Source organism: Carassius auratus, chromosome 3 (genome assembly GCF_003368295.1).
Source record: "Carassius auratus strain Wakin chromosome 3, ASM336829v1, whole genome shotgun sequence".
In the NCBI taxonomy this organism is placed as follows: domain Eukaryota; kingdom Metazoa; phylum Chordata; class Actinopteri; order Cypriniformes; family Cyprinidae; genus Carassius; species Carassius auratus.
In genome coordinates this window covers 17,334,941-17,472,129 of record NC_039245.1, presented here as the reverse complement: position 1 = coordinate 17,472,129, position 137,189 = coordinate 17,334,941, and the positions used below count along the sequence as shown (strand labels likewise).

Genomic DNA, 137,189 nt, shown 5'->3' with positions numbered 1-137,189 from the left:
TTCGGAGCCTGTTCGCGACTCGGTTGATTCAGATCGGCACTTCGGAGCCTGTTCGCGACTCGGTTGATTCAGATCGGCACTTCGGAGCCTGTTCGCGACTCCGTTGATTCAAATCGGCACTTCGGAGCCTGTTCGCGACTCCGTTGATTCAGATCGGCACTTCGGAGCAGGAAGTGTTTGTGAAACAGTTAATTCGTGATAAATGAATATTTGACCTGATGCTTTTTTTTTTTAACCTGTCCATGGGATTTTTAAATGATTTCAATGACTTTTGGATGTCAATACTTCTTGTACCTCAGTTGCATGTGTTGTGTTTTATGAATTGTGGATGGATTAATCAACTGAGAAATGAAGTTGAACATAAATTATCATGAACTCTTAAAGATGATGATGAAAAGAAAAGGTAATATTGCATATAAAATTATATCTAAGTATGAACTTACTTGCGCAATACAGTAAATATTTTTACTCTACCCTAAATCAGTGAATTTTTTTTTGGCTCAGTTTACAGAATAGTGTACGTCACACATCCTTTGATTATGATGCAACATAGTTTCCTCCTCAGATGAGTATTTAGCATCTTTATTATTATGGGGATTAGTGTGTATAAGTGCTACACACACACACACACACACACACACACACACACACACGGGTCAGAGTTTGGGATCAGAATGATTTTTTATGTTTTATGTATTTTTATTTATTTTTTTCTTACAGGAGTTTACTCATCAAAACTGCATTTATTTGATCAAAAATACAGGAAAAAAGTGAAATATTATTATGAAGTAAAACAACATTATTTTTATTTTAATATACATTAAAATCTATTTTATTTCTGTGATTTCCAGCATCATTTCTCCAGTCTTCAGTGTCACATGATCTTCAGAAATCAGAATAATATTAAATGATGATTTATTATCAGAGTTGTGCTGCTGAAACAGTGATACTTCTTTCAGGATTCTTTGATGAATGAAAAGTTAAAAAGAAGAGCATTTATTTAAAATAGAAGACTTTTCTAACAATAAACACTAGAGTTCAAAAGTTTGTGGTCAGTAAAATTTATTGTTTTTGTAAAAAAAAATAGAACTCTTTTAGGATATATTGTTGATTTTGATTCAGATCGGGAATTCGGAGCATGTTCGCGACTCTGTTGATTCAGATTTATTAACTGAGAAATAAAGTTGAACAGAAATGATCATGAACTCTTAAAGATGATGATGAAAAGAAAATGTAATTGTAATGTATTGTGTTGCCACTAGAGCTGTTACGTTGTCGGCGCCTGCGATTTTTGTTCAGATCCGCTTGAGTTGCCGTTCCGTGCTCTGCAGTAAAATCAACTATCGTGCAGTTACTTTTGCTGTCTTTATTGTCTCCAGTGTCTTACATGGTGTCAGAAGTGTGACATGGCTTCCCCACAATTTGAGCACCCAAAGACTGACTGGGAGGCTGCAGATTTATACCAGGAATTCGACCGTTTTCGGAGCCATGTCACGTTTGTTTTTGATGGAGCACTATCTGAACTAACTGCAAAGCAGCAAGCCGGCTGGCTGGGTACGTGGATAGGCGGTCAAGGCAGAGAAATTTACAAAACGCTCAACTGGGCTGAAGGTGAGAAACAGAGGTGGGTAGAGTAGCCAAAAATTGTACTCAAGTAAAAGTACTTTTACTTCAGAATAATACGACTCAAGTAAAAGTAAAAAGTAGTCATCCAAATAATTACTTGAGTAAGAGTAAAAAAGTGCTTGGTGAAAAAACTACTCAAGTACTGAGTAACTATTGAGTAACGTCTGATTTATTTTTTAACAAGCATTCAATCAGACAGACAAAAATACAAAATAATAATGTTTAAGCAAATTATAGTTAATCAAATCAATAAAATAAATGAATTAATTACAAAACAGCTTAAATTAAAATAATCCAGGTAAATTCCAGAAGAGATCAGATGTGCTAAAACACTAGTCACATTTAAATCTAGGCTCAAAACTCATCTGTTTAGCTGTGCATTTATTGAATGAGTACTGTGCAATGTCCGAACTGATTGCACTATATTTTCACTGTTTTTTTTTAATGTAAAATATTTTTGTAACTGTTTTTAAATTCATTGTAATTAAGTAAATTTTTTAGTCATTTTAAAAGTTTTAAAATTGCTTGTTTTATTTTTGTTATAATTTTTCTTTATGATTATTTTACTTTCTTTTATGTAAAGCACATTGAATTACCATTGTGTATGAAATGTGCTATATAAATAAACTTGCCTTGCCTTGCCTATGTGTTAGTGGGCTTATACACACACACACACACACTACCGGTCAGAGTTTGGGATCAGAATGATTTTTAATGTTTTTTTACAGGAATTTATTTTACTCATCAAGACAGCATTTATTTGATAACAAATACTGGAAAACGTGTAATATTGTGAAATATTATTATTTTTTTTTCTTTTTTAATATACATGAAAGTGTAATTTATTCATGTGATGTGCAGCTGTATTTTCAGCATCATTCCTCCAGTCTTCAGTGTCACATGATCTTCAGAAATCTGAATAATATGATGATTTATTATTAGAATTATCAACAGTTTTTCTGATAAATATTATTTTGGAAGCTGTAATACTTTTTTCAGGATTCTTTGATGAATAAAAAGTTAAAAAGAAGAGCATTTATTTAAAATATAAATATTTTCTAACAATTTTCACTACAGTTCAATGGTTTGGGGTCAGTAAATTTTTAACCTTTTTTTTTTTTTTTACAAGAAATTGTATTCTTTATTAAATTTTAAAATCTTTTATTCAGGATGTGTTAAATCGATAAGAAGTGATATCAAAGATTAATATTGTTAGAAGAGATTTATATTTTGAATAAACGCTGTTCATTAAAAAATGTTATACATCGAAGAATCCTTAAAGAAGTATCACAGATTCCAAAATAATATTTGTTAGCACAACTATTAATAATCCTAATAATAAATCATCATATTTTCATGATTTCTGAAGATCATGTGACACTGAAGACTGGAGGAATGATGCTGAAAATACAGCTGCACATCACAGAAATAAATGATATTTTAAAGGATATTAAAATAGAAACCGTTATTTTATATATTTTATTTTGATAAGTTTGAATTATTTCTGATTTTTGACTGTAGCATCACTATCAATAGCCGCGTGTCGACAGCAGACGCGCGTGATGACCAAACACAGCAGAACGGTAGGAAACTTCACTCCTCTTATTATTTCTCTTTTACTATAGCGATTTATTTTTAGATACGTGATCTGAGTCTTTCATAGAGTTGTTTTATAAACGCAGTAATTTTGAAATCAGCTCTGAAAGTTCCTGTCAGTGTTTAAAAACTAATTATGATTTAATAACGTGTTGAATGAATTTGGTAAGAGATGTATTCTGTTTTTATACAAAGAGGTTATTAATATAGGCTGAAATAATAATACATAGTGTTTTTTATAGTTTAAATGTGATCTTATGGTGCATTGCTCGTTAAAAGTTAGGCTGTTCATATAATATAGAGAAAGGCCATTCTTAAATATTTTTACTATGTTAAAATAAATGTATTTTTTAAATTCTTTGGTCGAAGTTTTCAAATCGGGACTTCGGAGCCTGTTAGCGACTCGGTTGATTCACATCGGCACTTCGAAGCATGTTCGCGACTCGTTTGATTCAGATCGGCACTTCGGAGCCTTTTCGCGACTCTGTTGATTCAGATCGGCACTTCTGAGCCTGTTCGCGACTCGGTTGATTCAGATCGGCACTTCGGAGCCTGTTCGAGACTCCGTTGATTCAGATCGGCACTTCGGAGCCTGTTCGCGACTCCGTTGATTCAGATCGGCACTTCGGAGCCTGTTCGCGACTCCGTTGATTCAGATCGGCACTTTGGAGCCTGTTCGCGACTCCGTTGATTCAGATCGGCACTTCGGAGCCTGTTCGCGACTCCGTTGATTCAGATCGGCACTTCGGAGCCTGTTCGAGACTCCGTTGATTCAGATCGGCACTTCGGAGCCTGTTCGCCACTCCGTTGATTCAGATCGGCACTTCGGAGCCTGTTCGCGACTCGGTTGATTCAGATCGGCACTTCGGAGCAGGAAGTGTTTGTGAAACAGTTAATTCGTGATAAATGAATATTTGACCTGATGCTTTTTTTTAACCTGTCCATGGGATTTTTAAATGATTTCAATGACTTTTGGATGTCAATACTTCTTGTACCTCAGTTGCATGTGTTGTGTTTTATGAATTGTGGATGGATTAATCAACTGAGAAATGAAGTTGAACATAAATTATCATGAACTCTTAAAGATGATGATGAAAAGAAAAGGTAATATTGCATATAAAATTATATCTAAGTATGAACTAACTTGTGCAATACAGTTAATATTTTTACTCTACCCTAAATCAGTGAAATTTTTTTTGGCTCAGTTTACAGAATAGTGTACGTCACACATCCTTTGATTATGATGCAACATAGTTTCCTCCTCAGATGAGTATTTAGCATCTTTATTATTATGGGGATTAGTGTGTATAAGTGCTACACACACACACACGGGTCAGAGTTTGGGATCAGAATGATTTTTTATGTTTTATGTATTTTTATTTATTTTTTTCTTACAGGAGTTTACTCATCAAAACTGCATTTATTTGATCAAAAATACAGGAAAAAAGTGAAATATTATTATGAAGTAAAACAACATTATTTTTATTTTAATATACATTAAAATCTATTTTATTTCTGTGATTTCCAGCATCATTTCTCCAGTCTTCAGTGTCACATGATCTTCAGAAATCAGAATAATATTAAATGATGATTTATTATCAGAGTTGTGCTGCTGAAACAGTGATACTTCTTTCAGGATTCTTTGATGAATGAAAAGTTAAAAAGAAGAGCATTTATTTAAAATAGAAGACTTTACTAACAATAAACACTAGAGTTCAAAAGTTTGTGGTCAGTAAAATTTATTGTTTTTGTAAAAAAAAATAGAACTCTTTTAGGATATATTGTTGATTTTGATTCAGATCGGGAATTCGGAGCATGTTCGCGACTCTGTTGATTCAGATTTATTAACTGAGAAATAAAGTTGAACAGAAATGATCATGAACTCTTAAAGATGATGATGAAAAGAAAATGTAATTGTAATGTATTGTGTTGCCACTAGAGCTGTTACGTTGTCGGCGCCTGCGATTTTTGTACAGATCAGCTTGAGTTGCCGTTCCGTGCTCTGCAGTAAAATCAACTATCGTGCAGTTACTTTTGCTGTCTTTATTGTCTCCAGTGTCTTACATGGTGTCAGAAGTGTGACATGGCTTCCCCACAATTTGAGCACCCAAAGACTGACTGGGAGGCTGCAGATTTATACCAGGAATTCGACCGTTTTCGGAGCCATGTCACGTTTGTTTTTGATGGAGCACTATCTGAACTAACTGCAAAGCAGCAAGCCGGCTGGCTGGGTACGTGGATAGGCGGTCAAGGCAGAGAAATTTACAAAACGCTCAACTGGGCTGAAGGTGAGAAACAGAGGTGGGTAGAGTAGCCAAAAATTGTACTCAAGTAAAAGTACTTTTACTTCAGAATAATACGACTCAAGTAAAAGTAAAAAGTAGTCATCCAAATAATTACTTGAGTAAGAGTAAAAAAGTGCTTGGTGAAAAAACTACTCAAGTACTGAGTAACTATTGAGTAACGTCTGATTTATTTTTTAACAAGCATTCAATCAGACAGACAAAAATACAAAATAATAATGTTTAAGCAAATTATAGTTAATCAAATCAATAAAATAAATGAATTAATTACAAAACAGCTTAAATTAAAATAATCCAGGTAAATTCCAGAAGAGATCAGATGTCCTAAAACACTAGTCACATTTAAATCTAGGCTCAAAACTCATCTGTTTAGCTGTGCATTTATTGAATGAGTACTGTGCAATGTCCGAACTGATTGCACTATATTTTCACTGTTTTTTTTTAATGTAAAATATTTTTGTAACTGTTTTTAAATTCATTGTAATTAAGTAAATTTTTTAGTCATTTTAAAAGTTTTAAAATTGCTTGTTTTATTTTTGTTATAATTTTTCTTTATGATTATTTTACTTTCTTTTATGTAAAGCACTTTGAATTACCATTGTGTATGAAATGTGCTATATAAATAAACTTGCCTTGCCTTGCCTATGTGTTAGTGGGCTTATACACACACACACACACACACTACCGGTCAGAGTTTGGGATCAGAACGATTTTTAATGTTTTTTTACAGGAATTTATTTTACTCATCAAGACAGCATTTATTTGATCAAAAATACTGGAAAACATGTAATATTGTGAAATATTATTAATTTTTTTCTTTTTTAATATACATGAAAGTGTAATATATTCATGTGATGTGCAGCTGTATTTTCGGCATCATTCCTCCAGTCTTCAGTGTCACATGATCTTCAGAAATCTGAATAATATGATGATTTATTATTAGAATTATCAACAGTTTTTCTGATAAATATTATTTTGGAAGCTGTAATACTTTTTTCAGGATTCTTTGATGAATAAAAAGTTAAAACGAAGAGTATTTATTTAAAATATAAATATTTTCTAACAATTTTCATTACAGTTCAATAGTTTGGGGTCAGTAAATTTTTATCCCTTTTTTTTTTTACAAGAAATTGTATTCTTTTTTAGATTTTAAAATCTTTTATTAAGGATGTGTTAAATTGATAAGAAGTGATATCAAAGATTAATATTGTTAGAAGAGATTTATATTTTGAATAAACGCTGTTCATTAAAAAATGTTATACATCGAAGAATCCTGAAAGAAGTATCAAAGATTCCAAAATAATATTTGGTAGCACAACTATTAATAATCCTAATAATAAATCAACATATTTTCATGATTTCTGAAGATCAGATCACTGAAGACTGGAGGAATGATGCTGAAAATACAGCTGCACATCACAGAAATAAATGATATTTTAAAGGATATTAAAATAGAAACCGTTATTTTATATATTTTATTTTGATAAGTTTGAATTATTTCTGATTTTTGACTGTAGCATCACTATCAATAACCGCGTGTCGACAGCAGATGCGCGTGATGACCAAACACAGCAGAACGGTAGGAAACTTCACTCCTCTTATTATTTCTCTTTTACTATAGCGATTTATTTTTAGATACGTGATCTGAGTCTTTCATAGAGTTGTTTTATAAACGCAGTAATTTTGAAATCAGCTCTGAAAGTTGCTGTCAGTGTTTAAAAACTAATTATGATTTAATAACGTGTTGAATGAATTTGGTAAGAGATGTATTCTGTTTTTATACAAAGAGGTTATTAATATAGGCTGAAATAATAATACATAGTGTTTTTTATAGTTTAAATGTGATCTTATGGTGCATTGCTCCTTAAAAGTTAGGCTGTTAATATAATACAGAGAAAGACCATTCTTAATTATTTTTACTATGTTAAAATAAATGTATTTTTTTCATTCTTTGGTCGAAGTTTTCAAATCGGGACTTCGGAGCCTTTTCGCGACTCGGTTGATTCAGATCGGCACTTCGAAGAATGTTCGCGACTCGTTTGATTCAGATCGGCACTTCGGAGCCTGTTCGCGACTCCGTTGATTCAGATCGGCACTTCGGAGCCTGTTCGCGACTCCGTTGATTCAGATCGGCACTTCGGAGCCTGTTCGCGACTCCGTTGATTCAGATCGGCACTTCGGAGCCTGTTCGCGACTCCGTTGATTCAGATCGGCACTTCGGAGCCTGTTCGCGACTTCGTTGATTCAGATCGGCACTTCGGAGCCTGTTCGCGACTCCGTTGATTCAGATCGGCACTTCGGAGCCTGTTCGCGACTCGGTTGATTCAGATCGGTACTTCGGAGCCTGTTCGTGACTCCGTTGATTCAGATCGGCACTTCGGAGCCTGTTCGCGACTCCGGTGCTTCAGATCGGCACTTCGGAGCCTGTTCGCGACTCCGGTGCTTTAGATCGGCACTTCGGAGCCTGTTCGTGACTCCGTTGATTCAGATCGGTACTTCGGAGCCTGTTCGCCACTCCGTTGATTCAGATCGGCACTTCGGAGCCTGTTCGCGACTCGGTTGATTCAGATCGGCACTTCGGAGCCTGTTCGCCACTCCGTTGATTCAGATCGGCACTTCGGAGCAGGAAGTGTTTGTGAAACAGTTAATTCGTGATAAATGAATATTTGACCTGATGCTTTTTTTTTTAACCTGTCCATGGGATTTTTAAATGCTTTCAATGACTTTTGGATGTCAATACTTCTTGTACCTCAGTTGCATGTGTTGTGTTTTATGAATTGTGGATGGATTAATCAACTGAGAAATGAAGTTGAACATAAATTATCATGAACTCTTAAAGATGATGATGAAAAGAAAAGGTAATATTGCATATAAAATTATATCTAAGTATGAACTAACTTGCGCAATACAGTAAATATTTTTACTCTACCCTAAATCAGTGAAATTTTTTTGGCTCAGTTTACAGAATAGTGTACGTCACACATCCTTTGATTATGATGCAACATAGTTTCCTCCTCAGATGAGTATTTAGCATCTTTATTATTATGGGGATTAGTGTGTATAAGTGCTACACACACACACACACACACACACACACGAGTCAGAGTTTGGGATCAGAATGATTTTTTATGTTTTATGTATTTTTATTTATTTTATTCTTACAGAAGTTTACTCATCAAAACTGCATTTATTTGATCAAAAATACAGGAAAAAAGTGAAATATTATTATGAAGTAAAACAACATTATTTTTATTTTAATATACATTAAAATCTATTTTATTTCTGTGATTTCCAGCATCATTTCTCCAGTCTTCAGTGTCACATGATCTTCAGAAATCAGAATAATATTAAATGATGATTTATTATCCGAGCTGTGCTGCTGAAACAGTGATACTTCTTTCAGGATCATTTGATGAATGAAAAGTTAAAAAGAAGAGCATTTATTTAAAATAGAAGACTTTTCTAACAATAAACACTAGAGTTCAAAAGTTTGTGGTCAGTAAAATGTATTGTTTTTCTAAAATAAAATAGAACTCTTTTAGGATGTATTGTTGATTTTGATTCAGATCTGGAATTCGGAGCATGTTCGCGACTCTGTTGATTCAGATTTATTAACTGAGAAATAAAGTTGAACAGAAATGATCATGAACTCTTAAAGATGATGATGAAAAGAAAATGTAATTGTAATGTATTGTGTTGCCACTAGAGCGCGCTGTTACGTTGTCGGCGCCTGCGATTTTTGTACAGATCAGCTTGAGTTGCCGTTCCGTGCTCTGCAGTAAAATCAACTATCGTGCAGTTACACTCGCTGTCTTTATTGTCTCCAGTGTCTTACATGGTGTCAGAAGTGTAACATGGCTTCCCCACAATTTGAGCACCCAAAGACTGACTGGGAGGCTGCAGATTTATACCAGGAATTCGACCGTTTTCGGAGCCATGTCACGTTTGTTTTTGATGGAGCACTATCCGAACTAACTGCAAAGCAGCAAGCCGGCTGGCTGGGTACGTGGATAGGCGGTCAAGGCAGAGAAATTTACAAAACGCTCAACTGGGCTGAAGGTGAGAAACAGAGGTGGGTAGAGTAGCCAAAAATTGTACTCAAGTAAAAGTACTTTTACTTCAGAATAATACGACTCAAGTAAAAGTAAAAAGTAGTCATCCAAATAATTACTTGAGTAAGAGTAAAAAAGTGCTTGGTGAAAAAACTACTCAAGTACTGAGTAACTATTGAGTAACGTCTGATTTATTTTTTAACAAGCATTCAATCAGACAGACAAAAATACAAAATAATAATGTTTAAGCAAATTATAGTTAATCAAATCAATAAAATAAATGAATTAATTACAAAACAGCTTAAATTAAAATAATCCAGGCAAATTCCAGAAGAGATCAGATGTGCTAAAACACTAGTCACATTTAAATCTAGACTCAAAACTCATCTGTTTAGCTGTGCATTTATTGAATGAGCACTGTGCAATGTCCGAACTGATTGCACTATATTTTCACTGTTTTTTTTTTTAATGTAAAATATTTTTGGAACTGTTTTTAAATTCATTGTAATTAAGTAAATTAAAATTGCTTGTTTTATTTTTGTTATAATTTTTCTTTATGATTATTTTACCTTCTTTTATGTAAAGCATTTGAATTACCATTGTGTATGAAATGTGCTATATAAATAAACTTGCCTTGCCTTGCCTATGTGTTAGTGGGCTTATACACACACACACACACACACACACACACACACACACACACTACCGGTCAGAGTTTGGGATCAGAATGATTTTTAATGTTTTTTTACAGGAATTTATTTTACTCATCAAGACAGCATTTATTTGATAAAAAATACTGGAAAACGTGTAATATTGTGAAATATTATTAATTTTTTTCTTTTTTAATATACATGAAAGTGTAATTTATTCATGTGATGTGCAGCTGTATTTTCGGCATCATTCCTCCAGTCTTCAGTGTCACATGATCTTCAGAAATCTGAATAATATGATGATTTATTATTAGAATTATCAACAGTTTTTCTGATAAATATTATTTTGGAAGCTGTAATACTTTTTTCAGGATTCTTTGATGAATAAAAAGTTAAAACGAAGAGTATTTATTTAAAATATAAATACTTTCTAACAATTTTCATTACAGTTCAATAGTTTGGGGTCAGTAAATTTTTATCCCTTTTTTTTTTTTTACAAGAAATTGTATTCTTTTTTAGATTTTAAAATCTTTTATTAAGGATGTGTTAAATTGATAAGAAGTGATATCAAAGATTAATATTGTTAGAAGAGATTTATATTTTGAATAAACGCTGTTCATTAAAAAATGTTATACATCGAAGAATCCTGAAAGAAGTATCAAAGATTCCAAAATAATATTTGGTAGCACAACTATTAATAATCCTAATAATAAATCAACATATTTTCATGATTTCTGAAGATCAGATCACTGAAGACTGGAGGAATGATGCTGAAAATACAGCTGCACATCACAGAAATAAATGATATTTTAAAGGATATTAAAATAGAAACCGTTATTTTATATATTTTATTTTGATAAGTTTGAATTATTTCTGATTTTTGACTGTAGCATCACTATCAATAACCGCGTGTCGACAGCAGATGCGCGTGATGACCAAACACAGCAGAACGGTAGGAAACTTCACTCCTCTTATTATTTCTCTTTTACTATAGCGATTTATTTTTAGATACGTGATCTGAGTCTTTCATAGAGTTGTTTTATAAACGCAGTAATTTTGAAATCAGCTCTGAAAGTTGCTGTCAGTGTTTAAAAACTAATTATGATTTAATAACGTGTTGAATGAATTTGGTAAGAGATGTATTCTGTTTTTATACAAAGAGGTTATTAATATAGGCTGAAATAATAATACATAGTGTTTTTTATAGTTTAAATGTGATCTTATGGTGCATTGCTCCTTAAAAGTTAGGCTGTTAATATAATATAGAGAAAGACCATTCTTAATTATTTTTACTATGTTAAAATAAATGTATTTTTTTCATTCTTTGGTCGAAGTTTTCAAATCGGGACTTCGGAGCCTTTTCGCGACTCGGTTGATTCAGATCGGCACTTCGGAGCCTGTTCGCGACTCCGTTGATTCAGATCGGCACTTCGGAGCCTGTTCGCGACTCCGTTGATTCAGATCGGCACTTCGGAGCCTGTTCGCGACTTCGTTGATTCAGATCGGCACTTCGGAGCCTGTTCGCGACTCCGTTGATTCAGATCGGCACTTCGGAGCCTGTTCGCGACTCGGTTGATTCAGATCGGTACTTCGGAGCCTGTTCGTGACTCCGTTGATTCAGATCGGCACTTCGGAGCCTGTTCGCGACTCCGGTGCTTCAGATCGGCACTTCGGAGCCTGTTCGCGACTCCGGTGCTTTAGATCGGCACTTCGGAGCCTGTTCGTGACTCCGTTGATTCAGATCGGTACTTCGGAGCCTGTTCGCCACTCCGTTGATTCAGATCGGCACTTCGGAGCCTGTTCGCGACTCGGTTGATTCAGATCGGCACTTCGGAGCCTGTTCGCGACTCCGTTGATTCAGATCGGCACTTCGGAGCCTGTTCGCCACTCCGTTGATTCAGATCGGCACTTCGGAGCCTGTTCGCGACTCCGTTGATTCAGATCGGCACTTCGGAGCAGGAAGTGTTTGTGAAACAGTTAATTCGTGATAAATGAATATTTGACCTGATGCTTTTTTTTTAACCTGTCCATGGGATCTTTAAATGATTTCAATGACTTTTGGATGTCAATACTTCTTGTACCTCAGTTGCATGTGTTGTGTTTTATGAATTGTGGTTGGATTAATCAACTGAGAAATGAAGTTGAACATAAATTATCATGAACTCTTAAAGATGATGATGAAAAGAAAAGGTAATATTGCATATAAAATTATATCTAAGTATGAACTTACTTGCGCAACACAGTAAATATTTTTACTCTACCCTAAATCAGTGAAATTTTTTTGGCTCAGTTTACAGAATAGTGTACGTCACACATCCTTTGATTATGATGCAACATAGTTTCCTCCTCAGATGAGTATTTAGCATCTTTATTATTATGGGGATTAGTGTGTATAAGTGCTACACACACACACACACACACACGGGTCAGAGTTTGGGATCAGAATGATTTTTTATGTTTTATGTATTTTTATTTTTATTTTTCTTACAGGAGTTTACTCATCAAAACTGCATTTATTTGATCAAAAATACAGGAAAAAAGTGAAATATTATTATGAAGTAAAACAACATTATTTTTATTTTAATATACATTAAAATCTATTTTATTTCTGTGATTTCCAGCATCATTTCTCCAGTCTTCAGTGTCACATGATCTTCAGAAATCAGAATAATATTAAATGATGATTTATTATCAGAGTTGTGCTGCTGAAACAGTGATACTTCTTTCAGGATTCTTTGATGAATGAAAAGTTAAAAAGAAGAGCATTTATTTAAAATAGAAGACTTTACTAACAATAAACACTAGAGTTCAAAAGTTTGTGGTCAGTAAAATTTATTGTTTTTGTAAAAAAAAAATAGAACTCTTTTAGGATATATTGTTGATTTTGATTCAGATCGGGAATTCGGAGCATGTTCGCGACTCTGTTGATTCAGATTGATCAACTGAGAAATAAAGTTGAACAGAAATGATCATGAACTCTTGAAGATGATGATGAAAAGAAAATGTAATTGTAATGTATTGTGTTGCCACTAGAGCGCGCTGTTACTTTCTCGGCGCCTGCGATTTTTGTACAGATCAGCTTGAGTTGCCGTTCCGTGCTCTGCAGTAAAATTAACTATCGTGTGCAGTTACTTTTGCTGTCTTTATTGCCTCCAGTGTCTTACATGGTGTCAGAAGTGTAACATGGCTTCCCCACAATTTGAGCACCCAAAGACTGACTGGGAGGCTGCAGATTTATACCAGGAATTCGACCGTTTTCGGAGCCATGTCACGTTTGTTTTTGATGGAGCACTATCCGAACTAACTGCAAAGCAGCAAGCCGGCTGGCTGGGTACGTGGATAGGCGGTCAAGGCAGAGAAATTTACAAAACGCTCAACTGGGCTGAAGGTGAGAAACAGAGGTGGGTAGAGTAGCCAAAAATTGTACTCAAGTAAAAGTACTTTTACTTCAGAATAATACGACTCAAGTAAAAGTAAAAAGTAGTCATCCAAATAATTACTTAAACAGCTTAAATTAAAATAATCCAGGTAAATTCCAGAAGAGATCAGATGTGCTAAAACACTAGTCACATTTAAATCTAGGCTCAAAACTCATCAGTTTAGCTGTGCATTTATTGAATGAGCACTGTGCAATGTCCGAACTGATTGCACTATATTTTCACTGTTTTTTTTTAACGTAAAATATTTTTGGAACTGTTTTTAAATTCATTGTAATTAAGTAAATTTTTTTAGTCATTTTAAAGGTTTTAAAATTGCTTGTTTTATTTTTGTTATAATTTTTCTTTATGATTATTTTACTTTCTTTTATGTAAAGCACTTTGAATTACCATTGTGTATGAAATGTGCTATATAAATAAACTTGCCTTGCCTTGCCTATGTGTTAGTGGGCTTATACACACACACACACACACTACCGGTCAGAGTTTGGGATCAGAATGATTTTTAATGTTTTTTTACAGGAATTTATTTTACTCATCAAGACAGCATTTATTTGATAAAAAATACTGGAAAACGTGTAATATTGTGAAATATTATTAATTTTTTTCTTTTTTAATATACATGAAAGTGTAATTTATTCATGTGATGTGCAGCTGTATTTTCGGCATCATTCCTCCAGTCTTCAGTGTCACATGATCTTCAGAAATCTGAATAATATGATGATTTATTATTAGAATTATCAACAGTTTTTATGATAAATATTATTTTGGAAGCTGTAATACTTTTTTCAGGATTCTTTGATGAATAAAAAGTTAAAAAGAAGAGCATTTATTTAAAATATAAATATTTTCTAACAATTTTCACTACAGTTCAATGGTTTGGGGTCAGTAAATTTTTATCCTTTTTTTTTTACAAGAAATTGTATTCTTTATTAGATTTTAAAATCTTTTATTCAGGATGTGTTAAATTGATAAGAAGTGATATTAGATTAGATTCGATTAGATTAGATTAGATTCAACTTTATTGTCATTATGCAGAGTACAAGTACAGAGCTAATGAAATGCAGTTAGCATCTAACCAGAAGTGCAAGAATATAGTGTTTTATATACATAAAAGTGTAGAGTAAGTAAAGCTATGATATACAGAATGTACAGTGGAGTTGCTATATACAGTATTGAGCAGAGTATATACAGAGTATAAATATGAATGCAATGTAGATATTGTATGTACATTATGAACAGAGCAATGAAGGATTATATATATATTATGAATAGCAGGAACGTGAGAACAGTGGTAATAAATACAGTTGAATGAGTGTGCAAAGTATTGTTGAACAATCTATTATATGCAAAATAACAGTAGTGCAATGATTTTTTGTAGAAATAGTCTACTGTGCTTGTACAGTAACCACTTAGACAGTTTATAGTGTAATGGATTTAACCATGTGCAGTCTGTGCAAAATATGAGTAGTGCAATACATGTAAAGTATGTAAAGTACTGTGACCAGTGCAGTAAAAGAGCAGGTGCAGGTTAGATAGGTGGTGCGGCATTCAGAAGTGTCACAGCCTCAGGAAAGAAGCTCTTCCTGAGCCTACTAGTTCGAGAGCGTAGGCTCCTGTAACGCCTGCCGGATGGAAGGAGGGTGAAAAGTCCATGGTTAGGGTGAGAGGCATCCTTGATGATGTTTCTTGCCCTGCCCAGACAGTGCTTCTGATAAATGTTCTCGATGGATGTTAACTGGGTGCCGGTGATCCGTTGAGCAGTTTTCACCACCCGCTGGAGTGCTTTGCAGTCAGATTCGGAGCAATTGCTGTACCACACTGAGATGCAGTTTGTAAGTATGCTCTCAATGGTACAGCGGTAGAATTCAGCAAGGATCCTGGGACTGAGGTGAACTTTTTTAAGGCTCCGTAAGAAATAAAGGCGCTGCTGAGCCTTTTTGACCAGGGTGGAGGTGTTTAGGGACCAGGTGAGGTCATCTGAGATGTTGATGCCAAGGAATTTGAAACTTGACACACGCTCCACTACAGCTCCGTTGATGTAGATGGGTGTGTGTGCATGATTCCTAGTCCGCCTGAAGTCCACAATGATCTCCTTTGTCTTCTGGGTGTTTAGTTCCAGGTTGTTGGTGGCACACCACACAGCCAGGTGCTGCACCTCATCCCTGTAGGCTGACTCGTCGTCATCCTTGATCAGACCTACCACCGTGGTGTCATCTGCAAATTTGATTATGGTGTTGGAGCCATAAACAGGAACGCAGTCATGGGTGAATAGGGAGTACAGGAGAGGGCTCAGTACGCAGCCTTGTGGCACTCCAGTGTTCAGGGTGATGATGGAGGAGGAGAGGTTATCTAACTTAACAGACTGAGGTCTGTTAGTCAGAAAATCTAGAATCCAGTTGCAGATGGGTGTGCTGATTCCAAGATGGCTGAGCTTGGAGATCAGCTTGGAGGGGATTACCGTATTAAATGCAGAACTGAAGTCTATGAACAGCATTCTCACATGTGTGTTCTGACTGTCCAGGTGGGTGAAGGCAGAGTGAAGTGCCGTTGAGATGGCGTCCTCAGTTGACCTATTGTTGCGATAGGCAAATTGGAATGGGTCTAATGTAGCAGGGAGACAGGATTTTAAGTGGGATGCGACCAGTTTCTCAAAGCACTTGGCAATGATGGGGGTGAGTGCAACAGGACGGAAGTCGTTAGGGACCGATGCAGTGGAGTGCTTCGGTACCGGCACGATGGTGGAGGTTTTGAAGCAAGTGGGGACAGTTGCTTGAGCCAGGGACAGATTGAAAATGTCCGTGAAGACCTCAGCCAGCTGCTCTGCACAGGCTTTATATCAAAGATTAATATTGTTAGAAGAGATTTATATTTTGAATAAACGCTGTTCATTAAAAAATGTTATACATCGAAGAATCCTTAAAGAAGTATCACAGATTCCAAAATAATATTTGGTAGCACAACTATTAATAATCCTAATAATAAATCATCATATTTTCATGATTTCTGAAGATCATGTGACACTGAAGACTGGAGGAATGGTGCTGAAAATACAGCTGCACAACACAGAAATAAATGATATTTTAAAGGATATTAAAATAGAAACCGTTATTTTATATATTTTATTTTGATACGTTTGAATTATTTCTGATTTTTGACTGTAGCATCGCTATCAATAGCCGCGTGTCGACAGCAGACGCGCGTGATGACCAAACACAGCAGAACGGTAGGAAACTTCACTCCTCTTATTATTTCTCTTTTACTATAGCGATTTATTTTTAGATACGTGATCTGAGTCTTTCATAGAGTTGTTTTATAAACGCAGTAATTTTGAAATCAGCTCTGAAAGTTCCTGTCAGTGTTTAAAAACTAGTTATGATTTAATAACGTGTTGAATGAATTTGGTAAGAGATGTATTCTGTTTTTATACAAAGAGGTTATTAATATAGGCTGAAATAATAATACATAGTGTTTTTTATAGTTTAAATGTGATCTTATGGTGCATTGCTCGTTAAAAGTTAGGCTGTTAATATAATATAGAGAAAGACCATTCTTAATTATTTTTTAAATTCTTTGGTCGAAGTTTTCAAATCGCGACTTCGGAGCCTGTTCGCGACTCGTTTGATTCAGATCGGCACTTCGGAGCCTTTTCGCGACTCGGTTGATTCAGATCGGCACTTCGGAGCCTGTTCGCGACTCTGTTGATTCAGATCGGCACTTCGGAGCCTGTTCGCGACTCGGTTGGTTCAAATCGGCACTTCGGAGCCTGTTCGCGACTCGGTTGATTCAGATCGGCACACCGGAGCCTGTTCGCGACTCGGTTGATTCAGATCGGCACTTCGGAGCCTGTTCGCGACTCGGTTGATTCAGATCGGCAATTCGGAGCCTGTTCGCGACTCGGTTGATTCAGATCGGCACTTCGGAGCCTGTTCGCGACTCGGTTGATTCAGATCGGTACTTCGGAGCCTGTTCGCGACTCCGTTGATTCAGATCGGCACTTCGGAGCAGGAAGTGTTTGTGAAACAGTTAATTCGTGATAAATGAATATTTGACCTGATGCTTTTTTTTTAACCTGTCCATGGGATTTTTAAATGATTTCAATGACTTTTGGATGTCAATACTTCTTGTACCTCAGTTGCATGTGTTGTGTTTTATGACTTGTGGATGGATTAATCAACTGAGAAATGAAGTTGAACATAAATTATCATGAACTCTTAAAGATGATGATGAAAAGAAAAGGTAATATTGCATATAAAATTATATCTAAGTATGAACTAACTTGCGCAATACAGTAAATATTTTTACTCTACCCTAAATCAGTGAAATTTTTTTTGGCTCAGTTTACAGAATAGTGTACGTCACACATCCTTTGATTATGATGCAACATAGCTTCCTCCTCAGATGAGTATTTAGCATCTTTATTATTATGGAGATTAGTGTGTATAAGTGCTACACACACACACACACGGGTCAGAGTTTGGGATCAGAATGATTGTTTTATGTTTTATGTATTTTTATTTATTTTTTTCTTACAGGAGTTTACTCATCAAAACTGCATTTATTTGATCAAAAATACAGGAAAAAAAGTGAAATATTATTATGAAGTAAAACAACATTATTTTTATTTTAATATACATTAAAATCTATTTTATTTCTGTGATTTCCAGCATCATTTCTCCAGTCTTCAGTGTCACATGATCTTCAGAAATCAGAATAATATTAAATGATGATTTATTATCAGAGTTGTGCTGCTGAAACAGTGATACTTCTTTCAGGATTCTTTGATGAATGAAAAGTTAAAAAGAAGAGCATTTATTTAAAATAGAAGACTTTTCTAACAATAAACACTAGAGTTCAAAAGTTTGAGGTCAGTAAAATTTATTCTGATTTTCTAAGAAAAAATAGAACTCTTTTAGGATATATTGTTGATTTTGATTCAGATCGGGAATTCGGAGCATGTTCGCGACTCTGTTGATTCAGATTTATTAACTGAGAAATAAAGTTGAACAGAAATGATCATGAACTCTTAAAGATGATGATGAAAAGAAAATGTAATTGTAATGTATTGTGTTGCCACTAGAGCGCGCTGTTACGTTGTCGGCGCCTGCGATTTTTGTACAGATCAGCTTGAGTTGCCGTTCCGTGCTCTGCAGTAAAATCAACTATCGTGCAGTTACTTTTGCTGTCTTTATTGCCTCCAGTGTCTTACATGGTGTCAGAAGTGTAACATGGCTTCCCCACAATTTGAGCACCCAAAGACTGACTGGGAGGCTGCAGATTTATACCAGGAATTCGACCGTTTTCGGAGCCATGTCACGTTTGTTTTTGATGGAGCACTATCCGAACTAACTGCAAAGCAGCAAGCCGGCTGGCTGGGTACGTGGATAGGCGGTCAAGGCAGAGAAATTTACAAAACGCTCAACTGGGCTGAAGGTGAGAAACAGAGGTGGGTAGAGTAGCCAAAAATTGTACTCAAGTAAAAGTACTTTTACTTCAGAATAATACGACTCAAGTAAAAGTAAAAAGTAGTCATCCAAATAATTACTTGAAAAAGAGTAAAAAAGTGTTTGGTGAAAAAACTACTCAAGTACTGAGTAACTGTTGAGTACCGTCTGATTTATTTTTTAACAAGCATTCAATCAGACAGACACAAATACAAAATAATAATGTTTAAGCAAATTATAGTTAATCAAATCAATAAAATAAATGAATTAATTACAAAACAGCTTAAATTAAAATTATCCAGGTAAATTCCAGAAGAGATCAGATGTGCTAAAACACTAGTCACATTTAAATCTAGGCTCAAAACTCACCAGTTTAGCTGTGCATTTATTGAATGAGTACTGTGCGATGTCCGAACTGATTGCACTATATTTTCACTGTTTTTTTTTTTAATGTAAAATATTTTTGTAACTGTTTTTAAATTCATTGTAATTAAGTAAATTTTTTAGTCATTTTAAAAGTTTTAAAATTGCTTGTTTTATTTTTGTTATAATTTTTCTTTATGATTATTTTACTTTCTTTTATGTAAAGCACTTTGAATTACCATTGTGTATGAAATGTGCTATATAAATAAACTTGCCTTGCCTTGCCTATGTGTTAGTGGGCTTATACACACACACACACACACACACACACACACACACTACCGGTCAGAATTTGGGATCAGAATGATTTTTAATGTTTTTTTACAGGAATTTATTTTACTCATCAAGACAGCATTTATTTGATAAAAAATACTGGAAAACGTGTAATATTGTGAAATATTATTAATTTTTTTCTTTTTTAATATACATGAAAGTGTAATTTATTCATGTGATGTGCAGCTGTATTTTCGGCATCATTCCTCCAGTCTTCAGTGTCACATGATCTTCAGAAATCTGAATAATATGATGATTTATTATTAGAATTATCAACAGTTTTTCTGATAAATATTATTTTGGAAGCTGTAATACTTTTTTCAGGATTCTTTGATGAATATAAAAGTTAAAAAGAAGAGCATTTATTTAAAATATAAATATTTTCTAACAATTTTCACTACAGTTCAATGGTTTGGGGTCAGTAAATTTTTATCCTTTTTTTTTTTTTTACAAGAAATTGTATTCTTTATTAGATTTTAAAATCTTTTATTCAGGATGTGTTAAATTGATAAGAAGTGATATTAGATTAGATTAGATTAGATTCAACTTTATTGTCATTATGCAGAGTACAAGTACAGAGCTAATGAAATGCAGTTAGCATCTAACCAGAAGTGCAAGAATATAGTGTTTTATATACATAAAAGTGCAGAGTAAGTAAAGCTATGATATACAGAATGTACAGTGGAGTTGCTATATACAGTATTGAGCAGAGTATATACAGAGTATAAATATGAATGCAATGTAGATATTGTATGTACATTATGAACAGAGCAATGAAGGATTATATATACATTATGAATAGCAGGAACATGAGAACAGTGGTAATAAATACAGTTGAATGAGTGTGCAAAGTATTGTTGAACAATCTATTATATGCAAAATAACAGTAGTGCAATGATTTTTTGTAGAAATAGTCTACTGTCCTTGTACAGTAACCACTTAGACAGTTTATAGTGTAATGGATTTAACCATGTGCAGTCTGTGCAAAATATGAGTAGTGCAATACATGTATGTAAAGTACTGTGACCAGTGCAGTAAAAGAGCAGGTGCAGGTTAGATAGGTGGTGTGGCATTCAGAAGTGTCACAGCCTCAGGAAAGAAGCTCTTCCTGAGCCTACTAGTTCGAGAGCGTAGGCTCCTGTAACGCCTGCCGGATGGAAGGAGGGTGAAAAGTCCATGGTTAGGGTGAGAGGCATCCTTGATGATGTTTCTTGCCCTGCCCAGACAGTGCTTCTGATAAATGTTCTCGATGGATGTTAACTGGGTGCCGGTGATCCGTTGAGCAGTTTTCACCACCCGCTGGAGTGCTTTGCAGTCAGATTCGGAGCAATTGCTGTACCACACTGAGATGCAGTTTGTAAGTATGCTCTCAATGGTACAGCGGTAGAATTCAGCAAGGATCCTGGGACTGAGGTGAACTTTTTTAAGGCTCCGTAAGAAATAAAGGCGCTGCTGAGCCTTTTTGACCAGGGTGGAGGTGTTTAGGGACCAGGTGAGGTCATCTGAGATGTTGATGCCAAGGAATTTGAAACTTGACACACGCTCCACTACAGCTCCGTTGATGTAGATGGGTGTGTGTGCATGATTCCTAGTCCGCCTGAAGTCCACAATGATCTCCTTTGTCTTCTGGGTGTTTAGTTCCAGGTTGTTGGTGGCACACCACACAGCCAGGTGCTGCACCTCATCCCTGTAGGCTGACTCGTCGTCATCCTTGATCAGACCTACCACCGTGGTGTCATCTGCAAATTTGATTATGGTGTTGGAGCCATAAACAGGAACGCAGTCATGGGTGAATAGGGAGTACAGGAGAGGGCTCAGTACGCAGCCTTGTGGCACTCCAGTGTTCAGGGTGATGATGGAGGAGGAGAGGTTATCTAACTTAACAGACTGAGGTCTGTTAGTCAGAAAATCTAGAATCCAGTTGCAGATGGGTGTGCTGATTCCAAGATGGCTGAGCTTGGAGATCAGCTTGGAGGGGATTACCGTATTAAATGCAGAACTGAAGTCTATGAACAGCATTCTCACATGTGTGTTCTGACTGTCCAGGTGGGTGAGGGCAGAGTGAAGTGCCGTTGAGATGGCGTCCTCAGTTGACCTATTGTTGCGATAGGCAAATTGGAATGGGTCTAATGTAGCAGGGAGACAGGATTTTAAGTGGGATGCGACCAGTTTCTCAAAGCACTTGGCAATGATGGGGGTGAGTGCAACAGGACGGAAGTCGTTAGGGACCGATGCAGTGGAGTGCTTCGGTACCGGCACGATGGTGGAGGTTTTGAAGCAAGTGGGGACAGTTGCTTGGGCCAGGGACAGATTGAAAATGTCCGTGAAGACCTCAGCCAGCTGCTCTGCACAGGCTTTATATCAAAGATTAATATTGTTAGAAGAGATTTATATTTTGAATAAACGCTGTTCATTAAAAAATGTTATACATCGAAGAATCCTTAAAGAAGTATCACAGATTCCAAAATAATATTTGGTAGCACAACTATTAATAATCCTAATAATAAATCATCATATTTTCATGATTTCTGAAGATCATGTGACACTGAAGACTGGAGGAATGATGCTGAAAATACAGCTGCACATCACAGAAATAAATGATATTTTAAAGGATATTAAAATAGAAACCGTTATTTTAGATATTTTATTTTGATAAGTTTGAATTATTTCTGATTTTTGACTGTAGCATCATTATCAATAGCCGCGTGTCGACAGCAGACGCGCGTGATGACCAAACACAGCAGAACGGTAGGAAACTTCACTCCTCTTATTATTTCTCTTTTACTATAGCGATTTATTTTTAGATACGTGATCTGAGTCTTTCATAGAGTTGTTTTATAAACGCAGTAATTTTGAAATCAGCTCTGAAAGTTCCTGTCAGTGTTTAAAAACTAATTATGATTTAATAACATGTTGAATGAATTTGGTAAGAAATGTATTCTGTTTTTATACAAAGAGGTTATTAATATAGGCTGAAATAATAATACATAGTGTTTTTTATAGTTTAAATGTGATCTTATGGTGCTTTGCTCGTTAAAAGTTAGGCTGTTAATATAATATAGAGAAAGACCATTCTTAATTATTTTTACTATGTTAAAATAAATGTATTTTTTAAATTCTTTGCTCGAAGTTTTCAAATCGGGACTTCGGAGCCTGTTAGCGACTCGGTTGATTCACATCGGCACTTTGAAGCATGTTCGCGACTCGTTTGATTCAGATCGGCACTTCGGAGCCTTTTCGCGACTCTGTTGATTCAGATCGGCACTTCGGAGCCTGTTCGCGACTCTGTTGATTCAGATCGGCACTTCTGAGCCTGTTCGCGACTCCGTTGATTCAGATCGGCACTTCAGAGCCTGTTCGCGACTCCGTTGATTCAGATCGGCACTTCGGAGCCTGTTCGCGACTCGGTTGATTCAGATCGGCACTTCGGAGCCTGTTCGCGACTCCGTTGATTCAGATCGGCACTTCGGAGCCTGTTTAACAAGCATTCAATCAGACAGACAAAAATACAAAATAATAATGTTTAAGCAAATTATAGTTAATCAAATCAATAAAATAAATGAATTAATTACAAAACAGTTTAAATTAAAATAATCCAGGTAAATTCCAGAAGAGATCAGATGTGCTAAAACACTAGTCACATTTGAATCTAGGCTCAAAACTCATCTGTTTAGCTGTGCATTTATTGAATGAGTACTGTGCAATGTCCGAACTGATTGCACTATATTTTCACTGTTTTTTTTTTTTTTTTAATGTAAAATATTTTTGTAACTGTTTTTAAATTCATTGTAATTAAGTAAGTTTTTTAGTCATTTTAAAAGTTTTAAAATTGCTTGTTTTATTTTTGTTATAATTTTTCTTTATGATTATTTTACTTTCTTTTATGTAAAGCACTTTGAATTACCATTGTGTATGAAATGTGCTATATAAATAAACTTGCCTTGCCTTGCCTATGTGTTAGTGGGCTTATACACACACACATACACACACACACACACACACACACACACACACACACACACACTACCGGTCAGAGTTTGGGATCAGAATGATTTTTAATGTTTTTTTACAGGAATTTATTTTACTCATCAAGACAGCATTTATTTGATAAAAAATACTGGAAAACGTGTAATATTGTGAAATATTATTAATTTTTTTTCTTTTTTAATATACATGAAAGTGTAATTTATTCATGTGATGTGCAGCTGTATTTTCGGCATCATTCCTCCAGTCTTCAGTGTCACATGATCTTCAGAAATCTGAATAATATGATGATTTATTATTAGAATTATCAACAGTTTTTCTGATAAATATTATTTTGGAAGCTGTAATACTTTTTTCAGGATTCTTTGATGAATAAAAAGTTAAAAAGAAGAGCATTTATTTAAAATATAAATATTTTCTAACAATTTTCACTACAGTTCAATGGTTTGGGGTCAGTAAATTTTTATCCTTTTTTTTTTTTTACAAGAAATTGTATTCTTTATTGTTCGTGACTCCGTTGATTCAGATCGGCACTTCTGAGCCTGTTCGCGACTCGGTTGATTCAGATCGGCACTTCGGAGCCTGTTCGCGACTCCATTGATTCAGATCGGCACTTCGGAGCCTGTTCGCGACTCCGTTGATTCAGATCGGCACTTCGGAGCCTGTTCGTGTAGTACTCCTGAAAAGAAGTATGATAAACATGAAAAATTAAAAAGAGAGCGCAGCCGTGATGACTTCTGTGATGGTGTATTTACTCTGAATGAAGCACATCACGGGCGCGCCATCTGCTGAAACGTGCGATGACGTCATGACGCAGGTGTGCCAAACGACAATAATTCAATAAATGTACATAACATTTTTTTAAGCACAAATAAGAATTTAAACACCATTTAGCAATATTAGAAAAATAACGATGTTATAAAAAGGATTCAAGGAAAATGTACTATATTAACATATTCCATATATCACACTCTCCCCTACAGGAAAAGATGTCGCCCACGACATCTACCAATATCCTTAAAAAATCCCTTTTTCTTTTTCTTTTATATTTTGAATAAACGCTGTTCATTAAAAAATGTTATACATCGAAGAATCCTTAAAGAAGTATCACAGATTCCAAAATAATATTTGGTAGCACAACTATTAATAATCCTAATAATAAATCATCATATTTTCATGATTTCTGTAGATCATGTGACACTGAAGACTGGAGGAATGATCCTGAAAATACAGCTGCACATCACAGAAATAAATGATATTTTAAAGGATATTAAAATAGAAACCGTTATTTTATATATTTTATTTTGATAAGTTTGAATTATTTCTGATTTTTGACTGTAGCATCATTATCAATAGCCGCGTGTCGACAGCAGACGCGCGTGATGACCAAACACAGCAGAACGGTAGGAAACTTCACTCCTCTTATTATTTCTCTTTTACTATAGCGATTTATTTTTAGATACGTGATCTGAGTCTTTCATAGAGTTGTTTTATAAACGCAGTAATTTTGAAATCAGCTCTGAAAGTTCCTGTCAGTGTTTAAAAACTAATTATGATTTAATAACGTGTTGAATGAATTTGGTAAGAAATGTATTCTGTTTTTATACAAAGAGGTTATTAATATAGGCTGAAATAATAATACATAGTGTTTTTTATAGTTTAAATGTGATCTTATGGTGCTTTGCTCGTTAAAAGTTAGGCTGTTAATATAATATAGAGAAAGACCATTCTTAATTATTTTTACTATGTTAAAATAAATGTACTTTTTTCATTCTTTGGTCGAAGTTTTCAAATCGGGACTTCGGAGCCTGTTAGCAACTCGGTTGATTCACATCGGCACTTCGAAGCATGTTCGCGACTCGTTTGATTCAGATCGGCACTTCAGAGCCTTTTCGCGACTCGGTTGATTCAGATCGGCACTTCAGAGCCTGTTCGCGACTCAGTTGATTCAGATCGGCACTTCTGAGCCTGTTCGCGACTCGGTTGATTCAGATCGGCACTTCTGAGCCTGTTCGCGACTCGGTTGATTCAGATCGGCACTTCGGAGCCTGTTCGCGACTCGGTTGATTCAGATCGGCACTTCGGAGCCTGTTCGCGACTCCGTTGATTCAGATCGGCACTTCGGAGCCTGTTCGCGACTCCGTTGATTCAGATCGGCACTTCTGAGCCTGTTCGCGACTCCGTTGATTCAGATCGGCACTTCGGAGCCTGTTCGCGACTCCGGTGCTTCAGATCGGCATTTCGGAGCCTGTTCGCGACTCCGTTGATTCAGATCGGCACTTTGGAGCCTGTTCGTGACTCCGTTGATTCAAATCGGCACTTCGGAGCCTGTTCGCGACTCGGTTGATTCAGATCGGGACTTCGGAGCCTGTTCGTGACTCCGTTGATTCAGATCGGCACTTCGGAGCCTGTTCGCGACTCCGTTGATTCAGATCGGCACTTCGGAGCAGGAAGTGTTTGTGAAACAGTTAATTCGTGATAAATGAATATTTGACCTGATGCTTTTTTTTTAACCTGTCCATGGGATTTTTAAATGATATCAATGACTTTTGGAGGTCAATACTTCTTGTACCTCAGTTGCATGTGTTGTGTTTTATGACTTGTGGATGGATTAATCAACTGAGAAATGAAGTTGAACATAAATTATCATTAACTCTTAAAGATGATGATGAAAAGAAAAATGTAATATTGCATATAAAATTATATCTAAGTATGAACTAACTTGTGCAATACAGTAAATATTTTTACTCTACCCTAAATCAGTGAAAAAGTTTTTTTGGCTTAGTTTACAGAATAGTGTACGTCACACATCCTTTGATTATGATGCAACATACACTCTAAAAACTGCTGGGTTGAAAACAACCCAATTTGGGTTATTTTGACAACCCAGCGCTGGGTCAAAAAGGGACGAACCCAGCGCTGGGTTATTTTAACCCAACCAGTTGGGTTATCATATTTAACCCAGCCTGCTGGGTTGCCTTTTTTATGGTTTAAAATGACTATATTGCAGGGTTTCAAAAAACAGAGCGGGTGTTTTTTTATCACTGTATTTCAGAAGGAAAACTACTGTATTTAGAAAATGTTCGATATCATTTCGCATGCGCTTGATAAGGCAGCGTTTGTGAGCTGAGTACCGCTCTGCAGCCGTTACCGGAGAAACCTACCTCTCTCGCTCTTAGCGCCTCCTGCTGGCAGAAAATAAACTCGCAGAGTGCATCCATGTGGGGAAACAATGCATTTCTACGTTAAAAATAACACAAATTGAGCTAGGCATTAAACCTACAAATGTTGTTCATTTTAAATATCACTTTTACACACAAATAATAATTACCAAAAGGAAAATATTTATTAAAAACAAGAGAAAAGTCAAAAAGTAACATGTTAGAAGAAATGCAGAAAAGGATGGCATTAACAGCTACAGAGTTCATAAACAAAGCATTGAACATTTGATGAATATAACTTAAGATCAAATTGGACTTTGTTCAATTGTATATATTGTATAAAAATATACGAAAACACATACAATAAATTTACAATTAGTTAGGTTTTTTTCCAACTATTCTGGCATGACAGTACACAAATAAAATCACAACATTAACTTTGATATTATAACATTTAACAGACGCATGTGTGTGTGTGTGAAAGAATGTGAGCAGGTGTATGAATGACAGAGTGTAAACTCTTCTACTAAACAACGCAGAAAAAGCATTTAACTTTTTTTTTTTTAACAAATTATACACTTACAGTTTGTTTCATAGTCCATGAATACAGATCATGCATCACGGTCAATTTTCATGATCTCTTTAGCATAACTGATGTAATCATGAAGAAACCGCATCAGCACAGCATGTGACATCTTCTACATCATCCAGGGCAGCGTCCTTCTTTAAAACCACTGCTGTTTAGGGGAAAGAAGATTCTCCTCTCTGACCAGCATTCATCCCAGTCACCGCCTGCTCTTCATCAGTGGCCTAAGAGAAACACATTTGAAAAAATTAAACATTTAATTAAACTATCGATTTTCAGGTAGAGGTGTATTCACATCCGTAACGATAGGTAAATAATCGGTTTTAAAGTTTCAACACTTTGTGCGGTTGTTTAATGTCTCAGTCCACCACAGCTCTCATGAAGTCTATAATGGCAGCACTAGTGTGAGGACAGGTGATATTGTTTGAATAAATATTGCTTTCAGAAAGCTTCTTTACTGAAACATTAAAACAGACATGACATTCACATACCTCACAATATTCACGTACATGGAGGGCTGCTCTTCAAACCGTTAGTTCAACAAATAATTAAAATGTTTATAATTTACTCTCCTCATGTTTTTCCAGACTCATACAAAATCTGCAAATTTTTTGGAAAACGTATGAATATATTTAATATTCTCTTTTTGTGTCCTCCATTGCTGGTCTGGGAGACCAGTATTTTATTTTGAACATACATGTTTGCTATCATATAATTTAAGATGTATTCATATATAAATATCAGAATTTACTTCTACAATAACTCTATATTTATGAAGCTTGAAAATACTGATTATCTAAACTATAAATGGATTAACAAATATTATGAGAAAACTAAAAATTTATTAATTTATGTTGTAAAGACAGACAAAAGTCTTATAGGTTTGGAATGACATGAGGGCAAGTAAATGATTTTTTGTGTGAACTTTACCTCTAAGAGCGAAGACCAAGAATAATGACTCTCCAAATCAGACAACTCCAAAGTTGGTTTGAGTTCTGCAATAAAAAACACAGACATCAATGGTTTTAATGAAATGAGCACGTAATCACACTGTTGTTGCATCAAAATGTGAAGTAAACCGGCAGGAGACAACAGAAAAAAATTATTTTCTAAAAATAACTTACATAAAATCTCAAAGGAATGATGCTCTCCCATGTCTCTTGCTTTTAACATCTACAAAAACAAAAAACAAACATTATTTTACTCTTAGTAAAACACAACAACAACTGATAACATGAAATTATAAAGTTTACTTGCCTTAAACGATCTTTCCCTCTCTTCAGAAGAAGCTGAGAAAACCACCTCCTCACACAAGCAGACTTGTGTGTCCTTAACTCCAGTTAGTTTGAGTTCTGCAAAGAGGGGCATCAATGGTTTCAATAAAATATTAACATATACATACATACATATATAAAATCACACTGTTTTTGCATCAAAATGTGAAGTTAACAGGCAGGACACAACAGAAACATTAATTTTCTAAAAAAAAAAGTAATAATTTAACTTACATCAGTCTCAAAAGAATGAAGTTATCTTGTCTCTGGATTGCAACATCTAAAAAAACAACATTATTTTAGTCTTAGTAAAAATAAAGATAACTTGATGTTATTCTGAAGTTTACTCTCCTTAAACCGTCTGTCCCTCTCTTCAGAAGAACACCTCCTCCTCATCCTCACACAGGTCTGTGACTCCTCACACAAACAGCTTCTGTGTCTTTAACTCTCAGCGCGAGGACAATGAAGACACAAGCTCGACAAGTCTGAAATATTACATGTAAAACATACTTTTAACAGTTACCACTTCAACAGCCTCAAAATAATTATGGTAGTCTTTACTACACAATGCCGTTTCCTTTAGGAGACAAACATACATTCAGTTTAACCGCGAAAAAAAAAGACAAATTCACATGAGCGTAACCGTGACCATAACCGTCTGTTAACGCCTCAAAAAGTACAGATAATGTAAAATCTTATGTAAATATGACAAAATACATTCACAGACGTTATATTAAAAGTACATCCTCCGTTCAGTAACGTTACATGAGGCAGTTAAGACCTCCGTGTCTGAGGCGAAAACCGCGTCCGTTTTTTTATATATATATATAAAACGTTAAGCTCCTTTGTTTCCGCCTTTCATAAAACCTTCCGCCTTTCATACAACCGGGTAAACAATAAAAGATAACTTTACATTTTGAATATTTACTTACCATAGTCTTTCACTCGCTTCTCGCTTCTATCACGCTGAGAAAATGGCGACTGCTCGCACTGGAGACGTACGATTTTGACATGACGTGCGTGCTCTCCTTCACGTCCGCGTCCTCAACCCAGCCTTGCTGGGTTAAAAAGAGACTTATGCCGCGTTTCCACCGAAATTACCCGGAACATTTTTACCAGGAACTTTTTTTCCCAGGAACTTTTTTCCCCCCAGACCTGTTGCTTTCTGCGTTTCCACCGCGGTGTAAAGTACCGGGTAGATTAGGCAAATAGACTGGTGACGTAGGTCTGCGCGCGTTTCTCAATACAAAGTACTGCTGATTTGTTTGTTTTTTTAAAGTACGCTGATTTTGGACGTGCATCCTCGGTAGTTAGTTCAGACTTTGTGCATTCGACTCGGGAGTGTGATGTCCGCGACGACGCAAGTCCGGTAAATCTATAAACAGCAGCATACTTGATAACTTCAGTCAGCTCGTCTTGGCTACTGCAATTTTCCTATTTACAATAAAACGAAATGGGATATAAAATACCACTGCCTCCTTTGGTTTTCATTTAAGCATAATAACAGCTGCAGAAATGTACTTAGTTCAGGGAAATGTGTATATGCAGCCATTACAATGAAACGAAATATTATATAAATTTGCCTTTTTTATTTTCATTTTAACATATAGATAAATTGAAAACAGACCAAAGAAAACCTGTTAGATTTACCCCGCAGCTGAATTATATGTTATGTTTAACCACTAAAGACACATCAGAGCCAGCGGCACATATCAGAAGGTCTAGCCGATTTGAGGCTGCATCTCGGCGGATACATGAGGACTGAGCTCTCGCTGATCGAGTGGAGCTCACCGTCGCAGAGATCGGCGAAACACATTTTTTAAATAGGCACGGTCTTTATAAATAAACCATAGATTTACATTTTAAACAACTACATTCTCGCCTGAAATACTTTTAAAATTACATTTCATGACACAATAACAGTAATATTTGAAAATGATCCAAATAAATGGTGGTTGAACTCAACCAATGCTGCGTGAACTCAGATGGCTTTGGCTACTGTTATTTTCCCCTCAGTATATTTACAATAAAACGAAATAGGATATAAAATACCACTGCCTCCTTTCGTTTTCATTTAAACATAATAACAGCTGCAGAAATGTACTTAGTTCAGGGATATGTGTAACGTTATATACATCCATTACAATGAAACGAAATATTATATAGACTTGCCTTTTTTATTTACATTTTAACATATAGATAAATTGAATACAGACCAAAGAAAACCTGTTAGATTTACCCCGCAGCTGAATTATATGTTATGTTTAACCACTAAAGACACATCAGAGCCAGCGGCACATATCAGAAGGTCTATCCAAGGTGAGGCTGCCTCTGGGCGGATAGATGATCACTGAGCTCTCCCTGATCGTGTGGAGCTCACCGTCTCAGAGATCGGCGAAACACATTTTTAAATAGGTGCTGTCTTTATAAATAAACAACAGATTTGAGTTTTAAACAACTACATTCTCGCCTGAAATACTTTTAAAATTACATTTCATGACACAATAACAGTAATATTTTGAAAATGTTGATCCGAATAAATGGTGGTTGAACTCAACCAATGCTGCGTCAACTCAACCAATCAGGATGTTTAGCGCCAAAGTCCCGCCCCCGAAAGTTCCTGAACTTTAAAAAAGTACCACCTCGCCAGCAGGGACTTTCTGGGGGGCATTTTTTTACCCGGAACTTTTATTTAGTTCCTGGTTCCTGCGGTGGAAACACACCAAGTACCGGACCAAGTCCCTAGTTCCTGGGTAAAGTTCCTGCGGTGGAAACGCGGCTTTATTTTCAACCCAAACTTGGGTTAAAACATCCCAAAGTCCTATCCAACGGCCTCAACCCAGCAGTTGGGTTGAAAAAACAACCCAGCGTTTTTTAGAGTGCACACACACACATACCTAGTGCCTTATGACTTAAAAGATGAGAGTGGTAAATGTTACAGACATGGAACTGTTCAGTCTATTATTGATTTTAATTTCCACTTCACTGTTATCCAAAGGGACAGAACTATTTGCACTGTATTTATCAGTGGGACAATATTCATACAACACTACAACCTAGAAATAATTTGCAGGTCTCAGCAGCACGAATTATGTGCCCAGCTACATCTGATTCAAATATTATGCTAATTAACAGTGAGTGTAGTTTCAGACATTTCAGCTGAAGGCTGTCAGATGAAAACCGATCCGATTCGACCAATCAGATGAAAGCAGCGTTTCAGCTCCGCCCACAAATCCGAATGAAATATTGAAGCCATAAACCGAAATGATCAAAACATACACGGACCAACTGTCTTGTCCATGTTGTCTCACTTGATTGAATCCTCTTCTTGAGACTTGAGTCTCTGACCTTCTGTAAGCCCCGCCTTGTGCACACAATGATTGACGTGGCGCGAGGGCGGGGACACGTGATCGGCTCGGAATGCATTTTCAATGTGCACATTGAGTTTTGCTACATTCATTGCGGGACACCGAATGAAAATGCAATCGTAAGTGTCTTGACTGTGAGTGTTAATGCAATTAAGAAAAATAGCATTTAAATTATCATTTTGCCACAGTTTTTGCTGGAACATGTTAGGCATATCTAATCATTTCTGTAATACATTTTCATTTTAATTTTGCAACTTATAAAGCGTTAAAATTAATATTCATTTTACACATTAAAACTGGTGTAGTAAATGGCAAATGAAAATTATGTAATTTAATTTTCATTTTCATTTTGCACCAAACGTTGCACAAATGTATTGGAAAATGTAAATGTAAATACAGAAATGCATTGCCATTTTACATATTGCATTGTCATTTTGCATATTACATCCCAAATTGAATAATGCTACCCATATGCTTCCATAGTCAAAGAGTTACTCAAGATGTGACGGAGCATGTGATTTGTTGAATGTAGTGAACGAATCCGCCCTTCACTGAACGAGATCGAGAGATCTTCTCATTCATGAATGAGTTGAATGAACTGATACATCTCGTTTAATAATATAATGAATGAGTATACAGGGTCAGTGAGCCAAGCATGTAAATCTCGATCAGCAATCAGCAGATACAAAGTGCAGTTATAGCGCTCGTTTTCATATTTAGCATACAGAACAAGTTAAACTCCACGTTTAATCCCCGATTAATGTGAATATTATATATGGAACCTCATGCTTCGTTCATCTGAACAACTTATTTAAACTATTAAATGAGATTATGCACACATTTTAGTAAAGCCAAATCAGTTTAGTAAAGCCACTAATGCAGCCATCTGGCTGTAGTGTTTTTTAGTTGTTTACGTGAGGAGAAAAAACATAGACGTCCATAGGGAGGCACTAGAAGCGTGCGTTGCACACACCAACATGAAATACATCTCTTACAAATCTGGAACGCAGTCATTCTTTGAAATATCGATACTAATACATTTATTGAGTTTTTAATTTCAGAGAATCGCGATACTTTTGAAGTATTGGTACACCGTGCAACACTACTGTCCACAAATGTGGACACCATGCACGAAAGGGTTAACTCAAGGATGGGTTTGTGCCATCTAGTGGTTAAGAAAAATACGTTCATATCAGAGATATAGTGGCTGCACTTTACTGGGCCAGTTTAAATTAATTTTAATTTGAAAAGTAGATATTTTTATGAGAGTGTTGATCTAAAATCAGTCTTGTCCCCTTACAATTCAATCACAGGGCCGAATACCAGTTGCCTTGTCAAAAATCTTTATTGACATATGTATCAGGCATAGGAGAGAAACTTGTTGTCTTTGCCAGCTGTATGTTCATTTCTCCATTTCTCCGTTTCTCAGTCTCTCAGTTTCTCAGGTTCTTAGTTTCTCTAAGGCTTTAACAGTGACCATAGCTTGTATACCACTGACCAAGTTCCTTACAAGGTACAGAAACATGTTGGTTTGTTTAAAATACAATGTATACTTCATGCTAACATCAGTTGGTATATTTATACATACATACATTGGTGGAAAGAAGAAGCCACCCTATGCATCAGTGGAACACATACACATTTCTGGTATGGTCAAAATAAGTTCCTCTCCCTGTGTCTGGTCATATGATCCTACATGTTCATGCAGACTTTAACTTATGCAGTAAACTTCATCATGCACTAAAACTTCACAATAAATATAAATAATATTAAAATAAGAAATTTTTGGTCTTCATCTCCCACATTCTGAAACTACGGCCGTCAGTTTCACACCATCATCACCACCTAATGGAGTGATATTAAGGAGAGAAAAAGCAAACCAAAGAACAAAAGACACACAAAGGACAGAAGAATAGAAACATAAGGAATCAGGAATAGAACAAAACAAACAAAATAACCCCAACCCATGATATGTTCCCGCATACTATGTGTGTAATTACATCTATGTGTATGTATTTAAAATGAACCCCAGTTATCTAAAGAAAGGAAAAATTAATGAATCTTCACCAGTGCCTGGACTCGTCCGGTACCTGAACTCCTCCAGTTCCTTGCCAAAATAACAAACTATGGTAAATGACCATTGCATAATTTGGTAAAATGTTTCTCCTGGATTGACTCCAAGTAATAAGGCTTGTTGATATTTTGTGCTAAAACCATCCACTAGTGTGTCAGTAAACTGTACATCATCTCTGTCTGGTTTTTTCTTAGCATTCCATTTACGCAGAGCATATTCATCTGGAGATTCATCATCTTTTTGCTTAATCAATGTTACTGATGTGAAAGGAATCTTACCGCTGCCCAGGATATTTTGGATTTCTTTTCGGAACTCATCTAAGGCTCTCCAAAGGCCCAGGGGTCGTCCCTGGCCATCAACCCACAAGTCCATCCATTGGGCTGTCGTTATTGACGCTGGCAAGCGTTCCCATCTATCTCTTGGGATTTTAGCTTTCACAGTAGTGTGTATGTCTTTTAGTGACATTTGATGTGCTTCAACCAAGGAATCTAATTCTCGCCAAAACTCTGTGTTAGGATCTGGTCTCTTCAGAGGAGGCAAAGCTGTAAGAATGGCTTGACGTTCTCCTGGTGTGAATGGTCTATCTTCCGTCATCATTTCAGATTGTAATTCTTCCTTTTTAACAGCAGGTGAAGAGAATTCAGGACCGACCTTATCAACTGTGATCATGTCGTCTTCTCTTGTCTCATCACCCCAATCAGAGGCAGGTGCTGGTGCATATCGCGACATGTCTCTGTTTGGCTGAGCTGTTTTGGATCTGGTTATTACTGGAGCAACCTGTGCGGATGCAATAAATATTTTGTCAACTGGCCCTCCATTTGACTTACTAGAAACTTTACATTGTCCAGGCAAAGCTGGATAAATTGGGTTGTATGGAGGAGTCATTACAGTTTTTGCTGAGTTTACTGGTTCTTGCAAATATTTTCTTTCAGCCTCGGCTACTATATTTGTCCAATCTGGATCAAATGAATCATCAATGATTGTGTTATCTTTTTCTGAACATGTAATAGACATGATTTTATTCAACTTGTTATATGCTTCAATCTGAGGCTTCATTGCTTCAAAAAGTGAAACTGGACTCCCATCTGAACTGCAACAAATACCTCCTTGCTTGACAATCCAGTGAGCTGCCAGGATCGGAAAGGCTTTCAACTTGACTGAGTCTTTTTGGATCAAGAACCATTTAAACTGTTCGTCCAAAGAAGCATCAACATTCAGTCCTTTCTTCAAAAACTTTGCTTGCTTCTTGTTCTTCTTTTCCAAGTACCAAGCAGATTGACCACAGATTGTGGTCTTCAGAGAGAAACAGACACAAAAAAATCATGCAAACAGCAGAACTAGGAGTGTCACCATAACCATTCCTCAGTATGATGAAACTACTGAATTAGACATTTGCACAGCTTGATTCTTCAATGGATTCTGGTACTATATCCCATCTCCTCATCTCAAACCGTGGCTGGCTTGATGTCTCATCTTGATGTGAACAATTTGGATTCATTGCAAGCATAAAAATATACTGAAATTAGTGTTACATAAGTGCAATTTCTGATTTAAAAAAGCAAAACTACAAGGGTGTCTTCAGATGTGAAGGCTATTCTGAAAACCTGCTAATAAAAAGCTTTTATCATTTATTTATTATAATTATTATAATTTATTATAGTTATCAAATTTTTGAACATGATTGCCACTGGGTGTATTTTTATGTTTGTACTTAAGTCTGCTATTCACTGATGGTATGTATTATCAATGTACTAGGATGTAGTATTTATGTTTTCTTCTTAATTTTATACATTAATCAGATTGTGTATTCATAGGCTTCATTGTGGATGGTCCCGCTGGCCCTCTGTTTGCTGGTTTTGCATTGTTAAGTTGATGAACCCTTAATGGATCTGAAGTTTTAATGGATAAGAACAGACTCAGAGACTCTGGTTCATCTGTTTCTGGATGGTGAGAGTCGACCAGAGGAACAGCACAAAGATTATCTTGATAGAGCTCATTTCTTTACTGATCAGATTCAACACGGAAACTTCTCTCTCCGTCTGGACAATCTGAGAGCTGAAGATGAGGGAGGATACACATGTAGAGTTTACAGTCAGCAGGATTCTGGTGAGACTGTGGTTCAAATAAAGAATACTGGTGAATAAAAACTTAATTTAGTTAATCATTCAAATATTTTAAGCTCCTATTTCAATTCAAGTTTATTTTTATAGTGCTTTTTATGATACAAATCATTGCAAAGCAACTTCACAGAAAAATAATTTAGTATTAGCTTATCAGTGGTGATTGTCAGTTTATGTGCATATGAATGAAAAGTATGAAAAATCAATTAAAGACGTGATCAAACAGACAAACACTATTAACAGCAATTATTATATGTTGCAATCAAACAGATTTGTTAATTCTGTATGTTGTTTCAGGGTTGGCATCATCTGGGGTCCTCTGAGGGTCAGCATCATCTCTTCTCAGGTGTTCTAGATCTATTAATGCACATTTGATCAGATTGAACTGCAGTCCAAGATCATGAGATTCATTATTCGAATGTTTGGCTAAAGAGATGTGTTTTTAATCTAGATTTAAACAGACAGAGTGTGTCTGAACCCCGAACATTATCAGTAAGGCTATTCCAGAGATTGGGAGCCAAATGTGAAAAAGCTCTACCTCCTTCAGTGGACTTTGCTATCCTAGGAACGACCAAAAGTCCAGCGTTTTGTGACCTTAGGGAGCGTGATGGATTGTAACGTGTTAGAAGGCTAGTTAGGTACACAGGAGCTAAACCATTAAGAGCTTTATAGGTAAGTGATAATAATTTGTTACTGAAACAGAACAGGTAGCCAGTGCAGAGACTGTAAAATTGGGGTAATATGATCATATTTTCTTGACCTGGTAAGGACTCTAGCTGCTGCATTTTGGACTACCTGTAGCTTGTTTATTGAAGATGCAGGACAACCACCTAGAAGAGGTCATAAATGCATGAACTAGCTTTTCTGCATCAGAAACAGATAACATGTTTCGTAGCTTGGCAATGTTTCTAAGATGGAAAATGCTTTTTTTATAACGTGGGAAATATGATTTCCAGAAGAGAAGTTGCTGTCTAATATAACACCCAGATTTTTGAGGAAGTAACAGTGCATCCGTTGCGAAATGTAGTTTACAAGATTCTGTGTACTGTTTTTTCACATAACAGTCTTTCATAAAAGCACATTTGTGTTCATTGAAGTAGGAGTCTGTGGTCTGTGAGTCTGAGTCTGTAATCTGTGTAGTTTGTGTTTTATCAGAGGCAGAACGTTCAGTAGTCGAGGGACGAAGACAACAGACTGAGACGAGCCAAAAAGCATCAAATGCATGTAATTACTGACTGTCAAATCATAATAATTCTCCCCCCATGATTTACTGTAAGCTTTATTGTATTTACATTATTTGGCATAAAGACAATTTGACAGTCGAAAAGAGATTTGCATAATTAAAAAAACATTTGATTGTTTGCTTGTTGTGTGTGTGTGTGTGTGTGTGTTCTAGTGCCTCTCTGTAATGAAATCATGTTCATGTTTGGAGCAGTTGGTCTTGTTTTGTTGAGCTCTGTTACACTGACAGCAGAACTGATTCTGAAAGCACGTAAGTGAATATCTATCATTTCTGCAAATAACTGTATATGTGTCTGTATATGTGTGTGTTTATTTGTTTATATATAATTATGTGTGTGTAGCATCATACCATTTTTACAAAAAGACCTCGCTGAAAATAAACAGAGCCTAACAGGGTTACATTACGCAAATACTAAAAATATAATGTCACATGTATCTTTCTATTGAATGTTACTCTTTAATTTTGATTCTTAGGGAATGGTGAGCGTGTCATGAAGGATATGAGAGTCGTTGTCTTCCTTTCTGAATGTGTTTTTGCTTTGTATTGGCTGGTTTTACAAATGCATGCTTTCTGTAAGTAAAATATTTTATTATTATTATTATTATTATTTGGACTTTATTACACACCACAATACAGAAGTGACAGTATTGGCAGGGATAGAGATATTACATTTATTGTCAGAGGAGAGAGACTTGTTGTATGACTGTCCAATGTCCCAATAGAGAACATTATGGTGTTATAAATAATAACTCAAACTCAGGAATGTCATGGGAATGAACTTTTTTTTTATTTTTTTAGTTTGGTCAAAAAGTGCCAGTAATAAAGTACAGTACTGGGCTAATACTAATATAAATATATATTTATAATATATTTTGTCAAGTGTTTGTTGGAGGACTTTCAGCCAATGCAACTGTAGAACATGGGACAACTGGGTGAGTCAAAAAACATAGCAAAAAATAAGGCATACATTTTAAAATTTGAGAATAAACAAAGATGCAAAGTGTTTCATTCATCCAAAAAAAAAACAATTAGGGTAATGATTTACTTCTATATTTTTCACTTGATCCAATGAAAAATAAATAATTGTCTCAAGTAAAAAAAAAAAAAAAAAAGTGAATCATTACCCTATTTTTTTTTTCAGTGTGCTACAACAGGTGATTTTTACATCATATTAAGTCGATGTAATTTTAAGGTAAAATAAAAAATCATCCTATACAGAACTGACGTTTACTTCTGGCTTTTCAAATTTGTTTGCAAGTCATACTTTACACAAAGTATTTTAGTTTTGTCGCAGTTTAGTCGGTTTCGTTTCTCATCCAACACGCAAAAAGTTGATCTGAACATCCCTTCACTGCCACTTGTGCAGGTACAGTATGCTCGCGCCCCTTCAGTGAACGCAGGAAAGGGGCTCTTTTTTTGTTCTTTTGCGCTTCCTGTTATCTGTGCCTCAGAAATGTAGCTCTGCACTTCCAGTGCTGTACAGCTGCCCGTGTCCTGTGTGTAGCTTGGCCACAGAGGAGTAAATGGCACAATGAATAATAAACAAGAGTTAATTTAATGCTGACTACGCCACCCCTTTCAAGTAAGGGGAACCAAACACGGACACACAGGTTCGTTACCATGGAGGGCAGAGACATGGGCATCATAATACAAAAGGTTTATTAATTTCACAATAATCAGATAAGACACTTTAAAACAACCAGACTAAGATATAGCCCAATGGGTTAAACCACTACAACTCAGTACACCACATACATAACTAGTATGACTAAGGCTTAACTGTAGCAGGGTAGGCCAGCCGTAGGGTGATTATTCTTGACCCACACACACACACACACACACACACACACACACACACACACACTGTGAGATAAGTGATCACACATGGCAATCCACACTTGTGATCCAAATTCCACCAGAGTACTAGAACTAGCCTCCCTGCTCAGAAGCCTAAAACACAAGAAATAAATAAATAAATAAATAAATAAATAAATTAAATCAAAATACAAACAAGGTTATACCAGAGCCTGATTGGAGATATGGCACTCTTAAAATTACAATTGAACAAGATTCAGCTGAAAATCAATTGCCACTTAATAAAAAGATACACAAAGAGGGTTTATAAAAGTAAATTACAAAATAAGCCAAATCAAATGAAGCAAGAAACAAATAAATAAAGAAACCAATACAATAAACAAAACGAACAGTACAAAGGGAACAGACAAACTCCACAACCAAAGAAACGCACTTATACAAAGCTGGTAATTCTAGAATGGGAGGGCAAGCCGAAGCACCCAGCCCAACACGTACAGTGTGGAGTTAGTTGGAGCAGCTACAGCCAAGAATGGGAAGGACAAATAAACACAGCAAAACAGCAACGTCGTCGTAATCCTGTTTTATGAAGGAAGTGATTGCCCCAACCCCCAGCTGGACGGAATGCTCCCAAAGATAGCCCTGCTAAAAACAAGGATTCATTAACTTGTCACATTCACTCCTTAAGAAAGAGTGAAACTAAACATACCAGATTTTGGTCATCAGGAGACACAAGTTATACAGTTGCTCACAGCACAATTCTCACCAGTTTATTTGAAGATGAATTAACTCAAACCCAGCCAGGAATAATGGCAGCCTCACACACCACCGCAAAGCAGATGAAATTCAAGCTTCAATAGATGAATTTAGTTAATGGATATGCCAGAGCTCTTACAATATTAGCCAAACGGCTAACAACATACCTTTAAGCAGAAAGCGCACACACACACACACACACACACACACACACACACACACACACACACACACACACACACACACACACACACACACACACACACACACACACACACACACACACACACACACACACACACACACACACACACACACACACACACACACACACACACACACACACACACACACACACACACACACACACACACACACACCCCAAGGGCGGAGCTAGCAAATGACGCCTAATTGGAAGGAAGCCTAATTGCAGCCTTTATATCCGCAGTACCATGTTCTGATAGGCTGTCATTCTAATGACAGGGGAGGGAACTTATCCAGTCTGCCACATGTGCACAGATTTCGAAATAACTTCCACACAAATGACATGACAGCGAATGATTACAATGTAGTCTGAGCACGCGTTTGTATTTATAATACAAAATATATTTATAATAAATATATATTATATATAAATAATACATATATATTTGTTATATATTACATTACACACACTTTAGGTTAAGTATTCGTAATTGTTTTGGTGATTGTGAAGGACTGTATAATTTGACTGGTGTTTGGAAGGTTGTGACCACCAGGGGGCATTGATTAGAATGCAGACGAGATGTTCCGTTTAGGTGTTTTATTGAAATAAATCTTTAAAGTATATGTTTGTGGTTCTGAAATAGAGATACAGACATAAATCAGTAAATATGTAAACTCTCTATATAAATAACAAAGAATTATTACATGCCTAACAGGTATATAATAAAACAAACACAATCAAAATTAAATTATAGTTTTGTCATGTATGACTTGCAGTGTTATAATAAATGATTATTACTAAGTAAATACAAACTTAGAAATGCAGTAGTACACAATATCTCTATTCAAAAATTACTTTGCTGAACATTAATTACAACAACATGCAACATGCCAAATTCAGCTGAACATATAATAACTATGGGCTGCAGAGTTACTCCTTAAATTGAACAATGTTACACATCGTGCAATAATTTTTTATTTAAAGCACATAAGGTTTGCAGAGCAACACTTCCAGTAATGAACAGCATTATCAACAATTAAACACAAGAGCAGTACGAAGCTCCGCCATTATAACTGTTACTGTACGACAATGAGCAGCAACATGCCAAGACATTTTTGTGAGGTAAAAAAAAACAACAAACTTCAGTATACTTACTGGTAGTTGCACGCACACAATACTAGGATCTTGTAAATAAGTACAGCGACACTTTCTTATATCATTTATGAAATAACACTGCCAGGCCCGGATTGGCTAATCGGGAGCACCGGGGGCCGGTATGTTTTTTGTTGTTGTCAGGGCACTGGGTTGAAATATCCAGAATAAACAAGAAAAAAGCTTTGGAAACTGGCCAAATGTTCTAAGCTGAGCACATTCTTCCTAAAAAAAAAAACACAAACGGAGACGACGAGGCCGGTAAGTAAGCTAATGTTAAAGGGTTGGCTCGGCTCTGTGTTCATCTTCAGTTCTCTCTTCACATCAGTTCAGTCAGTGTACTGTTTGAGTAAATGAATTACTCCGGGATATTGGTTTGTTTTAACTCAGAGGGAGTGTCAGCCACATTAAACAAGTTAACAGCTTAAGTAATTTGTGGATTAATGCGTATTGGAGACGCGAGCCATTTAAAACGATTCAGTTTGATTTGGTGAACGGGTTCAAAAAGATTCGGTTACATCAAATGATTCGTTCATGAACCAGATATCACAAACTGCTTTGTTTTGAACTCGCTCACAACAGACATGGAAGAGAAGGCAATGCTGAATAAAGTCATAGTTTTCGCTATTTTTGGACCAAAATGTATTTTCGATGCTCCAAAATATTCTAACTGACCCTCTGATGTCACATGGACTACTTTGATGATGTTTTTCTTACCTTTCTGGACATGGACAGTAGACCGTACACACAGTTTCAATAGAGGGACTGAGAGCTCTCCGACTAAATCTAAAATATCTTAAACTGTGTTCTGAAGATGAAAGGAGGTCTCACGGGTTTGGAACGACATGAGGGTGAGTTATTAATCACATAATTTTGCTATCTGAGTGAACTAACCATTTAAGGTAGTTAGGAGCAGTTCAAGATGCTAGCTACTTTGCAAAACAACGTTGTTTGCAAACCACCGCTCATGTAGCAAACTTTTTCTTGTAGCTCTTCAGCAGCAGCCACTTCTAGTCCAGTTTGCTGCTAACAGTGAAGAGCAAAGCCCAATAACGTTACCAAGCTCCAGTCATGAGCCCAAGACACCAGAATGGGCTGGTAGGATTGTCATTCAGAAGAACTAATAGTAATGAAGAGCCCTGCTCAATGAAAAATGCCCTGAGATAATTACTGTAATGATACCTGATGATTCAGCAATACATTAATGAAACTGACATGATACTGTCCTTAGAAAGTGCAATAGATTCTATTTTAATCTTTATTTTTTTATTTTGTTTTTATATATTTGTTTTTATTAGATTTTTTTCTTTATTTCAATGTTTGGATATTTATGAATACTAAATCTTAAAGAAAAGAGATTCTTACACTACACTCTAAAAAATAATGGTTCTTCAGTGGTTCTTCAGGGGATCTTTGTGGTGGATATGGTGCTATATAGCACCATTACTATTTTAAAGAACCTGTTAAGCCCAGTTTGGTTCTTCAGCGGTTCTTTGCGGTGGATATGGTGCTATATGGCACCACTGCCATGCAAATAACGTGTTAAGCTCCTAATTCTTAGTGATATTAGTTCTCTAATATCCTAAGTGTCTTAGCTTCAGTTGGTGACCGGATTAGAAAAATGACATTAAAATATCCAATTCCTCCACACAAGACTTTTTGACCACAGAAATTTTTTTGGTGTGGATGTGAAGTCAGATATATACCGAAATTATGTCACAAACTTCAATAAAAACGTATATTCATATTCATCAATTGCTTTTTTGTTATTTGTGTAGGTATAGGCCTCAAATAATTAGCCTAAAATTAGTGAGGAGAGAAGTTCTGTTTAAAAACGTGTTTAAATTTCTACTTACAAAATGTGAAAATGTGTCAATAATTTTTTAAGTTCAATAAAAGAAATTATATATATATATATATATATATATATATATATATATATATATATATATATATATATATATTATTTATTTGCGAGTATGCACCGAATAGTGTGCACTGTGCAGTTCAGGTGCACGTGAGCGAGTGCGAGCTCCTGCCGCATTCCTCAAAGAACACTCTAGAAAAACTGGACCGTTGGACTCGACGTCAATCAAAACCAGGACGACGACGAACGTGACGAACACCTTTCTAAAAAGAGACTGAAGATATCTTTCGAGGTGAGTGTCATAACGCATACTGTGACTGAAATATATAATTAGCGTTAAGTTACTTGTCAGGGGAAACTTTTCAGTGTATTTTCCAAAAGTTTTACACGTTTTGTGACATTAATGGTAAGTTTAGTATCAATCTAATGTTAGCTGAGTGAGGAGACCGACCGACAGTGTTGGCTAATAAATACAGGGCTCTCAAGTGTCACGCATTGAGCGTGACAGTCACTCATTTCGGTCTTTTGTCAATCACTCCCGCCACACATTGTATTTCTTACGCAGAAAAACTATTTATAATATATAGTTAATAAAAGTTATCTGGACGCGCCGCTCTCACTATGGAAACCGGCAGGAATCAAGCGCGTCTCCCCTGGAGTTCTTAATCGAGTCTGCCACTTATCAGCCAATCAAAAAAGAAGAAATAGTCTACACAAAAGCCAATCAGAAAATAGCACTATTGTATCTGGGTAAGATTTAACGCAACAACCAATGAAAAAAAAAGCATCCTGGAATTGTTCACCATCTTCCTCGTTCACCCACAGAGGAAACCACTGAGCTCCGAGCATCACTTTGAGCACAAAGTAAGTAATGATCTCCTGTTACAACAAATTCACAACTTGTTTGACACAAACAATGACAACTTGACTGCTGTTAGAGAATGTTTCCCAGATAATTAGCATCAGTTTTTCATGAGTGTCTGTTACTTAGCCAACAGGACTCACTGCACCAACTGCCAGGTAATGCTTTGAAGTCACATAGGGAGATAAACCTGTATGCTTATTAACAGCAATTACACCTTTTCTATGGATTGAGTGGTCTTTCTGATGATGGAATATGGATACAACATTTTTAAAAGTATGGTATCCCAATAACAATATATTCACCCCTCTGCCATTTGGTAGAAGATATAAGAGCATCAAAAACAGCTCTAGTAGATTCAGAGACAGCTTCTATCCTCAAGCCATTAGAATGCTTAACTTTACTCACCCATCTTCACTCTCCTAAATAGCACACTTGTCACTTTTTAGAATTAATCATTCAACCTAAATTAATCCTTTTTTATTTTACATCTTCTATTTATCTACTTTCTATTTTTTTAAAACATTCTGTAAAGTTGAGATTAGCCTACTTTGAGCACAACAAATTTCATGACTGATAAATGTTATTTATGTGTACTATATGACAAGTTTCAAAAACTTGAAACTTGTATAACCCAGAGATATATCCTATAAGAAGCCTGTATTTGACTAGCTTTCTCTATGTCTTCTGTCTCACTGATAGGAGAAAAACTTGAGGGGGGGGGGGGGGGGGGGGGGTTTCACTCTTGCCTGTCTTCAAAACTTGAGAGCCCTGTAAATATGTTGTTTCACAAACACTGAACTGTATGTTAAGTTAAGTAACTTAAGTGTAAGTTAACTGGGGTCGTTCTTTTCTTGACTTTCTCCAGATATAACGTTATAACACTAACGTTACCGTTTAATATATTTTCAAATCACTAATAGCGAAAAGTGGCGGGCTTTATAGCTAGCTGCATCATTACCATGGATTACACAGTATTACACTGTCTTACCCTATTCACATGTAACGTTAGTGTCTCGTCTGATAGTGTAGCGTATATTTAAAGGATTAAGTTAAGCCCTATTCGGACGGGACTAGTTTTACAGGGGGTCGTTAGAGAAATCTGCGTTTCACAGACCTACTTGGTGATTTTAATCCCGTCCGAATCTGCCACGTCTGTGTTTTTCTCACACAACCTCTGTGATAATTCCAGAGCAAATTACCTACGGTTTTTCAGCAAACTCAGTGATCCTCTGAGAAAACTAATCCCGTCCGAATGCGAATGTCTGTGATTGCCGGTGATATTTTATTTCACAACGCGTTTCCATGTGTGTTTTGGCCAACATGAACTACTGTAGATACTCTTACCGCGCGGATGTTTGATATATTTGCTTAGCGGCAAATAAATAATAATAAAAAAATTAAACAAATAATGAAATCAAGAGCAAGATCACGTAAACTGTTAATACCGGCTATTGTAATATCAGCATCAGGTAAGATTACTCACGTTCATTTATGTACTCCGTTACATAATGTTTTAATTACACTTAATAAAAAAAAAAAAATAGAAAAAAATAGGAAAACAATTTAAACTAAAGGAACCACAGATTAACATGGTTTTGCTAAACTAGCCATTTAGTATTTATTGTGTAATAATACTAAGGCAATCATTCTGAATGAATGCAATGCACGCATACAGAGCGCGTGATCTCTGTGACGCCCAGATAAACAAATCAGACCCTCCCACCTCTGTAATAAACACGGAGATACTAGTCCTGTCTGAATTGGTACATGAAAATCACAGACGTCAGGTGGTAAGAATCGAAACTCAAACGTAATTTAGAAAACTAGTCCCGTCCGAATAGTGCTTTAGTTCACCTTAAAATTAAAATGTCCTGATAATTTACTAACCCCGATGTCATTCAAGATATCCATGTCTTTATTACTTCAGTTGAAAACAAATAATAATTTTTGAGGCATACACATTCAGACTTTAATGTCAACCAACTTTCTTCAGGTTATGACAGACTTCACGGGTTGGACTGACCATTAGTCCTTTTTGCCTCATATTTTTAAAGTTGCTGGTCCCAATGTTGTAGTTTGAGAGTTTGTAACAATTTAACTATCCCAATAGGTTGATGCAGGAGAAGATGAACGAAGCATCAGGGAACATCTCCGAGCAATAAAGGAGGAAACAGAGAATCTTAGACCAAACGTAGAGCTTAAAGAAAGGATGGCGCTGATAAAAATCTACCAGAGAAATTTTGTGTCTAACCACAGCACGGAGGAGATTATCTCTGAGTCTCAATGTTTGAGACTGGCCAAAATGGTAAGTACAGTAGTGTATAATTGCCTCCTTAGTTATGACTTATGACTAACGAGTTATGACTATGTCTTTTCTACTTTGCCTTCATCTTAACATAAGCTCCTTTGGGATATGAGAGACCATACCATCGTTGATGTGGACCAACATATTCTCTCTCAGCTATCATTAATATCACCTAAAGTCCTTCAAGTTTCACAGAGTCCCCTGATGGAGAAGTTCAGGTGTGTGGTTGATGACTGTGAAGATGACAGACTGACAAAAGGTAATTAAATCTGCACTGCTTAGATTTTCTGTGTATCACTGACTGACACCCATATCTGCCTGAGATCATACATTCCTGCATGTATCTGTCTTGTGTAATAATAAAGACTAATTTATAGTTTATTAAAGATAGTAATAATTACTGTCTTAGTAATTAATTGAAAAACAAAGAAAACAGTTCACCAAAGCAGAGCCAAATAATGAACGAAAGATTAACTCGTTCTCGAACTGTCCGAAAGAACTACTGGTGATCCGAAAACAAAGGCAATCGGTTCTTGACTCGTGAACGAGTCAATCTTTCGTTTCGTTTTCATTATCTGGCTTGGCTCGGTGTTCATCTTCAGTTCTCTCTTCACAGCAGTTCAGTCAGTGTATTGTTTGAGTATATTAATTACTCCAGGATATTGGTTTGTTTGAACTCAGAGGAAGTGTCAGCCACATTAAAAAAGTGAACAGCTTAAATCATTTGTGGATTAATGCGTATTGGAGATGCGAACCGTTTAAAACGTTACAGTTCGATTTGGTGAACTGGTTCAAGAAGATCCGGTTACATCGAATGATACGTTCGTGAACCGGATATCACAAACTGCTTTGTTTTGAACTCTCTCTCACACAACAGACACGGAAGAGAAGACAATGCTGAATAAAGTCGTAGTTTTTGCTGTTTTTGGACCAAAATGTATTTTCGATGCTTCAAAGAATTCTAACTGACCCTCTGATGTCACATGGACTACTTTGATGATGTTTTTCTTACCTTTCTGCACATGGACAGTATACTGTACACACAGCTTCAATGGAGGGACTGAGAGCTCTCGGACTAAATCTAAAATATCTTAAACTGTGTTCAGAAGATAAAAGGAGGTCTCACGGGTTTGGAACAACATAAGGGTGAGTATTAATTACATCATTTTGATTATTGGGTGAACTAACCCAATAATAATAATGGGCTTATTGTTTCATTCAACTATTTAAGGTTTGCCTTTCAAATAAATGAGAAGATGGTTAATGCTATTATTCCTTCTCCCCCAGGGCCATGATCAGACCTGCCCTCCTGACACACCAACACATAAAATGGTGCTCAAAGGCTGCAGGAAGGGTCATTCCATTGCAATACAACCACATTGTCGTCATGTTGGATTGGCCAGTCCATTACTGAGGAGAGTGAGGACATCTCAATGACACCGGGCCTCATTCTTTGTATATATTTTCTGTTTGGGATCCAATATCCTAAAGGACTGAAAAAGACACTGACCTGGAGTGCGTTGTCTTAAAAATGAAGGATGCAGCCGGACTTCCTGTCACAATTAAAAGAGTGTACAACTCAATCTGTGTATAGAGTCTCTCTCTCTCTCTCCCTCTCTCTTTTCTGAATTTTCCTTCTATTTGTTCTAACTCCTTTAGCCAGTGTTGTTAATGTTAAAAAGCACTGATTACAGTTTATTTGAAACTAAAAGAAATGAATTAAACTATTTTAAAAGTGTAATGTATTTTGTCTATCAGTAAGCTTTTAGTACAGGGTTTTGAATCTTTCAATCCACGATTTGGTATAAAAGCGTCATTTAGAAGCATCTTGACTCAAATGTTGTAGTACTGTATATGGCATGATAATGGCCTACTACCTAAAAAAAAGGTTCTATAAAGCACCATTTGACAAATGTGCTGTGAAGCTTAAGTGCCATTAATGCCAAAAGAGGTTCCCCTATATAACGAGCAAAAGAACCACTGTTGAGCACCATTTTTGTTGAAGAAATTTTAAACAAGGTGCTTTATGGCACCTCTTATGGTTCTACATAGCACCATTTGACAAAGGTGCTGTATAGCACCTTTAAAGATAAGTGCTATATGGCACTTAACCTCTTGAGACCCTGTGGCCTCATATGAGGACATTATATTTTTGTGGATTTCTCTGAGTCTGTTCATGCTAAAGTTTTAGATCTGGATGTCCTGTACAGAGCACATTCAGGGCTTTTCAGAGATACCAAATGATTGGATGTTTCACATGACCACTCCCTCTCCTTGGTCATCAAAATGTCTGAAATTAATTTAGTGACACTCTTATAGAAATATGATAATATTTCTATAATATATTGTAGTTATCATTTAAATCTGTCTAATTTTTAAATTCTGTGTCATAAATCAACATCTCAGAAATATGTTATGGGGTTTCAAATCAAAATATGACTTTCCGTTACTAAACAGGACATTGATTTCATACATGTCCTCAGATGAGGACACCGGGACTAAACGCATGCTTATGACGCATTTTTGGAGACATAACAAATGAATAGAGAAAGAAATTATATTTCAATATTCTATGAAATATTATATATTATTATGAAAATCTTGACAATTATTACTCACATTATTACACTTCTTTTTTCATTACATGTTGCCCCAAAAACACATTTATATGCAAATTAGATTTAGTTTATAGATACATTGTATATAATTAGAAAACCCATTAATGGTAATTTTACACACATTTTGCAGAAAGAAAAATGTTATACTGAATTATTCTGTTATACCATAGTTGAGAATCATCTTTATACAAAGTTTGGTAAAAAAAAAAAAAAAATCTTGAACATTAAAAATTTATTGGTGATTTAAAAAAATCTATTTTTTTTGCCTATGCATTTTCATTCATGTCTTTTCATTTTTTTTTTAGAAATTGAGTCCCGATGTCCTCTGCCGAGGACATAACATAACTTTATAAATGAAATGCATGAATGCAGAGCACAAGGCTGCACTGGGAAATCCTGTGTGCGATGCATGACATGCAATGTGCATCTGTGCTTGCAAAGTGAATGAAACTGCTTTGCAGCATTTCACATCATGATAGACCCACTGTCCTCACATGAGGACATCTTTTTTCTGGGAAAACTACTTCCTGTACAAAAACAAATTTTAGGTATTATACTTATTAGGTCCTACATATCCCAAATAGCAAGAAAAATTATAAAATGCACAACAGGCAATCTCTCGGGTTTCAGGAGGTTAAAGTGGTTCCCCTATGATTACGAGCCAAAGAACCACTTTTAGTGCTATTTAGCACCTTTTCTTTTTAGAGTGTATCCTGTTATTTACTGTTCTAATAAATCTAAACTTTGAAGCAAAACTTAGGCTATTGTTTTTGCACTGAATTGGAAATGATGATTTTTTTTAAAGTACAATGAAATTACAAGGCTGTAGGGAATTATATTCTGAGGTTTTAATTACATTATTTTAATATAGTCAGTTGTGAACTAAAGTGGGCCGGTCTAAGGCATGAGACTCCAGGGCTGAAAAGGAGTCCCAATCCGGCCCTGAGCTGTCTTTCAACGTCAGCGATCTCTTCCAACTATTTGCAATGGAAAAATTAAACTGCAAAAACTTCTGACATAAGACAAAAACAAAGAAACAATTGCAAGATTAATAAAAAAATAATAGAACATAAACGGGAGTGTGAGAATAACTTTACTGTGCTGCAGTATAGCAAGAGATTTGTCCCTTTTTGCTTTCCTTATATCCAGTTGTTTTTGTCGTATTTGAATGCGGCAGTGTTGCCAAATCCGCTACTTTGGCTACTTTGGGGGCGATGTTTGATTAACTATTTGGTCGAGTTTATTACACCGACCTGGCAACCCGAAGGAAACAAGAATTCCAGAGAGGAAAGAATCGACTGCTACACCGGCAGGCCAGAATGACCAGAAATGTCCCGATGCTCTCGATGGCCAGTCCCCCCCTGGCTCGTAAAAAAGCGAAAGTGAGGTTTCTTTAGGGCACAAATTGACATTAAAGTGTCTATGAGTAAAGCAGAAGTAAAATGGTTATTTGCAAATGAAATGAGAAAGAAAAAAACACTTTCATCATATTCAAGAGAAAGTCAGAAAGAAGAAAGTTTGGTAATGGGAAGGAAGTTTTATAATGTCAAGAATGTGTATTGGACATTAATCATTAAATCAGTGTTTGTAATGGGGAACATGAAACTGGAAACTGTGACAAATGTGTTCATGCAGAATCAGTAGAACGTACTTTTAGAGTTTCTTAAGAAACAAGACTGGGAACAGTTAGGGAACAGTTTTATTAATTTTAGTGTAATTTTTATTTTTTATTTTCAGAAAATGTGTGTTTTAAATATATATATATATATATATATATATATATATATATATATATATATATATATATATGAGAAAGGGTTGTTTTTTTATATTGGATATAGTTCTCAAACTTCCAATCATTACGCGCTCATCCAGTAGGTGGCGGGAATGCACCATTTAACTTGTTTGTCAACCGCCATTAACACCAGAAGAAGAAGAAGAAAAAGTTTCTTTAGGCGTTTCCTCCCGTGACGCTTTCGTTTTCATGATCATTTATGATATAATGACAGATTTGTCTAATTTTAATACATGATGGAAAGTACCTGTGTTTTTATGTCAATACTTATGATTGTCGCAGATGGCAAGTATTTTCACTTTACCTTTATACACGAAAATTGCCTTCGAGATTTCCTTTTTAACGCTTATTATTTATTTATTTTAACGCATTAATCAGTTTGTCTGTTTTTTGATAGGGTTTATTGTGCGCGGTCCCTCTGGACCTCTGGTTGCTCTTCTGGGGTCTTCAGTGGTTTTGCCCTGTTATGTTGATGAACTCTTAGTAATGGAGGTTCTGAAGGTGGAATGGAAAAGAACAGACTCAGAGACTCTGGTTCATCTGTTTTGGTTTGGTAAGAGTCGACCAGAGTTCCAGGAGCAGGATTATCATGATAGAGCTCATTTCTTTACTGATCAGATTCAACATGGAAACTTCTCTCTCCGTCTGGACAATCTGAGAACTGAAGATGAGGGAGAATATATATGTAGAGTTCACAGGTGGTTTGATTCTGGAGAAACTGTGGTTCAAATAAAACTTGGTGAGTGAGAGTCACCTGAATTCTGTTGAAAATATAAATTACATTGTAAAATATATTGTGTAATTGTATTTAAATAATGTTTATTCTTTCAGAGCGTTTGCTAGTTTCAGGCTCAGATAAATCCATATCTGTGTCTGTGGGTGAGGACGTCACTCTGAACTGCTCTGTAGACTCTCACATCAAACCTGAACACATTAATGTTTCATGGATAAGAACAGATGGAGATGAAGATATTCTGGTTCTGCTCTTCCAAAACAATAAGACTTTACCAGATTCATCAGATGAGCGATACAGAGACAGAGTTGAGCTCTTCACTGCTGAAATCCCCAAAGGAAACTTCTCTCTCAGACTGAAGAGTGTCAGAACTGAGGATAAAGGAGTTTACATGTGTCAAGTGTTTGCTGGAGGACTTTCAGCCAATGTAACTGTAGAACTGGGAGTTGGTGAGTCGACAAACAAAACCAAATATAAAACCATGTCTATTTGTGCTATATTTAAATAGACAAGCTTGTTGGCAGTGGAGATCTTCATGATCCACAAATCATTATAATATACTGTACTGCTGTGGACACTGTATGAACAGTATCATTATTTATTTGCTCGTTGTGTAAATTTTTTTTTTGCTATTTATACTACTTTAAAAGGTTTCTATTTAAAAAGAACAAATAGCTTTTAACATTTAAGTAGCTGCTGCTAATAGTTATAGAAATCCATTTAAATAATGAATTGTCTCAATTGCAATCCTCCTGACTATTTCTCTATAAGAAACAATGACTAAATGCACTGAGTTGTTTCAGTTCAGTTATTCCTGATGTTTGTGTTTCACAGGTTTCTCTTCTTGGCACATAGCTGTGTTATTTTTCTGTTCTGCTGCTGGATCTGGAGCTGTGCTTCTGCTCTGCTCTCTGATCTACTGCAGATATAAAAACACAGGTAGGACTGTGCTCCGAAGGGAATTGTTCTTATTTTTATGATTTAAATCTCTATGTTTCACTGTAATTGTTTTATTAATTTAACTGTGATTTATTCTGCATCTTCTCTCAGTCACCAGCAGCATAATCATGAATCTTCAGGTTTCTCTGGTCTTTTGTCCAAACATCTGTATGTTCTTTGCCTTCATGCTTTGGGGCTTTACTGAAGGTGAGAGCAGTAGTTTAGTGTCCTTAGTTATGTTTGTAAATATGTTAAATTATCTTAATATAATCTTAATAATATGATAGATTTTGTTAGTCTTCTGTTCATAATAATGTACAGATTTGTCTCATCCCTGTCTCAAATGTTGGTGTGTTGTGTTTGTGTGTATTATGTCATGGTGGGACTCTTCATTTTTTTGTCACACATGTTGTCATTTATCATCTGAAGTACATAATTAAATATTCTGTTCCAGGATCTCTGCATGAGACGGTCACCTGCTGTGCTCTTTATCTTCTGAGGCCTGTAATGTTGATGTGGGCTTTGTGCTATTTGAAAAATCTTCAAGGTATGTAATCATTTAAAGTTTATAATTTTTTTAAAGAGATCTGTAAATGCATAGTAATGGCAATATATTAAGTCTTAGCATTACAATACTGTTAGTGATTAATTTTATTGCAGTTAAATACAATAAAGGGTCAAATACTGAATAGGGATGCGCCAGTTCTAGTATCGGTACCGAACGGTACCTGGGCAAAATAAATTTGGAAGTGATCATCCTTATCCCCTTGAAGTGGGGACTTTGAAGTGAGTAGGGCATGTGCATGCCATTAAGTAGTTTTTAGGAATGCACTTTGCAAAAGGGAGCAATATAATTTCTTCATTATCTTCAGGTGGGATGTTCCCGTGACTGCAGATTCACTGATGGACATCGACATAAAAACAATATACATTTAATGTTTTAAAAAGTTTTATATATATATTCGTCTTTATATATTATAAAGCATATTTTTTTAACTTATTTAAATATAAAATGTATTTTTAATTGCAACGGTTATGCAAAAAAAAAAAAAAAAAAAAAACATTTATGACAGTAAAACAGCTGCTGACGGACACATGCTGCGCTGTCACAGGAACATGCCAGCTGAAGATAATGAGGAAATGATGTCGCTCCTTTTGCAAAGTGCATTCCTAACGTCTACTTAATGGCAACACAAGCCCTATTCACTCCAAAGTCCCCACTCCAAGGGGATAAGGATGATCACTTCCATTTGGAATTTGCCCAGGAACCGTTCGGTACCGGTACTAGAACCGGCACACCCCAATACTGAAGCAAGATGATTTATTATTGTTTTTGATTTTTCAAACCACAAACTCAAGTTTATTTTATGAATATGTTCTTTGCAACGATAATGTATGTGTCAAGAAAGGTGTAGTTTCTGGAGAAAAAAACAAACACTTTGTCCTACCCATAACCTAACCCAAATGTAGATTACAAGCAGTGGAACAGATTTGTAATACATTCATTAAAGCCATGAGTCTTGTTTGAAAAAATAAGGTGATAAAAATATGCTTTTGTAAACTGTAAATTGTGAGTATGTAGATAAGTATTTAAAATTAACATGGTTTTATTTATTTTATTTTTGAATGCATGTCTAAAAAATCTAGTAATAAAGTATCTTTGGGATTCATTTGTCATCTGCACAAACATGCTTCAGTATTTCTGCTTGGGTGTAAGAAAATGTGATATCTCTGTCAACAGAAAACAGCATAATTTAGTCAATCAGGACAAGACAAGAAAAATAAAATATGCTTTTAAAAAATATACATTTTATGTATATTTAACTCTTTCTTTTCACAGACAATCATAAATCATGGATCAGGTTTTTCAGAATAACGCATGAACTTACTGTTCTTACAGTCATTGTTTATTCAGGTGCGTAAATCCACATTTCACACGATAGAAACAGTATTAATTATTCTGACACAAAAAATGCTTTATGAAATATTACCTGTTTTGCTAGCTTCAGTAGATTTAGTATGGCCTCAATGACAATTGACTGACAAACACTATTCAGTTCACCACGTTTTACATATGTTTTGTTCTTGCACAGAACATCATGTATCTTGTGTGATATATATTGTTTTTTTAATATCTGTTTCTGTAGTACTTTTTGCTTATGGCTGGAGAATCAGTGCACATGATACAGACAATGGACCCCGTATATTCTCAGGAATATGGTTTGGATGTGTTGTGCTGTTCTGTCTCCTGAGTGAAGGTAAGGGTTTCTGTATGATTTGAGTAGCAGGGTAAGAAAGCTCAAATTTATTACATTGATAAATGTAAATTAACAAAACTCTTGATTTTTGTTTTATTCTATAATTACTAAAAATGATAATCATATACATACAGAATAGCCAGACACTTTTCCATTTAGGTCTAAGTGTGTGTTAATGTTTGATAGTATGATTATCGTTAGATAAATGTAACATGACTTAAAATTGATCATTTTCTTCACTGTTACCACCCTCTACTACTAAAACCAACGAAAGGAACAAGCATAGTTACTAACACATTATATTGTAAATGATGCTGTATATGTGGGAGAGCATTGCTAATGTTATCATCTTTGTGTGACCTAAATGTAGTGCTCCACACTCTGTTATAAAAGCATTCAAAGCTGCTGCAGGTTAAGATTTGATGCATGAACCTTAGCACTGACTGAACATGTCCACAGTGATGAGACTTTCCAGTGTCATGAGAGTATGGCGGTTAAATGAGAAGTTCACTTTTAAAACAACTTTTGCTGATAATTTACTCACCCCCATGTCATCCAGGATGGATGTCCATGTCTTTCTTTCTTCAGTCGAAGAGAAATTAAGGTTTTTGATGAAAACATTCCAGGATTTTCCCCATGTAATGGACTCTAATGGGACCCAAACAGTTCAAAGTCCAAATGACAGTTTCAGTGCAGCTTCAAAGGGCTTTAAACGATATCAGACGATGAATAAGGGTCTTATCTAGCGAAACGATCTGTCATTTCCAAAATAAATAAAAAAGTTTAAGTTTTATAAGCACAAACGCTCGCCTTGCTCTCTTCTGTGATGCGCGTTGGTGACGTCACGTAATACGCAATTACGTTGAAAAGGTCAAGCTTGACGTAGGCGGAAGTACCGTGTCAGTGTTTGCAAATGTGCTGAAGGAGTAACATATACACTTATTCATATGTCTTTGTGTCAGTTCATCGTTTAAAATGCCTGTTTCGTGTGCGTATCCTGGGTGTTTTAATATTAAAAGGCCTAAAAGAACATTTTCGTCAGGACAGACATTTTTGACTTTTCATAGGTTTCCTACTAGAGCCCGACCGATATATCGGCCGGCCGATATTATCGGCCGATATGAGCTAATTGCATTTAAATCTGCATCGACGTTTATAACGGCTGATGAAACATGAAAAAACAGAGTCTCATGCTTCACTCATGTTATGAGTGTTGCATACTTTGCCCACCAGAGGGCGGTCTGCAACTCCAGAGTTGACAACAGCGCCAGAAATTCACTACAGAAGAAAGCGATCAGCAAAGCCACCCAGGTGAGTCTGTCGTTCGTCATGTGAAATGATTGTAGATTTAGTTCATACACTATATAAAAACGGTGTGGTAGTTCTAGCTAACGGGCCTATCATTATCACTTCTAAATATTCTGCAACATCACTTACAGCCGCTCATGCATTGCTATATTAGATTAGCCACAAAGCTAATACCATGTTTATCAGTGGAAGAGCGCGAACGTTAATAAGAGGTTAAACTATAACGTTAGCATTTAAATTATTCTTATTCTATTGCGGTGTGTTTCCCACATAAGGACCGCGTGTGTTTAGCGTTTAGCGTGTTTAGCGTTGCCCTTCAGATACAACGCGATTTCGTGAAGGGGAAGTCGTGGCCTAATGGTTAGAGGGTTGGACTCCCAATCAAAGGGTTGTGGGTTCTAGTCTCTGGCCGGACGGAATTGTGGGTCTGGGGAGTGCATGTACAGTTCTCTCTCCACCTTCAATACCATGACTTAGGTGCCCTTGAACAAGGCATCGAACCCCCAACTGCATCGAACCCCGAACCGCAGCATAAATGGCTGCCCACTGCTCCGGGTGTGTGCTCACAGTGTGTGTGTGTGTGTTCACTGCTCTGTGTGTGTGCATTTCGGATGGGTTAAATGCAGAGCACAAATTCTGAGTATGGGTCACCATACTTGGCTGAATGGCACTTCACTTTCACTTTCATTTACGCTGCGCTATGGCGTTGGCTGCGTTTTAAAAACTTTTAGCGGGAGCTCTTTCATAGTCTGTTGTTCCTCAGCAAACATGTATCTGTCCCGTTGTAAGAAGTGAGCGATATCGCTAGTCCAGCTGATGATAATTAAGAGAGAAGCAAGGAAGAAGAGGCCTCAGGTCCAGAGAACAATTTGGTGAATTCAGGCTGGTTACGTTACTCTAACGCTAATATAGCTTCCTTTTTAGCAGGCCCCTTAAATGCTTGCTATTAACTTGTTTGAAGGTGGTTCTTCTCAAAATTGACAGTGGTGTGTTCATGACACTAACGTTAACCATTCAACTTCGAATTGATTCCGTAATCTTCCGGTAACAGGCGGCTAACTTTACGTTCGCCAGCGCATGACAATGTTTTGATTCAGACTGCACAAAGAGAAGAGGAGAATATATACGGGTCCGTTGTGAATGTGTCTGTGAGAGTAAATATAGTGTAGTTACAGTAACTACAGTAGGTGCGTCAGAAATGATTAAACCAGAGGGGACATGTAAATAAATGTGAGCTGAACACGCGCTTTTTTCTTTTCTTTTTTTTTTTTTACATATTGTTTCAAAGCAGCTTTACAGACATAACAGGAAAATGTTGAAATAATATAGTTAAATATAAGTAGGTAATACCTATTGCTTGACAAATAAAAAAATATATACATTTCTCATTTTTGCCTATGTAGGAGATCCCTGTTTATTATAATTCTAATTCTAATGATGACATGAGTAATGATACATGGTGATATTATTAATACACATGCTTATTCTTTCTCTGTCTCTCTTTCTGCCCTACAGATACCTGAAAAAGGTGAATGCTGTAGCAGCAAAGTGTGGGACTTCTTCTGCAAATACTTTAACTTTAGTATTATAATTTATTTACAGTACACACGCAGACTGTTAAAACCAGCTTCAACTGAAAGAAAGTAAAAGTGTTAAATGTTTAAAACCAGACTGTTTTTTGATCATTAAAAAATATATACTTTTGATGTGCAATTGTTTAGTCATTGAGACCGTAATCTAAGGCTTTTTTTTTTTTACATAAATCCCTTCTGGAAAATGGTTTATACAACCCACATACATAGAACAGGCAGATATTTTGCTATTGAATGTTGTGAAAGTGCAGTTTATAGGAAATGGGTCTAATATCCAGTTTATTTTCAAAATCAAAATATCGGCTTATAAATCGGCTATTTTCGAGTTAATATCGGCATCGGCCCCCAAAAATCCATATCGGTCGGGCCCTAATAAGCACTAGTTCTTACAGCGCATTAGTTTTAGGTCGGGTACCGGACCTGGTTGAAACACCTCTTGGCACAGAGCCAAATCAGCTCTTACACCAATATAATCCAGTGCACCCAGATAAGCAACACTGGTGTGATATGGGGAAAATGCAGCAATATGTTGGTGCTTGGGAATACACTGCCGGCTTATAATGCGGGCATAATAAGGGGCCACATTAGATAGTGAATGAATACCTCGAATGCAGCTGTCCTGAATAGACATGCCTTTTGCCCAACACCATGATGATGCCCCATGATCGACAGAAGTACCCTGTCCATCCATAACAGCAGCTGTCTCGCTAATCCCTGCAGGGATCGCGAACGCAAACCTCCCTGGCGATTGATGTATGCCACCACCACCGTGTTGTCCGCTCTGATGAGAACATGACAGTGTTTCACAAACGGAAGGAAACTCTGCAGCGCTAGATGAACCGCTTCCATCTCCAAGCAGTTTATCTGCCAGCGCGTTTGGTCCCCTGTCCACGTACCGAATGCTGGTCTGACATCGCATAGGGCTCCTCATCCTGATAGTGAAGCATCCGTAGTAACCACTATACGTCTGACCACTCTGCCCATAGCAGCACCCTGCTCGAATATGGTCGTGCCAAACCAAGGCACGAGTCTCGAGACATGAACACGTTATAAGGCGTTCCGTTCCCGCTCTCCACGCCCACGTGGGGATATTGGCGCTGCTGCAGTGTGCTCTTCTGAATGTTCACAGACAGCCCCAAACCTGTCAAATGGGCGAGGAGTCTGTGTTTGTGTTCCTCGAGAGCGCTTCTCAACCGTGCGATGACTAACCAGTCATCGAGATAGTTCAGTATGCACATTCCACTGAGCTTCAGGGGAGCGAGCGCTGTATTCATGCACATTGTAAATACATGGGGAGCCAAAGCGAGCCCAAACAGCAACACTTTGAACTGGTACGCCACACCCTCGAATGCAAAACGCAGGAAGCGCCTGTGATGTGGGGCTATCTGGATGTGGAAGTATGCATCCTTTAGATCCACTGCAATGAAGTAATCGTCGGGCTGAATGTGCTCAGATGACTCAATACAGAGGGTATTAATGCATGCTGCGGCGGGGGGTGCGCGCCAGCCACGGGGGAAGCATTGACCGCTATATGAATGGCAGGTGACTCGTCCGTGGCTTCTTGCAAGGCATCGTCCTCGTCATATCCAAATAAGACCATTTCCCGCGCTTCTAGTGGAGGGCGGTAACTGGCCTCAGAGTATGAGAGGGGATCTTCCACGTGAGGGTGGCGTGGGCGTTGGGCCGACGGCAGTACCTCGACAGAATCCGTCGACGGAGCTCTCTGCACTCTCCCGGTTCGCGGCTCAACGGCGGCAGACGGGGGAGAGGCAGGAGATACAAGGCCACCGTTACAGGTAACGGCCAGCCTTGCACGAAGGATCTTGATGGGAAGCTTCTCACAGGCACGACATCCTGATCCTTCGAATGCCGCCTCTGCGTGAGCCCGACCCAGGCACAGCACACAATGCTCATGTGCATCCGGGAATTCAATGGGCCCACCACACATGCGGCAAAGTGACATTTTAAGAGTAAAAATCACCGGAACGCGAGAGGGGATAATTTTCCACAATTTTCCGCTCTGTATGCTTGAATCCATGGCGAAACCAGACTCAAGTGAAGACAAAAAGATTCTGAGGTTTGAAATGGTCCAGTCATGGCAGCATTGAGATTCTTTCTCTGTTGGCAATGGTTGGCATTTGCCACATGTGCACCACCACGTCTCGTTAGATCTTCGTCTGCCCGATGCTTGAGAGGTGTGTGTCGCCGCAGCATTCTCATCCATCTGCCTAATTTCTTCCTCTGTGTATTCCGGTTCCAAAAGGTAGGGCAGGGTGGAAAAACTCCATCTCATCTTCTCCTCTAAGTTCAAAATCGTCCGACATCATTGTTTTACCTTTTAACTTCCTTTTAAGCGGCGTTTAACTTTCTTTGCACGGTCAACTTGTAAACACTGACACAGTACTTCCGCCTACGTCAAGCTTGACCTTTTCAACGCAATTGCGTATTACATGACGTCACCAACGCGCATCACAGAACAGAGCAAGCCGAGCGTTTGTGCTTATAAAACCTAAACTTTTTTATTTATTTTGGAAATGACAGATCTTTTTGCTAGATAAGACCCTTATTCATCGTCTGATATCGTTTAAAGCCCTTTGAAGCTGCACTGAAACTGTCATTTGGACCTTGAACTGTTTGGGTCCCATTAGAGTCCATTACATGGGGAAAATCCTGGAATGTTTTCATCAAAAACCTTAATTCCTTTTCGACTGAAGAAAGAAAGACATGGACATCTTGGATGACATGGGGGTGAGTAAATTATCAGCAAAAGTTTTTTTTTTTTTTTTTTTTTAAAGTGAACTTCTCCTTTAACATCCATGTAATTAAGTCAAAAGAGACTGGAGACATTAAAGTTGACCAATCAGCAGACCACAGTTATCCCACATCATGATCTGATTCCTGTATTTCAAAATATTCCATTCATACATGCTTTCGTTCTTTTTTTTTTTTTTAGGTTTGTATGATGCACTTTGTATCTTTCTGTCTTTTTTCCAATTGCTCCAGTTGATCCCCTCATTTGGACTTCCCTCTCCAGGTAACACCTGAATACTGATCTCTACATAATTTATTAAACTGATAAACATTTTTTTTCTGTGGTAAAAACCCAGTTGTTTGTATTCAGGCAATTTAATCTTGATGTAGAAGTACTGTACTTGTAGACTGATGTTGACATAAATGTGCAGACTAAATTAAGAAAAGTGCTCCAGAAGAAAACCTACTTTGAGACTCTTATTTCAGTGATTTTAACATTTAAGCATTCAGAGCAATCATATGATGTGTTTTAATGAAATATTATTGACTGTTTTGTTTGAATGGGAAACTAATGGACTGTTATTTTCTTATGATAGTGTTTCTTATTTTGGTATTTGTTCAACCACTGATGCTGTTCTGTATACCACTTTTAACTTATCTGCAAGCAAGATTGAGATGTAAGTACATTTTGAAGTACTTTCTGATCGTTATAGTATTTGTTTAAGTTTGGAAAGAGCAAATCCTATATTATCATGCATGTATACATTTGTGATGATTTTGAATATTACTGTATATAAATAGAAACACATCCTGCTTAATGTATGGTTTATTTAAATATGATTTAAAGTCAGCATGAAATTGAAGCTCCTGCTCTTCACTTCACTTCCATATTGTGACATTTGTCTGAGTGAAACTATTATCATACCATAATAATAATGATAATAATAATATTGGACATGACTTGATTTTATCCATTGGTTGTTGATTGTTTTGTGAAAAGTGACAACAAGTTAAACCAATAACATGCATTAAGAACATTATAAAAGTTACATTTTGTTTTCATGCTGTCTTTTCTAAACTGATCCGTGTCACATCTGAGTTCAGTTGTTGTATGTGATTTGTGAAAGCTAAAGCAGAAGGTCATCTTTTCATTCACAGGTCTTCACCACAGATGGATAACAATATTGGGCATATTAATAATAACACTCCTGGATATCATCCTAGTGATTTATGCTAATCTAACCATATTAGAAAGGGAAAAAGGTATGCTGTCTTGATGATTTTTTTTAAGTAGATTTGTTGTGAGAAAGCTTAAATTTGTCAGGACAGATGTTTCTTGTAAGGTTTAGCTTGGGGATCTTGGCCTGGGACTGTGATTAATGTATATTACATTTCCTAGATCCAGTAGGATCATATTTAACTTAGTGATAAGTGATAGCCATATAATATCTAAACCTAGAATACATACAAAGTTTTGTTTTGTAAGACACGTTATCCTGATCAAAAGTGCCTGTTTTATTTACAGAGAACTTGGAATGGATCTATGTCATTTTATTTATTGAAGTGCTGAAGATAGCCGTGGTCATTGAAATCTGTGTGCTGAAACACATGTTAAAAGGTATTATCCATCACTGACTTACAATGCTTGTGACTTGCATTGTCTTTTATTACTCCCTATTATAATTATAAAAGAGCATGACAATATGATGTAGAAATTAGATAACTGTGATATGTGTAAAATATGCAAATTAAAAACAAATAAAACAATGCTGTTTGTAAGTAAAAATTTTAATTATAAAATTTGTTATATTGTTAGGTAAATTAGTTTATATAAATTAATTTCCATGAATATTAGGAAAAATACTCATTATACTTTGTGCTTCCTGAAATGCACATTTGTTTTCTTTTTTTTCTTAATTGTCACTTCATTGGTCTTGAGGGTGACAGTGAATTTAGCAATAAACGTGAGACTGAACTGAGATGTCTGAAAGTATTCAGACCCCTTAATTTTTACCACATTTTATGTTGCAGGCTTATGCTACAATACTTAAGTTTTTCCCAATCAATCTACCCTTTATGCATCATAATGACAAAGCAAAAAAGATATCTGTGATTTATACAGAGTTTGTAGCGCACAATATTGTTTTTGCCATATATCACTTTAAAAGTGCAGTGATCTCTGTAAATCCAGTGATCCAGTGTTGTGTGGTCTCGACATGTTCGGTGTAAATATAATCACCTGACTAGTGAATTGTGTGTGCAATTAAATGAAACTAGAAGACTCTTTATATATACATAAAAGCAATAGACTGAGAATCTGCCATTTGTGCATATGCAATCATTAAATCATTAAAAATAAAAGTAGTCTGATTATGAGTATTTGAAAAAAAAAAAGAAAAAGTAATTAGTCTAATTACAAGTACTTCATATTTGAAATCTGATTACATAATCCAGATTATATAACCAGTTATTCCAACACTCGGTACAATATTGTCTGCCATGTGCCTTGCGCTGCTTTATTTAACTTTATTTTTAATTTTTTTTATGTCTTTTTTACATGCCTTTATTATATAATTGTATCTTATATTTTATATTTGATCTAGATTTTTAGGCTCTACTGTTAGTGTTATCTGTGTGCACCAGGGGCCTGAGAGTAACAGTAATTTTAATTCTTTGTATGCTGTACATGTGGAAGAATTGACAATAAAGCAGACTTGATTTGACTTACTTTACTAGGCCTTCTTAAGTTATTCAGGTGTTTTTTTTTTTATTAACTTTTTTTATATATAAAGGTTGGTGTTTTTAAATTTAGCCATTTTCAGTCATTTATTCAATAATTAAACTTCTTGTCACTATTTTTTTATTCATCCATTTGACTTTCAAATGATATTTGTGTTTTGTTTTAACAGAGGAAGAACATTCAAGAGTTCAGAGACGACGAGAGACTGAGACGAGTCAACAAGGATCAAATTCATGTAATTATTGACTGATAAATTCTGTTAATTATTGTCTGCTAAATAAAACACTCTGCTTGATGTTTGTTTTTTGTATCTGTGTTCTAGTGTCTCTCTGTAATGAAATCATGTTCATGTTTGGAGCAGTTGGTCTTGTTTTGTTGAACTCTGTTACACTGACAGCAGAACTGATCCTGAAAGCACGTAAGTGAATATCTATCATTTCTGCAAATAATTATGTTTGTATTTGCATATTTTTATATATGCATTTGTGTATGTGTGTGTATAGCCGTTTATGGATATTATAGAAATCTTTTAACATCACACCATTTTATATAATGCAAAAAACATGCAGAAAATGAACAGCACAGCAGGATAACATTTTACAAATATTAAATATTGCTTTACCGTTTTGCTCTCAAATGTCCTGCTTCTTTCTTTTCTCTTCTGTTATTCTTTTAATTCTTAGGGAATGGTGAGCGTGTCATGAAGGATATGAGAGTCATTGTCTTCCCTTCTGAAAGTGTTTTTGTCTTGTGTTGGCTGATTTCACAAATGCATGCTAACTGTAAGTATCTTAATATCTTTATTTATTTAGCTTATGCACTGTGATAATAAAGGCAATAGTCACTGACAGTATAGTGACACAGAGAAAGGTTTAAAATCTGTCAAATTTCCCAGCAGTGAACTTTACAAACAGTGACTCAAGCTCAGGAAAAATTAGTATGATTTGTATGTGTGAGGTTTTTAGGAACATTTGGTCAAAAATTGGTCAAAAGCCATCGAATCTGTTCAGAATACTTACAGAATCTAATTTATTTGTGGTGATTCTGATTTGATTCAATAATTTGATTCAATCAATTATTAAAATTTTAAACAACTTTCTCTCTAATGTCTCCTGTCACATAGGGAGGAATGTTATAACTGGGTAAGTTCAGATTTTTATTCAGCACAGTTTGTGCTGTATGTGTATATATACAGTAAATTCAGCTTAATTTAATGTTTAATCTGTAATTCTGTCTTCAAATACAGATCTACACACAATCAAAGGAACTTACATCAAAGAGTTCAGCTCATGGTAATGTAATAATTATATATAATGAATCAGCTGATCTGCAATATAAGCTTTGACATCTTAGCGTGAAGTAATGATTTGTAACAAATAACGTCTTGTTTTAAACAGAATACACCAGAGACTCGTGAAATGGAGATTCTGTCTGCAGCTGATCCTGATGTTTCACAGACACAGAGATGAGAAACAGTCTTTCACATTTATCCTGTACTCGGACTGCTCTCTGTCTTCAAAACAGTTCCTCTTCAGTAAAAACCAACAAATGGAGACTGAAAACTAGAGTATAATGACATTGTTACAAATAACTTGATAATTTTGTATCAGTTGCCAAAATGTATTGGTGGGGAAGTCATGGCCTAATGGTCAGAGAGTCCGACTCGCAATCCAAAGATTGGGCCGGCAGTGATTGTAGGTGGGGGGAGTGAATGTACAGTGCTCTCTCCACCTGATACTACGCTACGCTAATACCACGACTGAGGTGCCCTTGAGCAAAGCACTGAACCCCCAACTGCTCCCTGGGTGCCACAGCATAAATGCTGCCCACTGCTCCGGGTGTGTGTTCACAGTGTGTGTGTGTGTTCACTGCTGTGTGTGCACTTTGGATTAGTGATGGGAAGTTCGGATCACTTTACTGACTCTGACTTTTGAGTCTCGTTCAGCAAAATGAACGAATCTTTTTTCCGAGTCATTTCGTTTCGAGTCATTTCGTTTCGTTCATGTAATTAAAATGTTACGTGTTACTTCCCTAACACATCTACTACTTACGCAAACGTAGATCACACTACAAACAATATAAAACTAAAATGATATAATAGCTTTAATTTATACTTTACCTGGGTCTTCAGTCTGTGATTAGCTCACCTCACCTCTTTTTTTTTGCCCCGTTCCTTAATCACGTGACGGCCCCATACGTTAAACCAATGCATTATGAGCTGGAAAGAGAATTGATTAGTTCATCTTTCGGGTTTTTGAGTCGTTCCTTAATCACGTGACAGCCCCATACGCTAAACCAATGCAAAAAACCTGAAAGATGAACTAATCAATTCTTTGTCCAGCTCAGACCACATTCAGTGTTATGGAAAAGTACCATAATGACAGAAATTAAAAGCAACAATTTGAAACCAGAAATGCATCACGTAACTGTAAGAGTAAATAATTATTATTATGCACCCATTTATAAGGAAGGTTGTAAATTAACTAATTACTCTAGCCAATATTGTCACGTCACGTGACAAAAGAACGGACAACCTGAAAACGGACCCGAAAGATGAACTAATCAATTCTCTTTCCGGCTCAAGACTGCATTGACTGACACAGGTGAACTACTTCTAGCAGAACAGAACCTATAGAATATTGCCCATGCGCGACTGACAGAATCATCCCCGAGACGACTCGTTCTTCCCGAGTCACATTAAAGATTCGCTCAAAATGAAGAATCAAGAATGACGCATCACTACTTTGGATGGGTTAAATGCAGAGCACTAATTCTGAGTATGGGCCACCATACTTGGCTGTATGTCACGTCACTTTCAATTGTGTCCACTTTATTTCAAAAGTAGAACATGCTGTTTTAAATCTCTTTTCCTTGCCTCTCTCCAAAAAACGGCAAAAAACATGTTTACATTCATATAAAGTTTGTATTGTATTTAATGTAAATCATATTTAATAAATTTACCTGTAATATAAGGTTGATTTGTTAAGTTCTTAAACTGTATAATTTTGTTCATGTTTTGATGGGTGATATCAATTTTTTTATTTTAAAGTAAAAGGATGCTACAATAAAAACCTGTTAATTGATAATTATCAATTAACAGTGGCATGGATGTAGTGTGTCCAAATTTTATTCACCTGTGTCTCAACATAATTTATAATTTCATGCTTATAATCACGCTGGAGTGCTCAAAATTGTCAATACGACTGGGAATATACTTCAGAGATATTTTACTCATAGGAATTTTTAGGGGTGCCAATAATTGTGTCTAATGAGTATTTGTGAAAAACCTTTATTTCCAAAATTATTTTTCTCCCCATTTTAAATTCTTATCCAATGAAAGGATACATTTTTGTGAATTTTTAAAATAAAAGATCAAAAGGATTAACAATGCAGACTAATTTTCACAGCCTTATTTGATCATATTTACCGAGGGTGCCAATATTTTTGGTCAAGACTGTATCTTCCTCTACACAATACCCCATAGATTTCTCTGTCAGGCTCAGGTCAGGTGAGTTTTCTGGCCAATCAAGCACAATAATATGATCCACAAACCACTTGGAAGTCCTGCGAGACTTAGGTCTCTGCAGAGCAAAAGTGGGCATTTATCACCATGTGGGTGTTTTCAAACTGCTGGGTGTTTCTGAATCATGCAATCTAAATGATCCCCCTTACCCAACCCCACCCCTAAACCTAACGTCACTATTACATCAACCAATCAGGTATCATGGTGTAAAAACACCTTGATCTAGTAACTCCCATTACTTTCCTGCAGAGCCCTATACTTGAGTCCTGCTGCAAAATTAAATCAGCATCTCAATAAAGCTTGTTCAGCTGTTGGAAGCATAAGGTGTTACAAAATCTCCTGGGCCCGTATTCATAAAGAATCTTAATGGGTAACAGTGACAACATACACCGTGTGGACTTCAAATTTAGAAAACAACAAATGTGTTGCAGTAGTAGGCTATTTGTAGGAATGAGGCGCTTAGGGTTGAGGGTCACCCATCTGCAATGTCGACGGTCCCCATTCCTCTGCTGAAGGCTCTGTGCTACTGAAAGGAGAAAACATTTAATCTCTGTTATTTTATGGAAGCATATGGGTAGCATTATTCAATTTGGGATGTAATATGCAAAATAACAATGCAATATGTAAAATGGCAATGCATTTCTGTATTTACATTTACATTTTCCAATAAATTTGTGCAACGTTTGGTGCAAAATGAAAATGAAATTACATAATTTTCATTTGCCATTTCCTACACTAGTTTTAATATGTAAAATGAATATTAATTTTAACGCCTTATAAGTTGCAAAATTAAAATGAAAATGTATTACAGAAATGATTAGATATGTCTAACATGTTCAAGCAAAAACTGTGGCAAAATGATCATTTAAATGCAATTTTTCTTAAATGCATTAACACTCACAGTCAAGACACTTACGATTGCATTTTCATTCAATTTCCCGCAATGAATGTAGCAAAATTCAAAGTGTACATTGAAAATGCATTCCGAGCCGATCACATCTCCGCCCCCTCCCGCCCTGTCAATCACTGCTTGAACAAGGCGGGGCTTACAGAAGGTCAAGAGACTCAAATCTCAAGAAGAGGATTCAACGTGAGGATTCAATCCTCTGATGGCTACTTCCAGCAGAATAATGCAATAATTGGGATGTGGTGGAACTGGAGCTTCATGCCCTGGATGTGCATCCCACAAATCTCCATCAACTGCAAGATGCTATCCTATCAATATAGGCCAACATTTCTAAAGAATGCTTTCAGCACCTTGTTGAATCAATGCCATGTAGAATTAAGGCAGTCCTGAAGGCGAAAGGGGGTCAAACACAGTATTAGGATAGTGTTCCTAATAATCCTTAAGGGGAGTGTATATTATATTATATTATATACTGTATTCTGCCTAATCTGAGATGAGCAGGAAATCATGTTCATTCCTAACTATATCAGTAGATTGACTGATCACGTAAATCAATAACATAAAGCAAAAGATGGATTACTAAGCCACAGGGTTGTGTTCTGACTTTATAAATGTAGCCTATGTGTATTAAAATATTAAAAAGGTAATATAATTATGTGAATTCAATAATCCAAACACCAAGGGTAAATTTTACATCAGGCAAGCGAGTGTCTTGGGTGCAAATAATCTGAATTAACCTGCTACTCTACACAGTTTAACTGAGGTTGGTTTCAAATAGATTGTTTTAATAATTGTATTTGTTATGCATGTCTGTTCTTATGAGCTGTTAATGGCTGCGTGCCCCCGAGAGGAAGGCCTGATGGTTTAATTATTATTATTATTTTTCGTGCCAGTGGACCCATAACTGGAGAGACCGGTTGTGCCCATCATACTGTGGTGCATAGACTGTGGTTGTTTCTGACATAGACATACCTAGATGCCTCATTGGCCGCTCGACCGCACGTCTTTACACAAAAACTACATGATGTAAATAGCCTAGAAATGAAAAACACCTCATAGTGAGTCCAGCTGCAATATCATGATAAACTCATTGTGATGTTGTTATAATGATTATTAATTTTGATTAATATAAAGTTTTTTGAGGGGACCATCTCACATTCTGGTCTGTGATAAACATAACTATACTTTGAGATTTTGTTGTGCAAGGTAAACCTCACATACTCACACTCAAACATTCATATGTGTTAACATAAATGATTCGCGCTCCGAACTCCCGAACTGACATAGAGGTTATTAATATCGTCTGAAATAATAATAAATAGTGTGGGGGGGGGGGTTTATAGTTTAAATGTGATCTTATGGTGCATTGCTCATTAAAAGTTAGGCTGTTAATATAATATAGAGAAAGACCATTCTTAATTATTTTTACTATAATAAAATGGATTTATTTTTTCTTTGGTCGAAGTTTTCAGATAGGGACTTCGGAGCATGTTTGCGACTCGGTTTATTCAGATCGGCACTTCGGAGCATGTTTGCGACTCGATTGATTCAGATCGGCACTTCGGAGCCTGCGATGTTTGTACAGATCAGCTTGAGTTGCCGTTCCGTGCTCTGCAGTAAAATCAACTATCGTGCAGTTACTTTTGCTGTCTTTATTGTCTCCAGTGTCTTACATGGTGTCAGAAGTGTAACATGGCTTCCCCACAATTTGAGCACCCAAAGACTGACTGGGAGGCTGCAGATTTATACCAGGAATTCGACCGTTTTCGGAGCCATGTCACGTTTGTTTTGATGGAGCACTATCCGAACTAACTGCAAAGCAGCAAGCCGGCTGGCTGGGTACGTGGATAGGCGGTCAAGGCAGAGAAATTTACAAAACGCTCAACTGGGCTGAAGGTGAGAAACAGAGGTGGGTAGAGTAGCCAAAAATTGTACTCAAGTAAAAGTACTTTTACTTCAGAATAATATGACTCAAGTAAAAGTTAAAAGTAGTCATCCAAATAATTACTTGAGTAAGAGTAAAAAAGTGCTTGGTGAAAAAAGTCAAATACTGAGTAACTGTTAAGTAACGTCTGATTTATTTTTTAACAAGCATTCATTCAGACAGACAAAAATACAAAATAATAATGTTTAAGCAAATTATAGTTAACCAAATCAATAAAATAAATGAATTAATTACAAAACAGCTTAAATTAAAATAATCCAGGTAAATTCCAGAAGAGATCAGATGTGCTAAAACACTAGTCACATTTAAATCTAGACTCAAAACTCATCTGTTTAGCTGTGCATTTATTGAATGAGCACTGTGCAATGTCCGAACTGATTGCACTATATTTTCACTGTTTTTTTTTAATGTAAAATATTTTTGTAACTGTTTTTCAATTCATTGTAATTAAGTAAATTTTTTTAGTCATTTTAAAAGTTTTAAAATTGCTTGTTTTATTTTTGTTATAATTTTTCTTTATGATTATTTTACTTTCTTTTATGTAAAGCACTATGAATTACCATTGTGTATGAAATGTGCTATATAAATAAACTTGCCTTGCCTTGCCTATGTGTTAGTGGGCTTATACACACACACACACACACACACACACACACACTACCGGTCAGAGTTTGGGATCAGAATGATTTTTAATGTTTTTTTACAGGAATTTATTTTACTCATCAAGACAGCATTTATTTGATCAAAAATACTGGAAAACGAGTAATATTGTGAAATATTATTAATTTTTTTCTTTTTTAATATACATGAAAGTGTAATTTATTCATGTGATGTGCAGCTTTCGGCATCATTCCTCCAGTCTTCAGTGTCACATGATCTTCAGAAATCTGAATAATATAATGATTTATTATTAGAATTATCAACAGTTTTTCTGATAAATATTATTTTGGAAGCTGTAATACTTTTTTCAGGATTCTTTGATGAATAAAAAGTTAAAAAGAAGAGCATTTATTTAAAATATAAATATTTTCTAACAATTTTCACTACAGTTCAATGGTTTGGGGTCAGTAAATTTTTATCCTTTTTTTTTTTTTTTTTACAAGAAATTGTATTCTTTATTAGATTTTAAAATCTTTTATTCAGGATGTGTTAAATTGATAAGAAGTGATATCAAAGATTAATATTGTTAGAAGAGATTTATATTTTGAATAAACGCTGTTCATTAAAAAATGTTATACATCGAAGAATCCTGAAAGAAGTATCACAGATTCCAAAATAATATTTGGTAGCACAACTATTAATAATCCTAATAATAAATCATCATATTTTCATGATTTCTGAAGATCATGTGACACTGAAGACTGGAGGAATGATGCTGAAAATACAGCTGCACATCACAGAAATAAATGATATTTTAAAGGATATTAAAATAGAAACCGTTATTTTATATATTTTATTTTGATAAGTTTGAATTATTTCTGATTTTTGACTGTAGCATCACTATCAATAGCCACGTGTCGACAGCAGACGCGCGTGATGACCAAACACAGCAGAACGGTAGGAAACTTCACTCCTCTTATTATTTCTCTTTTACTATAGCGATTTATTTTTAGATACGTGATCTGAGTCTTTCATAGAGTTGTTTTATAAACGCAGTAATTTTGAAATCAGTTGTGAAAGCTCCTGTCAGTGTTTAAAAACTAATTATGATTTAATAACGTGTTGAATGAATTTGGTAAGAGATGTATTCTGTTTTTATACAAAGAGGTTATTAATATAGGCTGAAATAATAATACATAGTGTTTTTTATAGTTTAAATGTGATTTTATGGTGCATTGCTCGTTAAAAGTTAGGCTGTTAATATAATATAGAGAAAGACCATTCTTAATTATTTTTACTATGTTAAAATAAATGTATTTTTTTCATTCTTTGGTCGAAGTTTTCAAATCGGGACTTCGGAGCCTGTTAGCGACTCGGTTGATTCACATCGGCACTTCGAAGCATGTTCGGGACTCGTTTGATTCAGATCGGCACTTCGGAGCCTTTTCGCGACTCGGTTGATTCAGATCGGCACTTCGGAGCCTGTTCGCGACTCTGTTGATTCAGATCGGCACTTCGGAGCCTGTTCGCGACTCCGTTGATTCAGATCGGCACTTCGGAGCCTGTTCGCGACTCGGTTGATTCAGATCGGCACTTCGGAGCCTGTTCGCGACTCGGTTGATTCAGATCGGCACTTCGGAGCCTGTTCGCGACTCCGTTGATTCAGATCGGCACTTCGGAGCCTGTTCGCGACTCGGTTGATTCAGATCGGCACTTCTGAGCCTGTTCGCGACTCCGTTGATTCAGATCGGCACTTCGGAGCCTGTTCGCGACTCCGTTGATTCAGATCGGCACTTCGGAGCCTGTTCGCGACTCCGGTGCTTCAGATCGGCACTTCGGAGCCTGTTCGTGACTCCGTTGCTTCAGATCGGCACTTTGGAGCCTGTTCGCGACTCGGTTGATTCAGATCGGTACTTCGGAGCCTGTTCGCGACTCCGTTGATTCAGATCGGCACTTCGGAGCCTGTTCGCGACTCGGTTGATTCAAATTGGCACTCCGGAGCAGGAAGTGTTTGTGAAACAGTTAATTCGTGATAAATGAATATTTGACCTGATGATTTTTTTTAAACTTGTCCATGGGATTTTTAAATGATTTCAATGACTTTTGGATGTCAATACTTCTTGTACCTCAGTTGCATGTGTTGTGTTTTATGACTTGTGGATGGATTAATCAACTGAGAAATGAAGTTGAATATAAATTATCATGAACTCTTAAAGATGATGATGAAAAGAAAAGGTAATATTGCATATAAAATTATATCTAAGTATGAACTTACTTGCGCAATACAGTAAATATTTTTACTCTACCCTAAATCAGTGAATTTTTTTTTGGCTCAGTTTACAGAATAGTGTACGTCACACATCCTTTGATTATGATGCAACATAGTTTCCTCCTCAGATGAGTATTTAGCATCTTTATTATTATGGGGATTAGTGTGTATAAGTGCTACACACACACACACACACACACACACACACACACACACACACGGGTCAGAGTTTTGGATCAGAATGATTTTTTATGTTTTATGTATTTTTATTTATTTTTTTCTTATAGGAGTTTACTCATCAAAACTGCATTTATTTGATCAAAAATACAGGAAAAAAGTGAAATATTATTATGAAGTAAAACAACAATATTTTAATATACATTAAAATCTATTTTATTTCTGTGATTTCCAGCATCATTTCTCCAGTCTTCAGTGTCACATGATCTTCAGAAATCAGAATAATATTAAATGATGATTTATTATCAGAGTTGTGCTGCTGAAACAGTGATACTTCTTTCAGGATTCTTTGATGAATGAAAAGTTAAAAAGAAGAGCATTTATTTAAAATAGAAGACTTTTCTAACAATAAACACTAGAGTTCAAAAGTTTGTGGTCAGTAAAATTTATTGTTTTTGTAAAAAAAAATAGAACTCTTTTAGGATATATTGTTGATTTTGATTCAGATCGGGAATTCGGAGCATGTTCGCGACTCTGTTGATTCAGATTTATTAACTGAGAAATAAAGTTGAACAGAAATGATCATGAACTCTTAAAGATGATGATGAAAAGAAAATGTAATTGTAATGTATTGTGTTGCCACTAGAGCGCGCTGTTACGTTGTCGGCGCCTGCGATTTTTGTACAGATCAGCTTGAGTTGCCGTTCCGTGCTCTGCAGTAAAATCAACTATCGTGCAGTTACACTCGCTGTCTTTATTGTCTCCAGTGTCTTACATGGTGTCAGAAGTGTAACATGGCTTCCCCACAATTTGAGCACCCAAAGACTGACTGGGAGGCTGCAGATTTATACCAGGAATTCGACCGTTTTCGGAGCCATGTCACGTTTGTTTTTGATGGAGCACTATCCGAACTAACTGCAAAGCAGCAAGCCGGCTGGCTGGGTACGTGGATAGGCGGTCAAGGCAGAGAAATTTACAAAACGCTCAACTGGGCTGAAGGTGAGAAACAGAGGTGGGTAGAGTAGCCAAAAATTGTACTCAAGTAAAAGTACTTTTACTTCAGAATAATATGACTCAAGTAAAAGTTAAAAGTAGTCATCCAAATAATTACTTGAGTAAGAGTAAAAAAGTGTTTGGTGAAAAAAGTCAAATACTGAGTAACTGTTGAGTAACGTCTGATTTATTTTTTAACAAGCATTCAATCAGACAGACAAAAATACAAAATAATAATGTTTAAGCAAATTATAGTTAATCAAATCAATAAAATAAATGAATTAATTACAAAACAGCTTAAATTAAAATAATCCAGGTAAATTCCAGAAGAGATCAGATGTGCTAAAACACTAGTCACATTTAAATCTAGGCTCAAAACTCATCTGTTTAGCTGTGCATTTATTGAATGAGCACTGTGCAATGTCCGAACTGATTGCACTATATTTTCACTGTTTTTTTTTTAATGTAAAATATTTTTGTAACTGTTTTTAAATTCATTGTAATTAAGTAAATTTTTTAGTCATTTTAAAAGTTTTAAAATTGCTTGTTTTATTTTTGTTATAATTTTTCTTTATGATCATTTTACTTTCTTTTATGTAAAGCACTTTGAATTACCATTGTGTATGAAATGTGCTATATAAATAAACTTGCCTTGCCTTGCCTATGTGTTAGTGGGCTTATACACACACACACACACACACACACACACTACCGGTCAGAGTTTGGGATCAGAATGATTTTTAATGTTTTTTTACAGGAATTTATTTTACTCATCAAGACAGCATTTATTTGATAAAAAATACTGGAAAACGTGTAATATTGTGAAATATTATTAATCTTTTTCTTTTTTAATATACATGAAAGTGTAATTTATTCATGTGATGTGCAGCTGTATTTTCGGCATCATTCCTCCAGTCTTCAGTGTCACATGATCTTCAGAAATCTGAATAATATGATGATTTATTATTAGAATTATCAACAGTTTTTATGATAAATATTATTTTAGAAGCTGTAATACTTTTTCAGGATTCTTTGATGAATAATAAGTTAAAAAGAAGAGCATTTATTTAAAATATAAATATTTTCTAACAATTTTCACTACAGTTCAATGGTTTGGGGTCAGTAAATTTTTATCCTTTTTTTTTTTACAAGAAATTGTATTCTTTATTAGATTTTAAAATCTTTTATTCAGGATGTGTTAAATTGATAAGAAGTGATATCAAAGATTAATATTGTTAGAAGAGATTTATATTTTGAATAAACGCTGTTCATTAAAAAATGTTATACATCGAAGAATCCTGAAAGAAGTATCAAAGATTCCAAAATAATATTTGGTAGCACAACTATTAATAATCCTAATAATAAATCATCATATTTTCATGATTTCTGAAGATCATGTGACACTGAAGACTGGAGGAATGATGCTGAAAATACAGCTGCACATCACAGAAATAAATGATATTTTAAAGGATATTAAAATAGAAACCGTTATTTTATATATTTTATTTTGATAAGTTTGAATTATTTCTGATTTTTGACTGTAGCATCACTATCAATAGCCGCGTGTCGACAGCAGACGCGCGTGATGACCAAACACAGCAGAACGGTAGGAAACTTCACTCCTCTTATTATTTCTCTTTTACTATAGCGATTTATTTTTAGATACGTGATCTGAGTCTTTCATAGAGTTGTTTTATAAACGCAGTCATTTTGAAATCAGCTCTGAAAGTTCCTGTCAGTGTTTAAAAACTAATTATGATTTAATAACGTGTTGAATGAATTTGGTAAGATATGTATTCTGTTTTTATACAAAGAGGTTATTAATATAGGCTGAAATAATAATACATAGTGTTTTTTATAGTTTAAATGTGATCTTATGGTGCATTGCTCGTTAAAAGTTAGGCTGTTAATATAATATAGAGAAAGACCATTCTTAATTATTTTTACTATGTTAAAATTAATGTATTTTTTAAATTCTTTGCTCGAAGTTTTCAAATCGGGACTTCGGAGCCTGTTAGCGACTCGGTTGATTCACATCGGCACTTCGAAGCATGTTCGCGACTCGTTTGATTCAGATCGGCACTTCGAAGCCTTTTCGCGACTCTGTTGATTCAGATCGGCACTTCGGAGCCTGTTCGCGACTCTGTTGATTCAGATCGGCACTTCTGAGCCTGTTCGCGACTCCGTTGATTCAGATCGGCACTTCGGAGCCTGTTCGCGACTCTGTTGATTCAGATCGGCACTTCTGAGCCTGTTCGCGACTCCGTTGATTCAGATCGGCACTTCGGAGCCTGTTCGCGACTCCGTTGATTCAGATCGGCACTTCGGAGCCTGTTCGTGACTCCGTTGATTCAGATCGGCACTTTGGAGCCTGTTCGTGACTCGGTTGATTCAGATCGGCACTTTGGAGCCTGTTCGCGACTCCGTTGATTCAAATCGGCACTTTGGAGCCTGTTCGTGACTCGGTTGATTCAGATCGGCACTTTGGAGCCTGTTCGCGACTCCGTTGATTCAAATCGGCACTTCGGAGCAGGAAGTGTTTGTGAAACAGTTAATTCGTGATAAATGAATATTTGACCTGATGCTTTTTTTTAACCTGTCCATGGGATTTTTAAATGATTTCAATGACTTTTGGAGGTCAATACTTCTTGTACCTCAGTTGCATGTGTTGTGTTTTATGAATTGTGGATGGATTAATCAACTGAGAAATGAAGTTGAACATAAATTATCATGAACTCTTAAAGATGATGATGAAAAGAAAAGGTAATATTGCATATATAACGGCTCCTGAAGTTTTTCTCCGTGATTAGAAAATAAACACGCTTCAACTGATGCCTTCAGATTCAGATTTTCAGTTTTAATGTCTGTCCCCTTGTCATCACAAACATCTGAGAACCGTGAAAAACTAAAGAATAAAAAATAAAATTGCAATTACATTTGTGATGAAGTCATTTTACATTACATTGTAGATTAATCATATGGCTTAAACATACTAATACACAAAATACCTTAAATTATACACAAAATTAACCAAAACACAAACAAACATACCGTGTGCTTTCCAATCAGGATTCAGGAGACATTAGAGATCTTCTTAACAAACAATCTTATTAATCTTTTACTTCTTACGATCTTACACTTCTCCGTTCGTGTTCACCTCGTGCTTTCCCAGTGCTCAATGCAGCTTATCAAACCACGTGACCTACATACGTACAATGCTACATATTTTCACCAGTAGGTGTCACTATTGGCAATTGTTAAACATATACAATACTCAAATAAACATTCAATTATTAAACAACATTTGTAACAAACAAACAAATACTTTTAAAAAGGGTAACAAAATATTCAGCAAGAAATAAACCTTTTCTGTGTCAGCTACACTGCCACCAAAATTACAAGGATTTATGAAATTACTACCTTTTAACTGAAATCAATTAAGCCTGTAATTTTCCTATAAGCTGTCAGTTAACTTTCATTCTTCTTTCAACACTTTCAACATAAGAGTTATTTTCATTTTCTTTGAACAACACTACTCTGTATGTTAAGACAACTGTGTGTATACTCGTAGTCTAGGAATTGTTCTCAACTATTACCACTATTTTTTGAATTGGACGTTCCAAAAGAGTTATTTGTGTCAATCTCTCACCCTTTTTACCTAACTTACTTTGTCCCATTTGGAGTTTAACCTTTCTTACAAGCCCATCATCATCTGCACTTGTCTCAACAACTCTAGCTAACCTCCATTCATTTCTGTGAACATTGTCCTCTTTGACAATCACTACATCTCCAATTTGAACATTTCTTCTAGGTTTGTGCCATTGTTGTCTGAGGCTTAAGTTGGCCAGGTATTCTTTACGCCACCTGCTCCAAAACTGCTCTGACAAGTATTGCACTCTTCTCCACCTTTTCCTAGCGTACAGATCTTCACGAATAAATTTGCCAGGAGGAGGCAGAGGCACTGATGTCTTCATCGTAAGCAGATGGTTAGGAGTCAAGGGCTCAAGACTCTCTGGGTCATTTATTGTGTTAGTGGCAAGCGGACGATTATTCACGATTAACATTGCCTCGTAGAAGAATGTCCTTAATGAGGTGTCATCCAGTCTTCCTTTAGCTTGTGCCAGAACAGCATTCATCACACTCCTTACTGTTCTTATCTGGCGTTCCCACACACCTCCCATGTGGCTTGCTTCAGGAACATTCATAAGGAAATCACACTGTTTGCTTGCAAGATAGGTAGAGATCCTCTCTTGGTCTAGATCTTTCAAACCTTTCTCCAGCTCATTCCTTGCCCCCACGAAATTTGTGCCTTGGTCGGATCTGATCTGTCGCACGGCTCCTCTGATTGCTATGAAACATCTTAAAGCATTCAGAAATGCATCAGTAGTGAGATCTTCTAACATTTCTAAATGTACAGCCCTGGAGCTCAGGCACGTAAACAACAGACCATATCGTTTGAATTCTTTCCGACCTTGTTTCGTGTAGAAGGGGCCAAAACAGTCAATACCAGAATACAAGAATGGGGGTGATGGTTCTACTCTGTCAGCTGGAAGGTCAGCCATGCGCTGTTCTTCAACTGGTCTGCGCAGCTTTCTGCATGTAACACAATTTTTTATGTATTTGGCCACTACATTGCTTGCACCCATTATCCAATATCCACTGGATCTGAGCTCATTTAAGGTTTGACCTCGACCTTGATGTTGAATTTTCTTGTGGCAATGGTCAAGTATCAGCTGTGTGACAATGCCTTCCTTAGGAAGAATTATTGGATGTTTCAACTCCAATGCTGCGTTAGACTTTCTTAACCGACCTCCAACCCTGAGCAGTTCATTCTGGAGAACAGGATCAAGTTGGTATAACCTGTTATTCTTCGGTAACTTAGCAGGGTTTTGACTGAGACATTTCAGTTCTTCTTCAAAGGCTTCTTTTTGTGCTGCCTTGATGAGCACAAGAGCTGCTTTCTCTCTCTCCTCTACACTAATGAACCCTGATCTGTCTCTTTTCACAAGTCTTTTGATTCTAGCTATAGCATTGATTGCTGTATTCCAATCTGAGAATCTTGTTAGTCTTTCAAGAAAGTTGTCTCTTACACAGGCATCTGTTTTCAGGACTTTTACCTCAGGGTCACCTACAAGAAGCTTTGGTGAAGTTTTATGAGTAACAATTTCCTTTTCCCATAGAAACTTTGGGCCTTTCAACCAACTTGAGTCAATTAGGTCTGCCACCTTGGAACCCCTAGATGTACAGTCTGCTGGATTTTGATTGGTTTCCACATAGAACCACTGCTTTGGATCTGTAGAGTCTCTTATTTTCTGGACACGATTAGCCACAAAAACATGAAAGCGTCTGGCTTCGTTCTTGATATACCCTAATACTATCTGGGAATCCGTCCAGAAAAACTCTTCATTTATCTCCAGATCTAGCTCTTCTCTAAGAAGATGACTTACTGATGCTGAAACTGTGGCTGCAGTGAGCTCAAGGCGTGGTATGCTGAAAACCTTTGTAGGGGCTACTCTGGCCTTTCCCATGACCAGCGCACAATGCACTTGCTCATCAGCAACAGTCCTGATATATGAACACTGTCCATAACCTTCACTGCTGGCATCTGAAAAATGATGCAGTTCAATTTTCTGGATTTTGCCCATATTTTCAGGAATGAAGCATCTTGGTATTCGAATCCTTTGGAGATTTTCCAAGTCATGGAGCCATGTATCCCACTTTGGCTTCAGATCAGAGGGAAGAGGTTCATCCCATCCTACTCCTCGTTTACACATCTCTTGGAGCACTCTTTTTCCAACAAAGACGTAGGGAGCAAGAAAACCTAATGGGTCGTACACACTTGCAACCACTGATAGAATTCCCCTTCGAGTAGCAGCCTTTTCAGTAAGGTCGACTTTAAATGAGAATTTATCAGTCTCTATGTTCCACTTTACTCCCAGTACACTCTGCATTGGAAGCTCATTGTAGTTCAGATCAACATCCTTTACTACACTGGCACGTTCACTCTCTGGAATTGCATTCAAAACTTCTCTGCTATTGGACACAAACTTGTGTAAGCGCAGTTTTCCTTTGGCCAAAACATCTCTCGCTTCATTAATCAACTTGTTGGCTTTCTCATTGGAATCAATGCTGACAAGACCATCATCCACATAGAAGTTTTTGCGAATGAAGCTTGCTGCCAGTGGGTAGTCCTTCTCATATTTGCTGGCTAGATATTTCATGCCATAGTTCGCACACCCTGGAGAGGATGCTGCTCCAAAAATGTGAACTCGCATGCAATATTCCTTGGGTTCCTTTTCAGTGTTCCCTTCTTCCCACCATAGGAATCTCAGGAAATCACGATCATCTAGATTGACATGAAAGCGATGGAACATCTTCTCCACATCGCAAACAATAGCAATCTGATGCTCACGAAATCTACACAGCACTCCAGTCAGAGTATTTGTTAAGTCTGGCCCTGTGAGTAAGTGGTCATTTAGAGATGTGCCTTCAAATTTGGCTGAGCAATCAAATACCACTCTTATTTTCTCTGGTTTTCTTGGGTGGTACACCCCATGGTGTGGGATGTACCATGTACTGTCTTCTTTTCCAGTGGTAGTTGCTTCTTCAGCATCTCCATCTCTAAAGACACTGTCCATAAATCTCACATAGTCCTTTCTGTACTTAGGACTTCTCTCCATTTTCCTTTTCAAATATCTCAAACGAACCACAGCAAGCTTCTTATTGTTCGGCAACTGAGGACGCTTTCTGAAAGGTAAGGGCATTTCCACATGTCCTTCTCTGTTGTGTTGAACCCTTTCATCCAACTGTTGAAGAAATTGAATGTCCTCCTGAGATATTGTCCTCTCTTTTGAATCTGTATCCCGGAAGTCAGCTTTTAATGTCCTGATTATAGAGGCAGGTGTTATAGCTGGGAGTTCCTTCACCGATATGCGATGACAGAACCCGGTTACATCTCTAGAGCAACTATTGGGAGCTATGGATCCCACTATACTCCAGCCTAAGTCTGTTTTGACTGCGTATGGCTCGTTATCATTCCCTGATATCACTTGGGTTGGCTTTAGAGCTCTTGGACAATCATAGCCAATTAGAAGCCCTACAGGACAATCCAATAGATCTGGCATTTTGTCTGCAACACTGAGCAGGTGGGTCCATTTCTGAGCTTTTTTGCAAGTAGGAATGCTATCTCGTTCCAAGGGAATGTAGTCTTGAGTGTAAACTGGTGGCAACTCAATGTACTCTTGCAAACTATAGTCTCTCACTCTTAGCCCATCTACTCTCTGACAATCCTCTATCGTAGCTCGATCAGTCATTGTGGACAGCTTTAATTTCACAGGTTCTGTGTGTACTTGAAGTTTGTCGCAGATGTCCTGATTGATGAATGTATTACTGCTCTGCGTGTCCAGCAATGCGTAGGCTAGAATTTCTGGGCTGTCCTTTGTTGCACAAGAGAGCCATACTGGAACTATCATTGAAGTGCGATTATAGTTGTCCATTCCCACACTACATAAGCTAATGGAAGCCCTTTCGTCAGATGAAGCTTCTGGTTTTCCTCCTTGTAAACGTTCTTCATGAAGTGGAGAGGGATGACTTTGCCTGCAGATGTTGCAAGTTGCTCGCTTTCTACAGTTTTTGGAGATATGGCCGACTCTCAGACAACCAAAGCACATCTTGTTGTTGATGACAAACCTTTTCTTCTCCTCAAGAGGCATTGCCGCAAACTTTTCACATTTGTATATGAAGTGATTTTGCTGACAGCAGATACATTCTAGTTGTCTTTTATCTCGAGTAGCAGAAGGGTTGAGTTTGGTACTGGTTTCTCTTTCCAATGCATTAAAGTTCTTTGCAATGGGTTTAACATTTTGCATCAGAGCACTGGCTTTGAAACGTTTTTGCTCCTTTCCTAACCTTTCATCTGCATGCTTTAAAGCATGTAGAGAGGAAACAGGATTACATGCAATACGTGCCTCTTCTGCCACAAAGTCTGAAAACTCAGCGAAACTTGGGTATGGCTTTTCATCATCGAGTGCTTTACTGACATGCCTATTCCAGCGAGTTGTTATAAAGTCAGGAAGTTTCTGAAGCAATTTCTGGTTCTCTTCACAATCGTCCAAAACTCCCAAACCATGTACATGAGGCATTGCATTTTTACAGGAGATAAGGAAATCACTAAACTCCCTCAATTTCAGTGATTCTTTAGGTCCTATTTTTGGCCAGTTACTCAACTTTGTCCTAAATGCTCTTTGAACTACAAAAGGGTGTCCATAGCGTTTATTCAGGGCATCCCAAGCTTGCGTGTATGCATCTTCATCACTCCTATAAAATGTTCCCTCTAGTACACTAAGAGCATCTCCACTTATGTACTTTTTTAGATAGAAGAGCCTATGTGCTGAAGTTGTGCAGTTTGTTTCAATTAAAGCTTTAAAACAAGTGCGCCATTCAATGAACTTGAGTGGGTCACCTGTAAAGGTGAATGGCTCTGGAGCTGGAAGTTTGGTCATTGCCAGAGATTCTGTTAGTGCTTTCACTAATACAACCTCATCTACTTTAGTCTCTAGCTTATTTTCAGAGCACGGTTGAGCTAAAGGTTGAAAGGTTGAAACCTTGGTGCATGAATGGCTATTGTGTTGCAGCGGATGCTGACATGGAGGCAAAGCACATTTTTCGTTTGTTTCTCTTATTTCAGCGTTCAATCTTGATTCCTCTTCTGCGTACACACTATATTCAGCTTCCATGACTTCAAGATCCCTTTGTTCCTCCAGCATTTTTAACCTCTCTTGTTGGGCTAGCACCTCTTTTCTTTGAGCTGAGATTTCTTTTTCTCGATTTAGTTCAGCACGTTTTGCAGCTAAGCGTGCCGCTGCTTCCGCTCTTTTTATTGACATATGACTTCCCTGCTGACTTTCTTTTTCAGCTCTCGACACAGTTGATCCATAAATTGACTTGGCGTCATCTCTTTGCAGTAACTGGAGGAGTGTTTCTTTTACAGCCTCCGCATCAAACTCTTTAGTGTCAACTTCTGCGCAACGTCTTTTCAACAGTACAGTTACTTCACTAGTTACTGAAGTGCAGCTATCCATTTTCCTTCTTATATCTTGAGATGGGACGTTCATTGCACGAATACTCTCATAGGTTTGTTTTAACTCTGCTTCACGTTTTTCTGCAGTCACTATCATATCACCTAAATCGGTTTTAGAGCATTGTTCTTTCAGTTTAGATCTGATAAACTGAGCTTCAGCTTTAAAGTTTAAGTATGTGAACATAAACTTCCTTTCTCTTTTTGCTAACTCATCACGTCTTAACTCAAGCATTTTTTCTGTTGGACGTCTTTCTCTTTCTGAACGCCTAACTTCTTGCTCAACTTGTGATGATGACCCTTGAAGTTTTGTCTTATTAGCTTGCAAATCTGCATTAATTTCTGCAAGGCGTTCTTCATATTTTTGTCTTTCTGAGACATCAATTTCAGTTTCTAATTTTCCCCTCTAATTGCGCTTTTTCATCTTCAAGACCTTGAATGACTTGGTCTAAGACACTGTCTGATCTATTTACATCCATGTTGGTAACTTGGTTTAAACCACAAAATTATTCAGCCTTAAACTCTAATAGCCAGCTGTACTAACACATTGAAATTGTACAATGTCAATTATTAAACAAGTTACACATTAATCTCAATTCAGAAAAGTATTAAATGCAAAAACTTTTTTCAACCATTTGCATACAATTTCAATTATAATAAATGTTAATGCAACATCAACCAAGAAATTAATTTTTCAAGCTGAAAAAATTCAATCTGACCTCCAAATCCAAGGGTATCAACTCTTATTGATGACTGAATTGTCCAAACTTTGCAATGTCGCCGCCTTGTGGCTATCGGTTGTCACTGCAAAATGACTTCTTGCGCTGCTCTTCTCCACTGAAAGGAATTCAGTCACGCGAAAAGCAAGATGGAGTTTCAATACGACGAAATCGCGTTGCTCCCTTGAATGACGACATCTTCACCTCCACTGACGGCTGCTATTTTCCACCGGGTCAACTGGATCACCACGAGGCCTGGCAACTCTTAATTTTTCACGATGAATTCTTGCACTTTAGAGGATGTGAATGCACGTTTTTCACTATAACGGCTCCTGAAGTTTTTCTCCGTGATTAGAAAATAAACACGCTTCAACTGATGCCTTCAGATTCAGATTTTCAGTTTTAATGTCTGTCCCCTTGTCATCACAAACATCTGAGAACCGTGAAAAACTAAAGAATAAAAAATAAAATTGCAATTACATTTGTGATGAAGTCATTTTACATTACATTGTAGATTAATCATATGGCTTAAACATACTAATACACAAAATACCTTAAATTATACACAAAATTAACCAAAACACAAACAAACATACCGTGTGCTTTCCAATCAGGATTCAGGAGACATTAGAGATCTTCTTAACAAACAATCTTATTAATCTTTTACTTCTTACGATCTTACACTTCTCCGTTCGTGTTCACCTCGTGCTTTCCCAGTGCTCAATGCAGCTTATCAAACCACGTGACCTACATACGTACAATGCTACATATTTTCACCAGTAGGTGTCACTATTGGCAATTGTTAAACATATACAATACTCAAATAAACATTCAATTATTAAACAACATTTGTAACAAACAAACAAATACTTTTAAAAAGGGTAACAAAATATTCAGCAAGAAATAAACCTTTTCTGTGTCAGCTACAGCATATAAAATTATATCTAAGTATGAACTTACTTGCGCAATACAGTAAATATTTTTACTCTACCCTAAATCAGTGAAATTTTTTTTGGCTCAGTTTACAGAATAGTGTACGTCACACATCCTTTGATTATGATGCAACATAGTTTCCTTCTCAGATGAGTAATTAGCATCTTTATTATTATGGGGATTAGTGTGTATAAGTGCTACACACACACACACACACACACACACGGGTCAGAGTTTGGGATCAGAATGATTTTTTATGTTTTATGTATTTTTATTTATTTTTTTCTTACAGGAGTTTACTCATCAAAACTGCATTTATTTGATCAAAAATACAGGAAAAAAGTGTAATATTATTATGAAGTAAAACAACATTATTTTTATTTTAATATACATTAAAATCTATTTTATTTCTGTGATTTCCAGCATTATTTCTCCAGTCTTCAGTGTCACATGATCTTCAGAAATCAGAATAATATTAAATGATGATTTATTATCAGAGTTGTACTGCTGAAACAGTGATACTTCTTTCAGGATTCTTTGATGAATGAAAAGTTAAAAAGAAGAGCATTTATTTAAAATAGAAGACTTTTCTAACAATAAACACTAGAGTTCAAAAGTTTGTGGTCAGTAAAATTTATTGTTTTTGTAAAAAAAAATAGAACTCTTTTAGGATGTATTGTTGATTTTGATTCAGATCGGGAATTCGTAGCATGTTCGCGACTCTGTTGATTCAGATTTATTAACTGAGAAATAAAGTTGAACAGAAATGATCATGAACTCTTAAAGATGATTATGAAAAGAAAATGTAATTGTAATGTATTGTGTTGCCACTAGAGCGCGCTGTTACGTTGTCGACGCCTGCTTGAGTTGCCGTTCCGTGCTCTGCAGTAAAATCAACTATCGTGCAGTTACTTTTGCTGTCTTTATTGTCTCCAGTGTCTTACATGGTGTCAGAAGTGTAACATGGCTTCCCCACAATTTGAGCACCCAAAGACTGACTGGGAGGCTGCAGATTTATACCAGGAATTCGACCGTTTTCGGAGCCATGTCACGTTTGTTTTTGATGGAGCACTATCCGAACTAACTGCAAAGCAGCAAGCCGGCTGGCTGGGTACGTGGATAGGCGGTCAAGGCAGAGAAATTTACAAAACACTCAACTGGGCTGAAGGTGAGAAACAGAGGTGGGTAGAGTAGCCAAAAATTGTACTCAAGTAAAAGTACTTTTACTTCAGAATAATACGACTCAAGTAAAAGTAAAAAGTAGTCATTCAAATAATTACTTGAAAAAGAGTAAAAAAGTGCTTGGTGAAAAAACTACTCAAGTACTGAGTAACTATTGAGTAACGTCTGATTTATTTTTTAACAAGCATTCAATCAGACAGACAAAAATACAAAATAATAATGTTTAAGCAAATTATAGTTAATCAAATCAATAAAATAAATGAATTAATTACAAAACAGCTTAAATTAAAATAATCCAGGTAAATTCCAGAAGAGATCAGATGTGCTAAAACACTAGTCACATTTAAATCTAGGCTCAAAACTCATCTGTTTAGCTGTGCATTTATTGAATGAGCACTGTGCAATGTCCGAACTGATTGCACTATATTTTCACTGTTTTTTTTTAATGTAAAATATTTTTGTGACTGTTTTTAAATTCATTGTAATTAAGTAAATTTTTTAGTCATTTTAAAAGTTTTACAATTGCTTGTTTTATTTTTGTTATAATTTTTCTTTATGATCATTTTACTTTCTTTTATGTAAAGCACTTTGAATTACCATTGTGTATGAAATGTGCTATATAAATAAACTTGCCTTGCCTTGCCTATGTGTTAGTGGGCTTATATACACACACACACACACACACACACACACACACACACACACACACACACACACACACACACACTACCGGTCAGAGTTTGGGATCAGAATGATTTTTAATGTTTTTTTACAGGAATTTATTTTACTCATCAAGACAGCATTTATTTGATCAAAAATACTGGAAAACGTGTAATATTGTGAAATATTATTAATTTTTTTCTTTTTTAATATACATGAAAGTGTAATTTATTCATGTGATGTGCAGCTGTATTTTCGGCATCATTCCTCCAGTCTTCAGTGTCACATGATCTTCAGAAATCTGAATAATATGATGATTTATTAATAGAATTATCAACAGTTTTTCTGATAAATATTATTTTAGAAGCTGTAATACTTTTTTCAGGATTCTTTGATGAATAAAAAGTTAAAAAGAAGAGCATTTATTTAAAATATAAATATTTTCTAACAATTTTCTCTACAGTTCAATGGTTTGGGGTCAGTAAATTTTTATCCTTTTTTTTTTTTTTACAAGAAATTGTATTCTTTATTAGATTTTAAAATCTTTTATTCAGGATGTGTTAAATTGATAAGAAGTGATATCAAAGATTAATATTGTTAGAAGAGATTTATATTTTGAATAAACGCTGTTCATTAAAATATGTTATACATCGAAGAATCCTGAAAGAAGTATCACAGATTCCAAAATAATATTTGGTAGCACAACTATTAATAATCCTAATAATAAATCATCATATTTTCATGATTTCTGAAGATCATGTGACACTGAAGACTGGAGGAATGATGCTGAAAATACAGCTGCACATCACAGAAATAAATGATATTTTAAAGGATATTAAAATAGAAACCGTTATTTTATATATTTTATTTTGATAAGTTTGAATTATTTCTGATTTTTGACTGTAGCATCACTATCAATAGCCGCGTGTCGACAGCAGACGCGCGTGATGACCAAACACAGCAGAACGGTAGGAAACTTCACTCCTCTTATTATTTCTCTTTTACTATAGCGATTTATTTTTAGATACGTGATCTGAGTCTTTCATAGAGTTGTTTTATAAACGCAGTAATTTTGAAATCAGCTCTGAAAGTTCCTGTCAGTGTTTAAAAACTAATTATGATTTAATAACGTGTTGAATGAATTTGGTAAGAACTGTATTCTGTTTTTATACAAAGAGGTTATTAATATAGGCTGAAATAATAATACATAGTGTTTTTTATAGTTTAAATGTGATCTTATGGTGCATTGCTCGTTAAAAGTTAGGCTGTTAATATAATATAGAGAAAGACCATTCTTAATTATTTTTACTATGTTAAAATAAATGTATTTTTTTCATTCTTTGGTCGAAGTTTTCAAATCGGGACTTCGGAGCCTGTTAGCGACTCGGTTGATTCAGATCGGCACTTCGGAGCCTGTTCGCGGCTCGGTTGATTCAGATCGGCACTTCGGAGCCTGTTCGCGGCTCGGTTGATTCAGATCGGCACTTCTGAGCCTGTTCGCGACTCCGTTGATTCAGATCGGCACTTCTGAGCCTGTTCGCGACTCGGTTGATTCAGATCGGCACTTCGGAGCCTGTTCGCGACTCCGTTGATTCAGATCGGCACTTCGGAGCCTGTTCGCGACTCCGTTGATTCAGATCGGCACTTCTGAGCCTGTTCGCGACTCCGTTGATTCAGATCGGCACTTCGGAGCAGGAAGTGTTTGTGAAACAGTTAATTCGTGATAAATGAATATTTGACCTGATGCTTTTTTTTTTAACCTGTCCATGGGATTTTTAAATGATTTCAATGACTTTTGGATGTCAATACTTCTTGTACCTCAGTTGCATGTGTTGTGTTTTATGAATTGTGGATGGATTAATCAACTTAGAAAATGAAGTTGAACATAAATTATCATGAACTCTTAAAGATGATGATGAAAAGAAAAGATAATATTGCATATAAAATTATATCTAAGTATGAACTAACTTGCGCAATACAGTAAATATTCTTTCTCTACCCTAAATCAGTGAAAAAATGTTTGGCTCAGTTTACAGAATAGTGTAAGTCACACATCCTTTCATTATGATGCAACATAGTTTCCTCCTCAGATGAGTATTTAGCATCTTTATTATTATGGGGATTAGTGTGTATAAGTGCTACACACACACACACACACACACACACGGGTCAGAGTTTGGGATCAGAATGATCTTTTATGTTTTATGTATTTTTTTTTTTCTTACAGGAGTTTACTCATAAAAACTGCATTAATTTGATCAAAAATACAGGAAAAAAGTGAAATATTATTATGAAGTAAAACAACATTATTTCTATTTTAATATACATTAAAATCTATTTTATTTCTGTGTTTTCCAGCATCATTTCTCCAGTCTTCAGTGTCACATGATCTTCAGAAATCAGAATAATATTATATGATGATTTATTATCAGAGTTGTGCTGCTGAAACAGTGATAGTTCTTTCAGGATTCTTTGATGAATGAAAAGTTAAAAAGAAGAGCATTTATTTAAAATAGAAGACTTTTCTAACAATAAACACTAGAGTTCAAAAGTTTGTGGTCAGTAAAATTTATTGTTTTTCTAAAAAAAAAATATAACTCTTTTAGGATATATTGTTGATTTTGATTCAGATCGGGAATTCGGAGCCTGTTCGCGACTCCGTTGATTCAGATCGGGACTTCGGAGCCTGTTCGCGACTCGTTTGATTCAGATCGGCACTTCGGAGCCTGTTCGCGACTCGGTTGATTCAGATCGGCACTTCGGAGCCTGTTCGCGACTCCGTTGATTCAGATCGGCACTTCGGAGCCTGTTCGCGACTCGGTTGATTCAGATCGGCACTTCGGAGCCTGTTCGCGACTCCGTTGATTCAGATCGGCACTTCGGACCCTGTTCGCGACTCCGTTGATTCAGATCGGCACTTCGGAGCCTTTTCGCGACTCCGTTGATTCAGATCGGCACTTCGGAGCCTGTTCGCGACTCCGTTGATTCAGATCGGCACTTCGGAGCAGGAAGTGTTTGTGAAACAGTTAATTCGTGATAAATGAATATTTGACCTGATGCTTTTTTTTTTACCTGTCCATGGGATTTTTAAATGATTTCAATGACTTTTGGATGTCAATACTTCTTGTACCTCAGTTGCATGTGTTGTGTTTTATGAATTGTGGATGGATTAATCAACTGAGAAATGAAGTTGAACATAAATTATCATGAACTCTTAAAGATGATGATGAAAAGAAAAGGTAATATTGCATATAAAATTATATCTAAGTATGAACTAACTTGCGCAATACAGTAAATATTTTTACTCTACCCTAAATCAGTGAAATTTTTTTGGCTCAGTTTACAGAATAGTGTACGTCACACATCCTTTGATTATGATGCAACATAGTTTCCTCCTCAGATGAGTATTTAGCATCTTTATTATTATGGGGATTAGTGTGTATAAGTGCTACAGACACACACACACATACACACGGGTCAGAGTTTGGGATCAGAATGATTTTTTATGTTTTATGTATTTTTATTTATTTTTTTCTTACAGGAGTTTACTCATCAAAACTGCATTTATTTGATCAAAAATACAGGAAAAAAGTGAAATATTATTATGAAGTAAAACAACATTATTTTTACTTTAATATACATTAAAATCTATTTTATTTCTGTGATTTCCAGCATCATTTCTCCAGTCTTCAGTGTCACATGATCTTCAGAAATCAGAATAATATTAAATGATGATTTATTATCAGAGTTGTGCTGCTGAAACAGTGATACTTCTTTCAGGATTCTTTGATGAATGAAAAGTTAAAAAGAAGAGCATTTATTAAAATGTTTATTTATTATCTAACAATAAACACTAGAGTTCAAAAGTTTGTGGTCAGTAAAATTTATTGTTTTTGTAAAAAAAAAAAATAGAACTCTTTTAGGATATATTGTTGATTTTGATTCAGATCGGGAATTCGGAGCATGTTCGCGACTCTGTTGATTCAGATTTATTAACTGAGAAATAAAGTTGAACAGAAATGATCATGAACTCTTAAAGATGATTATGAAAAGAAAATGTAATTGTAATGTATTGTGTTGCCACTAGAGCGCGCTGTTACGTTGTCGGCGCTGCGATTTTTGTACAGATCAGCTTGAGTTGCCGTTCCGTGCTCTGCAGTAAAATCAACTATCGTGCAGTTACTTTTGCTGTCTTTATTGCCTCCAGTGTCTTACATGGTGTCAGAAGTGTAACATGGCTTCCCCACATTTTGAGCACCCAAAGACTGACTGGGAGGCTGCAGATTTATACCAGGAATTCGACCGTTTTCGGAGCCATGTCACGTTTGTTTTTGATGGAGCACTATCCGAACTAACTGCAAAGCAGCAAGCCGGCTGGCTGGGTACGTGGATAGGCGGTCAAGGCAGAGAAATTTACAAAACGCTCAACTGGGCTGAAGGTGAGAAACAGAGGTGGGTAGAGTAGCCAAAAATTGTACTCAAGTAAAAGTACTTTTACTTCAGAATAATACGACTCAAGTAAAAGTAAAAAGTAGTCATTCAAATAATTACTTGAAAAAGAGTAAAAAAGTGTTTGGTGAAAAAACTACTCAAGTACTGAGTAACTATTGAGTAACGTCTGATTTATTTTTTAACAAGCATTCAATCAGACAGACAAAAATACAAAATAATAATGTTTAAGCAAATTATAGTTAATCAAATCAATAAAATAAATGAATTAATTACAAAACAGCTTAAATTAAAATACTCCAGGTAAATTCCAGAAGAGATCAGATGTGCTAAAACACTAGTCACATTTAAATCTAGGCTCAAAACTCATCTGTTTAGCTGTGCATTTATTGAATGAATACTGTGCAATGTCCGAACTGATTGCACTATATTTTCACTGTTTTTTTTTTAATGTAAAATATTTTTGTAACTGTTTTTAAATTCATTGTAATTAAGTAAATTTTTTAGTCATTTTAAAAGTTTTAAAATTGCTTGTTTTATTTTTGTTATAATTTTTCTTTATGATTATTTTACCTTCTTTTATGTAAAGCACTTTGAATTACCATTGTGTATGAAATGTGCTATATAAATAAACTTGCCTTGCCTTGCCTATGTGTTAGTGGGCTTATACACACGCACACACACACACACACACACACACACACACTACCGGTCAGAGTTTGGGATCAGAATGGTTTTTAATGTTTTTTTACAGGAATTTATTTTACTCATCAAGACAGCATTTATTTGATAAAAAATACTGGAAAACGTGTAATATTGTGAAATATTATTAATTTTTTTATTTTTTAATATACATGAAAGTGTAATTTATTCATGTGATGTGCAGCTGTATTTTCGGCATCATTCCTCCAGTCTTCAGTGTCACATGATCTTCAGAAATCTGAATAATATGATGATTTATTATTAGAATTATCAACAGTTTTTCTGATAAATATTATTTTAGAAGCTGTAATACTTTTTTCAGGATTCTTTGATGAATAAAAAGTTAAAAAGAAGAGCATTTATTTAAAATATAAATATTTTCTAACAATTTTCACTACAGTTCAATGGTTTGGGGTCAGTAAATTTTTATCCTTTTTTTTTTACAAGAAATTGTATTCTTTATTAGATTTTAAAATCTTTTATTCAGGATGTGTTAAATTGATAAGAAGTGATATTAGATTAGATTAGATTAGATTAGATTAGATTCAACTTTATTGTCATTATGCAGAGTACAAGTACAGAGCTAATGAAATGCAGTTAGCATCTAACCAGAAGTGCAAGAATATATTGTTTTATATACATAAAAGTGCAGAGTAAGTAAAGCTATGATATACAGAATGTACAGTGGAGTTGCTATATACAGTATTGAGCAGAGTATATACAGAGTATAAATATGAATGCAATGTAGATATTGTATGTACATTATGAACAGAGCAATGAAGGATTATATATATATTATGAATAGCAGGAACGTTAGAACAGTGGTAATAAATACAGTTGAATGAGTGTGCAAAGTATTGTTGAACAATCTATTATATGCAAAATAACAGTAGTGCAATGATTTTTTGTAGAAATAGTCTACTGTGCTTGTACAGTAACCACTTAGACAGTTTATAGTGTAATGGATTTAACCATGTGCAGTCTGTGCAAAATATGAGTAGTGCAATACATGTATGTAAAGTACTGTGACCAGTGCAGTAAAAGAGCAGGTGCAGGTTAGATAGGTGGTGCGGCATTCAGAAGTGTCACAGCCTCAGGAAAGAAGCTCTTCCTGAGCCTACTAGTTCGAGAGCGTAGGCTTCTGTAACGCCTGCCGGATGGAAGGAGGGTGAAAAGTCCATGGTTAGGGTGAGAGGCATCCTTGATGATGTTTCTTGCCCTGCCCAGACAGCGCTTCTGATAAATGTTCTCGATGGATGTTAACTGGGTGCCGGTGATCCGTTGAGCAGTTTTCACCACCCGCTGGAGTGCTTTGCGGTCAGATGCGGAGCAATTGCTGTACCACACTGAGATGCAGTAAGTATGCTCTCAATGGTACAGCGGTAGAATTCAGCAAGGATCCTGGGACTGAGGTGAACTTTTTTAAGGCTCCGTAAGAAATAAAGGCGCTGCTGAGCCTTTTTGACCAGGGTGGAGGTGTTTAGGGACCAGGTGAGGTCATCTGAGATGTTGATGCCAAGGAATTTGAAACTTGACACACGCTCCACTACAGCTCCGTTGATGTAGATGGGTGTGTGTGCATGATTCCTAGTCCGCCTGAAGTCCACAATGATCTCCTTTGTCTTCTGGGTGTTTAGTTCCAGGTTGTTGGTGGCACACCACACAGCCAGGTGCTGCACCTCATCCCTGTAGGCTGACTCGTCGTCATCCTTGATCAGACCTACCACCGTGGTGTCATCTGCAAATTTGATTATGGTGTTGGAGCCATAAACAGGAACGCAGTCATGGGTGAATAGGGAGTACAGGAGAGGGCTCAGTACGCAGCCTTGTGGCACTCCAGTGTTCAGGGTGATGATGGAGGAGGAGAGGTTATCTAACTTAACAGACTGAGGTCTGTTAGTCAGAAAATCTAGAATCCAGTTGCAGATGGGTGTGCTGATTCCAAGATGGCTGAGCTTGGAGATCAGCTTGGAGGGGATTACCGTATTAAATGCAGAACTGAAGTCTATGAACAGCATTCTCACATGTGTGTTCTGACTGTCCAGGTGGGTGAGGGCAGAGTGAAGTGCCGTTGAGATGGCGTCCTCAGTTGACCTATTGTTGCGATAGGCAAATTGGAATGGGTCTAATGTAGCAGGGAGACAGGATTTTAAGTGGGATGCGACCAGTTTCACAAAGCACTTGGCAATGATGGGGGTGAGTGCAACAGGACGGAAGTCGTTAGGGCCCGATGCAGTGGAGTGCTTCGGTACCGGCACGATGGTGGAGGTTTTGAAGCAAGTGGGGACAGTTGCTTGGGCCAGGGACAGATTGAAAATGTCCGTGAAGACCTCAGCCAGCTGCTCTGCACAGGCTTTATATCAAAGATTAATATTGTTAGAAGAGATTTATATTTTGAATAAACGCTGTTCATTAAAAAATGTTATACATCGAAGAATCCTTAAAGAAGTATCACAGATTCCAAAATAATATTTGGTAGCACAACTATTAATAATCCTAATAATAAATCATCATATTTTCATGATTTCTGAAGATCATGTAACACTGAAGACTGGAGGAATGATGCTGAAAATACAGCTGCACATCACAGAAATAAATGATATTTTAAAGGATATTAAAATAGAAACCGTTATTTTATATATTTTATTTTGATAAGTTTGAATTATTTCTGATTTTTGACTGTAGCATCATTATCAATAGCCGCGTGTCGACAGCAGACGCGCGTGATGACCAAACACAGCAGAACGGTAGGAAACTTCACTCCTCTTATTATTTCTCTTTTACTATAGCAATTTATTTTTAGATACGTGATCTGAGTCTTTCATAGAGTTGTTTTATAAACGCAGTAATTTTGAAATCAGCTCTGAAAGTTCCTGTCAGTGTTTAAAAACTAATTATGATTTAATAACGTGTTGAATGAATTTGGTAAGAAATGTATTCTGTTTTTATACAAAGAGGTTATTAATATAGGCTGAAATAATAATACATAGTGTTTTTTATAGTTTAAATGTGATTTTATGGTGCATTGCTCGTTAAAAGTTAGGCTGTTAATATAATATAGAGAAAGACCATTCTTAATTATTTTTACTATGTTAAAATAAATGTATTTTTTAAATTCTTTGCTCGAAGTTTTCAAATCGGGACTTCGGAGCCTGTTAGCGACTCGGTTGATTCACATCGGCACTTTGAAGCATGTTCGCGAATCGTTTGATTCAGATCGGCACTTCGGAGCCTTTTCGCGACTCTGTTGATTCAGATCGGCACTTCGGAGCCTGTTCGCGACTCTGTTGATTCAGATCGGCACTTCGGAGCCTGTTCGCGACTCGGTTGATTCAGATCGGCACTTCGGAGCCTGTTCGCGACTCCGTTGATTCAGATCGGCACTTCGGAGCCTGTTCGCGACTCGGTTGATTCAGATCGGCACTTCGGAGCCTGTTCGCGACTCCGTTGATTCAGATCGGCACTTCGGAGCCTGTTTAACAAGCATTCAATCAGACAGACAAAAATACAAAATAATAATGTTTAAGCAAATTATAGTTAATCAAATCAATAAAATAAATGAATTAATTACAAAACAGTTTAAATTAAAATAATCCAGGTAAATTCCAGAAGAGATCAGATGTGCTAAAACACTAGTCACATTTAAATCTAGGCTCAAAACTCATCTGTTTAGCTGTGCATTTATTGAATGAGCACTGTGCAATGTCCGAACTGATTGCACTATATTTTCACTGTTTTTTTTTTTTTTTTATGTAAAATATTTTTTTAACTGTTTTTAAATTCATTGTAATTAAGTAAATTTTTTAGTCATTTTAAAAGTTTTAAAATTGCTTGTTTTATTTTTGTTATAATTTTTCTTTATGATTATTTTACTTTCTTTTATGTAAAGCACTTTGAATTACCATTGTGTATGAAATGTGTTATATAAATAAACTTGCTTGCCTTGCCTATGTGTTAGTGGGCTTATACACACACACACACACACACACACACACACTACCGGTCAGAGTTTGGGATCAGAATGATTTTTAATGTTTTTTTACAGGAATTTATTTTACTCATCAAGACAGCATTTATTTGATAAAAAATACTGGAAAACGTGTAGTATTGTGAAATATTATTAATTTTTTTCTTTTTTAATATACATGAAAGTGTAATTTATTCATGTGATGTGCAGCTGTATTTTCGGCATCATTCCTCCAGTCTTCAGTGTCACATGATCTTCAGAAATCTGAATAATATGATGATTTATTATTAGAATTATCAACAGTTTTTATGATAAATATTATTTTAGAAGCTGTAATACTTTTTCAGGATTCTTTGATGAATAAAAAGTTAAAAAGAAGAGCGTTTATTTAAAATATAAATATTTTCTAACAATTTTCACTACAGTTCAATGGTTTGGGGTCAGTAAATTTTTATCCTTTTTTTTTTTTTACAAGAAATTGTATTCTTTATTAGATTTTAAAATCTTTTATTCAGGATGTGTTAAATTGATAAGAAGTGATATCAAAGATTAATATTGTTAGAAGAGATTTATATTTTGAATAAACGCTGTTCATTAAAAAATGTTATACATCGAAGAATCCTGATTGAAGTATCAAAGATTCCAAAATAATATTTGGTAGCACAACTATTAATAATCCTAATAATAAATCATCATATTTTCATGATTTCTGAAGATCAGATCACTGAAGACTGGAGGAATGATGCTGAAAATACAGCTGCACATCACAGAAATAAATGATATTTTAAAGGATATTATAATAGAAACCGTTATTTTATATATTTTATTTTGATAAGTTTGAATTATTTCTGATTTTTGACTGTAGCATCATTATCAATAGCCGCGTGTCGACAGCAGACGCGCGTGATGACCAAACACAGCAGAACGGTAGGAAACTTCACTCCTCTTATTATTTCTCTTTTACTATAGCGATTTATTTTTAGATACGTGATCTGAGTCTTTCATAGAGTTGTTTTATAAACGCAGTAATTTTGAAATCAGCTCTGAAAGTTCCTGTCAGTGTTTAAAAACTAATTATGATTTAATAACGTGTTGAATTAATTTGGTAAGAAATGTATTCTGTTTTTATACAAAGAGGTTATTAATATAGGCTGAAATAATAATACATAGTGTTTTTTATAGTTTAAATGTGATCTTATGGTGCATTGCTCGTTAAAAGTTAGGCTGTTAATATAATATAGAGAAAGACCATTCTTAATTATTTTTACTATGTTAAAATAAATGTATTTTTTAAATTCTTTGCTCGAAGTTTTCAAATCGGGACTTCGGAGCCTGTTAGCGACTCGGTTGATTCACATCGGCACTTCGAAGCATGTTCGCGACTCGTTTGATTCAGATCGGCACTTCGGAGCCTTTTCGAGACTCTGTTGATTCAGATCGGCACTTCGGAGCCTGTTTGCGACTCTGTTGATTCAGATCGGCACTTCTGAGCCTGTTCGCGACTCCGTTGATTCAGATCGGCACTTCGGAGCCTGTTCGCGACTCGGTTGATTCAGATCGGCACTTCGGAGCCTGTTCGCGACTCGGTTGATTCAGATCGGCACTTCGGAGCCTGTTCGCGACTCGGTTGATTCAGATCGGCACTTCGGAGCCTGTTCGCGACTCCGTTGATTCAGATCGGCACTTCGGAGCCTGTTCGCGACTCGGTTGATTCAGATCGGCACTTCGGAGCCTGTTTGCGACTCCGTTGATTCAGATCGGCACTTCGGAGCCTGTTTAACAAGCATTCAATCAGACAGACAAAAATACAAAATAATAATGTTTATGCAAATTATAGTTAATCAAATCAATAAAATAAATGAATTAATTACAAAACAGCTTAAATTAAAATAATCCAGGTAAATTCCAGAAGAGATCAGATGTGCTAAAACACTAGTCACATTTAAATCTAGGCTCAAAACTCATCTGTTTAGCTGTGCATTTATTGAATGAGTACTGTGCAATGTCCGAACTGATTGCACTATATTTTCACTGTTTTTTTTTTTTTTTTTATGTAAAATATTTTTGGAACTGTTTTTAAATTCATTGTAATTAAGTAAATTTTTTAGTCATTTTAAAAGTTTTAAAATTGCTTGTTTTTTTTTTGTTATAATTTTTCTTTATGATTATTTTACCTTCTTTTATGTAAAGCACTTTGAATTACCATTGTGTATGAAATGTGCTATATAAATAAACTTGCCTTGCCTTGCCTATGTGTTAGTGGGCTTATACACACACACACACACACACACACTACCGGTCAGAGTTTGGGATCAGAATGATTTTTAATGTTTTTTTACAGGAATTTATTTTACTCATCAAGACAGCATTTATTTGATAAAAAATACTGGAAAACGTGTAATATTGTGAAATATTATAAATTTTTTTCTTTTTTAATATACATGAAAGTGTAATTTATTCATGTGATGTGCAGCTGTATTTTCGGCATCATTCCTCCAGTCTTCAGTGTCACATGATCTTCAGAAATCTGAATAATATGATGATTTATTATTAGAATTATCAACAGTTTTTCTGATAAATATTATTTTAGAAGCTGTAATACTTTTTTCAGGATTCTTTGATGAATAAAAAGTTAAAAAGAAGAGCATTTATTTAAAATATAAATATTTTCTAACAATTTTCACTACAGTTCAATGGTTTGGGGTCAGTAAATTTTTATCCTTTTTTTTTTTTACAAGAAATTGTATTCTTTATTAGATTTTAAAATCTTTTATTCAGGATGTGTTAAATTGATAAGAAGTGATATCAAAGATTAATATTGTTAGAAGAGATTTATATTTTGAATAAACGCTGTTCATTAAAAAATGTTATACATCGAAGAATCCTTAAAGAAGTATCACAGATTCCAAAATAATATTTGGTAGCACAACTATTAATAATCCTAATAATAAATCATCATATTTTCATGATTTCTGAAGATCAGATCACTGAAGACTGGAGGAATGATGCTGAAAATACAGCTGCACATCACAGAAATAAATGATATTTTAAAGGATATTAAAATAGAAACCGTTATTTTATATATTTTATTTTGATAAGTTTGAATTATTTCTGATTTTTGACTGTAGCATCACTATCAATAGCCGCGTGTCGACAGCAGACGCGCGTGATGACCAAACACAGCAGAACGGTAGGAAACTTCACTCCTCTTATTATTTCTCTTTTACTATAGCGATTTATTTTTAGATAAGTGATCTGAGTGTTTCATAGAGTTGTTTTATAAACGCAGTAATTTTGAAATCAGCTCTGAAAGTTCCTGTCAGTGTTTAAAAACTAATTATGATTTAATAACGTGTTGAATGAATTTGGTAAGAAATGTATTCTGTTTTTATACAAAGAGGTTATTAATATAGGCTGAAATAATAATACATAGTGTTTTTTATAGTTTAAATGTGATCTTATGGTGCATTGCTCGTTAAAAGTTAGGCTGTTAATATAATATAGAGAAAGACCATTCTTAATTATTTTTACTATGTTAAAATAAATGTATTTTTTTAATTCTTTGCTCGAAGTTTTCAAATCGGGACTTCGGAGCCTGTTAGCGACTCGGTGGATTCACATCGGCACTTCGAAGCATGTTCACGACTCGTTTGATTCAGATCGGCACTTCGGAGCCTTTTCGCGACTCTGTTGATTCAGATCGGCACTTCGGAGCCTGTTCGCGACTCTGTTGATTCAGATCGGCACTTCTGAGCCTGTTCGCGACTCCGTTGATTCAGATCGGCACTTCGGAGCCTGTTCGCGACTCCGTTGATTCAGATCGGCACTTCGGAGCCTGTTCGCGACTCGGTTGATTCAGATCGGCACTTCGGAGCCTGTTCGCGACTCCGTTGATTCAGATCGGCACTTCGGAGTCTGTTTGCGACTCGGTTGATTCAGATCGGCACTTCGGAGCCTGTTCGCGACTCCGTTGATTCAGATCGGCACTTCGGAGCCTGTTCGTGACTCGGTTGATTCAGATCGGTACTTCGGAGCCTGTTCGTGACTCGGTTGATTCAGATCGGTACTTCGGAGCCTGTTCGCGACTCCATTGATTCAAATCGGCACTTCGGAGCCTGTTCGCGACTCCGTTGATTCAGATCGGCACTTCGGAGCAAGAAGTGTTTGTGAAACAGTTAATTCGTGATAAATGAATATTTGACCTGATGCTTTTTTTTTAACCTGTCCATGGGATTTTTAAATGATTTCAATGACTTTTGGATGTCAATACTTCTTGTACCTCAGTTGCATGTGTTGTGTTTTATGAATTGTGGATGGATTAATCAACTGAGAAATGAAGTTGAACATAAATTATCATGAACTCTTAAAGATGATGATGAAAAGAAAAGGTAATATTGCATATAAAATTATATCTAAGTATGAACTTACTTGCGCAATACAGTAAATATTTTTACTCTACCCTAAATCAGTGAAATTTTTTTTGGCTAAGTTTACAGAATAGTGTACGTCACACATCCTTTGATTATGATGCAACATAGTTTCCTCCTCAGATGAGTATTTAGCATCTTTATTATTATGGGGATTAGTGTGTATAAGTGCTACACACACACACACACACACACACGGGTCAGAGTTTGGGATCAGAATGATTTTTTATGTTTTATGTATTTTTATTTTTTTTTTCTTACAGGAGTTTACTCATCAAAACTGCATTTATTTGATCAAAAATACAGGAAAAAAGTGAAATATTATAATGAAGTAAAACAACATTATTTTTATTTTAATATACATTAAAATCTATTTTATTTCTGTGATTTCCAGCATCATTTCTCCAGTCTTCAGTGTCACATGATCTTCAGAAATCTGAATAATATTAAATGATGATTTATTATCAGAGTTGTGCTGCTGAAACAGTGATACTTCTTTCAGGATTCTTTGATGAATGAAAAGTTAAAAAGAAGAGCATTTATTTAAAATAGAAGATTTTATTAACAATAAACACTAGAGTTCAAAAGTTTGTGGTCAGTAAAATTTATTGTTTTTGTAAAAAAAAATAGAACTCTTTTAGGATATATTGTTGATTTTGATTCAGATCGGGAATTCGGAGCATGTTCGCGACTCTGTTGATTCAGATTTATTAACTGAGAAATAAAGTTGAACAGAAATGATCATGAACTCTTAAAGATGATGATGAAAAGAAAATGTAATTGTAATGTATTGTGTTGCCACTAGAGCGCGCTGTTACGTTGTCGGCGCTGCGATTTTTGTTCAGATCAGCTTGAGTTGCCGTTCCGTGCTCTGCAGTAAAATCAACTATCGTGCAGTTACTTTTGTTGTCTTTATTGCCTCCAGTGTCTTACATGGTGTCAGAAGTGTAACATGGCTTCCCCACAATTTGAGCACCCAAAGACTGACTGGGAGGCTGCAGATTTATACCAGGAATTCGACCGTTTTCGGAGCCATGTCACGTTTGTTTTTGATGGAGCACTATCCGAACTAACTGCAAAGCAGCAAGCCGGCTGGCTGGGTACGTGGATAGGCGGTCAAGGCAGAGAAATTTACAAAACGCTCAACTGGGCTGAAGGTGAGAAACAGAGGTGGGTAGAGTAGCCAAAAATTGTACTCAAGTAAAAGTACTTTTACTTCAGAATAATACGACTCAAGTAAAAGCAAAAAGTAGTCATCCAAATAATTACTTGAGTAAGAGTAAAAAAGTGTTTGGTGAGTAACTATTGAGTAACGTCTGATTTATTTTTTAACAAGCATTCAATCAGACAGACAAAAATACAAAATAATAATGTTTAAGCAAATTATAGTTAATCAAATCAATAAAATAAATGAATTAATTACAAAACAGCTTAAATTAAAATAATCCAGGTAAATTCCAGAAGAGATCAGATGTGCTAAAACACTAATCACATTTAAATCTAGGCTCAAAACTCATCTGTTTAGCTGTGCATTTATTGAATGATCACTGTGCAATGTCCGAACTGATTGCACTATATTTTCACTGTTTTTTTTTTTTTTAATGTAAAATATTTTTGTAACTGTTTTTAAATTCATTGTAATTAAGTAAATTTTTTAGCCATTTTAAAAGTTTTAAAATTGCTTGTTTTATTTTTGTTATAATTTTTCTTTATGATTATTTTACTTTCTTTTATTGTTAAGCACTTTGAATTACCATTGTGTATGAAATGTGCTATATAAATAAACTTGCCTTGCCTTGCCTATGTGTTAGTGGGCTTATACACACACACACACACACACACACACACACACACACACTACCGGTCAGAGTTTGGGATCAGAATGATTTTTAATGTTTTTTTACAGGAATTTATTTTACTCATCAAGACAGCATTTATTTCATAAAAAATACTGGAAAACGTGTAGTATTGTGAAATATTATTAATTTTTTTCTTTTTTAATATACATGAAAGTGTAATTTATTCATGTGATGTGCAGCTGTATTTTCGGCATCATTCCTCCAGTCTTCAGTGTCACATGATCTTCAGAAATCTGAATAATATGATGATTTATTATTAGAATTATCAACAGTTTTTATGATAAATATTATTTTAGAAGCTGTAATACTTTTTCAGGATTCTTTGATGAATAAAAAGTTAAAAAGAAGAGCGTTTATTTAAAATATAAATATTTTCTAACAATTTTCACTACAGTTCAATGGTTTGGGGTCAGTAAATTTTTATCCTTTTTTTTTTTTACAAGAAATTGTATTCTTTATTAGATTTTAAAATCTTTTATTCAGGATGTGTTAAATTGATAAGAAGTGATATCAAAGATTAATATTGTTAGAAGAGATTTATATTTTGAATAAACGCTGTTCATTAAAAAATGTTATACATCGAAGAATCCTGATTGAAGTATCAAAGATTCCAAAATAATATTTGGTAGCACAACTATTAATAATCCTAATAATAAATCATCATATTTTCATGATTTCTGAAGATCAGATCACTGAAGACTGGAGGAATGATGCTGAAAATACAGCTGCACATCACAGAAATAAATGATATTTTAAAGGATATTATAATAGAAACCGTTATTTTATATATTTTATTTTGATAAGTTTGAATTATTTCTGATTTTTGACTGTAGCATCATTATCAATAGCCGCGTGTCGACAGCAGACGCGCGTGATGACCAAACACAGCAGAACGGTAGGAAACTTCACTCCTCTTATTATTTCTCTTTTACTATAGCGATTTATTTTAGATACGTGATCTGAGTCTTTCATAGAGTTGTTTTATAAACGCAGTAATTTTGAAATCAGCTCTGAAAGTTCCTGTCAGTGTTTAAAAACTAATTATGATTTAATAACGTGTTGAATTAATTTGGTAAGAAATGTATTCTGTTTTTATACAAAGAGGTTATTAATATAGGCTGAAATAATAATACATAGTGTTTTTTATAGTTTAAATGTGATCTTATGGTGCATTGCTCGTTAAAAGTTAGGCTGTTAATATAATATAGAGAAAGACCATTCTTAATTATTTTTACTATGTTAAAATAAATGTATTTTTTAAATTCTTTGCTCGAAGTTTTCAAATCGGGACTTCGGAGCCTGTTAGCGACTCGGTTGATTCACATCGGCACTTCGAAGCATGTTCGCGACTCGTTTGATTCAGATCGGCACTTCGGAGCCTTTTCGAGACTCTGTTGATTCAGATCGGCACTTCGGAGCCTGTTTGCGACTCTGTTGATTCAGATCGGCACTTCTGAGCCTGTTCGCGACTCCGTTGATTCAGATCGGCACTTCGGAGCCTGTTCGCGACTCGGTTGATTCAGATCGGCACTTCGGAGCCTGTTCGCGACTCGGTTGATTCAGATCGGCACTTCGGAGCCTGTTCGCGACTCCGTTGATTCAGATCGGCACTTCGGAGCCTGTTCGCGACTCGGTTGATTCAGATCGGCACTTCGGAGCCTGTTTGCGACTCCGTTGATTCAGATCGGCACTTCGGAGCCTGTTTAACAAGCATTCAATCAGACAGACAAAAATACAAAATAATAATGTTTATGCAAATTATAGTTAATCAAATCAATAAAATAAATGAATTAATTACAAAACAGCTTAAATTAAAATAATCCAGGTAAATTCCAGAAGAGATCAGATGTGCTAAAACACTAGTCACATTTAAATCTAGGCTCAAAACTCATCTGTTTAGCTGTGCATTTATTGAATGAGTACTGTGCAATGTCCGAACTGATTGCACTATATTTTCACTGTTTTTTTTTTTTTTATGTAAAATATTTTTGGAACTGTTTTTAAATTCATTGTAATTAAGTAAATTTTTTAGTCATTTTAAAAGTTTTAAAATTGCTTGTTTTTTTTTTGTTATAATTTTTCTTTATGATTATTTTACCTTCTTTTATGTAAAGCACTTTGAATTACCATTGTGTATGAAATGTGCTATATAAATAAACTTGCCTTGCCTTGCCTATGTGTTAGTGGGCTTATACACACACACACACACACACACACTACCGGTCAGAGTTTGGGATCAGAATGATTTTTAATGTTTTTTTACAGGAATTTATTTTACTCATCAAGACAGCATTTATTTGATAAAAAATACTGGAAAACGTGTAATATTGTGAAATATTATAATTTTTTTTCTTTTTTAATATACATGAAAGTGTAATTTATTCATGTGATGTGCAGCTGTATTTTCGGCATCATTCCTCCAGTCTTCAGTGTCACATGATCTTCAGAAATCTGAATAATATGATGATTTATTATTAGAATTATCAACAGTTTTTCTGATAAATATTATTTTAGAAGCTGTAATACTTTTTTCAGGATTCTTTGATGAATAAAAAGTTAAAAAGAAGAGCATTTATTTAAAATATAAATATTTTCTAACAATTTTCACTACAGTTCAATGGTTTGGGGTCAGTAAATTTTTATCCTTTTTTTTTTTTTACAAGAAATTGTATTCTTTATTAGATTTTAAAATCTTTTATTCAGGATGTGTTAAATTGATAAGAAGTGATATCAAAGATTAATATTGTTAGAAGAGATTTATATTTTGAATAAACGCTGTTCATTAAAAAATGTTATACATCGAAGAATCCTTAAAGAAGTATCACAGATTCCAAAATAATATTTGGTAGCACAACTATTAATAATCCTAATAATAAATCATCATATTTTCATGATTTCTGAAGATCAGATCACTGAAGACTGGAGGAATGATGCTGAAAATACAGCTGCACATCACAGAAATAAATGATATTTTAAAGGATATTAAAATAGAAACCGTTATTTTATATATTTTATTTTGATAAGTTTGAATTCTTTCTGATTTTTGACTGTAGCATCATTATCAATAGCCGCGTGTCGACAGCAGACGCGCGTGATGACCAAACACAGCAGAACGGTAGGAAACTTCACTCCTCTTATTATTTCTCTTTTACTATAGCTATTTATTTTTAGATACGTGATCTGAGTCTTTCATAGAGTTGTTTTATAAACGCAGTAATTTTGAAATCAGCTCTGAAAGTTCCTGTCAGTGTTTAAAAACTAATTATGATTTAATAACGTGTTGAATGAATTTGGTAAGAAATGTATTCTGTTTTTATACAAAGAGGTTATTAATATAGGCTGAAATAATAATACATAGTGTTTTTTATAGTTTAAATGTGATCTTATGGTGCATTGCTCGTTAAAAGTTAGGCTGTTAATATAATATAGAGAAAGACCATTCTTAATTATTTTTACTATGTTAAAATAAATGTATTTTTTAAATTCTTTGCTCGAAGTTTTCAAATCGGGACTTCGGAGCCTGTTAGCGACTCGGTTGATTCACATCGGCACTTCGAAGCATGTTCGCGACTCGTTTGATTCAGATCGGCACTTCGGAGCCTTTTCGCGACTCTGTTGATTCAGATCGGCACTTCGGAGCCTGTTCGCGACTCTGTTGATTCAGATCGGCACTTCGGAGCCTGTTCGCGACTCCGTTGATTCAGATCGGCACTTCGGAGCCTGTTCGCGACTCGGTTGATTCAGATCGGCACTTCGGAGCCTGTTCGCGAATCCGTTGATTCAGATCGGCACTTCGGAGCAGGAAGTGTTTGTGAAACAGTTAATTCGTGATAAATGAATATTTGACCTGATGGTTTTTTTTTTAACCTGTCCATGGGATCTTTAAATGATTTCAATGACTTTTGGATGTCAATACTTCTTGTACCTCAGTTGCATGTGTTGTGTTTTATGAATTGTGGATGGATTAATCAACTGAGAAATGAAGTTGAACATAAATTATCATGAACTCTTAAAGATGATGATGAAAAGAAAAGGTAATATTGCATATAAAATTATATCTAAGTATGAACTTGCGCAATACAGTAAATATTTTTACTCTACCCTAAATCAGTGAAATTTTTTTGGCTCAGTTTACAGAATAGTGTACGTCACACATCCTTTGATTATGATGCAACATAGTTTCCTCCTCAGATGAGTATTTAGCATCTTTATTATTATGGGGATTAGTGTGTATAAGTGCTACACACACACACACACACACACACGGGTCAGAGTTTGGGATCAGAATGATTTTTTATGTTTTATGTATTTTTATTTTTCTTACAGGAGTTTACTCATCAAAACTGCATTTATTTGATCAAAAATACAGGAAAAAAGTTAAATATTATTATGAAGTAAAACAACATTATTTTTATTTTAATATACATTAAAATCTATTTTATTTCTGTGATTTCCAGCATCATTTCTCCAGTCTTCAGTGTCACATGATCTTCAGAAATCAGAATAATATTAAATGATGATTTATTATCAGAGTTGTGCTGCTGAAACAGTGATACTTCTTTCAGGATTCTTTGATGAATGAAAAGTTAAAAAGAAGAGCATTTATTTAAAATAGAAGACTTTTCTAACAATAAACACTAGAGTTCAAAAGTTTGTGGTCAGTAAAATTTATTGTTTTTGTAAAAAAAAAAATAGAACTCTTTTAGGATATATTGTTGATTTTGATTCAGATCGGGAATTCGGAGCATGTTCGCGACTCTGTTGATTCAGATTTATTAACTGAGAAATAAAGTTGAACAGAAATGATCATGAACTCTTAAAGATGATGATGAAAAGAAAATGTAATTGTAATGTATTGTGTTGCCATTAGAGCTGTTACGTTGTTGGCGCCTGCGATTTTTGTACAGATCAGCTTGAGTTGCCGTTCCGTGCTCTGCAGTAAAATCAACTATCGTGCAGTTACTTTTGTTGTCTTTATTGCCTCCAGTGTCTTACATGGTGTCAGAAGTGTAACATGGCTTCCCCACAATTTGAGCACCCAAAGACTGACTGGGAGGCTGCAGATTTATACCAGGAATTCGACCATTTTCGGAGCCATGTCACGTTTGTTTTTGATGGAGCACTATCCGAACTAACTGCAAAGCAGCAAGCCGGCTGGCTGGGTACGTGGATAGGCGGTCAAGGCAGAGAAATTTACAAAACGCTCAACTGGGCTGAAGGTGAGAAACAGAGGTGGGTAGAGTAGCCAAAAATTGTACTCAAGTAAAAGTACTTTTACTTCAGAATAATACGACTCAAGTAAAAGTAAAAAGTAGTCATCCAAATAATTACTTGAGTAAGAGTAAAAAAGTGTTTGGTGAAAAAACTACTCAAGTACTGAGTAACTATTGAGTAACGTCTGATTTATTTTTTAACAAGCATTCAATCAGACAGACAAAAATACAAAATAATAATGTTTAAGCAAATTATAGTTAATCAAATCAATAAAATAAATGAATTAATTACAAAACAGCTTAAATTAAAATAATCCAGGTAAATTCCAGAAGAGATCAGATGTGCTAAAACACTAATCACATTTAAATCTAGGCTCAAAACTCATCTGTTTAGCTGTGCATTTATTGAATGAGCACTGTGCAATGTCCGAACTGATTGCACTATATTTTCACTGTTTTTTTTAATGTAAAATATTTTTGTAACTGTTTTTAAATTCATTGTAATTAAGTACATTTTTTAGTCATTTTAAAAGTTTTAAAATTGCTTGTTTTATTTTTGTTATAATTTTTCTTTATGATTATTTTACTTTCTTTTATGTAAAGCACTTTGAATTACCATTGTGTATGAAATGTGCTATATAAATAAACTTGCCTTGCCTTGCCTATGTGTTAGTGGGCTTATACACACACACAAACACACACACACACACACACACTACCGGTCAGAGTTTGGGATCAGAATGGTTTTTAATGTTTTTTTACAGGAATTTATTTTACTCATCAAGACAGCATTTATTTGATAAAAATACTGGAAAACGTGTAATATTGTGAAATATTATTAATTTTTTTCTTTTTTAATATACATGAAAGTGTAATTTATGCATGTGATGTGCAGCTGTATTTTCGGCATCATTCCTCCAGTCTTCAGTGTCACATGATCTTCAGAAATCTGAATAATATGATGATTTATTATTAGAATTATCAACAGTTTTTCTGATAAATATTATTTTGGAAACTGTAATACTTTTTTCAGGATTCTTTGATGAATAAAAAGTTAAAAAGAAGAGTATTTATTTAAAAAATAAATATTTTCTAACAATTTTCACTACAGTTCAATGGTTTGGGGTCAGTAAATTTGTATCCTTTTTTTTTTTTTTACAAGAAATTGTATTCTTTATTAGATTTTAAAATCTTTTATTCAGGATGTGTTAAATTGATAAGAAGTGATATCAAAGATTAATATTGTTAGAAGAGATTTATATTTTGAATAAACGCTGTTCATTAAAAAATGTTATACATCGAAGAATCCTTAAACAAGTATCACAGATTCCAAAATAATATTTGGTAGCACAACTATTAATAATCCTAATAATAAATCATCATATTTTCATGATTTCTGTAGATCATGTGACACTGAAGACTGGAGGAATGATGCTGAAAATACAGCTACACATCACAGAAATAAATGATATTTTAAAGGATATTAAAATAGAAACCGTTATTTTATATATTTTATTTTGATAAGTTTGAATTATTTCTGATTTTTGACTGTAGCATCACTATCAATAGCCGCGTGTCGACAGCAGACTCGCTTGATGACCAAACACAGCAGAACGGTAGGAAACTTCACTCCTCTTATTATTTCTCTTTTACTATAGCGATTTATTTTTAGATACGTGATCTGAGTCTTTCATAGAGTTGTTTTATAAACGCAGTAATTTTGAAATCAGCTCTGAAAGTTCCTGTCAGTGTTTAAAAACTAATTATGATTTAATAACCTGTTGAATGAATTTGGTAAGAAATGTATTCTGTTTTTATACAAAGAGGTTATTAATATAGGCTGAAATAATAATACATAGTGTTTTTTATAGTTTAAATGTGATCTTATGGTGCATTGCTCGTTAAAAGTTAGGCTGTTAATATAATATAGAGAAAGACCATTCTTAATTATTTTTACTATGTTAAAATAAATGTATTTTTTTCATTCTTTGGTCGAAGTTTTCAGATCGGGACTTCGGAGCCTGTTAGCGACTCGGTTGATTCACATCGGCACTTTGAAGCATGTTCGCCACTCCTTTGATTCAGATCGGCACTTCGGAGCCTTTTCGCGACTCGGTTGATTCAGATCGGCACTTCGGAGCCTGTTCGCGACTCCGTTGATTCAGATCGGCACTTCGGAGCCTGTTCGCGACTCCGTTGATTCAGATCGGCACTTCGGAGCCTGTTCGCGACTCGGTTGATTCAGATCGGCACTTCGGAGCCTGTTCGCGACTCCGTTGATTCAGATCGGCACTTCGGAGCCTGTTCGCGACTCGGTTGATTCAGATCGGCACTTCGGAGCCTGTTCGCGACTCCGTTGATTCAGATCGGCACTTCGGAGCCTGTTCGCGACTCCGTTGATTCAGATCGGCACTTCGGAGCCTGTTCGCGACTCCGTTGATTCAGATCGGCACTTCGGAGCCTTTTCGCGACTCCGTTGATTCAGATCGGCACTTCGGAGCCTGTTCGCGACTCCGTTGATTCAGATCGGCACTTCGGAGCAGGAAGTGTTTGTGAAACAGTTAATTCGTGATAAATGAATATTTGACCTGATGCTTTTTTTTTTACCTGTCCATGGGATTTTTAAATGATTTCAATGACTTTTGGATGTCAATACTTCTTGTACCTCAGTTGCATGTGTTGTGTTTTATGAATTGTGGATGGATTAATCAACTGAGAAATGAAGTTGAACATAAATTTTCATGAACTTTTAAAGATGATGATGAAAAGAAAAGGTAATATTGCATATAAAATTATATCTAAGTATGAACTTACTTGCGCAATACAGTAAATATTTTTACTCTACCCTAAATCAGTGAATTTTTTTTTGGCTCAGTTTACAGAATAGTGTACGTCACACATCCTTTGATTATGATGCAACATAGTTTCCTCCTCAGATGAGTATTTAGCATCTTTATTATTATGGGGATTAGTGTGTATAAGTGCTACACACACACACACACACACACACGGGTCAGAGTTTGGGATCAGAATGATTTTTTATGTTTTATGTATTTTTATTTATTTTTTTCTCACAGGAGTTTACTCATCAAAACTGCATTTATTTGATCAAAAATACAGGAAAAAAGTGAAATATTATTATGAAGTAAAACAACATTATTTTTATTTTAATATACATTCAAATCTATTTTATTTCTGTGATTTCCAGCATCATTTCTCCAGTCTTCAGTGTCACATGATCTTCAGAAATCAGAATAATATTAAATGATGATTTATTATCAGAGTTGTGCTGCTGAAACAGTGATACTTCTTTCAGGATTCTTTGATGAATGAAAAGTTAAAAAGAAGAGCATTTATTTAAAATAGAAGACTTTACTAACAATAAACACTAGAGTTCAAAAGTTTGTGGTCAGTAAAATTTATTGTTTTTGTAAAAAAAAATAGAACTCTTTTAGGATATATTGTTGATTTTGATTCAGATCGGGAATTCGGAGCATGTTCGCGACTCTGTTGATTCAGATTTATTAACTGAGAAATAAAGTTGAACAGAAATGATCATGAACTCTTAAAGATGATGATGAAAAGAAAATGTAATTGTAATGTATTGTGTTGCCACTAGAGCGCGCTGTTACGTTGTCGGCGCCTGCGATTTTTGTTCAGATCAGCTTGAGTTGCCGTTCCGTGCTCTGCAGTAAAATCAACTATCGTGCAGTTACTTTTGCTGTCTTTATTGCCTCCAGTGTCTTACATGGTGTCAGAAGTGTAACATGGCTTCCCCACAATTTGAGCACCCAAAGACTGACTGGGAGGCTGCAGATTTATACCAGGAATTCGACCGTTTTCGGAGCCATGTCACGTTTGTTTGACTAACTGCAAAGCAGCAAGCCGGCTGGCTGGGTACGTGGATAGGCGGTCAAGGCAGAGAAATTTACAAAACGCTCAACTGGGCTGAAGGTGAGAAACAGAGGTGGGTAGAGTAGCCAAAAATTGTACTCAAGTAAAAGTACTTTTACTTCAGAATAATACGACTCAAGTAAAAGCAAAAAGTAGTCATCCAAATAATTACTTCAGTAAGAGTAAAAAAGTGTTTGGTGAAAAAACTACTCAAGTACTGAGTAACTATTGAGTAACGTCTGATTTATTTTTTAACAAGCATTCAATCAGACAGACAAAAATACAAAATAATAATGTTTAAGCAAATTATAGTTAATCAAATCAATAAAATGAATGAATTTATTACAAAACAGCTTAAATTAAAATAATCCAGGTAAATTCCAGAAGAGATCAGATGTGCTAAAACACTAGTCACATTTAAATCTAGGCTCAAAACTCATCTGTTTAGCTGTGCATTTATTGAATGAGTACTGTGCAATGTCCGAACTGATTGCACTATATTTTCACTGTTTTTTTTAATGTAAAATATTTTTGTAACTGTTTTTAAATTCATTGTAATTAAGTAAATTTTTTAGCCATTTTAAAAGTTTTAAAATTGCTTGTTTTATTTTTGTTATAATTTTTCTTTATGATTATTTTACTTTCTTTTATGTAAAGCACTTTGAATTACCATTGTGTATGAAATGTGCTATATAAATAAACTTGCTTGCCTTGCCTATGTGTTAGTGGGCTTATATACACACACACACACACACACACACACACACACACACACACACACACACTACCGGTCAGAGTTTGGGATCAGAATGATTTTTAATGTTTTTTTACAGGAATTTATTTTACTCATCAAGACAGCATTTATTTGATAAAAAATACTGGAAAACGTGTAGTATTGTGAAATATTTTTTTTTTCTTTCTTTTTTAATATACATGAAAGTGTAATTTATTCATGTGATGTGCAGCTGTATTTTCGGCATCATTCCTCCAGTCTTCAGTGTCACATGATCTTCAGAAATCTGAATAATATGATGATTTATTATTAGAATTATCAACAGTTTTTATGATAAATATTATTTTAGAAGCTGTAATACTTTTTCAGGATTCTTTGATGAATAAAAAGTTAAAAAGAAGAGCGTTTATTTAAAATATAAATATTTTCTAACAATTTTCACTACAGTTCAATGGTTTGGGGTCAGTAAATTTTTATCCTTTTTTTTTTTCTTTTACAAGAAATTGTATTCTTTATTAGATTTTAAAATCTTTTATTCAGGATGTGTTAAATTGATAAGAAGTGATATCAAAGATTAATATTGTTAGAAGAGATTTATATTTTGAATAAACGCTGTTCATTAAAAAATGTTATACATCGAAGAATCCTTAAAGAAGTATCACAGATTCCAAAATAATATTTGGTAGCACAACTATTAATAATCCTAATAATAAATCATCATATTTTCATGATTTCTGAAGATCAGATCACTGAAGACTGGAGGAATGATGCTGAAAATACAGCTGCACATCACAGAAATAAATGATATTTTAAAGGATATTATAATAGAAACCGTCATTTTATATATTTTATTTTGATAAGTTTGAATTATTTCTGATTTTTGACTATAGCATCATTATCAATAGCCGCGTGTCGACAGCAGACGCGCGTGATGACCAAACACAGCAGAACGGTAGGAAACTTCACTCCTCTTATTATTTCTCTTTTACTATAGCGATTTATTTTTAGATACGTGATCTGAGTCTTTCATAGAGTTGTTTTATAAACGCAGTAATTTTGAAATCAGCTCTGAAAGTTCCTGTCAGTGTTTAAAAACTAATTATGATTTAATAACGTGTTGAATTAATTTGGTAAGAACTGTATTCTGTTTTTATACAAAGAGGTTATTAATATAGGCTGAAATAATAATACATAGTGTTTTTTATAGTTTAAATGTGATCTTATGGTGCATTGCTCGTTAAAAGTTAGGCTGTTAATATAATATAGAGAAAGACCATTCTTAATTATTTTTACTATGTTAAAATAAATGTATTTTTTTCATTCTTTGGTCGAAGTTTTCAGATCGGGACTTCGGAGCCTGTTAGCGACTCGGTTGATCCACATCGGCACTTCGAAGCATGTTCGCGACTCCTTTGATTCAGATCGGCACTTCGGAGCCTTTTCGCGACTCGGTTGATTCAGATCGGCACTTCGGAGCCTGTTCGCGACTCCGTTGATTCAGATCGGCACTTCGGAGCCTGTTCGCGACTCCGTTGATTCAGATCGGCACTTCGGAGCCTGTTCGCGACTCGGTTGATTCAGATCGGCACTTCGGAGCCTGTTCGCGACTCGGTTGATTCAGATCGGCACTTCGGAGCCTGTTCGCGACTCCGTTGATTCAGATCGGCACTTCGGAGCAGGAAGTGTTTGTGAAACAGTTAATTCGTGATAAATGAATATTTGACCTGATGCTTTTTTTTTTACCTGTCCATGGGATTTTTAAATGATTTCAATGACTTTTGGATGTCAATACTTCTTGTACCTCAGTTGCATGTGTTGTGTTTTATGAATTGTGGATGGATTAATCAACTGAGAAATGAAGTTGAACATAAATTATCATGAACTCTTAAAGATGATGATGAAAAGAAAAGGTAATATTGCATATAAAATTATATCTAAGTATGAACTAACTTGCGCAATACAGTAAATATTTTTACTCTACCCTAAATCAGTGAAATTTTTTTGGCTCAGTTTACAGAATAGTGTACGTCACACATCCTTTGATTATGATGCAACATAGTTTCCTCCTCAGATGAGTATTTAGCATCTTTATTATTATGGGGATTAGTGTGTATAAGTGCTACACACACACACACACACACACACACACACACACGGGTCAGAGTTTGGGATCAGAATGATTTTTTATGTTTTATGTATTTTTATTTATTTTTTTCTTACAGGAGTTTACTCATCAAAACTGCATTTATTTGATCAAAAATACAGGAAAAAAGTGAAATATTATTATGAAGTAAAACAACATTATTTTTACTTTAATATACATTAAAATCTATTTTATTTCTGTGATTTCCAGCATCATTTCTCCAGTCTTCAGTGTCACATGATCTTCAGAAATCAGAATAATATTAAATGATGATTTATTATCAGAGTTGTGCTGCTGAAACAGTGATACTTCTTTCAGGATTCTTTGATGAATGAAAAGTTAAAAAGAAGAGCATTTATTTAAAATAGAATACTTTTCTAACAATAAACACTAGAGTTCAAAAGTTTGTGGTCAGTAAAATTTATTGTTTTTGTAAAAAAAAAAATAGAACTCTTTTAGGATATATTGTTGATTTTGATTCAGATCGGGAATTCGGAGCATGTTCGCGACTCTGTTGATTCAGATTTATTAACTGAGAAATAAAGTTGAACAGAAATGATCATGAACTCTTAAAGATGATTATGAAAAGAAAATGTAATTGTAATGTATTGTGTTGCCATTAGAGCTGTTACGTTGTCGGCGCTGCGATTTTTGTACAGATCAGCTTGAGTTGCCGTTCCGTGCTCTGCAGTAAAATCAACTATCGTGCAGTTACTTTTGCTGTCTTTATTGCCTCCAGTGTCTTACATGGTGTCAGAAGTGTAACATGGCTTCCCCACATTTTGAGCACCCAAAGACTGACTGGGAGGCTGCAGATTTATACCAGGAATTCGACCGTTTTCGGAGCCATGTCACGTTTGTTTTTGATGGAGCACTATCCGAACTAACTGCAAAGCAGCAAGCCGGCTGGCTGGGTACGTGGATAGGCGGTCAAGGCAGAGAAATTTACAAAACGCTCAACTGGGCTGAAGGTGAGAAACAGAGGTGGGTAGAGTAGCCAAAAATTGTACTCAAGTAAAAGTACTTTTACTTCAGAATAATACGACTCAAGTAAAAGTAAAAAGTAGTCATCCAAATAATTACTTGAGTAAGAGTAAAAAAGTGCTTGGTGAAAAAACTACTCAAGTACTGAGTAACTATTGAGTAACGTCTGATTTATTTTTTAACAAGCATTCAATCAGACAGACAAAAATACAAAATAATAATGTTTAAGCAAATTATAGTTAATCAAATCAATAAAATAAATGAATTAATTACAAAACAGCTTAAATTAAAATTATCCAGGTAAATTCAAGTACTTAAAAAATAAAATTTATAAAATAATAAAAAATAAATAAGCACAAGTAACACAAATTTCCAAACCTTTATAATTTTTTACCAGGCTTTGCAGACGGAACTAGAACAATGCAGCCCATAAACTCTCATAAACTATGTGTGTGTGAGAGAGAGATAGAGTATGTGAGCATGTGGAAAGAGAGTGTGTGTGTGTGTGTGTGAGAGAGAGAGAGAGAGAGAGAGTGTGACATGAGTGTGTTTAATGTGCATTACAGAACAAAAAGTCAAGCATCGTCAAGTTTTTTAAATTATTTGACTCATTAATTGAATAGAATAGAAAATCTTGGGGGAAGCGGCGGGAAATTAATCTTTATTAGTCAGGTTTTGTCTGCACAACTAAACCACTCTATTGCCAGAGAAAGACAGAACTGAAAACTTAAATAAATTGTTTCTTGAGCTGAGATTGATTCAGAGGATTTTCTCTCTATATATATATGTATGTAGGTATGTATTATGCTTAAGGAGCTCATTAATTAACACAATTTGGAACTCATGTCCACAATTGTTTTTTTGTGTTGTGTCATTAGTTGTGTCTTAATTTTATTAATAATTATTACACAAATAGTATTTTAAAATTACATTTACATTTTTTACTCTTTAATTTACTATTAATTTATTCTTCATTTTTGTCTATTTTGTATTATTCCAACCTTTATATTACATATTCTTCTTGCTATCATTAACCTATTGATGTTCATTTATTTATTATAGCATTATTCATATTATACATATAATTTTATGCTATTATAAATCTATTAAATCAACACAAGTATAATAACATATTGATTATATCAATTATTAATTTGATTATGATCATATATGATTTGTATTTACTTGTTTTATTAAATTTTTCAACCATAGTAAATTATTAGTGTTTAAAGATGTATTATTTAGATTTTATCCCAGTATTTCAAAGGGAATGAGCTGTGTTCTGACCTGAGACACAAGAAAGAGAGAAAAAAAAGAAAGAAAAATGTTGCGATTGAACACAGAGAAAGCAATAAAACAACTAGATATCATGTAATGTACATTCAACTTACATTAAATGAATATGTCACAGTTATACTAAATTAACAGATTTGTAAACCGAAAAAATCAACGAAATCCACAAGTGAGACAAATGTGAGCTTTCAATTAATAATTTTCCAAACCTAACTAAATAACTGGAGGCAAAGTTTTTTTTCTTTTTTTTTTAACTGCACGTAGATCACAAACCTCTGAAATCGGTTGATAAATTTGAATGTTATGGTGTTTTTATTCAGTAAAAACCGCAGCTCCCCCGTTTACTTTAATTTGTTTTAAGGCAGTCTTGCCCTCACTAACATGGCGGATTCTGACAGGTCCTGAAAATTGAAGCTGCGCGCTCTTTCATCGCCCCCTGCTGGCTGGCTGCAGTACAGGCCATAAACACCGCCCCCTCCATGTAAACGAATGGGACTTGAGTCAAATTTAAAATAAATGAATAATTAAATGACGCTTCCAATACAGTTTTATCAAAAGATGGTTTTGATCATTTAAGATAGTTGTTATTATGGTAATATATGTTAAATTGTTAATTTTTGTGATAAGTTTGATTTTAACTGTCACCCGGGCCGCTATGGGCCCCCTACGTTTACTTCAATATATTACAATTAAATCCTAATCTAATCATGACAAACTATATATGGTTGAAAAGGTCTAAGACTCCTAAATAGTTATTTTACCAATCTTTTTTTTTTTTTTTTTTTTTTATTATGTAGGAAAATTAATAGATTAATTTATGGCAAGAGTGCACCTCAAAAACCTTCATCATAACAGGAGTTCTTTGTTGCCTTTTTCTCTATCATACTTTTGAAATCATCAGAAATTGAAAACTTAATCACTTGAAAACTTAAAATCTCAAAATTCATTTTTGAAAATGGTACATCAAAGTCATGTTAGAAAAAGTTTTCAATCATGAATTATAAAAATGTAGATTTGGATCATGCACTTTCAAGTCTATGTTCAAAATTATAAGTGACAGTTAACAGGTTAAGTGGTTAACTAGTAATTTGATGCTATAAAAACGGGGCTCCACCTCATGACACTTTTTATAAATATATAAATTTAATTAAATTCCAGGAGAGAAGAATTTGTTTGTGAAAATTTGATAAATGAAAGTTTAGAAATGTTTAGTTGCAAAGCAAAAATAAATTAAGATCGTCAACCTAAATAATACTATATAATAATCCATATACGTGTTTTTTTTTTTTTTTTTAATTGCTTGATCTAATTTACATTGAAAGTACAATTAAGAGTGGTAATGTCTAAGAAGTTCAAACCTCAATTTTCAGCTGTATTCATAACTACAGATTTCTTAATATAACGAGTTTTATTTTTCCATAAAAAATGAAAAGCATATTATCAAATGTTATTCTGGACTGCTAGAGAAAGAGCCCTCTGCTTTTGTATCCATAACTCTCCCTCTCAAAGATAACTCTCTTAATAACCACTGATTTAACTTTTTCTTCGTCTTATCAATAACGGTATATTAGCTCACATCTTCCACAATTAGATGGCAAATCACACTGCTTAAGAGACATTAATTCACACGTATTAATATTCAAATGAAGGCCTGAAGCTTTAGAGAAAATACGTTTAATGTTAATAGCTTTGGGTATTTCCCCAACATTTTTTTTTTCAAAAGAGTGCTATCATTTGCTAATTGAATAATGGTGATGATGTTATCTGCAACTGTAATTCCTCTTAAAGTACTCTGTTTAATAGAATCAGTGAGTAGTTGTGAATAGAGTAAGAACAGACACTACTGCGCAGACTCTGGCTCCAAATGACGTAGGCAGCGTCCGTCCATAATGAGATGCTTTGGTTTCACTTTACTATAGTGGAAGGAATAGGAGACGCTTCGTCCATCTTTTTTACTGTCTATGGGAGAGACACACTTTGCTTATTAATATTAATTTGTTCATGTAAAAGTTGCTTCTCAACCATTCTATGGGGTCCAGTATAACGCAATGAATATTCAAAACAGAACGTCTGTCAGCCAATCAGTTAGGTCAACCGAGCGACGTCAGATTACGTAATTAATATTCATAAGAGAAGACGGCACACGGGCACAGTGTTGGCAGATTCGCCTGCGGGAGACCGAAGCGAAAGAGCGAGGGTTAGATATGTGAAAAACATTTGTCCGTTTACGGTTTTTAATGTAAGTTTTGTCCTTTTGAACTTGCGATATTACCCCTCTTACATTTTAGTAGTATATACAAATCATTTTATATGCCTTTCATAGGGTTGTTAAACAGATAGGTGTGCTTCTGTACACGTTAACGTTAGTTGTTGTTTACCTAACGTACTTTATATTTCAAAGAGTTTCAGTCACAATAGTTATTGCCTTGGAAGTGCGTATTTGAGTTTGCTGTTGCGTTTAAATGAAGTTTTACTGTCTTGTTGAGCGGTGTTATGAGTTTTGAGTAACGTTAGTTAGGGGTGGTCATAACTAACCAAAACAAAAATGTTTCTTCGCTAACTCTTCGACGTTTGTGTATTTTCACTGTGAGAAAGTAAAGTTCAGGCCTACAATCGACTGTAAAGTTATCTGAAATTGATTTCTTCAAAAGGGTGTTTTTGTCAGTAATAACGAGCAGTTTGTCGTGAAGCTGATGGTGTTTGGTCGGTTGTTGTACGTTAATCCGTTTATCCTCGTTTAACTCACGAGCTGCTCTCGATTCCCTTTGAAAGTCAGACTGATGACATCATCACATATTTCACACGTCATCTGTTTCACCAGAGCAGTGACAATATGACAATAACGAGTTATTGGTCTGAGTTGCATTGCCATTAAAGTTCTAGTAGTTATTAATGCAAAGCAGACAAATACTATACATGGAGGGGAAATATATTAAGGCTCTGGATTTTTTTTCAGGGATATTTTTACTTTTCCTATTGTAAATTGGTTCCGGTTAATATTTTTTTAGAGAAATACTTTACATTAGCAATTCCGTGAAACCCCTATGACAGCTAGATGTATCTGGCAACTACATGTCAACATGGTCTTTAAACCTAGAATTACATTTAAACAGCTGTGAATTAACAGATAAAGATAAAATTAACTTTTGGGCAAAACATTTATTCCCATCACATCTGGTGCATTTCCAATGTCTGTCCCCCGATCGCATATAAATTAAGCAGAACAATCTTTCTCTATAAAGTACATTGTTCTCTGACTTTCTATTGTGATCTTGTGTTTTTCATATTCAACTTTGAGTGTTGTTATTACACTAAGATCATGATTTTATGGTCAACTTTGTCATATGTTGCAGGCATGAGATTTGGTTGTCAGTATTTGTCTGTAACAGGATTGCTAAATGTACTTCAACTTAAAGGGATACTTCACCCAAAAATGAAAATTCTGGGTCACACTTTATTTTAAGGTCAAATTCTCGCTATTAACAATTCATTGACTACAACTTTTGACTCCAAATTTGCTGCTTATTAATAGTTAATAAGGTAGTTGTTAGGTTTAGGTATTGTGTAGGATTAGGGATGTAGAATATGTGCTTTATAAGTACTAATAAACAGCCAATGTGTTAATAATAGCATGCTAATAAACCTATACTGAAGTGTTACCACATTCTGTCATTAATTACTTACCCTCATGTTTTTCCAAAAACCTGTAAGACCTCAGTTCATCTTCTAAATACAAGTTAAACTTTCTGACCCTACATATACATCAAGGGAACTACCAAATTCAAGGCCCAAAAAGGTAGTAAAGACTGCATCCAAACAGTCCATGTGACATCAGCGCTTCAACTGTAATATTATGAATAAACGATAATACTTCTTGTGTACAAAGAAAACAAAAATAATGAATTTATTCAACAGTTCTTCTCTTCCCTGTCAGTGTCCACTGCCATTCACAAGAGTACCACGACACATTTTTCACAGAAAAACTGATCTTATGTGCCTGAAGGTTGATTATTGACTGATCGGTGGATTGATTGCCTGTCTTGCATCCTACACAGAATGGAGAACTCATCTAAAGAAGAGTACAAGATCCAGTCGTTTGATTTGGAGACACAGAAACTCCTCAAAACTGCCTTGAAAGGTTATCATCTTGAATCTGCAACAGTTTTGCATGACATATTTTACTGTTAGGCTCACAAATGTTGTTGTTGTTGTCCTCAGATCCAGGTTCAGTTGACCTGGAGAAAGTGTCCAATGTAATAGTGGACCAGTCTCTGAAGGACCAGAACTTCAGCAGAGAGGCCGGACGCATCTGTTACACGATTGTCCAGGTAAATAAACGCACCATGTGTAGCTTGTAGTTTGTTAGGACTGAGTTGTAAGCATGTTACTGACTTTATGCAGGCAGAGGCCAAGCAGACCAACGGGAATGTGTTTCGGCGTAATCTTCTGAACCGACTGCAGCAGGAATTTAAAGCCAGAGAGGAGACGCGGAAGAGATCCACTCAGGAGTGGGTTTGTCTCGTGTCCTTCATCTGCAACATCTTTGACTACCTCAAGGTGAAAAGTTGCCTTCTGTTTTAATGCTTAACGAAATATTTAAAGGAAAACTTGCTAAAGATGTACTCACACCCAGGTCAATCAAGATGTAGATAAGTTTGTTTCTTCATCAGAACAGATTTGGAGAAATGTAGCTTTGCATCATTTGTTCACCAATGGATCCTCTGCAGTAAATGGGTGCCGTCAGAATAAGAGTAAGTGTGGATTATTGTGATGTTTTTATCTGCCGTTTGAACCGTCATTCTGACGGCACCCATTCACTGCAGAGCTTTGTTGGTGAGCAGCTTTGCTCTAATGTGTCCTGATTAAGAAACAAACACATATATATTTTGGATGGTCTGAGAGTGAGCCAGTTCTCAGTGAGTTAAAATTTTAAGTTCACAGTGTCTCATTTAAGAAGGTATGTAGCAGGTAACTATAATTAAAATGCATATGTAAATTCATTTGAAGTGCTTACTAACTTTATAACTGAATTCTCTGTGCTGCAGGTGAACAACATGCCCATGATGGCCCTTGTGCACCCCGTCTATGACTGTTTGTTCAGACTGGCCCAGTCCGATGCCCTGCAGAATGAGGAGGAGGTGAATCTTGAGCGTTGTTAGTGGTTGACTGAAATGGATTTATGGACTGAATGAGTAAATAAATTAGTGATCATCAAAAAATGGCATAAATGAATTTTCGGTTTCATCAGAAATTGGTTTGGAAGGCCAAAATCATTGACCACAAGATTATGACATTTAATCAGAACTTCTCAGATAACATGTTTTGACTGTGTTACTGATTATCAGTTATTAATTCATCAGGTTTCTCAGACTTCAGCTCTTGTGGATCAGTGGTTTCTGATTTTTCTGACACCTCAATTATATCTTCATTCATCTGTTAGTTTGTATCAATGTTTAATCTTACTCAGATGTTGAAGTGATTAGTCTGCTTGTCTCTCTGTCTCAGGTGGACTGTCTGGTGTTACAGTTGCACCGAATCGGAGATCAGCTGGAGAAGATGAACATGCAGCTCATGGATGAGCTGTTCAATCTGCTGAGGGATGGATTCCTCCTGCAGGAGGACCTGAGCTCCATGGGCCGCCTGCTCCTGCTCGAGATCCTTGAGTTTCGTGCAGGAGGCTGGACTCTCAGCGAAACGGCTCAGAAATACTACTACAGTGAAGTGACGGACTGAAGCCTCCACCAATCAGGAGAGAGACACAAGAAGGAGGGATGAAATTGCAATCCATAGGAAGCAAGTGTGGAGGTTTTATTTTGTTTTATATTTAACATTGAGGAAGGCTTGGAGATTCACTAGGTATGAGGTTTGACATGAAATTAACATTTGTCAAATTTAGAGGTAGAACCGGTTTTTTTTTTTTTTTAAGTCAAATTTAATTGATGTGAAGTTCATCTTATTCACTTTCATAATACACATTCCTGGTTTTATTTATTCACATCCAGTTAGTAGAAACATTTTTATAACTAAAGGGCTTGTTTTTTTTTTTTCATAATCACAGTCTATTTAGCCATTGGTCACAGATCTTTAGACACTTAAGTTTGAAATTGAATGGAGTTCAAGTACATCTCCATCTGATCATTGAAGTGTTGCAATAGCAGCATTACAATCATAATTCATTTGATTTAGGTCTTATATTTGTGTATGATTAGCTGCTTTTAATATCAATATATTCAATAAACTTTTAGTGGTTTGATTTTCTTAAATTGACCAACAAATGATATTTGCCTCAGTAGGAAGAACAGCTATTTCTATTGTATAGAAAGGATTACTTTATATATTTGTTCTATAATATGTCCTATACCATTTATACCTGTGACAAAATCAATGTTTTTAATGAACCAAAAATAGTTTATAAGAATCATATTTATACTTTGAAAAGTAGACTGGATGTATATCCAACAAAACTTCTACAGGTGCTGGATGGAGACAAAGCGTCACACATGTGTATACGTTTGCACAGTTATGACAATGTTTTTCTAATTTCGTATCATTTCAATCTGATGAAGATCCACTGGACTGAAATGTCAACATAAAGTCAGGTGATATGCCAAAATGTTGTATTTGAAAGTATAAAAAGTAAGCTCCTGTGCAGCTGCTTTTGGCCTCACTGATTCCTCAGGCTCTTGCAGATTAGACAATGACTTGTATAGCCACAAGTTTCAAATAAAGAACAAACTGTATTTCTGACTCAAGATAACAGACATTCTCATGTCCTTTTTGTGATGCCCATGATCCATCCCAAACTCCTGATGCCTTCAGTCCAAAACAAATCATGTCTGTGGGTGAACTAGGAGTCCAGATGTCTTCTCTACCACCAGCAGTAGTGTGCATGTGCCCTGTTGGCTTCGGCCATCTTGTGAAGGTCTTGTTTGCATTTCACTACGTTTCCCTCGTTAGCGAATGTGGCCAGCAGCTCCTGCGAGAGTTTCTCGTACATGTGTGTGCAGCGGCACTTGTTGTCTCTGCATTCTGTGATCATCCACTTCATGACCAGAAAACACTGCCGTTTATCTGTGAGAGAGACGGGCACCTACAGGAGCAATGATTCAGAGTAAGATTCAATATAGTGATAGAGCTTTGATGTTGTTACTAAAGCTTTACCGTAACGTTTTTTTTTTATGAAAAAGGTCTGCTTTTGAAAACTGCAATTGTGTTTCACAGAAGAAAGCAAGTCATGCAGGGTTGGAACCACATGAAGGTGAGTAAATGATTATAATTTTTCACTTTTTGGATGAATTATCCCTGTGAACATAAGTAAACTTAATTCACCACAACTTTGTGCATCTTAGTTGCTGTCATTAAATTGTATTTTCATATATAAATAAAATATTATTATATTATCTATCAATCACATTTCTCTCAAGTTTATAAACCCATTAGTTGAACACTGATTCTGAGTTGCATATCCACACTCATCTGACTAGATTATCTCAGAGTGGTGAAATTAATATTAAAGGTTGTGTCCTGACCTGATAAGATTTCCCTCCTTTCTGAACACTGGTCGGGCTGATGATGGGTTTGCAGTTCTCCAGGGCCTGCTGGAAGACGCTGTGTGGATTGCACTCATCTCTTCTCTCTTGGCTGCAGGAGATTTGTGGTATTTCTCCACATGTTTTCTCTTTATAGTCTCCAGAGTCTAAACAGATGAAGTGTTAGCTAGCATACATTTGGATGAACATATTCTGTAAACTACTCTTATGCTCAATGTTGCATTTTAATATTAAAAAATAATAAACAAGAATATTGTGAAATATTATTACAATTTAATTTTTTTTATTACATTGTAAAATGTAATTTATTTCTATTCCAAAGCTGTATTTTCAGCATCTTTACTGAAATTATTCTAATATGCTGATTAGCTCAATTATCAATTCTATCAGTTCTTTTATGAATAGAAAGCATTTTTTTTAACTGATATCTTTTGTAGCATTATAAATGCTATTTCTGATCAATTTAAGACATCCTTGCTGAAAGTCTTTATTTTCTAGTCTTACCCTGAACTCTTGAATAGTAATGGATCATCATTTCTGCAATAATGAAGCAGCAAAACCATTTTCATCATTGATGAGAAATGTTTCTTGAGCAGGATATCATATCAGAATGATTTCTGAAGGGTCACGTGACACTGAAGACTCGAGTAATGATGCTGAAAATTCAACTTTACTGTCAAAGGAATAGATTTTTATCTTTAAATGCATTTAAATAGAAAAGTTATATTACATTTTCATAATATTTCACAATACTAAATTTTTTACTGCATTTTTATTTTTTGCCAAATAAAAGCAGCCTTGTTGATCAGGAGACAGAAAAAAAAAAAAAAACCATTACAAAATTATTCCGAACTTTTGACCACCAGTGTGTATATAATGGGATTCAAACCTGTGTCATGATTCCTCTAGCAAGGATTTTGTTGCCATCTGGCATCATCATGTTGATGAACTTCAGAAGATCAGTGCAATGACGGATTCATATATATACTGTGTATTCATATATAAGAGAGCAGCCCGAAAAATGGAGCGCAGCTGGAGGAAAACAAAACTAGAGGTATTTCGTATTGCTTGGCGGGAAAGTAACATATCCTACAGAAAAGCATTAAAAACTGCTAGATCCGATTACTATTCTTCTTTTAGAAGAAAACAAACATAACCCCAGGTATTTATTCAATACAGTGGCTAAATTAATGAAAAATAAAGCCTCAACAAGTGTTGACATTTCCCAACACCACAGCAGTAATGACTTTATGAACTACTTTACTTCTAAAATCGATACTATTAGAGATAAAATTGCAACCATTCAGCTGTCAGCTACAGTATCACATCCGACAGTGCACTATAGACCCCCTGAGGAACAGTTCCACTCATTCTCTACCATAGGAGAGGAAGAATTGTATAAACTTGTTAAATCATCTAAACCAACATGTATGTTAGACCCTATACCATCTAAGTTCCTCAAAGAGGTGCTTCCAGAAGTCATAGATCCTCTTCTGACTATCATTAATTCCTCATTATCATTAGGATATGTCCCCAAAGCCTTCAAACTGGCTGTTATTAAGCCTCTCATCAAAAAACCACAACTTGACCCCAAAGAACTAGTTAATTATAGACCAATCTCGAATCTCCCTTTTCTATCCAAGATACTAGAAAAGGTGGTATCCTCACAATTATATTCCTTCTTAGAGAAAAATGGTATATGTGAGGATTTCCAGTCAGGATTTAGACCGTATCATAGTACTGAGACTGCTCTCCTTAGAGTTACAAATGATCTGCTCTTATCATCTGATCGTGGGTGTATCTCGCTATTAGTTTTATTGGATCTTAGTGCTGCGTTTGAAACAGTTGACCACAACATTCTTTTGCATAGACTTGAACACTTTGTTGGCATCAGTGGAAGTGCATTAATTTAGCATGGTTTAAATCATACTTATATGACCGCCATCAGTTCGTAGCAGTGAATGAAGATGTATCCTATCGATCACAAGTGCAGTATGGAGTACCTCAAGGCTCAGTACTAGGGCCGCTATTCTTCACGCTTTATATGTTACCCTTGGGAGATATCATCAGGAAATGTGGTGTTAGCTTTCACTGTTATGCTGATGATACTCAGCTCTATATTTCTACGCGGCCCGGTGAAACACACCAATTTGAAAAACGAATGGATTGCATAGTCGATATAAAAAACTGGATGACGAGTAATTTCTTACTGCTAAATTCTGAAAAACAGAGGTGTTAATTATAGGACCTAAAAACTCTGCTTGTAATAACCTAGAACACTGTCTAAGACTTGATGGTTGCTTTGTCAATTCTTCGTCATCAGTTAGGAACCTAGGTGTGCTATTTGATCGCAATCTTTCCTTAGAAAGCCACGTTTCTAGCATTTGTAAAACTGCATTTTTCCATCTCAAAAATATATCCAAATTACGGCCTATGCTCTCAATGTCAAATGCAGAAATGTTAATCCATGCATTTATGACCTCAAGGTTAGATTATTGTAATGCTTTATTGGGTGGATGTTCTGCACGCTTAGTAAACAAACTACAGCTAGTCCAAAATGCAGCAGCAAGAGTTCTTACTAGAACCAGGAAGTATGACCATATTAGCCCGGTCCTGTCAACACTGCACTGGGTCCCTATCAAACATCGTATAGATTTTAAAATATTGCTTATTACTTATAAAGCCCTGAATGGTTTAGCACCTCAGTATTTGAATGAGCTCCTTTTACATTATAATCCTCTACGTCCGCTACATTCTCAAAACTCAGGCAATTTGATAATACCTAGAATATCAAAATCAACTGCGGACGGCAGATCCTTTTCCTATTTGGCGCCTAAACTCTGGAATAACCTACCTAACATTGTTCGGGAGGCAGACACACTCTTGCAGTTTAAATCTAGATTAAAGACCCATCTCTTTAACCTGGCATACACATTACATACTAATATGCTTTTAATATCCAAATCCGTTAAAGGATTTGAGGCTGCATTAATTAGGTAAACCGGAACCGGAAACACTTCCCTATGTACTTGCTACATCATTAGAAGAATGGCATCTACGCTAATATTTGTCTGTTTCTCTCTTGTTCCGAGGTCACTGTGGCCACCAGATCCAGCCTGTATCCAGATCAGAGGGTCACTGCAGTCACCCGGATCCAGTACGTATCCAGACCAGATGGTGGATCAGCACCTAGAAAGGACCTCTACATCCCTGAAAGACAGCGGGGACCAGGACAACTACAGCCCCAGATACAGATCCCCTGTAAAGACCTTGTCTCAGAGGAGCACCAGGACAAGACCACAGGAAACAGATGATTCTTCTGCACAATCTGACTTTGCTGCAGCCTGGAATTGAACTACTGGTTTCGTCTGGTCAGAGGAGAACTGGCCCCCCAACTGAGCCTGGTTTCTCCCAAGGTTTTTTTCTCCATTCTGTCACCGATGGAGTTTCGATTCCTTGCCGCTGTCGCCTCTGGCTTGCTTAGTTGGGGTCACTTCATCTACAGCGATATCATTGACTTGATTGCAAATAAATGCACAGACACTATTTAACTGAACAGAGATGACATCACTGAATTCAATGATGAACTGCCTTTATCATTTTGCATTATTGACACACTGTTTTCCTAATGAATGTTGTTCAGTTGCTTTGACGCAATGTATTTTGTTTAAGGCGCTATATAAATAAAGGTGACTCGACTTTGACTTTGTGGGATCCAAAAGAAGTGGGACTACAAGTGAAAATATGTATATTTTTTTATTACAGCAAAATTCAAACAATGTTATAACAAAAGTTTAATCTGAGTGAATAATCTACATGAGTTTCTTTAGTAAAATTATTTTGAATTCTAGGTTTTCACTGTGGCTTTTGGACCCCACTGTGTTTATAGCTTTGGCTTTATTAACGTCTATTACAGTTGGTTGAGCTCTTTTTTTTTTTTTTTTTTTTTTTACCTCATCAGAGGGTCATTGAAAGGAGAGTTGGTGTCACTGGACAGTGGAGCTTTTACCGGACTGACTGTTTTCAGTTCTTGCAGCTCTTTTTGTTCAGGACTGACCTCTAAAACTGAAACACCGGGATCAGGATCCAGATAATATGGATTATACCGACCGGGGGGGTAAGCACGTTTCAGTTTGCGATAAGCAGCATGAAATCAGCGATAAATAACACAAATTAAGTTGGAACGTTACACAGCAAACCAATGTGACTAATACCTCATGTCGGGTATTCTAGACAAAATCAAGTAGTCGAATGTACCTCGGTGTCCAAGGTTTCAGTAAATGTCTGACGGAGGCTGCCATCTTTAGACCGGTGTAACAGGTTTGTCTGGGATCAGCTTGGGTGACCAAACTCTTATATTCACTATTAGAGGAGAAACACAGAAGCAGATCTCAAATCAGCGGTTAAACCATAGACAGTAAGGTTAAACTCTGACGCAAACGTCAATGGACCTGCGCTGAAGAACGCGTCCTAAAATATTGCCTGAATAAAATAATTGCACTGAATATTAGTTTTAACATTTGTTTCTAGCATCATTACATTAATTCTAACTATAAACCGTTATTGCTCAGTGTCTGAATATTTATTTACACTAAAAAGAATGACTAGGCAGTCGGTGAATTTGCTGTAGGCTAAACGTCTTTACACGTATGTTTGTACTGCGTCCTAAATGTATTAATCTTTTATTTTAACAAACAATTTACACAAACTTCAAATACGCCAAATATTCGTAATGCTGTGTATTATTCAATCTATAATTTTAAAAACGCTATTAATATTAACGAAGAGGTTGAATAGCTCGTAAAAAAAAGCGAAAGTGAAAGTTTCTTTAGGCGTGTCCTCCCGTCACCCTCGTCGAAAAAGGCTCTCGTTTTCATGATCATTTATGATATAATGACAGTTTTGTCTAATTTTAATACATGATGGACATAACCTGTATTTTTATGTCAGTACTTATGATTGTCGCTGATGGTAAGTATTTTCACTTTGCATTAAGTCGCGAAAAAAAGCCTTCGAGATTTCCTTTTTAAACGCTTATTATTTAATCATTTATTTTAACGCATTAATCAATTTGTCTGTTTTTATTTTTTATTTTTATAGGCTTCATTGTGCATGGTCCCTCTGGTCCTCTGGTTGCTCCTCTGGGATCTTCAGTGGTTTTGCCCTGTTATGTTGATGAACTCCCAGTAATGGAGGATCTGGAGGTGCAATGGAGAAGAACAGACTCAGATGCACAGGTTCATCTGTTTCTGGATGGTGAGAGTCGACCAGAGTCTCAGGAGCAGGATTATCATGATAGAGCTCATTTTTTTACAGATCAGATTCAACGGGGAAACTTCTCTCTCCGTCTGGACAATCTGACAGCTGAAGATGAAGGAGAATATATATGTAAAGTTCACAGTCAGGATTCTGGTGAAACTGTGGTTCTGTTAAAACATGGTGAGTGAAAGCCATCTGAATTCTGCTGAAAATATAAATGACATTGGATGCATTTTATATAATGAAATTTAAACTATTTTTATTCTTTCAGAGCGTTTGTTAGTATCAGGATCAGATCGGTCTGTATCTGCAGATGATGGTGAGGATGTCACTCTGAACTGCTCTGTAGACTCTCACATTAAACCTGAACACATTGAAGAGGTTTTGTGGAGGAGAACAGATGGAGATATTCTGGTTCTGCTCTTCCAAAACAATGAGACTTTATCAGATTCATCAGATGAGCAATACAGAGACAGAGTTGAGTTCTTCACTGCTGAAATCCCCAAAGGAAACTTCTCTCTCAGACTGAAGAGTGTCACAACTGAGGATAAAGGAGTTTACATGTGTCAAGTGTTTGCTGGAGGACTTTCAGCCAATGCAACTGTAGAACTGGACCAACTGGGTGAGTCAACAAACAAACAAACAAACAAAATATATAAAACAATGTCTATTTGTGCTGAATCTAAATAGACAAGCTCGTTGGCAGTGGCATTTTTCATTAACTCTACCCACAAATCATTATAATATACTGTACTTCTGTGGACACTGTATGAACAGTATCATTATTTATTTGCACTTTGTGTAAATGAGGTGCTATTTTTTGCTATTTATAATATCTTAAAAAGTTTCTATTTAAAAAGAACAAATAACTTTTAACATTTAAGTAGCTGCTGCTAATAGTTATAGAAATGCATTTAAATAATGAATTGTCTTAATTGCAAACCTACTGATTATTTCTCTATAAGAAACAATGACTAAATACACTGAGTTGATTCAGTTATTCCTGATGTTTGTGTTTCACAGGTTTCTCTTCTTGGCACATAGCTGTGTTATTTTTCTGTTTTGCTGCTGGATCTGGAGCTGTGCTTCTGCTCTGCTCTCTGATCTACTACAGATATAAAAACACTGGTAGGACTGTGCTCGGATGGGAATTGTTCTTATTTTGTGATTTAACTCAGTGTATTTCACTGTAATTGAACCGCCCATTCTTTATATCATCATGCCAAACGAAGAATTAGAATCATTGTAATGTAACGATTAAATATAGGTGTGGTGGGCAGATAATTTATTTGAAGTACTGGAATCCGGTGAAGTTTGAGCTCATATGTTACACTAACCTGAGTCACCAATAGCAAACAATGGAGCGTGCTCAGCTGAACAAAGTTATTACACCATTTGATAATTTAACTGTGATTTATTCTGCATCTTCTCTCAGTCACCAGCAGCATAATCTGGACTCTTCAGGTTTCTCTGGTCTTTTGTCCAAACATCTGTCTGTTCTTTGCCTTCATGCTTTGGGGCTTTACTGAAGGTGAGTGCAGTAGTTTAGTGTCCTTAGTTATGTTTGTAAATTTGTAAAATAATATTAATATAATCTTAATAATGTTGCAGATTTTGTTAGTCTTCTGTTCATAATAATGTACAGGTTTGTCTCATCCCTGACTCACATGTTGGTGTGTTGTGTTTGTGTGTGTTATGAAATGGTGGGACACTTCATCACTTTCTCATCTTTTGTCATACGTTTGTTATCATTTATCATCTAAAGTCCATAATTAAATATTCTGTTCCAGGATCTCTGCATGAGACGGTCACCTGCTGTGCTCTTTGTATTCTGAGGCCTGTTATGTTGATTTGGACTTTGCGCTATTTGAAGTGTCTTCAAGGTATATTTGGATTTAAAGTTTATAATTTTTTTAAAGAGATCTGTAAATGCATATTGATGGCAACATATTAAGGCTTAGCATCAGTTAAATACAATAAAGGGTCAAATACTGAAGCACAATGATTTATTATTGTTTTTATTATTATTTTTATCAAACCACAAACTCAAGTTTATTTTCTGAATATGTTCTTGGCAACAATATTGTATGTGTCAAGAAAGGTGTAGTTTCTGAAAAAAAAACAAAAAAACTTTGTCCTACCCACAACCTAGCCCAAATGTAGATTACAAGCAGTGGAACAGATTTGTAATACATTCATTAAAGCCATGAGTCTTGTTTGGAAAAAAATAAGGTAATAAAAATATGCTTTTGTAAACTGTAAATTGTGAGTATGTTGATAAGTATTTGAAATTAACATGGTTTTATTTTATTTTATTTTTGAATGCATGTCTAAAAAATCTAGTAATAAAGTACCTTTGGGATTCATTTGTCATCTGCACAAACATGCTTCAGTATTTCATCTTGGGTATAAGAATATGTGATATATCTGTCAACAGACAACAGCATAATTTAGTCAATCAGGACAGAACTAACATAATATAATGAAATAGCAGTGCATTAGTGATTTAAAAAATATAGATTTTATGTATATATAACTCTTTCTTTCCACAGACAATCATAAATCATGGATCAGGTTTTTCAGAATAACACATGAATTTACTGTTCTTACAGTCATTGTTTATTCAGGTGCGTAAATCCACATTTCACACAATAGAAACCGTATTAATTATTCTGACACACAAAACGCTTTATGAAATATTACCTGTGTTGCTAACTTCAGTAGATTTTCAGTAGATTTTACTCAAACTGACTGAAAGACAGACAGTGCTCACAAGTGTCTAATACATTCTTCATTTCAAAATCATCAGATTACATCCTTTTATAATTTATACTTTCCTTAAATATCATAAAGATTAAGTTTGTATGGCCTATTCACTATTCAGTTCACCATGTTTACATATGTTCTGTTCTTGCTCAGGACATGTATCTTGTGTGATATATTTAATTTTGATATCTGTTTCTATAGTTCTTTTTGCATATGGCTGGAGAATCAGTGCACATGATACAGACAATATAAGCCGTATATTCTCAGGAATATTCTTTGGAGGTGTTGTGCTGTTCTGTCTCCTGAGTGCAGGTAAGGGTTTCTGTATGATTTGAGTAGCAGGCTAAAAAAGCACAAATTTATTACATTGATAAATGTAAATTAACAAAACTGTTGATTTTTGTTTTATTCTACAATTACCAAAAATGATAATCATATACATACAGAAGAGCCAGACACTTTTGCATTTAGGTCTAAATGTGTGTTAATATTTGATAGTATGATTAGCTTTAGATAAATGTAACATAACGTAAAATTTATCATTTTCTTCACTGTTACCACCCTCTTCTACTTAAACCAATAAAAGGAACAAGCACATTTACAAACACATTATATTGTAAATTATGCTGTATATGTGGGAGAGCATTGCTAATGTTATCATTTGTGTGACCTAAATGTGGTGCTCCACACTCTGTTATAAAAGCATTCAAAGCTGCTGCAGGTTAAGATTTGATGCATGAACCTTAGCACTGACTGAACATGTCCACAATGATGAGACTTTCCAGTGTCATGAGAAGAGAACTGGTGGATAACATCATGTGATCAAGTCAAAAGAGACTGGAGACTTTAAAGTTGACCAATCAGCAGACCACAGTTATCCCACATCATGATGGTCTCTATCTGATTCCTGTATTTATTTCAAAATATTCCATTCATACATGCTTTCGTTCTTTTTTTTAATTGTTTTTAGGTTTGAATGATGCACTTTGTATCTTTCTGTCTTTTTTCCAATTGTTCCAGTTGATCTCCTCATTTGGACTTCCCTCTCCAGGTAACACCTGAATACTGATCTCTACATAATTTATTAAACTGAACTGTAGTTCAGGAAATTTCATCTTGATGTAGAAGTACTGTACTTGTAGACTGATGTTGATATAAATGTGCAGACTAAATTAAGAAAGGTGCTCCAAAAGAAAACCTACTTTGAGACTCTTATTTCAGTGATTTTAACATTTAAACATTCAGAGCAATAATATGATGTGTTTTAATGAAATATTATTGACTGTTTTGTTTGAATGGAGAAACTAATGGACTGTTATTTTCTTGTTAGGGTTTCTTTTTGTGCCTTTTGTTCTACCACTTTTAACTCGTCTGCAAGCAAGATTTGAATGTAAGTACATTCTGAAGTACATTCTGATCGTTATAGTATTTGTTTAGGTTTGGAAAGAGCAAATCCTATATTTATCATGTATGTATAAATTGTGGTGATTTTGAATATTACTGTATATAAATAGAAATACATCCTGCTTAATGTATGGTTTATTTAAAGGTGATTTAAAGTCAGCATGAAACTGAAGCTCCTGCTGTTCACTTAACTACCATATGTGACATTTGTCTGAGTGAAACTACTATCAAACCAAAAATAATAATGCTAATAATAATATTGGACATGACTTGATTTTATCCAGTGGTTGTTGATTGTTTTGTGAAAAGTGATAACAAGTGAAACCAATAACATGCATTAAGAACATTATAAAGGTTACATTTTGATTTCATGCTAACTTTTCTAAACTGATCCGTGTCAGATCTGAGTTCAGTTCTTTTATGTGATTTGTGAAAGCTAAAGCAGAAGGTCATCTTTTCATTCACAGGTCTTCACCACAGATGGATGACAATATTGTGTATATTAATAATAACACTCCTGGATATCATCCTAGTGATTTATGCTCATCTAACCATATTAGAAAGGGAAAAAGGTATGCTGTCTTGATGATTTTTTTTAAGTAGATTTATTGTGAGAAAGCTTAAATTTGTCAGGACAGATATTTCTTGTAAGGTTTAGTTTGGGGATCTTGGCCTGGGACTGAGATTAATGTATTTTACATTTCCTAGATCCAATAGGATCATATTTAACTTTGTGATAAGTGATAGCCATATAATATTTAAACTGTTTATAAGACACGTTGTGCTGATCAAAAGTGTGTTTTATTTACAGAGTACTTGGAATGGACCTGTGTCATTTTATTTATTGAAGTTCTGAAGATAGCCGTGATCGTTGAACACCGTGTGCTGAAACGCATGTTGAAAGGTATTATCCATCACTGACTTACAATGCTTGTGACTTGCATTGTCTTTTATTACTCCCTATTATAATTATAAAAGAGCATGACAATATGATGTAGAAATTAGATAACTGTGATATGTGTAAAATATGCAAATTAAAAACAAATAAAACAATGCTGTTTGTAAGTAAAATGTATAACTCATTAGTTATATTGTTAGTTAAAACAGTTAATATTCAGGAAAATTAATTTATATAGAGCAGATATAATCATTATACTTTGTGCTTCCTGAACTGCACATTTATTTTCTTTTCTTTTTTTCTTAATTGTCACTTCATTGGTCTTGAGGGTGACGGTGAATTTAGCAATAAACATGAGACTGAACTGTGATGTCTGAAAGTATTCAGACCCCTTAATTCTTACTACATGTTATGTTGCAGGCTTATACTACAATACTTACGTTTTTCCCCATCAATCTACCCTTTATGCATCATAATGACAAAGCAAAAAAGATATCTGTGATTAATTTAGGAAATGTATTAACACAATTTTTTTATTTTACATTGAAATAAGTATTCAGATGCTTTGCTGTGGTACTAGAAATTTACATCATGTGCATGTTGAGAAAACAAGCTTACCTCATTGTTTTTTTTTTTGTTTTTTTAAAGATTTTAAATTAGATGTGTAGTCCTTTACAATCATTAGGAAATGTAGAGTTTATACTGAGTTTGTAGCGCACAGTAATGTTTTTTTCCATATATCACCTTAAAAGTGCAGTGATCTCTGTAAATCCAGTGATCCAGTGCTGTGTGGCCTCAACATGTTCGGTGTAATTATAATCACATGACTAGTGAATAGTTTGTGCAGTTCCATGAAACTGGAAGACTCTTTAAATATACATAAAAGCAATAGACTGTTTTAGAAAAAGACGATTTAAGAGAGATAAAAAGAAGAATGAATAAGAAAGAATAAATAATAGAGAATCTGTTGCCATTGTGTGCATATGCAATCATAAAATCATTAAAAAGTTACTGTAGTCTGATTATGAGTATTTATATTTTATATCTGATCTAGATTTTTAGGCTCTACTGTTAGTGTTATCTGTATGCACCGGTGTCTGAGAGTAACGGTAATTTCGATTCTCTGTATGTACTGTACATGTGGAAGAATTGAGAAAGCAGACTTGACTTGATTTGACTTACTTTACTAGGCCTTCTTAAGTTATACAGTTTTTTTTTTTTTTTTTTTTATATATAAAGGTTGGTATGTTCAAATTTAGCCATTTTCAGTAATTTATTCAATAATTAAACTTCTTGTCACTGTATTTTTTTAATTACTAAATCCATATTCTCTGCTCATCCATTTGACTTTCAAATCAGATTTGTGTTTTGTTTTATCAGAGGATGAACGTTCAAGAGTTCAGAGACGACGAGAGACTGAGACGAGTCAACAAGGATCAAATACATGTAATTATTGACTGCTAAATTCTGTTAATTATTGTCTGCTAAATAAAACACACTTTTTGATGTTTGTTTTATGTATCTATGTTATAGTGTCTCTCTGTAATGAAATCATGTTCATGTTTGGAGCAGTTGGTCTTGTTTTGTTGAACTCTGTTACACTGACAGCAGAACTGATCCTGAAAGCACGTAAGTCAATATCTATCATTTCTGCAAACAGTTATGTTTGTATTTGCATATTTGTATATATGCTTTTGTGTATGTGTGTATAGCTGTTTATAGATATTATAGTTTATAATATTATAATTATAATCAGCACACCATTTATATAATACAGAAAATGAACAGAGCACAGCAGGATAACATTTTACAAATATTAATTATTGCTGTACCATTTTGCTGTCAAATGTCTTGTTTCTTTCTCTTCTCTTCTGTTATTCTTTTAATTCTTAGGGAATGGTGAGCGTGTCATGAAGGATATGAGAGTCATTGTCTTCCCTTCTGAAAGTGTTTTTGTCTTGTGTTGGCTGATTTTACAAATGCATGCTTACTGTAAGTGTATTTATATATATATATTTATTTTTGTTTTCTTTTTCACTGTGATAATAAAAGCAAAAGTGTCAGTATAGCGACACAGAGTAAGATTAAAATCTATCAAATTTCCCAGCAGTGAGCTTTACAAATAGTGATTCAAGCTCAGGAACGTTAGTATGATTTTTATGCTTGAGTTTTTTAGGAACTTTTGGTAAAAAATTGGTCAGAAGCCATTGAATCAAAATACTTGATCGGATTTATTTGCTGTGATTATGACTTCAATAATTTGATTCAATCAATTATTAAAATTTTAAACCACTTTCTTTCTAATGTCTCCTGTCACATAGGGAGGATTGTTATAGCAGGGTAAGTTCAGTATTTTATTCAACACAGTGTGTGCTGTATGTGTATATATGCAGTTCATTCAGCTGTGTATGTATCCATGTTTAATCTGTAATTCTGTTTTAAAATACAGATCTACACAGAATCAAAGGAACTTACATCAAAGAGTTCAGCTCATGGAAATGTAATAATTATATATAATGTATCGGCTGATCTGCAATATAATCCTTGACATCTTAGCGTGAAGTACTGATTTGTACCAAACAACGTCTTGTTTTAAACAGAATACACCAGAGACTCATGAAATTAAGAATCTGTATGCAGCTGATCCTGCCAAATCTTTTCAAAAGTAAAACATGCTGTATTTTTGTAACAGTACTAGGCTTCATATAAGTTTATTTTAATAGTTATTATGAAAAAGATCTAATTTGTATTTTTTCATAAACAGATTGAGGTACAGCTTTTATGTAAATGTGGTGTGTTATTAAAAAAGTGTTTATTCATTTTTGTATATTTAGTAAAATATGAAAGAGCTGAACTTCTGTATATGTATATTCTGTATATGTTTATGAGGCCATTTCATGAGTGGTCTGACGCTCATATATTTTCAGCTAATATTGCTGAAGTTAATCAGATCTGTGCCAAATTCTATGCAAAAATATTTATGCAACATTTAAAATGAACAAGCAGTTTGTAAAGTGTCTTAATTGCTATAGTTTAGTGTGCGTGTGTGTGTAAATGATAAAATTAATGAGACCACAAATAGCAATGTCTCTTATTTGTCTTTAGTTCCATCACATTGATTTGTTGTCATCACAGTTTTATATATGATGCATGACATTGTGAGCGTGGTGCAAAAACACTCCTGAGTCCTCTGACCCAAACCTTTGTGGTGGAACTGTGGTTTAAATAAAATAGTTGGTAGGTCTGGAGTCAGTCCAGAACAATTGTAAAACATTTCAGAAGAAAACTGACTTAAATTGCAATTTTTCACAATGTCATTTGACTGCTTGTTTATTGAGAGCATTTGCTTTGATC

General features: G+C 35.4%; 4 protein-coding genes, 3 long non-coding RNA genes and 1 pseudogene across 8 annotated transcripts; 5 read left to right on the top strand and 3 right to left on the bottom strand.

Moving 5' to 3' along the window:
- The first annotated feature begins 37,485 nt into the window (after nucleotides 1-37,485).
- LOC113048889 (uncharacterized) lies at nucleotides 37,486-38,181 on the top strand. Its single transcript, XR_003276548.1, has 3 exons — nucleotides 37,486-37,595; nucleotides 37,768-37,863; nucleotides 38,088-38,181. It is a non-coding gene; the product is annotated as an uncharacterized LOC113048889 (long non-coding RNA).
- A 9,464-nt stretch (nucleotides 38,182-47,645) lies between these two features.
- LOC113048899 (uncharacterized) lies at nucleotides 47,646-48,159 on the top strand. Its single transcript, XR_003276550.1, has 2 exons — nucleotides 47,646-47,722; nucleotides 47,864-48,159. It is a non-coding gene; the product is annotated as an uncharacterized LOC113048899 (long non-coding RNA).
- A 2,973-nt stretch (nucleotides 48,160-51,132) lies between these two features.
- LOC113048870 (uncharacterized) lies at nucleotides 51,133-65,125 on the top strand. Of its 2 annotated transcripts, XM_026210789.1 has the most exons (18): nucleotides 51,133-51,274; nucleotides 51,387-51,728; nucleotides 51,821-52,171; nucleotides 52,557-52,661; nucleotides 52,773-52,868; nucleotides 53,116-53,208; nucleotides 54,502-54,576; nucleotides 54,809-54,919; nucleotides 60,773-60,853; nucleotides 61,167-61,247; nucleotides 61,729-61,833; nucleotides 62,096-62,188; nucleotides 63,480-63,545; nucleotides 63,633-63,728; nucleotides 63,994-64,092; nucleotides 64,434-64,452; nucleotides 64,557-64,602; nucleotides 64,708-65,125. In XM_026210789.1, the coding sequence occupies exons 1-18, from the start codon at nucleotides 51,223-51,225 to the stop codon at nucleotides 64,777-64,779; spliced, it is 1,983 nt and encodes a 660-aa protein (XP_026066574.1). In that variant the 5' UTR covers nucleotides 51,133-51,222; the 3' UTR covers nucleotides 64,780-65,125. The 2 variants fall into 2 exon arrangements, with proteins under 2 accessions (XP_026066574.1, XP_026066583.1); XM_026210798.1 differs by lacking the exon at nucleotides 51,821-52,171.
- Nucleotides 65,126-76,562: 11,437 nt separating this feature from the next.
- LOC113048859 (uncharacterized) lies at nucleotides 76,563-83,195 on the bottom strand. The gene is made up of 2 exons (XM_026210767.1): nucleotides 76,776-83,195; nucleotides 76,563-76,629 (listed from the first exon to the last, which is right to left on the bottom strand). The coding sequence occupies exon 1, from the start codon at nucleotides 83,033-83,035 to the stop codon at nucleotides 77,297-77,299; it is 5,739 nt and encodes a 1,912-aa protein (XP_026066552.1). The 5' UTR covers nucleotides 83,036-83,195; the 3' UTR covers nucleotides 76,563-76,629; nucleotides 76,776-77,296.
- A 707-nt stretch (nucleotides 83,196-83,902) lies between these two features.
- Nucleotides 83,903-84,440, bottom strand: LOC113048866 (uncharacterized). The gene is made up of 2 exons (XR_003276545.1): nucleotides 84,116-84,440; nucleotides 83,903-83,969 (listed from the first exon to the last, which is right to left on the bottom strand). It is a non-coding gene; the product is annotated as an uncharacterized LOC113048866 (long non-coding RNA).
- Nucleotides 84,441-118,074: 33,634 nt separating this feature from the next.
- On the top strand, nucleotides 118,075-121,691 carry LOC113048845 (MIF4G domain-containing protein B). Its single transcript, XM_026210747.1, has 6 exons — nucleotides 118,075-118,197; nucleotides 120,014-120,096; nucleotides 120,177-120,286; nucleotides 120,360-120,515; nucleotides 121,004-121,096; nucleotides 121,464-121,691. Exons 2-6 carry the CDS (start codon nucleotides 120,015-120,017, stop codon nucleotides 121,689-121,691), a joined length of 669 nt encoding a protein of 222 aa, XP_026066532.1. The 5' UTR covers nucleotides 118,075-118,197; nucleotide 120,014.
- A 514-nt stretch (nucleotides 121,692-122,205) lies between these two features.
- On the bottom strand, nucleotides 122,206-127,891 carry LOC113048850 (28S ribosomal protein S7, mitochondrial-like; annotated as a pseudogene).
- Nucleotides 127,892-128,185: 294 nt separating this feature from the next.
- Nucleotides 128,186-136,916, top strand: LOC113054939 (uncharacterized). The gene is made up of 17 exons (XM_026220751.1): nucleotides 128,186-128,479; nucleotides 128,609-128,947; nucleotides 129,039-129,389; nucleotides 129,791-129,895; nucleotides 130,203-130,298; nucleotides 130,558-130,650; nucleotides 131,320-131,394; nucleotides 131,735-131,845; nucleotides 132,504-132,584; nucleotides 132,864-132,923; nucleotides 133,405-133,509; nucleotides 133,749-133,841; nucleotides 135,216-135,281; nucleotides 135,369-135,464; nucleotides 135,729-135,827; nucleotides 136,157-136,175; nucleotides 136,285-136,916. Exons 1-17 carry the CDS (start codon nucleotides 128,428-128,430, stop codon nucleotides 136,337-136,339), a joined length of 1,896 nt encoding a protein of 631 aa, XP_026076536.1. The 5' UTR covers nucleotides 128,186-128,427; the 3' UTR covers nucleotides 136,340-136,916.
- Nucleotides 136,917-137,189: the final 273 nt, after the last annotated feature.

Coding starts and splice junctions, on each gene's coding strand:
- LOC113048870 (XM_026210789.1), top strand. CDS start 51,223: ATGATGGAAAGTACCTGTGTTTTTATGTCAATACTTATGATTGTCGCA. Junction 54,577..54,808: donor TACAGTCATTGTTTATTCAG/GTGCGTAAATCC, acceptor CTGTTTCTGTAG/TACTTTTTGCTTATGGCTGG. Junction 62,189..63,479: donor GCTGAAACACATGTTAAAAG/GTATTATCCATC, acceptor TTGTTTTAACAG/AGGAAGAACATTCAAGAGTT.
- LOC113048859 (XM_026210767.1), bottom strand. CDS start 83,035: ATGCTTGAGTTAAGACGTGATGAGTTAGCAAAAAGAGAAAGGAAGTTT.
- LOC113048845 (XM_026210747.1), top strand. CDS start 120,015: ATGGAGAACTCATCTAAAGAAGAGTACAAGATCCAGTCGTTTGATTTG. Junction 120,287..120,359: donor TCTGTTACACGATTGTCCAG/GTAAATAAACGC, acceptor GACTTTATGCAG/GCAGAGGCCAAGCAGACCAA. Junction 121,097..121,463: donor CCCTGCAGAATGAGGAGGAG/GTGAATCTTGAG, acceptor TCTCTGTCTCAG/GTGGACTGTCTGGTGTTACA.
- LOC113054939 (XM_026220751.1), top strand. CDS start 128,428: ATGATGGACATAACCTGTATTTTTATGTCAGTACTTATGATTGTCGCT. Junction 132,585..132,863: donor ATTTGGACTTCCCTCTCCAG/GTAACACCTGAA, acceptor TTTTCTTGTTAG/GGTTTCTTTTTGTGCCTTTT. Junction 132,924..133,404: donor TCTGCAAGCAAGATTTGAAT/GTAAGTACATTC, acceptor TTTCATTCACAG/GTCTTCACCACAGATGGATG.